The sequence below is a fragment of the Pleurodeles waltl genome, chromosome 3_1 (assembly GCF_031143425.1).
Source record: "Pleurodeles waltl isolate 20211129_DDA chromosome 3_1, aPleWal1.hap1.20221129, whole genome shotgun sequence".
In the NCBI taxonomy this organism is placed as follows: Eukaryota; Metazoa; Chordata; class Amphibia; order Caudata; family Salamandridae; genus Pleurodeles; species Pleurodeles waltl.
The window spans coordinates 265,632,406-265,772,575 of record NC_090440.1 but is presented as its reverse complement, the minus strand read 5'-3'; positions in this window follow the sequence as shown (position 1 = coordinate 265,772,575).

The following is a 140,170-nucleotide window of genomic DNA, read 5'->3' as shown; positions in this document are numbered from 1 at the left end:
GGGGGGCAGAAACCTCTAGGCGCCAGGGCAAATTTTTTTTGTGTGTTTTTTTTTTTGTGTGTGTTTGTTTTTTTAGAGATGGTGAGCGACCCATCAGGCAAGGGTCGCTCCCCTGGGGGGCAAACTGTGTTTAGACCATTTCTGCCCCCCTTGGGGGCAAATTGGTCGATTTTAGGTCAATCTGCCCCCAAGGGGGCAGAAACCACTAGGCACCGGGAATTTGTTTTTTGGTGCCAATGTCACGCAGGGGGTAGCGACCCCGTAGGCAAGGGTCGCATCTGGGCAGGGGGGGTTTGGGGGGGTTGGGGGTCAAATTTATTTTAGGGCATTTCCCCCCCCCCCGGGGCCGGCTGAGCTAGAGGCCAAAATCCACAGGTAGGCACTTTGCAAAAAACACCTCTGTTTTCTGTGAAAAAATATGTTGTGTCCACGTTGTGTTTTGGGCCATTTCATTTTGTGGGCGCTAGGCCTACCCACACAAGTGAGGTACCATTTTTATGAAGAGACTTAGGGGAACGCTGGGTGGAAGAAAATTTGTGGCTCCTCTCAGATTCCAGAACTTTCTGTCACCGAAATGAGAGGAAAAAGTGTTTTTTAGCCAGATTTTGATGTTTGCAAAGGATTCTGGGTAACAGAACCTGGTCAGAGCCCCGCAAATCACCCCATCTTGGATTCCCCTAGGTCTCTAGTTTTCAAAAATGCGCTGGTTTGCTAGGTTTCCCCAGGTGCCGGCTGAGCTAGAGGCCAAAATCCACACGTAGGCACTGTTTTCTATGAAAAAATGTGATGTGTCCACGTTGTGTTTTGGGCCATTTCCTGTCGCAAGCGCTAGGCCTACTCACACAAGTGAGGTATCATTTTTATCGGGAGACGTGGGGGAACGCTGGGTGGAAGGAAATTTGTGGCTCCTCTCAGATTCCAGAACTTTCTGCCACAGAAATGTGAGGAACATGTGTTTTTTTAGCCACATTTTGAGGTTTGCAAAGGATTCTGGGTAACAGAACCTGGTCCCAGCCACACAAGTCACCCATCTTGGATTCCCCCAGGTCTCTAGTTTTCAGAAATGCACAGGTTTGGTAGGTTTCCCTAGGTGGCGGCTGAGCTAGAGGCCAAAATCTACAGGTAGGCACTTTGCTAAAAACAGGTCTATTTTCTGTGGTGTGTCCACGTTGCGCTAATGGGGAGTTTCCTGTCGCGGGCGCTAGGCCTACCCACACAAGTGAGGTATCATTTTTATCGGGAGACATGGGGGAACACTGGGTGGAAGGAAATTTGTGGCTCCTCTCAGATTGTAGAACTTTAAGCCACAGAAATGTGAGGAACATGTGTTTTTTTAGCCAAATTTTGAGGTTTGCAAAGGATTCTGGGTAACAGAACCTGGTCCGAGCCCCGCAAGTCACCCCTCCTTGGATTCCCCTAGGTCTCTAGTTTTCAGAAATGCACAGGTTTGGTAGGTTTCCCTAGGTGCCGGCTGAGCTAGAGGCCAAAATCTACAGGTAGGCACTTCGCAAAAAACACCTCTGTTTTTTTCCAAAATTTAGGATGTGTCCACGTTGCGCTTTGGGGTGTTTCCTGTCGCCAGCGCTAGGCCTACCCACGCAAGTGAGGTAGCATTTTTATCGGGAGACTTGGGGGAACGCTGGGTGGAAGGAAATTTGTAGCTCCTCTCAGATTCCAGAACTTTCTGCCACAGAAATGTGAGAGACATGTGTTTTTTTAGCCAAATTTTGAGGTTTGCAAAGGATTCTGGGTAACAGAACCTTGTCCGAGCCCCGCAAGTCACCCCTCCTTGGATTCCCCTAGGTCTCTAGTTTTCAGAAATGCACAGGTTTGGTAGGTTTCCCTAGGTGCCGGCTGAGCTAGAGGCCAAAATCTACAGGTAGGCACTTCGCAAAAAACACCTCTGTTTTTTTCCAAAATTTAGGATGTGTCCACGTTGCGCTTTGGGGTGTTTCCTGTCGCCGGCGCTAGGCCTACCCACGCAAGTGAGGTATCATTTTTATCGGGAGACTTGGGGGAACGCTGGGTGGAAGGAAATTTGTAGCTCCTCTCAGATTCCAGAACTTTCTGCCACAGAAATGTGAGGGACGTGTTTTTTTAGCCAAATTTTGAGGTTTGCAAAGGATTCTGGGTAACAGAACCTGGTCCGAGCCCCGCAAGTCACCCCTCCTTGGATTCCCCTAGGTCTCTAGTTTTCAGAAATGCACAGGTTTGGTAGGTTTCCCTAGGTGCCGGCTGAGCTAGAGGCCAAAATCTACAGGTAGGCACTTCGCAAAAAACACCTCTGTTTTTTTCCAAAATTTAGGATGTATCCACGTTGCGCTTTGGGGTGTTTCCTGTCGCTGGCGCTAGGCCTACCCACGCAAGTGAGGTATCATTTTTATCGGGAGACTTGGGGGAACGCTGGGTGGAAGGAAATTTGTAGCTCCTCTCAGATTCCAGAACTTTCTGCCACAGAAATGTGAGGGACATGTGTTTTTTTAGCCAAATTTTGAGGTTTGCAAAGGATTCTGGGTAACAGAACCTGGTCCGAGCTCCGCAAGTCACCCCTCCTTGGATTCCCCTAGGTCTCTAGCTTTCAGAAATGCACAGGTTTGGTAGGTTTCCCTAGGTGCCGGCTGAGCTAGAGGCCAAAATCTACAGGTAGGCACTTCGCAAAAAACACCTCTGTTTTTTTCCAAAATTTAGGATGTGTCCACGTTGCGCTTTGGGGTGTTTCCTGTCGCCGGCGCTAGGCCTACCCACGCAAGTGAGGTATAATTTTTATCGGGAGACTTGGGGGAAAGCTGGGTGGAAGGAAATTTGTAGCTCCTCTCAGATTCCAGAACTTTCTGCCACAGAAATGTGAGGGACATGTGTTTTTTTAGCCAAATTTTGAGGTTTGCAAAGGATTCTGGGTAACAGAACCTGGTCCGAGCCCCGCAAGTCACCCCTCCTTGGATTCCCCTAGGTCTCTAGTTTTCAGAAATGCACAGGTTTGGTAGGTTTCCCTAGGTGGCGGCTGAGCTACAGGCCAAAATCTACAGGTAGGCACATTGCTAAAAACAGGTTTGTTTTCTGTGATGTGTCCACGTTGCGCTTTGGGGTGTTTCCTGTTGCGGGCGCTAGGCCTACCCACACAAGTGAGGTATCATTTTTATCGGGAGACGTGGGGGAACGCTGGGTGGAAGGAAATTTGTGGCTCCTCTCAGATTTCAGAACTTTCTGCCACAGAAATGTGAGGAACATGTGTTTTTTTAGCCAAATTTTGAGGTTTGCAAAGGATTCTGGGTAACAGAACCTGGTCCCAGCCAGACAAGTCACCTCATCTTGGATTCCCCAAGGTCTCTGGTTTTCAGAAATGCACAGGTTTGGTAGGTTTCCCTAGGTGCCGGCTGAGCTAGAGGCCAAAATCTAAAGGTAGGAACATCGCAAAAAACACCTCTGTTTTTTTCCAAAATTTAGGATGTGTCCACGTTGCGCTTTGGGGTGTTTCCTGTCGCCGGCGCTAGGCCTACTCACGCAAGTGAGGTATCATTTTTATCGGGAGACTTGGGGGAACGCTGGGTGGAAGGAAATTTGTAGCTCCTCTCACATTCCAGAACTTTCTGCCACAGAAATGTGAGGGACATGTGTTTTTGTAGCCAAATTTTGAGGTTTGCAAAGGATTCTGGGTAACAGAACCTGGTCCGAGCCCCGCAAGTCACCCCTCCTTGGATTCCCCTAGGTCTCTAGTTTTCAGAAATGCACAGGTTTGGTTGGTTTCCCTAGGTGCCGGCTGAGCTAGAGGCCAAAATCTACAGGTAGGCACTTCGCAAAAAACACCTCTGTTTTTTTCCAAAATTTAGGATGTGTCCACGTTGCGCTTTGGGGTGTTTCCTGTCGCCGGCGCTAGGCCTACCCACGCAAGTGAGGTATCATTTTTATCGGGAGACTTGGGGGAACGCTGGGTGGTAGGAAATGTGTAGCTCCTCTCAGATTCCAGAACTTTCTGCCACAAAAATGTGAGGAACATGTGTCTTTTTAGCCAAATTTTGAGGTTTGCAAAGGATTCTGGGTAACAGAACCTGGTCCGAGCCCCGCAAGTCACCCCTCCTTGGATTCCCCTAGGTCTCTAGTTTTCAGAAATGCACAGGTTTGGTAGGTTTCCTTAGGTGCCGGCTGAGCTAGAGGCCAAAATCTACAGGTAGGCACTTCGCAAAAAACACCTCTGTTTTTTTCCAAAATTTAGGATGTGTCCACGTTGCGCTTTGGGGTGTTTCCTGTCGCCGGCGCTAGGCCCACCCACGCAAGTGAGGTATCATTTTTATCGGGAGACTTGGGGGAACGCTGGGTGGAAGGAAATTTGTAGCTCCTCTCAGATTCCAGAACTTTCTGCCACAAAAATGTGAGGAACATGTGTTTTTTTAGCCAAATTTTGAGGTTTGCAAAGGATTCTGGGTAACAGAACCTGGTCCGAGCCCCGCAAATCACCCCTCCTTGGATTCCCCTAGGTCTCTAGTTTTCAGAAATGCACAGGTTTGGTAGGTTTCCTTAGGTGCCGGCTGAGCTAGAGGCCAAAATCTACAGGTAGGCACTTCGCAAAAAACACCTCTGTTTTTTTCCAAAATTTAGGATGTGTCCATGTTGCGCTTTGGGGTGTTTCCTGTCGCCGGCGCTAGGCCTACCCACGCAAGTGAGGTATCATTTTTATCGGGAGACTTGGGGGAACGCTGGGTGGAAGAAAATTTGTAGCTCCTCTCAGATTCCAGAACTTTCTGCCACAGAAATGTGAGGGACATGTGTTTTTTTAGCCAAATTTTGAGGTTTGCAAAGGATTCTGGGTAACAGAACCTGGTCCGAGCCCCGCAAGTCACCCCTCCTTGGATTCCCCTAGGTCTCTAGTTTTCAGAAATGCACAGGTTTGGTAGGTTTACTTAGGTGCCGGCTGAGCTAGAGGCCAAAATCTACAGGTAGGCACTTCGCAAAAAACACCTCTGTTTTTTTCCAAAATTTAGGATGTGTCCACGTTGCGCTTTGGGGTGTTTCCTGTCGCCGGCGCTAGGCCTACCCACGCAAGTGAGGTATCATTTTTATCGGGAGACTTGGGGGAACGCTGGGTGGAAGGAAATTTGTAGCTCCTCTCAGATTCCAGAACTTTCTGCCACAAAAATGTGAGGGACATGTGTTTTTTTAGCCAAATTTTGAGGTTTGCAAAGGATTCTGGGTAACAGAACCTGGTCCGAGCCCCGCAAGTCACCCCTCCTTGGATTCCCCTAGGTCTCTAGTTTTCAGAAATGCACAGGTTTGGTAGGTTTCCCTAGGTGCCGGCTGAGCTAGAGGCCAAAATCTACAGGTAGGCACCTCGCAAAAAACACCTCTGTTTTTTTCCAAAATTTAGGATGTGTCCACGTTGCGCTTTGGGGTATTTCCTGTCGCCGGCGCTAGGCCTACCCACGCAAGTGAGGTATCATTTTTATCGGGAGACTTGGGGGAACGCTGGGTGGAAGGAAATTTGTAGCTCCTCTCAGATTCCAGAACTTTCTGCCACAGAAATGTGAGGGACATGTGTTTTTTTAGCCAAATTTTGAGGTTTGCAAAGGATTCTGGGTAACAGAACCTGGTCCGAGCCCCGCAAGTCACCCCTCCTTGGATTCCCCTAGGTCTCTAGTTTTCAGAAATGCACAGGTTTGGTAGGTTTCCCTAGGTGCCGGCTGAGCTAGAGGCCAAAATCTACAGGTAGGCACTTCGCAAAAAACACCTCTGTTTTTTTCCAAAATTTAGGATGTGTCCACGTTGCGCTTTGGGGTGTTTCCTGTCGCCGGCGCTAGGCCTACCCACGCAAGTGAGGTATCATTTGTATCGGGAGACTTGGGGGAACGCTGGGTGGAAGGAAATTTGTAGCTCCTCTCACATTCCAGAACTTTCTGCCACAGAAATGTGAGGGACATGTGTTTTTTTAGCCAAATTTTGAGGTTTGCAAAGGATTCTGGGTAACAGCACCTGGTCCGAGCCCCGCAAGTCACCCCTCCTTGGATTCCCCTAGGTCTCTAGTTTTCAGAAATGCACAGGTTTGGTAGGTTTCCATAGGTGCCGGCTGAGCTAGAGGCCAAAATCTACAGGTAGGCACTTCGCAAAAAACACCTCTGTTTTTTTCCAAAATTTAGGATGTGTCCACGTTGCGCTTTGGGGTGTTTCCTGTCGCCGGCGCTAGGCCTACCCACGCAAGTGAGGTATCATTTTTATCGGGAGACTTGGGGGAACGCTGGGTGGAAGGAAATTTGTAGCTCCTCTCACATTCCAGAACTTTCTGCCACAGAAATGTGAGGGACATGTGTTTTTGTAGCCAAATTTTGAGGTTTGCAAAGGATTCTGGGTAACAGAACCTGGTCCGAGCCCCGCAAGTCACCCCTCCTTGGATTCCCCTAGGTCTCTAGTTTTCAGAAATGCACAGGTTTGGTTGGCTTCCCTAGGTGCCGGCTGAGCTAGAGGCCAAAATCTACAGGTAGGCACTTCGCAAAAAACACCTCTGTTTTTTTCAAAAATTTAGGATGTGTCCACGTTGCGCTTTGGGGTGTTTCCTGTCGCCGGCGCTAGGCCTACCCACGCAAGTGAGATATCATTTTTATCGGGAGACTTGGGGGAACGCTGGGTGGTAGGAAATTTGTAGCTCCTCTCAGATTCCAGAACTTTCTGCCACAAAAATGTGAGGAACATGTGTTTTTTTAGCCAAATTTTGAGGTTTGCAAAGGATTCTGGGTAACAGAACCTGGTCCGAGCCCCGCAAGTCACCCCTCCTTGGATTCCCCTAGGTCTCTAGTTTTCAGAAATGCACAGGTTTGGTAGGTTTCCTTAGGTGCCGGCTGAGCTAGAGGCCAAAATCTACAGGTAGGCACTTCGCAAAAAACACCTCTGTTTTTTTCCAAAATTTAGGATGTGTCCACGTTGCGCTTTGGGGTGTTTCCTGTCGCCGGCGCTAGGCCCACCCACGCAAGTGAGGTATCATTTTTATCGGGAGACTTGGGGGAACGCTGGGTGGTAGGAAATTTGTAGCTCCTCTCAGTTTCCAGAACTTTCTGCCACAAAAATGTGAGGGACATGTGTTTTTTTAGCCAAATTTTGAGGTATGCAAAGGATTCTGGGTAACAGAACCTGGTCCGAGCCCCGCAAGTCACCCCTCCTTGGATTCCCCTAGGTCTCTAGTTTTCAGAAATGCACAGGTTTGGTAGGTTTCCCTAGGTGCCGGCTGAGCTAGAGGCCAAAATCTACAGGTAGGAACTTCGCAAAAAACACCTCTGTTTTTTTCCAAAATTTAGGATGTGTCCACGTTGCGCTTTGGGGTGTTTCCTGTCGCCGGCGCTAGGCCTACCCACGCAAGTGAGGTATCATTTTTATCGGGAGACTTGGGGGAACGCTGGGTGGAAGGAAATTTGTAGCTCCTCTCAGATTCCAGAACTTTCTGCCACAGAAACGTGAGGGACATGTGTTTTTTTAGCCAAATTTTGAGGTTTGCAAAGGATTCTGGGTAACAGAACCTGGTCCGAGCCCCGCAAGTCACCCCTCCTTGGATTCCCCTAGGTCTCTAGTTTTCAGAAATGCACAGGTTTGGTAGGTTTCCTTAGGTGCCGGCTGAGCTAGATGCCAAAATCTACAGGTAGGCACTTCGCAAAAAACACCTCTGTTTTTTTCCAAAATTTAGGATGTGTCCACGTTGCGCTTTGGGGTGTTTCCTGTCGCCGGCGCTAGGCCCACCCACGCAAGTGAGGTATCATTTTTATCAGGAGACTTGGGGGAACGCTGGGTGGTAGGAAATTTGTAGCTCCTCTCAGTTTCCAGAACTTTCTGCCACAAAAATGTGAGGGACATGTGCTTTTTTAGCAAAATTTTGAGGTTTGCAAAGGATTCTGGGTAACAGAACCTGGTCCGAGCCCCGCAAGTCACCCCTCCTTGGATTCCCCTAGGTCTCTAGTTTTCAGAAATGCACAGGTTTGGTAGGTTTCCCTAGGTGCCGGCTGAGCTAGAGGCCAAAATCTACAGGTAGGCACTTCGCAAAAAACACCTCTGTTTTTTTCCAAAATTTAGGATGTGTCCACGTTGCGCTTTGGGGTGTTTCCTGTCGCCGGTGCTAGGCCTACCCACGCAAGTGAGGTATCATTTTTATCGGGAGACTTGGGGGAACGCTGGGTGGAAGGAAATTTGTAGCTCCTCTCAGATTCCAGAACTTTCTGCCACAGAAATGTGAGGGACATGTGTTTTTTTAGCCAAATTTTGAGGTTTGCAAAGGATTCTGGGTAACAGAACCTGGTCCGAGCCCCGCAAGTCACCCCTCCTTGGATTCCCCTAGGTCTCTAGTTTTCAGAAATGCACAGGTTTGGTAGGTTTCCCTAGGTGCCGGCTGAGCTAGAGGCCAAAATCTACAGGTAGGCACTTCGCAAAAAACACCTCTGTTTTTTTCCAAAATTTAGGATGTGTCCACATTGCGCTTTGGGGTGTTTCCTGTCGCCGGCGCTAGGCCTACCCACGCAAGTGAGGTATCATTTTTATCGGGAGACTTGGGGGAACGCTGGGTGGAAGGAAATTTGTAGCTCCTCTCACATTCCAGAACTTTCTGCCACAGAAATGTGAGGGACATGTGTTTTTTTAGCCAAATTTTGAGGTTTGCAAAGGATTCTGGGTAACAGAACCTGGTCCGAGCCCCGCAAGTCACCCCTCCTTGGATTCCCCTAGGTCTCTAGTTTTCAGAAATGCACAGGTTTGGTAGGTTTCCCTAGGTGCCGGCTGAGCTAGAGGCCAAAATCTACAGGTAGGCACTTCGCAAAAAACACCTCTGTTTTTTTCCAAAATTTAGGATGTGTCCACGTTGCGCTTTGGGGTGTTTCCTGTCGCCGGCGCTAGGCCTACCCACGCAAGTGAGGTATCATTTTTATCTGGAGACTTGGGGGAACGCTGGGTTGGAAGGAAATTTGTAGCTCCTCTCAGATTCCAGAACTTTCTGCCACAAAAATGTGAGGGACATGTGTTTTTTTAGCCAAATTTTGAGGTTTGCAAAGGATTTTGGGTAACAGAACCTGGTCCGAGCCCCGCAAGTCACCCCTCCTTGGATTCCCCTAGGTCTCTAGTTTTCAGAAATGCACAGGTTTGGTAGGTTTCCCTAGGTGCCGGCTGAGCTAGAGGCCAAAATCTACAGGTAGGCACTTCGCAAAAAACACCTCTGTTTTTTTCCAAAATTTAGGATGTGTCCACGTTGCGCTTTGGGGTGTTTCCTGTCGCCGGCGCTAGGCCTACCCACGCAAGAGAGGTATCATTTTTATCGGGAGACTTGGGGGAACGCTGGGTGGAAGGAAATTTGTAGCTCCTCTCAGATTCCAGAACTTTCTGCCACAGAAATGTGAGGGACATGTGTTTTTTTAGCCAAATTTTGAGGTTTGCAAAGGATTCTGGGTAACAGAACCTGGTCCGAGCCCCGCAAGTCACCCCTCCTTGGATTCCCCTAGGTCTCTAGTTTTCAGAAATGCACAGGTTTGGTAGGTTTCCCTAGGTGCCGGCTGAGCTAGAGGCCAAAATCTACAGGTAGGCACTTCGCAAAAAACACCTCTGTTTTTTTCCAAAATTTAGGATGTGTCCACGTTGCGCTTTGGGGTGTTTCCTGTCGCCGGCGCTAGGCCTACCCACGCAAGTGAGGTATCATTTTTATCGGGAGACTTGGGGGAACGCTGGGTGGAAGGAAATTGTAGCTCCTCTCAGATTCCAGAACTTTCTGCCACAGAAATGTGATGGACATGTGGTTTTTTAGCCAAATTTTGAGGTTTGCAAAGGATTCTGGGTAACAGAACCTGGTCCGAGCCCCGCAAGTCACCCCTCCTTGGATTCCCCTAGGTCTCTAGTTTTCAGAAATGCACAGGTTTGGTAGGTTTCCCTAGGTGCCGGCTGAGCTAGAGGCCAAAATCTACAGGTAGGCACTTTGCAAAAAACACCTCTGTTTTTTTCCAAAATTTAGGATGTGTCCACGTTGCACTTTGGGGTGTTTCCTGTCGCCGGCGCTAGGCCTACCCACGCAAGTGAGGTATCATTTTTATCGGGAGACTTGGGGGAACGCTGGGTGGAAGGAAATTTGTAGCTCCTCTCAGATTCCAGAACTTTCTGCCACAGAAATGTGAGGGACATGTGTTTTTTTAGCCAAATTTTGAGGTTTGCAAAGGATTCTGGGTAACAGAACCTGGTCCGAGCCCCGCAAGTCACCCCTCCTTGGATTCCCCTAGGTCTCTAGCTTTCAGAAATGCACAGGTTTGGTAGGTTTCCCTAGGTGCCGGCTGAGCTAGAGGCCAAAATCTACAGGTAGGCACTTCGCAAAAAACACCTCTGTTTTTTTCCAAAATTTAGGATGTGTCCACGTTGCGCTTTGGGGTGTTTCCTGTCGCCGGCGCTAGGCCTACCCACGCAAGTGAGGTATCATTTTTATCGGGAGACTTGGGGGAACGCTGGGTGGAAGGAAATTTGTAGCTCCTCTCACATTCCAGAACTTTCTGCCACAGAAATGTTAGGGACATGTGTTTTTTTAGCCAAATTTTGAGGTTTGCAAAGGATTCTGGGTAACAGCACCTGGTCCGAGCCCCGCAAGTCACCCCTCCTTGGATTCCCCTAGGTCTCTAGTTTTCAGAAATGCACAGGTTTGGTAGGTTTCCATAGGTGCCGGCTGAGCTAGAGGCCAAAATCTACAGGTAGGCACTTCGCAAAAAACACCTCTGTTTTTTTCCAAAATTTAGGATGTGTCCACGTTGCGCTTTGGGGTGTTTCCTGTCGCCGGCGCTAGGCCTACCCACGCAAGTGAGGTATCATTTTTATCGGGAGACTTGGGGGAACGCTGGGTGGAAGGAAATTTGTAGCTCCTCTCACATTCCAGAACTTTCTGCCACAGAAATGTGAGGGACATGTGTTTTTGTAGCCAAATTTTGAGGTTTGCAAAGGATTCTGGGTAACAGAACCTGGTCCGAGCCCCGCAAGTCACCCCTCCTTGGATTCCCCTAGGTCTCTAGTTTTCAGAAATGCACAGGTTTGGTTGGTTTCCCTAGGTGCCGGCTGAGCTAGAGGCCAAAATCTACAGGTAGGCACTTCGCAAAAAACACCTCTGTTTTTTTCCAAAATTTAGGATGTGTCCACGTTGCGCTTTGGGGTGTTTCCTGTCGCCGGCGCTAGGCCTACCCACGCAAGTGAGATATCATTTTTATCGGGAGACTTGGGGGAACGCTGGGTGGTAGGAAATTTGTAGCTCCTCTCAGATTCCAGAACTTTCTGCCACAAAAATTTGAGGAACATGTATTTTTTTAGCCAAATTTTGAGGTTTGCAAAGGATTCTGGGTAACAGAACCTGGTCCGAGCCCCGCAAGTCACCCCTCCTTGGATTCCCCTAGGTCTCTAGTTTTCAGAAATGCACAGGTTTGGTAGGTTTCCTTAGGTGCCGGCTGAGCTAGAGGCCAAAATCTACAGGTAGGCACTTCGCAAAAAACACCTCTGTTTTTTTCCAAAATTTAGGATGTGTCCACGTTGCGCTTTGGGGTGTTTCCTGTCGCCGGCGCTAGGCCCACCCACGCAAGTGAGGTATCATTTTTATCGGGAGACTTGGGGGAACGCTGGGTGGAAGGAAATTTGTAGCTCCTCTCAGTTTCCAGAACTTTCTGCCACAAAAATGTGAGGGACATGTGTTTTTTTAGCCAAATTTTGAGGTTTGCAAAGGATTCTGGGTAACAGAACCTGGTCCGAGCCCCGCAAGTCACCCCTCCTTGGATTCCCCTAGGTCTCTAGTTTTCAGAAATGCACAGGTTTGGTAGGTTTCCCTAGGTGCCGGCTGAGCTAGAGGCCAAAATCTACAGGTAGGCACGTCGCAAAAAACACCTCTGTTTTTTTCCAAAATTTAGGATGTGTCCACTTTGCGCTTTAGGGTGTTTCCTGTCGCCGGCGCTAGGCCTACCCACGCAAGTGAGGTATCATTTTTATCGGGAGACTTGGGGGAACGCTGGGTGGAAGGAAATTTGTAGCTCCTCTCAGATTCCAGAACTTTCTGCCACAGAAATGTGAGAGACATGTGTTTTTTTTAGCCAAATTTTGAGGTTTGCAAAGGATTCTGGGTAACAGAACCTTGTCCGAGCCCCGCAAGTCACCCCTCCTTGGATTCCCCTAGGTCTCTAGTTTTCAGAAATGCACAGGTTTGGTAGGTTTCCCTAGGTGCCGGCTGAGCTAGAGGCCAAAATCTACAGGTAGGCACTTCGCAAAAAACACCTCTGTTTTTTTCCAAAATTTAGGATGTGTCCACGTTGCGCTTTGGGGTGTTTCCTGTCGCCGGCGCTAGGCCTACCCACGCAAGTGAGGTATCATTTTTATCGGGAGACTTGGGGGAACGCTGGGTGGAAGGAAATTTGTAGCTCCTCTCAGATTCCAGAACTTTCTGCCACAGAAATGTGAGGGACGTGTTTTTTTAGCCAAATTTTGAGGTTTGCAAAGGATTCTGGGTAACAGAACCTGGTCCGAGCCCCGCAAGTCACCCCTCCTTGGATTCCCCTAGGTCTCTAGTTTTCAGAAATGCACAGGTTTGGTAGGTTTCCCTAGGTGCCGGCTGAGCTAGAGGCCAAAATCTACAGGTAGGCACTTCGCAAAAAACACCTCTGTTTTTTTCCAAAATTTAGGATGTATCCACGTTGCGCTTTGGGGTGTTTCCTGTCGCCGGCGCTAGGCCTACCCACGCAAGTGAGGTATCATTTTTATCGGGAGACTTGGGGGAACGCTGGGTGGAAGGAAATTTGTAGCTCCTCTCAGATTCCAGAACTTTCTGCCACAGAAATGTGAGGGACATGTGTTTTTTTAGCCAAATTTTGAGGTTTGCAAAGGATTCTGGGTAACAGAACCTGGTCCGAGCCCCGCAAGTCACCCCTCCTTGGATTCCCCTAGGTCTCTAGCTTTCAGAAATGCACAGGTTTGGTAGGTTTCCCTAGGTGCCGGCTGAGCTAGAGGCCAAAATCTACAGGTAGGCACTTCGCAAAAAACACCTCTGTTTTTTTCCAAAATTTAGGATGTGTCCACGTTGCGCTTTGGGGTGTTTCCTGTCGCCGGCGCTAGGCCTACCCACGCAAGTGAGGTATCATTTTTATCGGGAGACTTGGGGGAACGCTGGGTGGAAGGAAATTTGTAGCTCCTCTCACATTCCAGAACTTTCTGCCACAGAAATGTTAGGGACATGTGTTTTTTTAGCCAAATTTTGAGGTTTGCAAAGGATTCTGGGTAACAGCACCTGGTCCGAGCCCCGCAAGTCACCCCTCCTTGGATTCCCCTAGGTCTCTAGTTTTCAGAAATGCACAGGTTTGGTAGGTTTCCATAGGTGCCGGCTGAGCTAGAGGCCAAAATCTACAGGTAGGCACTTCGCAAAAAACACCTCTGTTTTTTTCCAAAATTTAGGATGTGTCCACGTTGCGCTTTGGGGTGTTTCCTGTCGCCGGCGCTAGGCCTACCCACGCAAGTGAGGTATCATTTTTATCGGGAGACTTGGGGGAACGCTGGGTGGAAGGAAATTTGTAGCTCCTCTCACATTCCAGAACTTTCTGCCACAGAAATGTGAGGGACATGTGTTTTTGTAGCCAAATTTTGAGGTTTGCAAAGGATTCTGGGTAACAGAACCTGGTCCGAGCCCCGCAAGTCACCCCTCCTTGGATTCCCCTAGGTCTCTAGTTTTCAGAAATGCACAGGTTTGGTTGGTTTCCCTAGGTGCCGGCTGAGCTAGAGGCCAAAATCTACAGGTAGGCACTTCGCAAAAAAACCTCTGTTTTTTTCCAAAATTTAGGATGTGTCCACGTTGCGCTTTGGGGTGTTTCCTGTCGCCGGCGCTAGGCCTACCCACGCAAGTGAGATATCATTTTTATCGGGAGACTTGGGGGAACGCTGGGTGGTAGGAAATTTGTAGCTCCTCTCAGATTCCAGAACTTTCTGCCACAAAAATTTGAGGAACATGTATTTTTTTAGCCAAATTTTGAGGTTTGCAAAGGATTCTGGGTAACAGAACCTGGTCCGAGCCCCGCAAGTCACCCCTCCTTGGATTCCCCTAGGTCTCTAGTTTTCAGAAATGCACAGGTTTGGTAGGTTTCCTTAGGTGCCGGCTGAGCTAGAGGCCAAAATCTACAGGTAGGCACTTCGCAAAAAACACCTCTGTTTTTTTCCAAAATTTAGGATGTGTCCACGTTGCGCTTTGGGGTGTTTCCTGTCGCCGGCGCTAGGCCCACCCACGCAAGTGAGGTATCATTTTTATCGGGAGACTTGGGGGAACGCTGGGTGGAAGGAAATTTGTAGCTCCTCTCACATTCCAGAACTTTCTGCCACAAAAATGTGAGGGACATGTGTTTTTTTAGCCAAATTTTGAGGTTTGCAAAGGATTCTGGGTAACAGAACCTGGTCCGAGCCCCGCAAGTCACCCCTCCTTGGATTCCCCTAGGTCTCTAGTTTTCAGAAATGCACAGGTTTGGTAGGTTTCCATAGGTGCCGGCTGAGCTAGAGGCCAAAATCTACAGGTAGGCACTTCGCAAAAAACACCTCTGTTTTTTTCCAAAATTTAGGATGTGTCCACGTTGCGCTTTGGGGTGTTTCCTGTCGCCGGCGCTAGGCCTACCCACGCAAGTGAGGTATCATTTTTATCGGGAGACTTGGGGGAACGCTGGGTGGAAGGAAATTTGTAGCTCCTCTCACATTCCAGAACTTTCTGCCACAGAAATGTGAGGGACATGTGTTTTTGTAGCCAAATTTTGAGGTTTGCAAAGGATTCTGGGTAACAGAACCTGGTCCGAGCCCCGCAAGTCACCCCTCCTTGGATTCCCCTAGGTCTCTAGTTTTCAGAAATGCACAGGTTTGGTTGGTTTCCCTAGGTGCCAGCTGAGCTAGAGGCCAAAATCTACAGGTAGGCACTTCGCAAAAAACACCTCTGTTTTTTTCCAAAATTTAGGATGTGTCCACGTTGCGCTTTGGGGTGTTTCCTGTCGCCGGCGCTAGGCCTACCCACGCAAGTGAGATATCATTTTTATCGGGAGACTTGGGGGAACGCTGGGTGGTAGGAAATTTGTAGCTCCTCTCAGATTCCAGAACTTTCTGCCACAAAAATTTGAGGAACATGTATTTTTTTAGCCAAATTTTGAGGTTTGCAAAGGATTCTGGGTAACAGAACCTGGTCCGAGCCCCGCAAGTCACCCCTCCTTGGATTCCCCTAGGTCTCTAGTTTTCAGAAATGCACAGGTTTGGTAGGTTTCCTTAGGTGCCGGCTGAGCTAGAGGCCAAAATCTACAGGTAGGCACTTCGCAAAAAACACCTCTGTTTTTTTCCAAAATTTAGGATGTGTCCACGTTGCGCTTTGGGGTGTTTCCTGTCGCCGGCGCTAGGCCCACCCACGCAAGTGAGGTATCATTTTTATCGGGAGACTTGGGGGAACGCTGGGTGGAAGGAAATTTGTAGCTCCTCTCAGTTTCCAGAACTTTCTGCCACAAAAATGTGAGGGACATGTGTTTTTTTAGCCAAATTTTGAGGTTTGCAAAGGATTCTGGGTAACAGAACCTGGTCCGAGCCCCGCAAGTCACCCCTCCTTGGATTCCCCTAGGTCTCTAGTTTTCAGAAATGCACAGGTTTGGTAGGTTTCCCTAGGTGCCGGCTGAGCTAGAGGCCAAAATCTACAGGTAGGCACGTCGCAAAAAACACCTCTGTTTTTTTCCAAAATTTAGGATGTGTCCACTTTGCGCTTTAGGGTGTTTCCTGTCGCCGGCGCTAGGCCTACCCACGCAAGTGAGGTATCATTTTTATCGGGAGACTTGGGGGAACGCTGGGTGGAAGAAAATTTGTAGCTCCTCTCAGATTCCAGAACTTTCTGCCACAGAAATGTGAGAGACATGTGTTTTTTTAGCCAAATTTTGAGGTTTGCAAAGGATTCTGGGTAACAGAACCTTGTCCGAGCCCCGCAAGTCACCCCTCCTTGGATTCCCCTAGGTCTCTAGTTTTCAGAAATGCACAGGTTTGGTAGGTTTCCCTAGGTGCCGGCTGAGCTAGAGGCCAAAATCTACAGGTAGGCACTTCGCAAAAAACACCTCTGTTTTTTTCCAAAATTTAGGATGTGTCCACGTTGCGCTTTGGGGTGTTTCCTGTCGCCGGCGCTAGGCCTACCCACGCAAGTGAGGTATCATTTTTATCGGGAGACTTGGGGGAACGCTGGGTGGAAGGAAATTTGTAGCTCCTCTCAGATTCCAGAACTTTCTGCCACAGAAATGTGAGGGACGTGTTTTTTTAGCCAAATTTTGAGGTTTGCAAAGGATTCTGGGTAACAGAACCTGGTCCGAGCCCCGCAAGTCACCCCTCCTTGGATTCCCCTAGGTCTCTAGTTTTCAGAAATGCACAGGTTTGGTAGGTTTCCCTAGGTGCCGGCTGAGCTAGAGGCCAAAATCTACAGGTAGGCACTTCGCAAAAAACACCTCTGTTTTTTTCCAAAATTTAGGATGTATCCACGTTGCGCTTTGGGGTGTTTCCTGTCGCCGGCGCTAGGCCTACCCACGCAAGTGAGGTATCATTTTTATCGGGAGACTTGGGGGAACGCTGGGTGGAAGGAAATTTGTAGCTCCTCTCAGATTCCAGAACTTTCTGCCACAGAAATGTGAGGGACATGTGTTTTTTTAGCCAAATTTTGAGGTTTGCAAAGGATTCTGGGTAACAGAACCTGGTCCGAGCCCCGCAAGACACCCCTCCTTGGATTCCCCTAGGTCTCTAGCTTTCAGAAATGCACAGGTTTGGTAGGTTTCCCTAGGTGCCGGCTGAGCTAGAGGCCAAAATCTACAGGTAGGCACTTCGCAAAAAACACCTCTGTTTTTTTCCAAAATTTAGGATGTGTCCACGTTGCGCTTTGGGGTGTTTCCTGTCGCCGGCGCTAGGCCTACCCACGCAAGTGAGGTATCATTTTTATCGGGAGACTTGGGGGAACGCTGGGTGGAAGGAAATTTGTAGCTCCTCTCACATTCCAGAACTTTCTGCCACAGAAATGTTAGGGACATGTGTTTTTTTAGCCAAATTTTGAGGTTTGCAAAGGATTCTGGGTAACAGCACCTGGTCCGAGCCCCGCAAGTCACCCCTCCTTGGATTCCCCTAGGTCTCTAGTTTTCAGAAATGCACAGGTTTGGTAGGTTTCCATAGGTGCCGGCTGAGCTAGAGGCCAAAATCTACAGGTAGGCACTTCGCAAAAAACACCTCTGTTTTTTTCCAAAATTTAGGATGTGTCCACGTTGCGCTTTGGGGTGTTTCCTGTCGCCAGCGCTAGGCCTACCCACGCAAGTGAGGTATCATTTTTATCGGGAGACTTGGGGGAACGCTGGGTGGAAGGAAATTTGTAGCTCCTCTCACATTCCAGAACTTTCTGCCACAGAAATGTGAGGGACATGTGTTTTTGTAGCCAAATTTTGAGGTTTGCAAAGGATTCTGGGTAACAGAACCTGGTCCGAGCCCCGCAAGTCACCCCTCCTTGGATTCCCCTAGGTCTCTAGTTTTCAGAAATGCACAGGTTTGGTTGGTTTCCCTAGGTGCCGGCTGAGCTAGAGGCCAAAATCTACAGGTAGGCACTTCGCAAAAAACACCTCTGTTTTTTTCCAAAATTTAGGATGTGTCCACGTTGCGCTTTGGGGTGTTTCCTGTCGCCGGCGCTAGGCCTACCCACGCAAGTGAGATATAATTTTTATCGGGAGACTTGGGGGAACGCTGGGTGGTAGGAAATTTGTAGCTCCTCTCAGATTCCAGAACTTTCTGCCACAAAAATGTGAGGAACATGTATTTTTTTAGCCAAATTTTGAGGTTTGCAAAGGATTCTGGGTAACAGAACCTGGTCCGAGCCCCGCAAGTCACCCCTCCTTGGATTCCCCTAGGTCTCTAGTTTTCAGAAATGCACAGGTTTGGTAGGTTTCCTTAGGTGCCGGCTGAGCTAGAGGCCAAAATCTACAGGTAGGCACTTCGCAAAAAACACCTCTGTTTTTTTCCAAAATTTAGGATGTGTCCACGTTGCGCTTTGGGGTGTTTCCTGTCGCGGGCGCTAGGCCCACCCACGCAAGTGAGGTATCATTTTTATCGGGAGACTTGGGGGAACGCTGGGTGGTAGGAAATTTGTAGCTCCTCTCAGTTTCCAGAACTTTCTGCCACAAAAATGTGAGGGACATGTGTTTTTTTAGCCAAATTTTGAGGTTTGCAAAGGATTCTGGGTAACAGAACCTGGTCCGAGCCCCGCAAGTCACCCCTCCTTGGATTCCCCTAGGTCTCTAGTTTTCAGAAATGCACAGGTTTGGTAGGTTTCCCTAGGTGCCGGCTGAGCTAGAGGCCAAAATCTACAGGTAGGCACTTCGCAAAAAACACCTCTGTTTTTTTCCAAAATTTAGGATGTGTCCACGTTGCGCTTTGGGTTTTTCCTGTCGCCGGCGCTAGGCCTACCCACGCAAGTGAGGTATCATTTTTATCGGGAGACTTGGGGGAACGCTGGGTGGAAGGAAATTTGTAGCTCCTCTCAGATTCCAGAACTTTCTGCCACAGAAATGTGAGGGACATGTGTTTTTTTAGCCAAATTTTGAGGTTTGCAAAGGATTCTGGGTAACAGAACCTGGTCCGAGCCCCGCAAGTCACCCCTCCTTGGATTCCCCTAGGTCTCTAGTTTTCAGAAATGCACAGGTTTGGTAGGTTTCCCTAGGTGCCGGCTGAGCTAGAGGCCAAAATCTACAGGTAGGCACTTCGCAAAAAACACCTCTGTTTTTTTCCAAAATTTAGGATGTGTCCACGTTGCGCTTTGGGGTGTTTCCTGTCGCCGGCGCTAGGCCTACCCACGCAAGTGAGGTATCATTTTTATCGGGAGACTTGGGGGAACGCTGGGTGGAAGGAAATTTGTAGCTCCTCTCACATTCCAGAACTTTCTGCCACAGAAATGTTAGGGACATGTGTTTTTTTAGCCAAATTTTGAGGTTTGCAAAGGATTCTGGGTAACAGCACCTGGTCCGAGCCCCGCAAGTCACCCCTCCTTGGATTCCCCTAGGTCTCTAGTTTTCAGAAATGCACAGGTTTGGTAGGTTTCCATAGGTGCCGGCTGAGCTAGAGGCCAAAATCTACAGGTAGGCACTTCGCAAAAAACACCTCTGTTTTTTTCCAAAATTTAGGATGTGTCCACGTTGCGCTTTGGGGTGTTTCCTGTCGCCGGCGCTAGGCCTACCCACGCAAGTGAGGTATCATTTTTATCGGGAGACTTGGGGGAACGCTGGGTGGAAGGAAATTTGTAGCTCCTCTCACATTCCAGAACTTTCTGCCACAGAAATGTGAGGGACATGTGTTTTTGTAGCCAAATTTTGAGGTTTGCAAAGGATTCTGGGTAACAGAACCTGGTCCGAGCCCCGCAAGTCACCCCTCCTTGGATTCCCCTAGGTCTCTAGTTTTCAGAAATGCACAGGTTTGGTTGGTTTCCCTAGGTGCCGGCTGAGCTAGAGGCCAAAATCTACAGGTAGGCACTTCGCAAAAAACACCTCTGTTTTTTTCCAAAATTTAGGATGTGTCCACGTTGCGCTTTGGGGTGTTTCCTGTCGCCGGCGCTAGGCCTACCCACGCAAGTGAGATATCATTTTTATCCGGAGACTTGGGGGAACGCTGGGTGGTAGGAAATTTGTAGCTCCTCTCAGATTCCAGAACTTTCTGCCACAAAAATTTGAGGAACATGTATTTTTTTAGCCAAATTTTGAGGTTTGCAAAGGATTCTGGGTAACAGAACCTGGTCCGAGCCCCGCAAGTCACCCCTCCTTGGATTCCCCTAGGTCTCTAGTTTTCAGAAATGCACAGGTTTGGTAGGTTTCCTTAGGTGCCGGCTGAGCTAGAGGCCAAAATCTACAGGTAGGCACTTCGCAAAAAACACCTCTGTTTTTTTCCAAAATTTAGGATGTGTCCACGTTGCGCTTTGGGGTGTTTCCTGTCGCCGGCGCTAGGCCCACCCACGCAAGTGAGGTATCATTTTTATCGGGAGACTTGGGGGAACGCTGGGTGGAAGGAAATTTGTAGCTCCTCTCAGTTTCCAGAACTTTCTGCCACAAAAATGTGAGGGACATGTGTTTTTTTAGCCAAATTTTGAGGTTTGCAAAGGATTCTGGGTAACAGAACCTGGTCCGAGCCCCGCAAGTCACCCCTCCTTGGATTCCCCTAGGTCTCTAGTTTTCAGAAATGCACAGGTTTGGTAGGTTTCCCTAGGTGCCGGCTGAGCTAGAGGCCAAAATCTACAGGTAGGCACGTCGCAAAAAACACCTCTGTTTTTTTCCAAAATTTAGGATGTGTCCACTTTGCGCTTTAGGGTGTTTCCTGTCGCCGGCGCTAGGCCTACCCACGCAAGTGAGGTATCATTTTTATCGGGAGACTTGGGGGAACGCTGGGTGGAAGGAAATTTGTAGCTCCTCTCAGATTCCAGAACTTTCTGCCACAGAAATGTGAGAGACATGTGTTTTTTTAGCCAAATTTTGAGGTTTGCAAAGGATTCTGGGTAACAGAACCTTGTCCGAGCCCCGCAAGTCATCCCTCCTTGGATTCCCCTAGGTCTCTAGTTTTCAGAAATGCACAGGTTTGGTAGGTTTCCCTAGGTGCCGGCTGAGCTAGAGGCCAAAATCTACAGGTAGGCACTTCGCAAAAAACACCTCTGTTTTTTTCCAAAATTTAGGATGTGTCCACGTTGCGCTTTGGGGTGTTTCCTGTCGCCGGCGCTAGGCCTACCCACGCAAGTGAGGTATCATTTTTATCGGGAGACTTGGGGGAACGCTGGGTGGAAGGAAATTTGTAGCTCCTCTCAGATTCCAGAACTTTCTGCCACAGAAATGTGAGGGACTTGTTTTTTTAGCCAAATTTTGAGGTTTGCAAAGGATTCTGGGTAACAGAACCTGGTCCGAGCCCCGCAAGTCACCCCTCCTTGGATTCCCCTAGGTCTCTAGTTTTCAGAAATGCACAGGTTTGGTAGGTTTCCCTAGGTGCCGGCTGAGCTAGAGGCCAAAATCTACAGGTAGGCACTTCGCAAAAAACACCTCTGTTTTTTTCCAAAATTTAGGATGTATCCACGTTGCGCTTTGGGGTGTTTCCTGTCGCCGGCGCTAGGCCTACCCACGCAAGTGAGGTATCATTTTTATCGGGAGACTTGGGGGAACGCTGGGTGGAAGGAAATTTGTAGCTCCTCTCAGATTCCAGAACTTTCTGCCACAGAAATGTGAGGGACATGTGTTTTTTTAGCCAAATTTTGAGGTTTGCAAAGGATTCTGGGTAACAGAACCTGGTCCGAGCCCCGCAAGTCACCCCTCCTTGGATTCCCCTAGGTCTCTAGCTTTCAGAAATGCACAGGTTTGGTAGGTTTCCCTAGGTGCCGGCTGAGCTAGAGGCCAAAATCTACAGGTAGGCACTTCGCAAAAAACACCTCTGTTTTTTTCCAAAATTTAGGATGTGTCCACGTTGCGCTTTGGGGTGTTTCCTGTCGCCGGCGCTAGGCCTACCCACGCAAGTGAGGTATCATTTTTATCGGGAGACTTGGGGGAACGCTGGGTGGAAGGAAATTTGTAGCTCCTCTCACATTCCAGAACTTTCTGCCACAGAAATGTTAGGGACATGTGTTTTTTTAGCCAAATTTTGAGGTTTGCAAAGGATTCTGGGTAACAGCACCTGGTCCGAGCCCCGCAAGTCACCCCTCCTTGGATTCCCCTAGGTCTCTAGTTTTCAGAAATGCACAGGTTTGGTAGGTTTCCATAGGTGCCGGCTGAGCTAGAGGCCAAAATCTACAGGTAGGCACTTCGCAAAAAACACCTCTGTTTTTTTCCAAAATTTAGGATGTGTCCACGTTGCGCTTTGGGGTGTTTCCTGTCGCCGGCGCTAGGCCTACCCACGCAAGTGAGGTATCATTTTTATCGGGAGACTTGGGGGAACGCTGGGTGGAAGGAAATTTGTAGCTCCTCTCACATTCCAGAACTTTCTGCCACAGAAATGTGAGGGACATGTGTTTTTGTAGCCAAATTTTGAGGTTTGCAAAGGATTCTGGGTAACAGAACCTGGTCCGAGCCCCGCAAGTCACCCCTCCTTGGATTCCCCTAGGTCTCTAGTTTTCAGAAATGCACAGGTTTGGTTGGTTTCCCTAGGTGCCGGCTGAGCTAGAGGCCAAAATCTACAGGTAGGCACTTCGCAAAAAACACCTCTGTTTTTTTCCAAAATTTAGGATGTGTCCACGTTGCGCTTTGGGGTGTTTCCTGTCGCCGGCGCTAGGCCTACCCACGCAAGTGAGATATCATTTTTATCCGGAGACTTGGGGGAACGCTGGGTGGTAGGAAATTTGTAGCTCCTCTCAGATTCCAGAACTTTCTGCCACAAAAATTTGAGGAACATGTATTTTTTTAGCCAAATTTTGAGGTTTGCAAAGGATTCTGGGTAACAGAACCTGGTCCGAGCCCCGCAAGTCACCCCTCCTTGGATTCCCCTAGGTCTCTAGTTTTCAGAAATGCACAGGTTTGGTAGGTTTCCTTAGGTGCCGGCTGAGCTAGAGGCCAAAATCTACAGGTAGGCACTTCGCAAAAAACACCTCTGTTTTTTTCCAAAATTTAGGATGTGTCCACGTTGCGCTTTGGGGTGTTTCCTGTCGCCGGCGCTAGGCCCACCCACGCAAGTGAGGTATCATTTTTATCGGGAGACTTGGGGGAACGCTGGGTGGAAGGAAATTTGTAGCTCCTCTCAGTTTCCAGAACTTTCTGCCACAAAAATGTGAGGGACATGTGTTTTTTAAGCCAAATTTTGAGGTTTGCAAAGGATTCTGGGTAACAGAACCTGGTCCGAGCCCCGCAAGTCACCCCTCCTTGGATTCCCCTAGGTCTCTAGTTTTCAGAAATGCACAGGTTTGGTAGGTTTCCCTAGGTGCCGGCTGAGCTAGAGGCCAAAATCTACAGGTAGGCACGTCGCAAAAAACACCTCTGTTTTTTTCCAAAATTTAGGATGTGTCCACTTTGCGCTTTAGGGTGTTTCCTGTCGCCGGCGCTAGGCCTACCCACGCAAGTGAGGTATCATTTTTATCGGGAGACTTGGGGGAACGCTGGGTGGAAGGAAATTTGTAGCTCCTCTCAGATTCCAGAACTTTCTGCCACAGAAATGTGAGAGACATGTGTTTTTTTAGCCAAATTTTGAGGTTTGCAAAGGATTCTGGGTAACAGAACCTTGTCCGAGCCCCGCAAGTCACCCCTCCTTGGATTCCCCTAGGTCTCTAGTTTTCAGAAATGCACAGGTTTGGTAGGTTTCCCTAGGTGCCGGCTGAGCTAGAGGCCAAAATCTACAGGTAGGCACTTCGCAAAAAACACTTCTGTTTTTTTCCAAAATTTAGGATGTGTCCACGTTGCGCTTTGGGGTGTTTCCTGTCGCCGGCGCTAGGCCTACCCACGCAAGTGAGGTATCATTTTTATCGGGAGACTTGGGGGAACGCTGGGTGGAAGGAAATTTGTAGCTCCTCTCAGATTCCAGAACTTTCTGCCACAAAAATGTGAGGGACATGTGTTTTTTTAGCCAAATTTTGAGGTTTGCAAAGGATTCTGGGTAACAGAACCTGGTCCGAGCCCCGCAAGTCACCCCTCCTTGGATTCCCCTAGGTCTCTAGTTTTCAGAAATGCACAGGTTTGGTAGGTTTCCCTAGGTGCCGGCTGAGCTAGAGGCCAAAATCTACAGGTAGGCACTTCGCAAAAAACACCTCTGTTTTTTTCCAAAATTTAGGATGTGTCCACGTTGCGCTTTGGGGTGTTTCCTGTCGCCGGCGCTAGGCCTACCCACGCAAGTGAGGTATCATTTTTATCGGGAGACTTGGGGGAACGCTGGGTGGAAGGAAATTTGTAGCTCCTCTCAGATTCCAGAACTTTCTGCCACAGAAATGTGAGGGACATGTGTTTTTTTAGCCAAATTTTGAGGTTTGCAAAGGATTCTGGGTAACAGAACCTGGTCCGAGCCCCGCAAGTCACCCCTCCTTGGATTCCCCTAGGTCTCTAGTTTTCAGAAATGCACAGGTTTGGTAGGTTTCCCTAGGTGCCGGCTGAGCTAGAGGCCAAAATCTACAGGTAGGCACTTCGCAAAAAACACCTCTGTTTTTTTCCAAAATTTAGGATGTGTCCACGTTGCGCTTTGGGGTGTTTCCTGTCGCCGGCGCTAGGCCTACCCACGCAAGTGAGGTATCATTTTTATCGGGAGACTTGGGGGAACGCTGGGTGGAAGGAAATTTGTAGCTCCTCTCAGATTCCAGAACTTTCTGCCACAGAAATGTGAGGGACATGTGTTTTTTTAGCCAAATTTTGAGGTTTGCAAAGGATTCTGGGTAACAGAACCTGGTCCGAGCCCCGCAAGTCACCCCTCCTTGGATTCCCCTAGGTCTCTAGTTTTCAGAAATGCACAGGTTTGGTAGGTTTCCCTAGGTGCCGGCTGAGCTAGAGGCCAAAATCTACAGGTAGGCACTTCGCAAAAAACACCTCTGTTTTTTTCCAAAATTTAGGATGTGTCCACGTTGCGCTTTGGGGTGTTTCCTGTCGCCGGCGCTAGGCCTACCCACGCAAGTGAGGAATCATTTTTATCGGGAGACTTGGGGGAACGCTGGGTGGAAGGAAATTTGTAGCTCCTCTCAGATTCCAGAACTTTCTGCCACAGAAATGTGAGGGACATGTGTTTTTTTAGCCAAATTTTGAGGTTTGCAAAGGATTCTGGGTAACAGAACCTGGTCCGAGCCCCGCAAGTCACCCCTCCTTGGATTCCCCTAGGTCTCTAGCTTTCAGAAATGCACAGGTTTGGTAGGTTTCCCTAGGTGCCGGCTGAGCTAGAGGCCAAAATCTACAGGTAGGCACTTCGCAAAAAACACCTCTGTTTTTTTCCAAAATTTAGGATGTGTCCACGTTGCGCTTTGGGGTGTTTCCTGTCGCCGGCGCTAGGCCTACCCACGCAAGTGAGGTATCATTTTTATCGGGAGACTTGGGGGAACGCTGGGTGGAAGGAAATTTGTAGCTCCTCTCACATTCCAGAACTTTCTGCCACAGAAATGTTAGGGACATGTGTTTTTTTAGCCAAATTTTGAGGTTTGCAAAGGATTCTGGGTAACAGCACCTGGTCCGAGCCCCGCAAGTCACCCCTCCTTGGATTCCCCTAGGTCTCTAGTTTTCAGAAATGCACAGGTTTGGTAGGTTTCCATAGGTGCCGGCTGAGCTAGAGGCCAAAATCTACAGGTAGGCACTTCGCAAAAAACACCTCTGTTTTTTTCCAAAATTTAGGATGTGTCCACGTTGCGCTTTGGGGTGTTTCCTGTCGCCGGCGCTAGGCCTACCCACGCAAGTGAGGTATCATTTTTATCGGGAGACTTGGGGGAACGCTGGGTGGAAGGAAATTTGTAGCTCCTCTCACATTCCAGAACTTTCTGCCACAGAAATGTGAGGGACATGTGTTTTTGTAGCCAAATTTTGAGGTTTGCAAAGGATTCTGGGTAACAGAACCTGGTCCGAGCCCCGCAAGTCACCCCTCCTTGGATTCCCCTAGGTCTCTAGTTTTCAGAAATGCACAGGTTTGGTTGGTTTCCCTAGGTGCCGGCTGAGCTAGAGGCCAAAATCTACAGGTAGGCACTTCGCAAAAAACACCTCTGTTTTTTTCCAAAATTTAGGATGTGTCCACGTTGCGCTTTGGGGTGTTTCCTGTCGCCGGCGCTAGGCCTACCCACGCAAGTGAGATATCATTTTTATCGGGAGACTTGGGGGAACGCTGGGTGGTAGGAAATTTGTAGCTCCTCTCAGATTCCAGAACTTTCTGCCACAAAAATTTGAGGAACATGTATTTTTTTAGCCAAATTTTGAGGTTTGCAAAGGATTCTGGGTAACAGAACCTGGTCCGAGCCCCGCAAGTCACCCCTCCTTGGATTCCCCTAGGTCTCTAGTTTTCAGAAATGCACAGGTTTGGTAGGTTTCCTTAGGTGCCGGCTGAGCTAGAGGCCAAAATCTACAGGTAGGCACTTCGCAAAAAACACCTCTGTTTTTTTCCAAAATTTAGGATGTGTCCACGTTGCGCTTTGGGGTGTTTCCTGTCGCCGGCGCTAGGCCCACCCACGCAAGTGAGGTATCATTTTTATCGGGAGACTTGGGGGAACGCTGGGTGGAAGGAAATTTGTAGCTCCTCTCAGTTTCCAGAACTTTCTGCCACAAAAATGTGAGGGACATGTGTTTTTTAAGCCAAATTTTGAGGTTTGCAAAGGATTCTGGGTAACAGAACCTGGTCCGAGCCCCGCAAGTCACCCCTCCTTGGATTCCCCTAGGTCTCTAGTTTTCAGAAATGCACAGGTTTGGTAGGTTTCCCTAGGTGCCGGCTGAGCTAGAGGCCAAAATCTACAGGTAGGCACGTCGCAAAAAACACCTCTGTTTTTTTCCAAAATTTAGGATGTGTCCACTTTGCGCTTTAGGGTGTTTCCTGTCGCCGGCGCTAGGCCTACCCACGCAAGTGAGGTATCATTTTTATCGGGAGACTTGGGGGAACGCTGGGTGGAAGGAAATTTGTAGCTCCTCTCAGATTCCAGAACTTTCTGCCACAGAAATGTGAGAGACATGTGTTTTTTTAGCCAAATTTTGAGGTTTGCAAAGGATTCTGGGTAACAGAACCTTGTCCGAGCCCCGCAAGTCACCCCTCCTTGGATTCCCCTAGGTCTCTAGTTTTCAGAAATGCACAGGTTTGGTAGGTTTCCCTAGGTGCCGGCTGAGCTAGAGGCCAAAATCTACAGGTAGGCACTTCGCAAAAAACACCTCTGTTTTTTTCCAAAATTTAGGATGTGTCCACGTTGCGCTTTGGGGTGTTTCCTGTCGCCGGCGCTAGGCCTACCCACGCAAGTGAGGTATCATTTTTATCGGGAGACTTGGGGGAACGCTGGGTGGAAGGAAATTTGTAGCTCCTCTCAGATTCCAGAACTTTCTGCCACAAAAATGTGAGGGACATGTGTTTTTTTAGCCAAATTTTGAGGTTTGCAAAGGATTCTGGGTAACAGAACCTGGTCCGAGCCCCGCAAGTCACCCCTCCTTGGATTCCCCTAGGTCTCTAGTTTTCAGAAATGCACAGGTTTGGTAGGTTTCCCTAGGTGCCGGCTGAGCTAGAGGCCAAAATCTACAGGTAGGCACTTCGCAAAAAACACCTCTGTTTTTTTCCAAAATTTAGGATGTGTCCACGTTGCGCTTTGGGGTGTTTCCTGTCGCCGGCGCTAGGCCTACCCACGCAAGTGAGGTATCATTTTTATCGGGAGACTTGGGGGAACGCTGGGTGGAAGGAAATTTGTAGCTCCTCTCAGATTCCAGAACTTTCTGCCACAGAAATGTGAGGGACATGTGTTTTTTTAGCCAAATTTTGAGGTTTGCAAAGGATTCTGGGTAACAGAACCTGGTCCGAGCCCCGCAAGTCACCCCTCCTTGGATTCCCCTAGGTCTCTAGTTTTCAGAAATGCACAGGTTTGGTAGGTTTCCCTAGGTGCCGGCTGAGCTAGAGGCCAAAATCTACAGGTAGGCACTTCGCAAAAAACACCTCTGTTTTTTTCCAAAATTTAGGATGTGTCCACGTTGCGCTTTGGGGTGTTTCCTGTCGCCGGCGCTAGGCCTACCCACGCAAGTGAGGTATCATTTTTATCGGGAGACTTGGGGGAACGCTGGGTGGAAGGAAATTTGTAGCTCCTCTCAGATTCCAGAACTTTCTGCCACAGAAATGTGAGGGACATGTGTTTTTTTAGCCAAATTTTGAGGTTTGCAAAGGATTCTGGGTAACAGAACCTGGTCCGAGCCCCGCAAGTCACCCCTCCTTGGATTCCCCTAGGTCTCTAGTTTTCAGAAATGCACAGGTTTGGTAGGTTTCCCTAGGTGCCGGCTGAGCTAGAGGCCAAAATCTACAGGTAGGCACTTCGCAAAAAACACCTCTGTTTTTTTCCAAAATTTAGGATGTGTCCACGTTGCGCTTTGGGGTGTTTCCTGTCGCCGGCGCTAGGCCTACCCACGCAAGTGAGGAATCATTTTTATCGGGAGACTTGGGGGAACGCTGGGTGGAAGGAAATTTGTAGCTCCTCTCAGATTCCAGAACTTTCTGCCACAGAAATGTGAGGGACATGTGTTTTTTTAGCCAAATTTTGAGGTTTGCAAAGGATTCTGGGTAACAGAACCTGGTCCGAGCCCTGCAAGTCACCCCTCCTTGGATTCCCCTAGGTCTCTAGTTTTCAGAAATGCACAGGTTTGGTAGGTTTCCCTAGGTGCCGGCTGAGCTAGAGGCCAAAATCTACAGGTAGGCACTTCGCAAAAAACACCTCTGTTTTTTTCCAAAATTTAGGATGTGTCCACGTTGCGCTTTGGGGTGTTTCCTGTCGCCGGCGCTAGGCCTACCCACGCAAGTGAGGTATCATTTTTATCGGGAGACTTGGGGGAACGCTGGGTGGAAGGAAATTTGTAGCTCCTCTCAGATTCCAGAACTTTCTGCCACAGAAATGTGAGGGACATGTGTTTTTTTAGCCAAATTTTGAGGTTTGCAAAGGATTCTGGGTAACAGAACCTGGTCCGAGCCCCGCAAGTCACCCCTCCTTGGATTCCCCTAGGTCTCTAGTTTTCAGAAATGCACAGGTTTGGTAGGTTTCCCTAGGTGCCGGCTGAGCTAGAGGCCAAAATCTACAGGTAGGCACTTCGCAAAAAACACCTCTGTTTTTTTCCAAAATTTAGGATGTGTCCACGTTGCGCTTTGGGGTGTTTCCTGTCGCCGGCGCTAGGCCTACCCACGCAAGTGAGGTATCATTTTTATCGGGAGACTTGGGGGAACGCTGGGTGGAAGGAAATTTGTAGCTCCTCTCAGATTCCAGAACTTTCTGCCACAGAAATGTGAGGGACATGTGTTTTTTTAGCCAAATTTTGAGGTTTGCAAAGGATTCTGGGTAACAGAACCTGGTCCGAGCCCCGCAAGTCACCCCTCCTTGGATTCCCCTAGGTCTCTAGTTTTCAGAAATGCACAGGTTTGGTAGGTTTCCCTAGGTGCCGGCTGAGCTAGAGGCCAAAATCTACAGGTAGGCACTTCGCAAAAAACACCTCTGTTTTTTTCCAAAATTTAGGATGTGTCCACGTTGCGCTTTGGGGTGTTTCCTGTCGCCGGCGCTAGGCCTACCCACGCAAGTGAGGAATCATTTTTATCGGGAGACTTGGGGGAACGCTGGGTGGAAGGAAATTTGTAGCTCCTCTCAGATTCCAGAACTTTCTGCCACAGAAATGTGAGGGACATGTGTTTTTTTAGCCAAATTTTGAGGTTTGCAAAGGATTCTGGGTAACAGAACCTGGTCCGAGCCCTGCAAGTCACCCCTCCTTGGATTCCCCTAGGTCTCTAGTTTTCAGAAATGCACAGGTTTGGTAGGTTTCCCTAGGTGCCGGCTGAGCTAGAGGCCAAAATCTACAGGTAGGCACTTCGCAAAAAACACCTCTGTTTTTTTCCAAAATTTAGGATGTGTCCACGTTGCGCTTTGGGGTGTTTCCTGTCGCCGGCGCTAGGCCTACCCACGCAAGTGAGGTATCATTTTTATCGGGAGACTTGGGGGAACGCTGGGTGGAAGGAAATTTGTAGCTCCTCTCAGATTCCAGAACTTTCTGCCACAGAAATGTGAGGGACGTGTTTTTTTAGCCAAATTTTGAGGTTTGCAAAGGATTCTGGGTAACAGAACCTGGTCCGAGCCCCGCAAGTCACCCCTCCTTGGATTCCCCTAGGTCTCTAGTTTTCAGAAATGCACAGGTTTGGTAGGGTTCCGTAGGTGCCGGCTGAGCTAGAAGCCAAAATCTACAGGTAGGCACTTCGCAAAAAACACCTCTGTTTTTTTCCAAAATTTAGGATGTGTCCACGTTGCGCTTTGGGGTGTTTCCTGTCGCCGGCGCTAGGCCTACCCACGCAAGTGAGGTATCATTTTTATCGGGAGACTTGGGGGAACGCTGGGTGGAAGGAAATTTGTAGCTCCTCTCAGATTCCAGAACTTTCTGCCACAGAAATGTGAGGGACATGTGTTTTTTTAGCCAAATTTTGAGGTTTGCAAAGGATTCTGGGTAACAGAACCTGGTCCGAGCCCCGCAAGTCACCCCTCCTTGGATTCCCCTAGGTCTCTAGCTTTCAGAAATGCACAGGTTTGGTAGGTTTTCCTAGGTGCCGGCTGAGCTAGAGGCCAAAATCTACAGGTAGGCACTTCGCAAAAAACACCTCTGTTTTTTTCCAAAATTTAGGATGTGTCCACGTTGCGCTTTGGGGTGTTTCCTGTCGCCGGCGCTAGGCCTACCCACGCAAGTGAGGTATCATTTTTATCGGGAGACTTGGGGGAACGCTGGGTGGAAGGAAATTTGTAGCTCCTCTCAGATTCCAGAACTTTCTGCCACAGAAATGTGAGGGACATGTGTTTTTTTAGCCAAATTTTGAGGTTTGCAAAGGATTCTGGGTAACAGAACCTGGTCCGAGCCCCGCAAGTCACCCCTCCTTGGATTCCCCTAGGTCTCTAGTTTTCAGAAATGCACAGGTTTGGTAGGTTTCCCTAGGTGCCGGCTGAGCTAGAGGCCAAAATCTACAGGTAGGCACTTCGCAAAAAACACCTCTGTTTTTTTCCAAAATTTAGGATGTGTCCACGTTGCGCTTTGGGGTGTTTCCTGTCGCCGGCGCTAGGCCTACCCACGCAAGTGAGGTATCATTTTTATCGGGAGACTTGGGGGAACGCTGGGTGGAAGGAAATTTGTAGCTCCTCTCAGATTCCAGAACTTTCTGCCACAGAAATGTGAGGGACATGTGTTTTTTTAGCCAAATTTTGAGGTTTGCAAAGGATTCTGGGTAACAGAACCTGGTCCGAGCCCCGCAAGTCACCCCTCCTTGGATTCCCCTAGGTCTCTAGTTTTCAGAAATGCACAGGTTTGGTAGGTTTCCCTAGGTGCCGGCTGAGCTAGAGGCCAAAATCTACAGGTAGGCACTTCGCAAAAAACACCTCTGTTTTTTTCCAAAATTTAGGATGTGTCCACGTTGCGCTTTGGGGTGTTTCCTGTCGCCGGCGCTAGGCCTACCCATGCAAGTGAGGTATCATTTTTATCGGGAGACTTGGGGGAACGCTGGGTGGAAGGAAATTTGTAGCTCCTCTCAGATTCCAGAACTTTCTGCCACAGAAATGTGAGGGACGTGTTTTTTTAGACAAATTTTGAGGTTTGCAAAGGATTCTGGGTAACAGAACCTGGTCCGAGCCCCGCAAGTCACCCCTCCTTGGATTCCCCTAGGTCTCTAGTTTTCAGAAATGCACAGGTTTGGTAGGTTTCCGTAGGTGCCGGCTGAGCTAGAGGCCAAAATCTACAGGTAGGCACTTCGCAAAAAACACCTCTGTTTTTTTCCAAAATTTAGGATGTGTCCACGTTGCGCTTTGGGGTGTTTCCTGTCGCCGGCGCTAGGCCTACCCACGCAAGTGAGGTATCATTTTTATCGGGAGACTTGGGGGAACGCTGGGTGGAAGGAAATTTGTAGCTCCTCTCAGATTCCAGAACTTTCTGCCACAGAAATGTGAGGGACATGTGTTTTTTTAGCCAAATTTTGAGGTTTGCAAAGGATTCTGGGTAACAGAACCTGGTCCGAGCCCCGCAGGTCACCCCTCCTTGGATTCCCCTAGGTCTCTAGCTTTCAGAAATGCACAGGTTTGGTAGGTTTTCCTAGGTGCCGGCTGAGCTAGAGGCCAAAATCTACAGGTAGGCACTTCGCAAAAAACACCTCTGTTTTTTCCCAAAATTTAGGATGTGTCCACGTTGCGCTTTGGGGTGTTTCCTGTCGCCGGCGCTAGGCCTACCCACGCAAGTGAGGTATCATTTTTATCGGGAGACTTGGGGGAACGCTGGGTGGAAGGAAATTTGTAGCTCCTCTCAGATTCCAGAACTTTCTGCCACAGAAATGTGAGGGACATGTGTTTTTTTAGCCAAATTTTGAGGTTTGCAAAGGATTCTGGGTAACAGAACCTGGTCCGAGCCCCGCAAGTCACCCCTCCTTGGATTCCCCTAGGTCTCTAGTTTTCAGAAATGCACAGGTTTGGTAGGTTTCCCTAGGTGCCGGCTGAGCTAGAGGCCAAAATCTACAGGTAGGCACTTCGCAAAAAACACCTCTGTTTTTTTCCAAAATTTAGGATGTGTCCACGTTGCGCTTTGGGGTGTTTCCTGTCGCCGGCGCTAGGCCTACCCACGCAAGTGAGGTAGCATTTTTATCGGGAGACTTGGGGGAACGCTGGGTGGAAGGAAATTTGTAGCTCCTCTCAGATTCCAGAACTTTCTGCCACAGAAATGTGAGAGACATGTGTTTTTTTAGCCAAATTTTGAGGTTTGCAAAGGATTCTGGGTAACAGAACCTTGTCCGAGCCCCGCAAGTCACCCCTCCTTGGATTCCCCTAGGTCTCTAGTTTTCAGAAATGCACAGGTTTGGTAGGTTTCCCTAGGTGCCGGCTGAGCTAGAGGCCAAAATCTACAGGTAGGCACTTCGCAAAAAACACCTCTGTTTTTTTCCAAAATTTAGGATGTGTCCACGTTGCGCTTTGGGGTGTTTCCTGTCGCCGGCGCTAGGCCTACCCACGCAAGTGAGGTAGCATTTTTATCGGGAGACTTGGGGGAACGCTGGGTGGAAGGAAATTTGTAGCTCCTCTCAGATTCCAGAACTTTCTGCCACAGAAATGTGAGGGACATGTGTTTTTTTAGCCAAATTTTGAGGTTTGCAAAGGATTCTGGGTAACAGAACCTGGTCCGAGCCCCGCAAGTCACCCCTCCTTGGATTCCCCTAGGTCTCTAGTTTTCAGAAATGCACAGGTTTGGTAGGTTTCCCTAGGTGCCGGCTGAGCTAGAGGCCAAAATCTACAGGTAGGCACTTCGCAAAAAACACCTCTGTTTTTTTCCAAAATTTAGGATGTGTCCACGTTGCGCTTTGGGGTGTTTCCTGTCGCCGGCGCTAGGCCTACCCACGCAAGTGAGGTATCATTTTTATCGGGAGACTTGGGGGAACGCTGGGTGGAAGGAAATTTGTAGCTCCTCTCAGATTCCAGAACTTTCTGCCACAGAAATGTGAGGGACATGTGTTTTTTTAGCCAAATTTTGAGGTTTGCAAAGGATTCTGGGTAACAGAACCTGGTCCGAGCCCCGCAAGTCACCCCTCCTTGGATTCCCCTAGGTCTCTAGCTTTCAGAAATGCACAGGTTTGGTAGGTTTCCCTAGGTGCCGGCTGAGCTAGAGGCCAAAATCTACAGGTAGGCACTTCGCAAAAAACACCTCTGTTTTTTTCCAAAATTTAGGATGTGTCCACGTTGCGCTTTGGGGTGTTTCCTGTCGCCGGCGCTAGGCCTACCCACGCAAGTGAGGTATCATTTTTATCGGGAGACTTGGGGGAACGCTGGGTGGAAGGAAATTTGTAGCTCCTCTCAGATTCCAGAACTTTCTGCCACAGAAATGTGAGGGACATGTGTTTTTTTAGCCAAATTTTGAGGTTTGCAAAGGATTCTGGGTAACAGAACCTGGTCCGAGCCCCGCAAGTCACCCCTCCTTGGATTCCCCTAGGTCTCTAGTTTTCAGAAATGCACAGGTTTGGTAGGTTTCCATAGGTGCCGGCTGAGCTAGAGGCCAAAATCTACAGGTAGGCACTTCGCAAAAAACACCTCTGTTTTTTTCCAAAATTTAGGATGTGTCCACGTTGCGCTTTGGGGTGTTTCCTGTCGCCGGCGCTAGGCCTACCCACGCAAGTGAGGTATCACTTTTATCGGGAGACTTGGGGGAACGCTGGGTGGAAGGAAATTTGTAGCTCCTCTCACATTCCAGAACTTTCTGCCACAGAAATGTGAGGGACATGTGTTTTTGTAGCCAAATTTTGAGGTTTGCAAAGGATTCTGGGTAACAGAACCTGGTCCGACCCCGCAAGTCACCCCTCCTTGGATTCCCCTAGGTCTCTAGTTTTCAGAAATGCACAGGTTTGGTTGGTTTCCCTAGGTGCCGGCTGAGCTAGAGGCCAAAATCTACAGGTAGGCACTTCGCAAAAAACACCTCTGTTTTTTTCCCAAATTTAGGATGTGTCCACGTTGCGCTTTGGGGTGTTTCCTGTCGCCGGCGCTTGGCCTACCCACGCAAGTGAGATATCATTTTTATCGGGAGACTTGGGGGAACGCTGGGTGGAAGGAAATTTGTAGCTCCTCTCAGATTCCAGAACTTTCTGCCACAGAAATGTGAGGAACATGTGTTTTTTTAGCCAAATTTTGAGGTTTGCAAAGGATTCTGGGTAACAGAACCTGGTCCGAGCCCCGCAAGTCACCCCTCCTTGGATTCCCCTAGGTCTTTAGTTTTCAGAAATGCACAGGTTTGGTAGGTTTCCTTAGGTGCCGGCTGAGCTAGAGGCCAAAATCTACAGGTAGGCACTTCGCAAAAAACACTTCTGTTTTTTTCCAAAATTTAGGATGTGTCCACGTTGCGCTTTGGGGTGTTTCCTGTCGCCGGCGCTAGGCCTACCCACGCAAGTGAGGTATCATTTTTATCGGGAGACTTGGGGGAACGCTGGGTGGAAGGAAATTTGTAGCTCCTCTCAGATTCCAGAACTTTCTGCCACAGAAATGTGAGGGATGTGTTTTTTTAGCCAAATTTTGAGGTTTGCAAAGGATTCTGGGTAACAGAACCTGGTCCGAGCCCCGCAAGTCACCCCTCCTTGGATTCCCCTAGGTCTCTAGTTTTCAGAAATGCACAGGTTTGGTAGGTTTCCCTAGGTGCCGGCTGAGCTAGAGGCCAAAATCTACAGGTAGGCACTTCGCAAAAAACACCTCTGTTTTTTTCCAAAATTTAGGATGTGTCCACGTTGCGCTTTGGGGTGTTTCCTGTCGCCGGCGCTAGGCCTACCCACGCAAGTGAGGTATAATTTTTATCGGGAGACTTGGGGGAACGCTGGGTGGAAGGAAATTTGTAGCTCCTCTCAGATTCCAGAACTTTCTGCCACAGAAATGTGAGGGACATGTGTTTTTTTAGCCAAATTTTGAGGTTTGCAAAGGATTCTGGGTAACAGAACCTGGTCCGAGCTCCGCAAGTCACCCCTCCTTGGATTCCCCTAGGTCTCTAGCTTTCAGAAATGCACAGGTTTGGTAGGTTTCCCTAGGTGCCGGCTGAGCTAGAGGCCAAAATCTACAGGTAGGCACTTCGCAAAAAACACCTCTGTTTTTTTCCAAAATTTAGGATGTGTCCACGTTGCGCTTTGGGGTGTTTCCTGTCGCCGGCGCTAGGCCTACCCACGCAAGTGAGGTATAATTTTTATCGGGAGACTTGGGGGAAAGCTGGGTGGAAGGAAATTTGTAGCTCCTCTCAGATTCCAGAACTTTCTGCCACAGAAATGTGAGGGACATGTGTTTTTTTAGCCAAATTTTGAGGTTTGCAAAGGATTCTGGGTAACAGAACCTGGTCCGAGCCCCGCAAGTCACCCCTCCTTGGATTCCCCTAGGTCTCTAGTTTTCAGAAATGCACAGGTTTTGTAGGTTTCCCTAGGTGCCGGCTGAGCTAGAGGCCAAAATCTACAGGTAGGCACTTCGCAAAAAACACCTCTGTTTTTTTCCAAAATTTAGGATGTGTCCACGTTGCGCTTTGGGGTGTTTCCTGTCGCCGGCGCTAGGCCTACCCACGCAAGTGAGGTAGCATTTTTATCGGGAGACTTGGGGGAACGCTGGGTGGAAGGAAATTTGTAGCTCCTCTCAGATTCTAGAACTTTCTGCCACAGAAATGTGAGGGACATGTGTTTTTTTAGCCAAATTTTGAGGTTTGCAAAGGATTCTGGGTAACAGAACCTGGTCCGAGCCCCGCAAGTCACCCCTCCTTGGATTCCCCTAGGTCTCTAGTTTTCAGAAATGCACAGGTTTGGTAGGTTTCCCTAGGTGCCGGCTGAGCTAGAGGCCAAAATCTACAGGTAGGCACTTTGCAAAAAACACCTCTGTTTTTTTTCAAAATTTAGGATGTGTCCACGTTGCGCTTTGGGGTGTTTCCTGTCGCCGGCGCTAGGCCTACCCACGCAAGTGAGGTAGCATTTTTATCGGGAGACTTGGGGGAACGCTGGGTGGAAGGAAATTTGTAGCTCCTCTCAGATTCCAGAACTTTCTGCCACAGAAATGTGAGGGACATGTGTTTTTTTAGCCAAATTTTGAGGTTTGCAAAGGATTCTGGGTAACAGAACCTGGTCCGAGCCCCGCAAGTCACCCCTCCTTGGATTCCCCTAGGTCTCTAGTTTTCAGAAATGCACAGGTTTGGTAGGTTTCCCTAGGTGCCGGCTGAGCTAGAGGCCAAAATCTACAGGTAGGCACTTCGCAAAAAACACCTCTGTTTTTTTCCAAAATTTAGGATGTGTCCACGTTGCGCTTTGGGGTGTTTCCTGTCGCCGGCGCTAGGCCTACCCACGCAAGTGAGGTATCATTTTTATCGGGAGACTTGGGGGAACGCTGGGTGGAAGGAAATTTGTAGCTCCTCTCAGATTCCAGAACTTTCTGCCACAGAAATGTGAGGGACATGTGTTTTTTTAGCCAAATTTTGAGGTTTGCAAAGGATTCTGGGTAACAGAACCTGGTCCGAGCCCCGCAAGTCACCCCTCCTTGGATTCCCCTAGGTCTCTAGCTTTCAGAAATGCACAGGTTTGGTAGGTTTCCCTAGGTGCCGGCTGAGCTAGAGGCCAAAATCTACAGGTAGGCACTTCGCAAAAAACACCTCTGTTTTTTTCCAAAATTTAGGATGTGTCCACGTTGCGCTTTGGGGTGTTTCCTGTCGCCGGCGCTAGGCCTACCCACGCAAGTGAGGTATCATTTTTATCGGGAGACTTGGGGGAACGCTGGGTGGAAGGAAATTTGTAGCTCCTCTCAGATTCCAGAACTTTCTGCCACAGAAATGTGAGGGACATGTGTTTTTTTAGCCAAATTTTGAGGTTTGCAAAGGATTCTGGGTAACAGAACCTGGTCCGAGCCCCGCAAGTCACCCCTCCTTGGATTCCCCTAGGTCTCTAGTTTTCAGAAATGCACAGGTTTGGTAGGTTTCCATAGGTGCCGGCTGAGCTAGAGGCCAAAATCTACAGGTAGGCACTTCGCAAAAAACACCTCTGTTTTTTTCCAAAATTTAGGATGTGTCCACGTTGCGCTTTGGGGTGTTTCCTGTCGCCGGCGCTAGGCCTACCCACGCAAGTGAGGTATCACTTTTATCGGGAGACTTGGGGGAACGCTGGGTGGAAGGAAATTTGTAGCTCCTCTCACATTCCAAAACTTTCTGCCACAGAAATGTGAGGGACATGTGTTTTTGTAGCCAAATTTTGAGGTTTGCAAAGGATTCTGGGTAACAGAACCTGGTCCGACCCCGCAAGTCACCCCTCCTTGGATTCCCCTAGGTCTCTAGTTTTCAGAAATGCACAGGTTTGGTTGGTTTCCCTAGGTGCCGGCTGAGCTAGAGGCCAAAATCTACAGGTAGGCACTTCGCAAAAAACACCTCTGTTTTTTTCCCAAATTTAGGATGTGTCCACGTTGCGCTTTGGGGTGTTTCCTGTCGCCGGCGCTTGGCCTACCCACGCAAGTGAGATATCATTTTTATCGGGAGACTTGGGGGAACGCTGGGTGGAAGGAAATTTGTAGCTCCTCTCAGATTCCAGAACTTTCTGCCACAGAAATGTGAGGAACATGTGTTTTTTTAGCCAAATTTTGAGGTTTGCAAAGGATTCTGGGTAACAGAACCTGGTCCGAGCCCCGCAAGTCACCCCTCCTTGGATTCCCCTAGGTCTTTAGTTTTCAGAAATGCACAGGTTTGGTAGGTTTCCTTAGGTGCCGGCTGAGCTAGAGGCCAAAATCTACAGGTAGGCACTTCGCAAAAAACACTTCTGTTTTTTTCCAAAATTTAGGATGTGTCCACGTTGCGCTTTGGGGTGTTTCCTGTCGCCGGCGCTAGGCCTACCCACGCAAGTGAGGTATCATTTTTATCGGGAGACTTGGGGGAACGCTGGGTGGAAGGAAATTTGTAGCTCCTCTCAGATTCCAGAACTTTCTGCCACAGAAATGTGAGGGACGTGTTTTTTTAGCCAAATTTTGAGGTTTGCAAAGGATTCTGGGTAACAGAACCTGGTCCGAGCCCCGCAAGTCACCCCTCCTTGGATTCCCCTAGGTCTCTAGTTTTCAGAAATGCACAGGTTTGGTAGGTTTCCCTAGGTGCCGGCTGAGCTAGAGGCCAAAATCTACAGGTAGGCACTTCGCAAAAAACACCTCTGTTTTTTTCCAAAATTTAGGATGTGTCCACGTTGCGCTTTGGGGTGTTTCCTGTCGCCGGCGCTAGGCCTACCCACGCAAGTGAGGTATAATTTTTATCGGGAGACTTGGGGGAACGCTGGGTGGAAGGAAATTTGTAGCTCCTCTCAGATTCCAGAACTTTCTGCCACAGAAATGTGAGGGACATGTGTTTTTTTAGCCAAATTTTGAGGTTTGCAAAGGATTCTGGGTAACAGAACCTGGTCCGAGCCCCGCAAGTCACCCCTCCTTGGATTCCCCTAGGTCTCTAGCTTTCAGAAATGCACAGGTTTGGTAGGTTTTCCTAGGTGCCGGCTGAGCTAGAGGCCAAAATCTACAGGTAGGCACTTCGCAAAAAACACCTCTGTTTTTTTCCAAAATTTAGGATGTGTCCACGTTGCGCTTTGGGGTGTTTCCTGTCGCCGGCGCTAGGCCTACCCACGCAAGTGAGGTATCATTTTTATCGGGAGACTTGGGGGAACGCTGGGTGGAAGGAAATTTGTAGCTCCTCTCAGATTCCAGAACTTTCTGCCACAGAAATGTGAGGGACATGTGTTTTTTTAGCCAAATTTTGAGGTTTGCAAAGGATTCTGGGTAACAGAACCTGGTCCGAGCCCCGCAAGTCACCCCTCCTTGGATTCCCCTAGGTCTCTAGTTTTCAGAAATGCACAGGTTTGGTAGGTTTCCCTAGGTGCCGGCTGAGCTAGAGGCCAAAATCTACAGGTAGGCACTTCGCAAAAAACACCTCTGTTTTTTTCCAAAATTTAGGATGTGTCCACGTTGCGCTTTGGGGTGTTTCCTGTCGCCGGCGCTAGGCCTACCCACGCAAGTGAGGTATCATTTTTATCGGGAGACTTGGGGGAACGCTGGGTGGAAGGAAATTTGTAGCTCCTCTCAGATTCTAGAACTTTCTGCCACAGAAATGTGAGGGACGTGTTTTTTTAGCCCAATTTTGAGGTTTGCAAAGGATTCTGGGTAACAGAACCTGGTCCGAGCCCCGCAAGTCACCCCTCCTTGGATTCCCCTAGGTCTCTAGTTTTCAGAAATGCACAGGTTTGGTAGGTTTCCCTAGGTGCCGGCTGAGCTAGAGGCCAAAATCTACAGGTAGGCACTTCGCAAAAAACACCTCTGTTTTTTTCCAAAATTTAGGATGTGTCCACGTTGCGCTTTGGGGTGTTTCCTGTCGCCGGCGCTAGGCCTACCCACGCAAGTGAGGTAGCATTTTTATCGGGAGACTTGGGGGAACGCTGGGTGGAAGGAAATTTGTAGCTCCTCTCAGATTCCAGAACTTTCTGCCACAGAAATGTGAGGGACATGTGTTTTTTTAGCCAAATTTTGAGGTTTGCAAAGGATTCTGGGTAACAGAACCTGGTCCGAGCCCCGCAAGTCACCCCTCCTTGGATTCCCCTAGGTCTCTAGTTTTCAGAAATGCACAGGTTTGGTAGGTTTCCCTAGGTGCTGGCTGAGCTAGAGGCCAAAATCTACAGGTAGGCACTTCGCAAAAAACACCTCTGTTTTTTTCCAAAATTTAGGATGTGTCCACGTTGCGCTTTGGGGTGTTTCCTGTCGCCGGCGCTAGGCCTACCCACGCAAGTGAGGTATCATTTTTATCGGGAGACTTGGGGGAACGCTGGGTGGAAGGAAATTTGTAGCTCCTCTCAGATTCCAGAACTTTCTGCCACAGAAATGTGAGGGACGTGTTTTTTTAGCCAAATTTTGAGGTTTGCAAAGGATTCTGGGTAACAGAACCTGGTCCGAGCCCCGCAAGTCACCCCTCCTTGGATTCCCCTAGGTCTCTAGTTTTCAGAAATGCACAGGTTTGGTAGGTTTCCCTAGGTGCCGGCTGAGCTAGAGGCCAAAATCTACAGGTAGGCACTTCCCAAAAAACACCTCTGTTTTTTTCCAAAATTTAGGATGTGTCCACGTTGCGCTTTGGGGTGTTTCCTGTCGCCGGCGCTAGGCCTACCCACGCAAGTGAGGTATCATTTTTATCGGGAGACTTGGGGGAACGCTGGGTGGAAGGAAATTTGTAGCTCCTCTCAGATTCCAGAACTTTCTGCCACAGAAATGTGAGGGACATGTGTTTTTTTAGCCAAATTTTGAGGTTTGCAAAGGATTCTGGGTAACAGAACCTGGTCCGAGCCCCGCAAGTCACCCCTCCTTGGATTCCCCTAGGTCTCTAGTTTTCAGAAATGCACAGGTTTGGTAGGTTTCCCTAGGTGCCGGCTGAGCTAGAGGCCAAAATCTACAGGTAGGCACTTCGCAAAAAACACCTCTGTTTTTTTCAAAAATTTAGGATGTGTCCACGTTGCGCTTTGGGGTGTTTCCTGTCGCCGGCGCTAGGCCTACCCACGCAAGTGAGGTAGCATTTTTATCGGGAGACTTGGGGGAACGCTGGGTGGAAGGAAATTTGTAGCTCCTCTCAGATTCCAGAACTTTCTGCCACAGAAATGTGAGGGACATGTGTTTTTTTAGCCAAATTTTGAGGTTTGCAAAGGATTCTGGGTAACAGAACCTGGTCCGAGCCCCGCAAGTCACCCCTCCTTGGATTCCCCTAGGTCTCTAGTTTTCAGAAATGCACAGGTTTGGTAGGTTTCCCTAGGTGCTGGCTGAGCTAGAGGCCAAAATCTACAGGTAGGCACTTCGCAAAAAACACCTCTGTTTTTTTCCAAAATTTAGGATGTGTCCACGTTGCGCTTTGGGGTGTTTCCTGTCGCCGGCGCTAGGCCTACCCACGCAAGTGAGGTATCATTTTTATCGGGAGACTTGGGGGAACGCTGGGTGGAAGGAAATTTGTAGCTCCTCTCAGATTCCAGAACTTTCTGCCACAGAAATGTGAGGGACATGTGTTTTTTTAGCCAAATTTTGAGGTTTGCAAAGGATTCTGGGTAACAGAACCTGGTCCGAGCCCCGCAAGTCACCCCTCCTTGGATTCCCCTAGGTCTCTAGCTTTCAGAAATGCACAGGTTTGGTAGGTTTTCCTAGGTGCCGGCTGAGCTAGAGGCCAAAATCTACAGGTAGGCACTTCGCAAAAAACACCTCTGTTTTTTTCCAAAATTTAGGATGTGTCCACGTTGCGCTTTGGGGTGTTTCCTGTCGCCGGCGCTAGGCCTACCCACGCAAGTGAGGTATCATTTTTATCGGGAGACTTGGGGGAACGCTGGGTGGAAGGAAATTTGTAGCTCCTCTCAGATTCCAGAACTTTCTGCCACAGAAATGTGAGGGACATGTGTTTTTTTAGCCAAATTTTGAGGTTTGCAAAGGATTCTGGGTAACAGAACCTGGTCCGAGCCCCGCAAGTCACCCCTCCTTGGATTCCCCTAGGTCTCTAGTTTTCAGAAATGCACAGGTTTGGTAGGTTTCCCTAGGTGCCGGCTGAGCTAGAGGCCAAAATCTACAGGTAGGCACTTCGCAAAAAACACCTCTGTTTTTTTCCAAAATTTAGGATGTGTCCACGTTGCGCTTTGGGGTGTTTCCTGTCGCCGGCGCTAGGCCTACCCACGCAAGTGGGGTAGCATTTTTATCGGGAGACTTGGGGGAACGCTGGGTGGAAGGAAATTTGTAGCTCCTCTCAGATTCCAGAACTTTCTGCCACAGAAATGTGAGGGACATGTGTTTTTTTAGCCAAATTTTGAGGTTTGCAAAGGATTCTGGGTAACAGAACCTGGTCCGAGCCCCGCAAGTCACCCCTCCTTGGATTCCCCTAGGTCTCTAGTTTTCAGAAATGCACAGGTTTGGTAGGTTTCCCTAGGTGCTGGCTGAGCTAGAGGCCAAAATCTACAGGTAGGCACTTCGCAAAAAACACCTCTGTTTTTTTCCAAAATTTAGGATGTGTCCACGTTGCGCTTTGGGGTGTTTCCTGTCGCCGGCGCTAGGCCTACCCACGCAAGTGAGGTATCATTTTTATCGGGAGACTTGGGGGAACGCTGGGTGGAAGGAAATTTGTAGCTCCTCTCAGATTCCAGAACTTTCTGCCACAGAAATGTGAGGGACGTGTTTTTTTAGCCAAATTTTGAGGTTTGCAAAGGATTCTGGGTAACAGAACCTGGTCCGAGCCCCGCAAGTCACCCCTCCTTGGATTCCCCTAGGTCTCTAGTTTTCAGAAATGCACAGGTTTGGTAGGTTTCCCTAGGTGCCGGCTGAGCTAGAGGCCAAAATCTACAGGTAGGCACTTCGCAAAAAACACCTCTGTTTTTTTCCAAAATTTAGGATGTATCCACGTTGCGCTTTGGGGTGTTTCCTGTCGCCGGCGCTAGGCCTACCCACGCAAGTGAGGTATCATTTTTATCGGGAGACTTGGGGGAACGCTGGGTGGAAGGAAATTTGTAGCTCCTCTCAGATTCCAGAACTTTCAGCCACAGAAATGTGAGGGACATGTGTTTTTTTAGCCAAATTTTGAGGTTTGCAAAGGATTCTGGGTAACAGAACCTGGTCCGAGCTCCGCAAGTCACCCCTCCTTGGATTCCCCTAGGTCTCTAGCTTTCAGAAATGCACAGGTTTGGTAGGTTTCCCTAGGTGCCGGCTGAGCTAGAGGCCAAAATCTACAGGTAGGCACTTCGCAAAAAACACCTCTGTATTTTTCCAAAATTTAGGATGTGTCCACGTTGCGCTTTGGGGTGTTTCCTGTCGCCGGCGCTAGGCCTACCCACGCAAGTGAGGTATCATTTTTATCGGGAGACTTGGGGGAAAGCTGGGTGGAAGGAAATTTGTAGCTCCTCTCAGATTCCAGAACTTTCTGCCACAGAAATGAGAGGGACATGTGTTTTTTTAGCCAAATTTTGAGGTTTGCAAAGGGTTCTGGGTAACAGAACCTGGTCCGAGCCCCGCAAGTCACCCCTCCTTGGATTCCCCTAGGTCTCTAGTTTTCAGAAATGCACAGGTTTGGTAGGTTTCCCTAGGTGCCGGCTGAGCTAGAGGCCAAAATCTACAGGTAGGCACTTCGCAAAAAACACCTCTGTTTTTTTCCAAAATTTAGGATGTGTCCACGTTACGCTTTGGGGTGTTTCCTGTCGCCGGCGCTAGGCCTACCCACGCAAGTGAGGTAGCATTTTTATCGGGAGACTTGGGGGAACGCTGGGTGGAAGGACATTTCTAGCTCCTCTCAGATTCCAGAACTTTCTGCCACAGAAATGTGAGGGACATGTGTTTTTTTAGGCAAATTTTGAGGTTTGCAAAGGATTCTGTGTAACAGAACCTGGTCCGAGCCCCGCAAGTCACCCCTCCTTCGATTCCCCTAGGTCTCTAGTTTTCAGAAATGCACAGGTTTGGTAGGTTTCCCTAGGTGCCGGCTGAGCTAGAGGCCAAAATCTACAGGTAGGCACTTCGCAAAAAACACCTCTGTTTTTTTCCAAAATTTAGGATGTGTCCACGTTGCGCTTTGGGGTGTTTCCTGTCGCCGGCGCTAGGCCTACCCACGCAAGTGAGGTAGCATTTTTATCGGGAGACTTGGGGGAACGCTGGGTGGAAGGAAATTTGTAGCTCCTCTCAGATTCCAGAACTTTCTGCCTCAGAAATGTGAGGGACATGTGTTTTTTTAGCCAAATTTTGAGGTTTGCAAAGGATTCTGGGTAACAGAACCTGGTCCGAGCCCCGCAAGTCACCCCTCCTTGGATTCCCCTAGGTCTCTAGCTTTCAGAAATGCACAGGTTTGGTAGGTTTCCCTAGGTGCCGGCTGAGCTAGAGGCCAAAATCTACAGGTAGGCACTTCGCAAAAAACACCTCTGTTTTTTTCCAAAATTTAGGATGTGTCCACGTTGCGCTTTGGGGTGTTTCCTGTCGCCGGCGCTAGGCCTACCCACGCAAGTGAGGTATCATTTTTATCGGGAGACTTGGGGGAACGCTGGGTGGAAGGAAATTTGTAGCTCTTCTCAGATTCCAGAACTTTCTGCCACAGAAATGTGAGGGACATGTGTTTTTTTAGCCAAATTTTGAGGTTTGCAAAGGATTCTGGGTAACAGAACCTGGTCCGAGCCCCGCAAGTCACCCCTCCTTGGATTCCCCTAGGTCTCTAGTTTTCAGAAATGCACAGGTTTGGTAGGTTTCCATAGGTGCCGGCTGAGCTAGAGGCCAAAATCTACAGGTAGGCACTTCGCAAAAAACACCTCTGTTTTTTTCCAAAATTTAGGATGTGTCCACGTTGCGCTTTGGGGTGTTTCCTGTCGCCGGCGCTAGGCCTACCCACGCAAGTGAGGTATCATTTTTATCGGGAGACTTGGGGGAACGCTGGGTGGAAGGAAATTTGTAGCTCCTCTCACATTCCAGAACTTTCTGCCACAGAAATGTGAGGGACATGTGTTTTTGTAGCCAAATTTTGAGGTTTGCAAAGGATTCTGGGTAACAGAACCTGGTCCGACCCCGCAAGTCACCCCTCCTTGGATTCCCCTAGGTCTCTAGTTTTCAGAAATGCACAGGTTTGGTTGGTTTCCCTAGGTGCCGGCTGAGCTAGAGGCCAAAATCTACAGGTAGGCACTTCGCAAAAAACACCTCTGTTTTTTTCCCAAATTTAGGATGTGTCCACGTTGCGCTTTGGGGTGTTTCCTGTCGCCGGCGCTAGGCCTACCCACGCAAGTGAGATATCATTTTTATCGGGAGACTTGGGGGAACGCTGGGTGGAAGGAAATTTGTAGCTCCTCTCAGATTCCAGAACTTTCTGCCACAGAAATGTGAGGAACATGTGTTTTTTTAGCCAAATTTTGAGGTTTGCAAAGGATTCTGGGTAACAGAACCTGGTCCGAGCCCCGCAAGTCACCCCTCCTTGGATTCCCCTAGGTCTCTAGTTTTCAGAAATGCACAGGTTTGGTAGGTTTCCCTAGGTGCCGGCTGAGCTAGAGGCCAAAATCTACAGGTAGGCACTTCGCAAAAAACACCTCTGTTTTTTTCCAAAATTTAGGATGTGTCCACGTTGCGCTTTGGGGTGTTTCCTGTCGCCGGCGCTAGGCCCACCCACGCAAGTGAGGTATCATTTTTATCGGGAGACTTGGGGGAACGCTGGGTGGTAGGAAATTTGTAGCTCCTCTCAGTTTCCAGAACTTTCTGCCACAAAAATGTGAGGGACATGTGTTTTTTTAGCCAAATTTTGAGGTTTGCAAAGGATTCTGGGTAACAGAACCTGGTCCGAGCCCCGCAAGTCACCCCTCCTTGGATTCCCCTAGGTCTCTAGTTTTCAGAAATGCACAGGTTTGGTAGGTTTCCCTAGGTGCCGGCTGAGCTAGAGGCCAAAATCTACAGGTAGGCACTTCGCAAAAAACACCTCTGTTTTTTTCCAAAATTTAGGATGTGTCCACGTTGCGCTTTGGGGTGTTTCCTGTCGCCGGCGCTAGGCCTACCCACGCAAGTGAGGTTTCATTTTTATCGGGAGACTTGGGGGAACGCTGGGTGGAAGGAAATTTGTAGCTCCTCTCAGATTCCAGAACTTTCTGCCACAGAAATGTGAGGGACATGTGTTTTTTTTAGCCAAATTTTGAGGTTTGCAAAGGATTCTGGGTAACAGAACTTGGTCCGAGCCCCGCAAGTCACCCCTCCTTGGATTCCCCTAGGTCTCTAGCTTTCAGAAATGCACAGGTTTGGTAGGTTTCCCTAGGTGCCGGCTGAGCTAGAGGCCAAAATCTACAGGTAGGCACTTCGCAAAAAACACCTCTGTTTTTTTCCAAAATTTAGGATGTGTCCACGTTGCGCTTTGGGGTGTTTCCTGTCGCCGGCGCTAGGCCTACCCACGCAAGTGAGGTATCATTTTTATCGGGAGACTTGGGGGAACGCTGGGTGGAAGGAAATTTGTAGCTCCTCTCAGATTCCAGAACTTTCTACCACAGAAATGTGAGGGACATGTGTTTTTTTAGCCAAATTTTGAGGTTTGCAAAGGATTCTGGGTAACAGAACCTGGTCCGAGCCCCGCAAGTCACCCCTCCTTGGATTCCCCTAGGTCTCTAGTTTTCAGAAATGCACAGGTTTGGTAGGTTTCCATAGGTGCCGGCTGAGCTAGAGGCCAAAATCTACAGGTAGGCACTTCGCAAAAAACACCTCTGTTTTTTTCCAAAATTTAGGATGTATCCACGTTGCGCTTTGGGGTGTTTCCTGTCGCCGGCGCTAGGCCTACCCACGCAAGTGAGGTATCATTTTTATCGGGAGACTTGGGGGAACGCTGGGTGGAAGGAAATTTGTAGCTCCTCTCAGATTCCAGAACTTTCTGCCACAGAAATGTGAGGGACATGTGTTTTTTTAGCCAAATTTTGAGGTTTGCAAAGGATTCTGGGTAACAGAACCTGGTCCGAGCTCCGCAAGTCACCCCTCCTTGGATTCCCCTAGGTCTCTAGCTTTCAGAAATGCACAGGTTTGGTAGGTTTCCCTAGGTGCCGGCTGAGCTAGAGGCCAAAATCTACAGGTAGGCACTTCCCAAAAAACACCTATGTTTTTTTCCAAAATTTAGGATGTGTCCACGTTGCGCTTTGGGGTGTTTCCTGTCGCCGGCGCTAGGCCTACCCACGCAAGTGAGGTATCATTTTTATCGGGAGACTTGGGGGAAAGCTGGGTGGAAGGAAATTTGTAGCTCCTCTCAGATTCCAGAACTTTCTGCCACAGAAATGTGAGGGACATGTGTTTTTTTAGCCAAATTTTGAGGTTTGCAAAGGATTCTGGGTAACAGAACCTGGTCCGAGCCCCGCAAGTCACCCCTCCTTGGATTCCCCTAGGTCTCTAGTTTTCAGAAATGCACAGGTTTGGTAGGTTTCCCTAGGTGCCGGCTGAGCAAGAGGCCAAAATCTACAGGTAGGCACTTCGCAAAAAAAACACCTCTGTTTTTTTCCAAAATTTAGGATGTGTCCATGTTGCGCTTTGGGGTGTTTCCTGTCGCCGGCGCTAGGCCTACCCACGCAAGTGAGCTAGCATTTTTATCGGGAGACTTGGGGGAACGCTGGGTGGAAGGAAATTTGTAGCTCCTCTCAGATTCCAGAACTTTCTGCCACAGAAATGTGAGGGACATGTGTTTTTTTAGCCAAATTTTGAGGTTTGCAAAGGATTCTGGGTAACAGAACCTGGTCCGAGCCCCGCAAGTCACCCCTCCTTGGATTCCCCTAGGTCTCTAGTTTTCAGAAATGCACAGGTTTGGTAGGTTTCCCTAGGTGCCGGCTGAGCTAGAGGCCAAAATCTACAGGTAGGCACTTCGCAAAAAACACCTCTGTTTTTTTCCAAAATTTAGGATGTGTCCACGTTGCGCTTTGGAGTGTTTCCTGTCGCCGGCGCTAGGCCTACCCACGCAAGTGAGGTAGCATTTTTATCGGGAGACTTGGGGGAACGCTGGGTGGAAGGAAATTTGTAGCTCCTCTCAGATTCCAGAACTTTCTGCCACAGAAATGTGAGGGACATGTGTTTTTTTAGCCAAATTTTGAGGTTTGCAAAGGATTCTGGGTAACTGAACCTGGTCCGAGCTCCGCAAGTCACCCCTCCTTGGATTCCCCTAGGTCTCTAGTTTTCAGAAATGCACAGGTTTGGTAGGTTTCCCTAGGTGCCGGCTGAGCTAGAGGCCAAAATCTACAGGTAGGCACTTCGTAAAAAACACCTCTGTTTTTTTCCAAAATTTAGGATGTGTCCACGTTGCGCTTTGGGGTGTTTCCTGTCGCCGGCGCTAGGCCTACCCACGCAAGTGAGGTATCATTTCTATCGGGAGACTTGGGGGAACGCTGGGTGGAAGGAAATTTGTAGCTCCTCTCAGATTCCAGAACTTTCTGCCACAGAAATGTGAGGGACATGTGTTTTTTTAGCCAAATTTTGAGGTTTGCAAAGGATTCTGGGTAACAGAACCTGGTCCGAGCCCCGCAAGTCACCCCTCCTTGGAATCCCCTAGGTCTCTAGCTTTCAGAAATGCACAGGTTTGGTAGGTTTCCCTAGGTGCCGGCTGAGCTAGAGGCCAAAATCTACAGGTAGGCACTTCGCAAAAAACACCTCTGTTTTTTTCCAAAATTTAGGATGTGTCCACGTTGCGCTTTGGGGTGTTTGCTGTCGCCGGCGCTAGGCCTACCCACGCAAGTGAGGTATCATTTTTATCGGGAGACTTGGGGGAACGCTGGGTGGAAGGAAATTTGTAGCTCCTCTCAGATTCCAGAACTTTCTGCCACAGAAATGTGAGGGACATGTGTTTTTTTAGCCAAATTTTGAGGTTTGCAAAGGATTCTGGGTAACAGAACCTGGTCCGAGCCCCGCAAGTCACCCCTCCTTGGATTCCCCTAGGTCTCTAGTTTTCAGAAATGCACAGGTTTGGTAGGTTTCCATAGGTGCCGGCTGAGCTAGAGGCCAAAATCTACAGGTAGGCACTTCGCAAAAAACACCTCTGTTTTTTTCCAAAATTTAGGATGTGTCCACGTTGCGCTTTGGGGTGTTTCCTGTCGCCGGCGCTAGGCCTACCCACGCAAGTGAGGTATCATTTTTATCGGGAGACTTGGGGGAACGCTGGGTGGAAGGAAATTTGTAGCTCCTCTCAGATTCCAGAACTTTCTGCCACAGAAATGTGAGGGACATGTGTTTTTTTAGCCAAATTTTGAGGTTTGCAAAGGATTCTGGGTAACAGAACCTGGTCCGAGCTCCGCAAGTCACCCCTCCTTGGATTCCCCTAGGTCTCTAGTTTTCAGAAATGCACAGGTTTGGTAGGTTTCCCTAGGTGCCGGCTGAGCTAGAGGCCAAAATCTACAGGTAGGCACTTCGCAAAAAACACCTCTGTTTTTTTCCAAAATTTAGGATGTGTCCACGTTGCGCTTTGGGGTGTTTCCTGTCGCCGGCGCTAGGCCTACCCACGCAAGTGAGGTAGCATTTTTATCGGGAGACTTGGGGGAACGCTGGGTGGAAGGAAATTTGTAGCTCCTCTCAGATTCCAGAACTTTCTGCCACAGAAATGTGAGGGACATGTGTTTTTTTAGCCAAATTTTGAGGTTTGCAAAGGATTCTGGGTAACAGAACCTGGTCCGAGCCCCGCAAGTCACCCCTCCTTGGATTCCCCTAGGTCTCTAGTTTTCAGAAATGCACAGGTTTGGTAGGTTTCCCTAGGTGCTGGCTGAGCTAGAGGCCAAAATCTACAGGTAGGCACTTCGCAAAAAACACCTCTGTTTTTTTCCAAAATTTAGGATGTGTCCACGTTGCGCTTTGGGGTGTTTCCTGTCGCCGGCGCTAGGCCTACCCACGCAAGTGAGGTATCATTTTTATCGGGAGACTTGGGGGAACGCTGGGTGGAAGGAAATTTGTAGCTCCTCTCAGATTCCAGAACTTTCTGCCACAGAAATGTGAGGGACATGTGTTTTTTTAGCCAAATTTTGAGGTTTGCAAAGGATTCTGGGTAACAGAACCTGGTCCGAGCCCCGCAAGTCACCCCTCCTTGGATTCCCCTAGGTCTCTAGCTTTCAGAAATGCACAGGTTTGGTAGGTTTTCCTAGGTGCCGGCTGAGCTAGAGGCCAAAATCTACAGGTAGGCACTTCGCAAAAAACACCTCTGTTTTTTTCCAAAATTTAGGATGTGTCCACGTTGCGCTTTGGGGTGTTTCCTGTCGCCGGCGCTAGGCCTACCCACGCAAGTGAGGTATCATTTTTATCGGGAGACTTGGGGGAACGCTGGGTGGAAGGAAATTTGTAGCTCCTCTCAGATTCCAGAACTTTCTGCCACAGAAATGTGAGGGACATGTGTTTTTTTAGCCAAATTTTGAGGTTTGCAAAGGATTCTGGGTAACAGAACCTGGTCCGAGCCCCGCAAGTCACCCCTCCTTGGATTCCCCTAGGTCTCTAGTTTTCAGAAATGCACAGGTTTGGTAGGTTTCCCTAGGTGCCGGCTGAGCTAGAGGCCAAAATCTACAGGTAGGCACTTCGCAAAAAACACCTCTGTTTTTTTCCAAAATTTAGGATGTGTCCACGTTGCGCTTTGGGGTGTTTCCTGTCGCCGGCGCTAGGCCTACCCACGCAAGTGGGGTAGCATTTTTATCGGGAGACTTGGGGGAACGCTGGGTGGAAGGAAATTTGTAGCTCCTCTCAGATTCCAGAACTTTCTGCCACAGAAATGTGAGGGACATGTGTTTTTTTAGCCAAATTTTGAGGTTTGCAAAGGATTCTGGGTAACAGAACCTGGTCCGAGCCCCGCAAGTCACCCCTCCTTGGATTCCCCTAGGTCTCTAGTTTTCAGAAATGCACAGGTTTGGTAGGTTTCCCTAGGTGCTGGCTGAGCTAGAGGCCAAAATCTACAGGTAGGCACTTCGCAAAAAACACCTCTGTTTTTTTCCAAAATTTAGGATGTGTCCACGTTGCGCTTTGGGGTGTTTCCTGTCGCCGGCGCTAGGCCTACCCACGCAAGTGAGGTATCATTTTTATCGGGAGACTTGGGGGAACGCTGGGTGGAAGGAAATTTGTAGCTCCTCTCAGATTCCAGAACTTTCTGCCACAGAAATGTGAGGGACGTGTTTTTTTAGCCAAATTTTGAGGTTTGCAAAGGATTCTGGGTAACAGAACCTGGTCCGAGCCCCGCAAGTCACCCCTCCTTGGATTCCCCTAGGTCTCTAGTTTTCAGAAATGCACAGGTTTGGTAGGTTTCCCTAGGTGCCGGCTGAGCTAGAGGCCAAAATCTACAGGTAGGCACTTCGCAAAAAACACCTCTGTTTTTTTCCAAAATTTAGGATGTATCCACGTTGCGCTTTGGGGTGTTTCCTGTCGCCGGCGCTAGGCCTACCCACGCAAGTGAGGTATCATTTTTATCGGGAGACTTGGGGGAACGCTGGGTGGAAGGAAATTTGTAGCTCCTCTCAGATTCCAGAACTTTCAGCCACAGAAATGTGAGGGACATGTGTTTTTTTAGCCAAATTTTGAGGTTTGCAAAGGATTCTGGGTAACAGAACCTGGTCCGAGCTCCGCAAGTCACCCCTCCTTGGATTCCCCTAGGTCTCTAGCTTTCAGAAATGCACAGGTTTGGTAGGTTTCCCTAGGTGCCGGCTGAGCTAGAGGCCAAAATCTACAGGTAGGCACTTCGCAAAAAACACCTCTGTATTTTTCCAAAATTTAGGATGTGTCCACGTTGCGCTTTGGGGTGTTTCCTGTCGCCGGCGCTAGGCCTACCCACGCAAGTGAGGTATCATTTTTATCGGGAGACTTGGGGGAAAGCTGGGTGGAAGGAAATTTGTAGCTCCTCTCAGATTCCAGAACTTTCTGCCACAGAAATGAGAGGGACATGTGTTTTTTTAGCCAAATTTTGAGGTTTGCAAAGGGTTCTGGGTAACAGAACCTGGTCCGAGCCCCGCAAGTCACCCCTCCTTGGATTCCCCTAGGTCTCTAGTTTTCAGAAATGCACAGGTTTGGTAGGTTTCCCTAGGTGCCGGCTGAGCTAGAGGCCAAAATCTACAGGTAGGCACTTCGCAAAAAACACCTCTGTTTTTTTCCAAAATTTAGGATGTGTCCACGTTACGCTTTGGGGTGTTTCCTGTCGCCGGCGCTAGGCCTACCCACGCAAGTGAGGTAGCATTTTTATCGGGAGACTTGGGGGAACGCTGGGTGGAAGGACATTTCTAGCTCCTCTCAGATTCCAGAACTTTCTGCCACAGAAATGTGAGGGACATGTGTTTTTTTAGGCAAATTTTGAGGTTTGCAAAGGATTCTGTGTAACAGAACCTGGTCCGAGCCCCGCAAGTCACCCCTCCTTCGATTCCCCTAGGTCTCTAGTTTTCAGAAATGCACAGGTTTGGTAGGTTTCCCTAGGTGCCGGCTGAGCTAGAGGCCAAAATCTACAGGTAGGCACTTCGCAAAAAACACCTCTGTTTTTTTCCAAAATTTAGGATGTGTCCACGTTGCGCTTTGGGGTGTTTCCTGTCGCCGGCGCTAGGCCTACCCACGCAAGTGAGGTAGCATTTTTATCGGGAGACTTGGGGGAACGCTGGGTGGAAGGAAATTTGTAGCTCCTCTCAGATTCCAGAACTTTCTGCCTCAGAAATGTGAGGGACATGTGTTTTTTTAGCCAAATTTTGAGGTTTGCAAAGGATTCTGGGTAACAGAACCTGGTCCGAGCCCCGCAAGTCACCCCTCCTTGGATTCCCCTAGGTCTCTAGCTTTCAGAAATGCACAGGTTTGGTAGGTTTCCCTAGGTGCCGGCTGAGCTAGAGGCCAAAATCTACAGGTAGGCACTTCGCAAAAAACACCTCTGTTTTTTTCCAAAATTTAGGATGTGTCCACGTTGCGCTTTGGGGTGTTTCCTGTCGCCGGCGCTAGGCCTACCCACGCAAGTGAGGTATCATTTTTATCGGGAGACTTGGGGGAACGCTGGGTGGAAGGAAATTTGTAGCTCTTCTCAGATTCCAGAACTTTCTGCCACAGAAATGTGAGGGACATGTGTTTTTTTAGCCAAATTTTGAGGTTTGCAAAGGATTCTGGGTAACAGAACCTGGTCCGAGCCCCGCAAGTCACCCCTCCTTGGATTCCCCTAGGTCTCTAGTTTTCAGAAATGCACAGGTTTGGTAGGTTTCCATAGGTGCCGGCTGAGCTAGAGGCCAAAATCTACAGGTAGGCACTTCGCAAAAAACAACTCTGTTTTTTTCCAAAATTTAGGATGTGTCCACGTTGCGCTTTGGGGTGTTTCCTGTCGCCGGCGCTAGGCCTACCCACGCAAGTGAGGTATCATTTTTATCGGGAGACTTGGGGGAACGCTGGGTGGAAGGAAATTTGTAGCTCCTCTCACATTCCAGAACTTTCTGCCACAGAAATGTGAGGGACATGTGTTTTTGTAGCCAAATTTTGAGGTTTGCAAAGGATTCTGGGTAACAGAACCTGGTCCGACCCCGCAAGTCACCCCTCCTTGGATTCCCCTAGGTCTCTAGTTTTCAGAAATGCACAGGTTTGGTTGGTTTCCCTAGGTGCCGGCTGAGCTAGAGGCCAAAATCTACAGGTAGGCACTTCGCAAAAAACACCTCTGTTTTTTTCCCAAATTTAGGATGTGTCCACGTTGCGCTTTGGGGTGTTTCCTGTCGCCGGCGCTAGGCCTACCCACGCAAGTGAGATATCATTTTTATCGGGAGACTTGGGGGAACGCTGGGTGGAAGGAAATTTGTAGCTCCTCTCAGATTCCAGAACTTTCTGCCACAGAAATGTGAGGAACATGTGTTTTTTTAGCCAAATTTTGAGGTTTGCAAAGGATTCTGGGTAACAGAACCTGGTCCGAGCCCCGCAAGTCACCCCTCCTTGGATTCCCCTAGGTCTCTAGTTTTCAGAAATGCACAGGTTTGGTAGGTTTCCCTAGGTGCCGGCTGAGCTAGAGGCCAAAATCTACAGGTAGGCACTTCGCAAAAAACACCTCTGTTTTTTTCCAAAATTTAGGATGTGTCCACGTTGCGCTTTGGGGTGTTTCCTGTCGCCGGCGCTAGGCCCACCCACGCAAGTGAGGTATCATTTTTATCGGGAGACTTGGGGGAACGCTGGGTGGTAGGAAATTTGTAGCTCCTCTCAGTTTCCAGAACTTTCTGCCACAAAAATGTGAGGGACATGTGTTTTTTTAGCCAAATTTTGAGGTTTGCAAAGGATTCTGGGTAACAGAACCTGGTCCGAGCCCCGCAAGTCACCCCTCCTTGGATTCCCCTAGGTCTCTAGTTTTCAGAAATGCACAGGTTTGGTAGGTTTCCCTAGGTGCCGGCTGAGCTAGAGGCCAAAATCTACAGGTAGGCACTTCGCAAAAAACACCTCTGTTTTTTTCCAAAATTTAGGATGTGTCCACGTTGCGCTTTGGGGTGTTTCCTGTCGCCGGCGCTAGGCCTACCCACGCAAGTGAGGTATCATTTTTATCGGGAGACTTGGGGGAACGCTGGGTGGAAGGAAATTTGTAGCTCCTCTCAGATTCCAGAACTTTCTGCCACAGAAATGTGAGGGACATGTGTTTTTTTAGCCAAATTTTGAGGTTTGCAAAGGATTCTGGGTAACAGAACTTGGTCCGAGCCCCGCAAGTCACCCCTCCTTGGATTCCCCTAGGTCTCTAGCTTTCAGAAATGCACAGGTTTGGTAGGTTTCCCTAGGTGCCGGCTGAGCTAGAGGCCAAAATCTACAGGTAGGCACTTCGCAAAAAACACCTCTGTTTTTTTCCAAAATTTAGGATGTGTCCACGTTGCGCTTTGGGGTGTTTCCTGTCGCCGGCGCTAGGCCTACCCACGCAAGTGAGGTATCATTTTTATCGGGAGACTTGGGGGAACGCTGGGTGGAAGGAAATTTGTAGCTCCTCTCAGATTCCAGAACTTTCTACCACAGAAATGTGAGGGACATGTGTTTTTTTAGCCAAATTTTGAGGTTTGCAAAGGATTCTGGGTAACAGAACCTGGTCCGAGCCCCGCAAGTCACCCCTCCTTGGATTCCCCTAGGTCTCTAGTTTTCAGAAATGCACAGGTTTGGTAGGTTTCCATAGGTGCCGGCTGAGCTAGAGGCCAAAATCTACAGGTAGGCACTTCGCAAAAAACACCTCTGTTTTTTTCCAAAATTTAGGATGTATCCACGTTGCGCTTTGGGGTGTTTCCTGTCGCCGGCGCTAGGCCTACCCACGCAAGTGAGGTATCATTTTTATCGGGAGACTTGGGGGAACGCTGGGTGGAAGGAAATTTGTAGCTCCTCTCAGATTCCAGAACTTTCTGCCACAGAAATGTGAGGGACATGTGTTTTTTTAGCCAAATTTTGAGGTTTGCAAAGGATTCTGGGTAACAGAACCTGGTCCGAGCTCCGCAAGTCACCCCTCCTTGGATTCCCCTAGGTCTCTAGCTTTCAGAAATGCACAGGTTTGGTAGGTTTCCCTAGGTGCCGGCTGAGCTAGAGGCCAAAATCTACAGGTAGGCACTTCCCAAAAAACACCTCTGTTTTTTTCCAAAATTTAGGATGTGTCCACGTTGCGCTTTGGGGTGTTTCCTGTCGCCGGCGCTAGGCCTACCCACGCAAGTGAGGTATCATTTTTATCGGGAGACTTGGGGGAAAGCTGGGTGGAAGGAAATTTGTAGCTCCTCTCAGATTCCAGAACTTTCTGCCACAGAAATGTGAGGGACATGTGTTTTTTTAGCCAAATTTTGAGGTTTGCAAAGGATTCTGGGTAACAGAACCTGGTCCGAGCCCCGCAAGTCACCCCTCCTTGGATTCCCCTAGGTCTCTAGTTTTCAGAAATGCACAGGTTTGGTAGGTTTCCCTAGGTGCCGGCTGAGCAAGAGGCCAAAATCTACAGGTAGGCACTTCGCAAAAAAAACACCTCTGTTTTTTTCCAAAATTTAGGATGTGTCCATGTTGCGCTTTGGGGTGTTTCCTGTCGCCGGCGCTAGGCCTACCCACGCAAGTGAGCTAGCATTTTTATCGGGAGACTTGGGGGAACGCTGGGTGGAAGGAAATTTGTAGCTCCTCTCAGATTCCAGAACTTTCTGCCACAGAAATGTGAGGGACATGTGTTTTTTTAGCCAAATTTTGAGGTTTGCAAAGGATTCTGGGTAACAGAACCTGGTCCGAGCCCCGCAAGTCACCCCTCCTTGGATTCCCCTAGGTCTCTAGTTTTCAGAAATGCACAGGTTTGGTAGGTTTCCCTAGGTGCCGGCTGAGCTAGAGGCCAAAATCTACAGGTAGGCACTTCGCAAAAAACACCTCTGTTTTTTTCCAAAATTTAGGATGTGTCCACGTTGCGCTTTGGAGTGTTTCCTGTCGCCGGCGCTAGGCCTACCCACGCAAGTGAGGTAGCATTTTTATCGGGAGACTTGGGGGAACGCTGGGTGGAAGGAAATTTGTAGCTCCTCTCAGATTCCAGAACTTTCTGCCACAGAAATGTGAGGGACATGTGTTTTTTTAGCCAAATTTTGAGGTTTGCAAAGGATTCTGGGTAACTGAACCTGGTCCGAGCTCCGCAAGTCACCCCTCCTTGGATTCCCCTAGGTCTCTAGTTTTCAGAAATGCACAGGTTTGGTAGGTTTCCCTAGGTGCCGGCTGAGCTAGAGGCCAAAATCTACAGGTAGGCACTTCGTAAAAAACACCTCTGTTTTTTTCCAAAATTTAGGATGTGTCCACGTTGCGCTTTGGGGTGTTTCCTGTCGCCGGCGCTAGGCCTACCCACGCAAGTGAGGTATCATTTCTATCGGGAGACTTGGGGGAACGCTGGGTGGAAGGAAATTTGTAGCTCCTCTCAGATTCCAGAACTTTCTGCCACAGAAATGTGAGGGACATGTGTTTTTTTAGCCAAATTTTGAGGTTTGCAAAGGATTCTGGGTAACAGAACCTGGTCCGAGCCCCGCAAGTCACCCCTCCTTGGAATCCCCTAGGTCTCTAGCTTTCAGAAATGCACAGGTTTGGTAGGTTTCCCTAGGTGCCGGCTGAGCTAGAGGCCAAAATCTACAGGTAGGCACTTCGCAAAAAACACCTCTGTTTTTTTCCAAAATTTAGGATGTGTCCACGTTGCGCTTTGGGGTGTTTCCTGTCGCCGGCGCTAGGCCTACCCACGCAAGTGAGGTATCATTTTTATCGGGAGACTTGGGGGAACGCTGGGTGGAAGGAAATTTGTAGCTCCTCTCAGATTCCAGAACTTTCTGCCACAGAAATGTGAGGGACATGTGTTTTTTTAGCCAAATTTTGAGGTTTGCAAAGGATTCTGGGTAACAGAACCTGGTCCGAGCCCCGCAAGTCACCCCTCCTTGGATTCCCCTAGGTCTCTAGTTTTCAGAAATGCACAGGTTTGGTAGGTTTCCATAGGTGCCGGCTGAGCTAGAGGCCAAAATCTACAGGTAGGCACTTCGCAAAAAACACCTCTGTTTTTTTCCAAAATTTAGGATGTGTCCACGTTGCGCTTTGGGGTGTTTCCTGTCGCCGGCGCTAGGCCTACCCACGCAAGTGAGGTATCATTTTTATCGGGAGACTTGGGGGAACGCTGGGTGGAAGGAAATTTGTAGCTCCTCTCAGATTCCAGAACTTTCTGCCACAGAAATGTGAGGGACATGTGTTTTTTTAGCCAAATTTTGAGGTTTGCAAAGGATTCTGGGTAACAGAACCTGGTCCGAGCTCCGCAAGTCACCCCTCCTTGGATTCCCCTAGGTCTCTAGTTTTCAGAAATGCACAGGTTTGGTAGGTTTCCCTAGGTGCCGGCTGAGCAAGAGGCCAAAATCTACAGGTAGGCACTTCGCAAAAAACACCTCTGTTTTTTTCCCAAATTTAGGATGTGTCCACGTTGCGCTTTGGGGTGTTTCCTGTCGCCAGCGCTAGGCCTACCCACGCAAGTGAGATATCATTTTTATCGGGAGACTTGGGGGAACGCTGGGTGGAAGGAAATTTGTAGCTCCTCTCAGATTCCAGAACTTTCTGCCACAGAAATGTGAGGGACATGTGTTTTTTTAGCCAAATTTTGAGGTTTGCAAAGGATTCTGGGTAACAGAACCTGGTCCGAGCTCCGCAAGTCACCCCTCCTTGGATTCCCCTAGGTCTCTAGTTTTCAGAAATGCACAGGTTTGGTAGGTTTCCCTAGGTGCCGGCTGAGCAAGAGGCCAAAATCTACAGGTAGGCACTTCGCAAAAAACACCTCTGTTTTTTTCCCAAATTTAGGATGTGTCCACGTTGCGCTTTGGGGTGTTTCCTGTCGCCAGCGCTAGGCCTACCCACGCAAGTGAGATATCATTTTTATCGGGAGACTTGGGGGAACGCTGGGTGGAAGGAAATTTGTAGCTCCTCTCAGATTCCAGAACTTTCTGCCACAGAAATGTGAGGGACATGTGTTTTTTTAGCCAAATTTTGAGGTTTGCAAAGGATTCTGGGTAACAGAACCTGGTCCGAGCTCCGCAAGTCACCCCTCCTTGGATTCCCCTAGGTCTCTAGTTTTCAGAAATGCACAGGTTTGGTAGGTTTCCCTAGGTGCCGGCTGAGCTAGAGGCCAAAATCTACAGGTAGGCACTTCGTAAAAAACACCTCTGTTTTTTTCCAAAATTTAGGATGTGTCCACGTTGCGCTTTGGGGTGTTTCCTGTCGCCGGCGCTAGGCCTACCCACGCAAGTGAGGTATCATTTCTATCGGGAGACTTGGGGGAACGCTGGGTGGAAGGAAATTTGTAGCTCCTCTCAGATTCCAGAACTTTCTGCCACAGAAATGTGAGGGACATGTGTTTTTTTAGCCAAATTTTGAGGTTTGCAAAGGATTCTGGGTAACAGAACCTGGTCCGAGCCCCGCAAGTCACCCCTCCTTGGAATCCCCTAGGTCTCTAGCTTTCAGAAATGCACAGGTTTGGTAGGTTTCCCTAGGTGCCGGCTGAGCTAGAGGCCAAAATCTACAGGTAGGCACTTCGCAAAAAACACCTCTGTTTTTTTCCAAAATTTAGGATGTGTCCACGTTGCGCTTTGGGGTGTTTCCTGTCGCCGGCGCTAGGCCTACCCACGCAAGTGAGGTATCATTTTTATCGGGAGACTTGGGGGAACGCTGGGTGGAAGGAAATTTGTAGCTCCTCTCAGATTCCAGAACTTTCTGCCACAGAAATGTGAGGGACATGTGTTTTTTTAGCCAAATTTTGAGGTTTGCAAAGGATTCTGGGTAACAGAACCTGGTCCGAGCCCCGCAAGTCACCCCTCCTTGGATTCCCCTAGGTCTCTAGTTTTCAGAAATGCACAGGTTTGGTAGGTTTCCATAGGTGCCGGCTGAGCTAGAGGCCAAAATCTACAGGTAGGCACTTCGCAAAAAACACCTCTGTTTTTTTCCAAAATTTAGGATGTGTCCACGTTGCGCTTTGGGGTGTTTCCTGTCGCCGGCGCTAGGCCTACCCACGCAAGTGAGGTATCATTTTTATCGGGAGACTTGGGGGAACGCTGGGTGGAAGGAAATTTGTAGCTCCTCTCAGATTCCAGAACTTTCTGCCACAGAAATGTGAGGGACATGTGTTTTTTTAGCCAAATTTTGAGGTTTGCAAAGGATTCTGGGTAACAGAACCTGGTCCGAGCTCCGCAAGTCACCCCTCCTTGGATTCCCCTAGGTCTCTAGTTTTCAGAAATGCACAGGTTTGGTAGGTTTCCCTAGGTGCCGGCTGAGCAAGAGGCCAAAATCTACAGGTAGGCACTTCGCAAAAAACACCTCTGTTTTTTTCCCAAATTTAGGATGTGTCCACGTTGCGCTTTGGGGTGTTTCCTGTCGCCAGCGCTAGGCCTACCCACGCAAGTGAGATATCATTTTTATCGGGAGACTTGGGGGAACGCTGGGTGGAAGGAAATTTGTAGCTCCTCTCAGATTCCAGAACTTTCTGCCACAGAAATGTGAGGGACATGTGTTTTTTTAGCCAAATTTTGAGGTTTGCAAAGGATTCTGGGTAACAGAACCTGGTCCGAGCTCCGCAAGTCACCCCTCCTTGGATTCCCCTAGGTCTCTAGTTTTCAGAAATGCACAGGTTTGGTAGGTTTCCCTAGGTGCCGGCTGAGCAAGAGGCCAAAATCTACAGGTAGGCACTTCGCAAAAAACACCTCTGTTTTTTTCCAAAATTTAGGATGTGTCCACGTTGCGCTTTGGGGTGTTTCCTGTCGCCGGCGCTAGGCCTACCCACGCAAGTGAGCTAGCATTTTTATCGGGAGACTTGGGGGAACGCTGGGTGGAAGGAAATTTGTAGCTCCTCTCAGATTCCAGAACTTTCTTCCACAGAAATGTGAGGGACATGTGTTTTTTTAGCCAAATTTTGAGGTTTGCAAAGGATTCTGGGTAACAGAACCTGGTCCGAGCCCCGCAAGTCACCCCTCCTTGGATTCCCCTAGGTCTCTAGTTTTCAGAAATGCACAGGTTTGGTAGGTTTCCCTAGGTGCCGGCTGAGCTAGAGGCCAAAATCTACAGGTAGGCACTTCGCAAAAAACACCTCTGTTTTTTTCCAAAATTTAGGATGTGTCCACGTTGCGCTTTGGAGTGTTTCCTGTCGCCGGCGCAAGGCCTACCCACGCAAGTGAGGTAGCATTTTTATCGGGAGACTTGGGGGAACGCTGGGTGGAAGGAAATTTGTAGCTCCTCTCAGATTCCAGAACTTTCTGCCACAGAAATGTGAGGGACATGTGTTTTTTTAGCCAAATTTTGAGGTTTGCAAAGGATTCTGGGTAACTGAACCTGGTCCGAGCCCCGCAAGTCACCCCTCCTTGGATTCCCCTAGGTCTCTAGTTTTCAGAAATGCACAGGTTTGGTAGGTTTCCCTAGGTGCCGGCTGAGCTAGAGGCCAAAATCTACAGGTAGGCACTTCGTAAAAAACACCTCTGTTTTTTTCCAAAATTTAGGATGTGTCCACGTTGCGCTTTGGGGAGTTTCCTGTCGCCGGCGCTAGGCCTACCCACGCAAGTGAGGTATCATTTCTATCGGGAGACTTGGGGGAACGCTGGGTGGAAGGAAATTTGTAGCTCCTCTCAGATTCCAGAACTTTCTGCCACAGAAATGTGAGGGACATGTGTTTTTTTAGCCAAATTTTGAGGTTTGCAAAGGATTCTGGGTAACAGAACCTGGTCCGAGCCCCGCAAGTCACCCCTCCTTGGATTCCCCTAGGTCTCTAGCTTTCAGAAATGCACAGGTTTGGTAGGTTTCCCTAGGTGCCGGCTGAGCTAGAGGCCAAAATCTACAGGTAGGCACTTCGCAAAAAACACCTCTGTTTTTTTCCAAAATTTAGGATGTGTCCACGTTGCGCTTTGGGGTGTTTCCTGTCGCCGGCGCTAGGCCTACCCACGCAAGTGAGCTAGCATTTTTATTGGGAGACTTGGGGGAACGCTGGGTGGAAGGAAATTTGTAGCTCCTCTCAGATTCCAGAACTTTCTGCCACAGAAATGTGAGGGACATGTGTTTTTTTAGCCAAATTTTGAGGTTTGCAAAGGATTCTGGGTAACAGAACCTGGTCCGAGCCCCGCAAGTCACCCCTCCTTGGATTCCCCTAGGTGTCTAGTTTTCAGAAATGCACAGGTTTGGTAGGTTTCCCTAGGTGCCGGCTGAGCTAGAGGCCAAAATCTACAGGTAGGCACTTCGCAAAAAACACCTCTGTTTTTTTCCAAAATTTAGGATGTGTCCACGTTGCGCTTTGGAGTGTTTCCTGTCGCCGGCGCTAGGCCTACCCACGCAAGTGAGGTAGCATTTTTATCGGGAGACTTGGGGGAACACTGGGTGGAAGGAAATTTGTAGCTCCTCTCAGATTCCAGAACTTTCTGCCACAGAAATGTGAGGGACATGTGTTTTTTTAGCCAAATTTTGAGGTTTGCAAAGGATTCTGGGTAACTGAACCTGGTCCGAGCCCCGCAAGTCACCCCTCCTTGGATTCCCCTAGGTCTCTAGTTTTCAGAAATGCACAGGTTTGGTAGGTTTCCCTAGGTGCCGGCTGAGCTAGAGGCCAAAATCTACAGGTAGGCACTTCGTAAAAAACACCTCTGTTTTTTTCCAAAATTTAGGATGTGTCCACGTTGCGCTTTGGGGTGTTTCCTGTCGCCGGCGCTAGGCCTACCCACGCAAGTGAGGTATCATTTCTATCGGGAGACTTGGGGGAACGCTGGGTGGAAGAAATTTGTAGCTCCTCTCAGATTCCAGAACTTTCTGCCACAGAAATGTGAGGGACATGTGTTTTTTTAGCCAAATTTTGAGGTTTGCAAAGGATTCTGGGTAACAGAACCTGGTCCGAGCCCCGCAAGTCACCCCTCCTTGGATTCCCCTAGGTCTCTAGCTTTCAGAAATGCACAGGTTTGGTAGGTTTCCCTAGGTGCCGGCTGAGCTAGAGGCCAAAATCTACAGGTAGGCACTTCGCAAAAAACACCTCTGTTTTTTTCCAAAATTTAGAATGTGTCCACGTTGCGCTTTGGGGTGTTTCCTGTCGCCGGCGCTAGGCCTACCCACGCAAGTGAGGTATCATTTTTATCGGGAGACTTGGGGGAACGCTGGGTGGAAGGAAATTTGTAGCTCCTCTCAGATTCCAGAACTTTCTGCCACAGAAATGTGAGGGACATGTGTTTTTTTAGCCACATTTTGAGGTTTGCAAAGGATTCTGGGTAACAGAACCTGGTCCGAGCCCCGCAAGTCACCCCTCCTTGGATTCCCCTAGGTCTCTAGTTTTCAGAAATGCACAGGTTTGGTAGGTTTCCATAGGTGCCGGCTGAGCTAGAGGCCAAAATCTACAGGTAGGCACTTCGCAAAAAACACCTCTGTTTTTTTCCAAAATTTAGGATGTGTCCACGTTGCGCTTTGGGGTGTTTCCTGTCGCCGGCGCTAGGCCTACCCACGCAAGTGAGGTATCATTTTTATCGGGAGACTTGGGGGAACGCTGGGTGGAAGGAAATTTGTAGCTCCTCTCAAATTCCAGAACTTTCTGCCACAGAAATGTGAGGGACATGTGTTTTTGTAGCCAAATTTTGAGGTTTGCAAAGGATTCTGGGTAACAGAACCTGGTCCGACCCCGCAAGTCACCCCTCCTTGGATTCCCCTAGGTCTCTAGTTTTCAGAAATGCACAGGTTTGGTTGGTTTCCCTAGGTGCCGGCTGAGCTAGAGGCCAAAATCTACAGGTAGGCACTTCGCAAAAAACACCTCTGTTTTTTTCCCAAATTTAGGATGTGTCCACGTTGCGCTTTGGGGTGTTTCCTGTCGCCAGCGCTAGGCCTACCCACGCAAGTGAGATATCATTTTTATCGGGAGACTTGGGGGAACGCTGGGTGGAAGGAAATTTGTAGCTCCTCTCAGATTCCAGAACTTTCTGCCACAGAAATGTGAGGAACATGTGTTTTTTTAGCCAAATTTTGAGGTTTGCAAAGGATTCTGGGTAACAGAACCTGGTCCGAGCCCCGCAAGTCACCCCTCCTTGGATTCCCCTAGGTCTCTAGTTTTCAGAAATGCACAGGTTTGGTAGGTTTCCTTAGGTGCCGGCTGAGCTAGAGGCCAAAATCTACAGGTAGGCACTTCGCAAAAAACACCTCTGTTTTTTTCCAAAATTTAGGATGTGTCCACGTTGCACTTTGGGGTGTTTCCTGTCGCCGGCGCTAGGCCCACCCACACAAGTGAGGTATCATTTTTATCGGGAGACTTGGGGGAACGCTGGGTGGTAGGAAATTTGTAGCTCCTCTCAGTTTCCAGAACTTTCTGCCACAAAAATGTGAGGGACATGTGTTTTTTTAGCCAAATTTTGAGGTTTGCAAAGGATTCTGGGTAACAGAACCTGGTCCGAGCCCCGCAAGTCACCCCTCCTTGGATTCCCCTAGGTCTCTAGTTGTCAGAAATGCACAGGTTTGGTAGGTTTCCCTAGGTGCCGGCTGAGCTAGAGGCCAAAATCTACAGGTAGGCACTTCGCAAAAAACACCTCTGTTTTTTTCCAAAATTTAGGATGTGTCCACGTTGCGCTTTGGGGTGTTTCCTGTCGCCGGCGCTAGGCCTACCCACGCAAGTGAGGTATCATTTTTATCGGGAGACTTGGCGGAACGCTGGGTGGAAGGAAATTTGTAGCTCCTCTCAGATTCCAGAACTTTCTGCCACAGAAATGTGAGGGACATGTGTTTTTTTAGCCAAATTTTGAGGTTTGCAAAGGATTCTGGGTAACAGAACCTGGTCCGAGCCCCGCAAGTCACCCCTCCTTGGATTCCCCTAGGTCTCTAGTTTTCAGAAATGCACAGGTTTGGTAGGTTTCCCTAGGTGCCGGCTGAGCTAGAGGCCAAAATCTACAGGTAGGCACTTCGCAAAAAACACCTCTGTTTTTTTCCAAAATTTAGGATGTGTCCACGTTGCGCTTTGGGGTGTTTCCTGTCGCCGGCGCTAGGCCTACCCACGCAAGTGAGCTAGCATTTTTATCGGGAGACTTGGGGGAACGCTGGGTGGAAGGAAATTTGTAGCTCCTCTCAGATTCCAGAACTTTCTGCCACAGAAATGTGAGGGACATGTGTTTTTTTAGCCAAATTTTGAGGTTTGCAAAGGATTCTGGGTAACAGAACCTGGTCCGAGCCCCGCAAGTCACCCCTCCTTGGATTCCCCTAGGTCTCTAGTTTTCAGAAATGCACAGGTTTGGTAGGTTTCCCTAGGTGCCGGCTGAGCTAGAGGCCAAAATCTACAGGTAGGCACTTCGCAAAAAACACCTCTGTTTTTTTCCAAAATTTAGGATGTGTCCACGTTGCGCTTTGGAGTGTTTCCTGTCGCCGGCGCTAGGCCTACCCACGCAAGTGAGGTAGCATTTTTATCGGGAGACTTGGGGGAACGCTGGGTGGAAGGAAATTTGTAGCTCCTCTCAGATTCCAGAACTTTCTGCCACAGAAATGTGAGGGACATGTGTTTTTTTAGCCAAATTTTGAGGTTTGCAAAGGATTCTGGGTAACTGAACCTGGTCCGAGCCCCGCAAGTCACCCCTCCTTGGATTCCCCTAGGTCTCTAGTTTTCAGAAATGCACAGGTTTGGTAGGTTTCCCTAGGTGCCGGCTGAGCTAGAGGCCAAAATCTACAGGTAGGCACTTCGTAAAAAACACCTCTGTTTTTTTCCAAAATTTAGGATGTGTCCACGTTGCGCTTTGGGGTGTTTCCTGTCGCCGGCGCTAGGCCTACCCACGCAAGTGAGGTATCATTTCTATCGGGAGACTTGGGGGAACGCTGGGTGGAAGGAAATTTGTAGCTCCTCTCAGATTCCAGAACTTTCTGCCACAGAAATGTGAGGGACATGTGTTTTTTTAGCCAAATTTTGAGGTTTGCAAAGGATTCTGGGTAACAGAACCTGGTCCGAGCCCCGCAAGTCACCCCTCCTTGGATTCCCCTAGGTCTCTAGTTTTCAGAAATGCACAGGTTTGGTAGGTTTCCCTAGGTGCCGGCTGAGCTAGAGGCCAAAATCTACAGGTAGGCACTTCGCAAAAAACACCTCTGTTTTTTTCCAAAATTTAGGATGTGTCCACGTTGCGCTTTGGGGTGTTTCCTGTCGCCGGCGCTAGGCCTACCCACGCAAGTGAGCTAGCATTTTTATCGGGAGACTTGGGGGAACGCTGGGTGGAAGGAAATTTGTAGCTCCTCTCAGATTCCAGAACTTTCTGCCACAGAAATGTGAGGGACATGTGTTTTTTTAGCCAAATTTTGAGGTTTGCAAAGGATTCTGGGTAACAGAACCTGGTCCGAGCCCCGCAAGTCACCCCTCCTTGGATTCCCCTAGGTCTCTAGTTTTCAGAAATGCACAGGTTTGGTAGGTTTCCATAGGTGCCGGCTGAGCTAGAGGCCAAAATCTACAGGTAGGCACTTCGCAAAAAACACCTCTGTTTTTTTCCAAAATTTAGGATGTGTCCACGTTGCGCTTTGGGGTGTTTCCTGTCGCCGGCGCTAGGCCTACCCACGCAAGTGAGGTATCATTTTTATCGGGAGACTTGGGGGAACGCTGGGTGGAAGGAAATTTGTAGCTCCTCTCAAATTCCAGAACTTTCTGCCACAGAAATGTGAGGGACATGTGTTTTTGTAGCCAAATTTTGAGGTTTGCAAAGGATTCTGGGTAACAGAACCTGGTCCGACCCCGCAAGTCACCCCTCCTTGGATTCCCCTAGGTCTCTAGTTTTCAGAAATGCACAGGTTTGGTTGGTTTCCCTAGGTGCCGGCTGAGCTAGAGGCCAAAATCTACAGGTAGGCACTTCGCAAAAAACACCTCTGTTTTTTTCCCAAATTTAGGATGTGTCCACGTTGCGCTTTGGGGTGTTTCCTGTCGCCAGCGCTAGGCCTACCCACGCAAGTGAGATATCATTTTTATCGGGAGACTTGGGGGAACGCTGGGTGGAAGGAAATTTGTAGCTCCTCTCAGATTCCAGAACTTTCTGCCACAGAAATGTGAGGAACATGTGTTTTTTTAGCCAAATTTTGAGGTTTGCAAAGGATTCTGGGTAACAGAACCTGGTCCGAGCCCCGCAAGTCACCCCTCCTTGGATTCCCCTAGGTCTCTAGTTTTCAGAAATGCACAGGTTTGGTAGGTTTCCCTAGGTGCCGGCTGAGCTAGAGGCCAAAATCTACAGGTAGGCACTTCGCAAAAAACACCTCTGTTTTTTTCCAAAATTTAGGATGTGTCCACGTTGCGCTTTGGGGTGTTTCCTGTCGCCGGCGCTAGGCCTACCCACGCAAGTGAGGTATCATTTTTATCGGGAGACTTGGGGGAACGCTGGGTGGAAGGAAATTTGTAGCTCCTCTAACATTCCAGAACTTTCTGCCACAGAAATGTGAGGGACATGTGTTTTTGTAGCCAAATTTTGAGGTTTGCAAAGGATTCTGGGTAACAGAACCTGGTCCGACCCCGCAAGTCACCCCTCCTTGGATTCCCCTAGGTCTCTAGTTTTCAGAAATGCACAGGTTTGGTTGGTTTCCCTAGGTGCCGGCTGAGCTAGAGGCCAAAATCTACAGGTAGGCACTTCGCAAAAAACACCTCTGTTTTTTTCCCAAATTTAGGATGTGTCCACGTTGCGCTTTGGGGTGTTTCCTGTCGCCGGCGCTAGGCCTACCCACGCAAGTGAGATATCATTTTTATCGGGAGACTTGGGGGAACGCTGGGTGGAAGGAAATTTGTAGCTCCTCTCAGATTCCAGAACTTTCTGCCACAGAAATGTGAGGAACATGTGTTTTTTTAGCCAAATTTTGAGGTTTGCAAAGGATTCTGGGTAACAGAACCTGGTCCGAGCCCCGCAAGTCACCCCTCCTTGGATTCCCCTAGGTCTCTAGTTTTCAGAAATGCACAGGTTTGGTAGGTTTCCCTAGGTGCCGGCTGAGCTAGAGGCCAAAATCTACAGGTAGGCACTTCGCAAAAAACACCTCTGTTTTTTTCCAAAATTTAGGATGTGTCCACGTTGCGCTTTGGGGTGTTTCCTGTCGCCGGCGCTAGGCCTACCCACGCAAGTGAGGTATCATTTTTATCGGGAGACTTGGGGGAACGCTGGGTGGAAGGAAATTTGTAGCTCCTCTCAGATTCCAGAACTTTCTGCCACAGAAATGTGAGGGACATGTGTTTTTTTAGCCAAATTTTGAGGTTTGCAAAGGATTCTGGGTAACAGAACCTGGTCCGAGCCCCGCAAGTCACCCCTCCTTGGATTCCCCTAGGTCTCTAGCTTTCAGAAATGCACAGGTTTGGTAGGTTTCCCTAGGTGCCGGCTGAGCTAGAGGCCAAAATCTACAGGTAGGCACTTCGCAAAAAACACCTCTGTTTTTTTCCAAAATTTAGGATGTGTCCACGTTGCGCTTTGGGGTGTTTCCTGTCGCCGGCGCTAGGCCTACCCACGCAAGTGAGGTATCATTTTTATCGGGAGACTTGGGGGAACGCTGGGTGGAAGGAAATTTGTAGCTCCTCTCAGATTCCAGAACTTTCTACCACAGAAATGTGAGGGACATGTGTTTTTTTAGCCAAATTTTGAGGTTTGCAAAGGATTCTGGGTAACAGAACCTGGTCCGAGCCCCACAAGTCACCCCTCCTTGGATTCCCCTAGGTCTCTAGTTTTCAGAAATGCACAGGTTTGGTAGGTTTCCATAGGTGCCGGCTGAGCTAGAGGCCAAAATCTACAGGTAGGCACTTCGCAAAAAACACCTCTGTTTTTTTCCAAAATTTAGGATGTATCCACGTTGCGCTTTGGGGTGTTTCCTGTCGCCGGCGCTAGGCCTACCCACGCAAGTGAGGTATCATTTTTATCGGGAGACTTGGGGGAACGCTGGGTGGAAGGAAATTTGTAGCTCCTCTCAGATTCCAGAACTTTCTGCCACAGAAATGTGAGGGACATGTGTTTTTTTAGCCAAATTTTGAGGTTTGCAAAGGATTCTGGGTAACAGAACCTGGTCCGAGCTCCGCAAGTCACCCCTCCTTGGATTCCCCTAGGTTTCTAGCTTTCAGAAATGCACAGGTTTGGTAGGTTTCCCTAGGTGCCGGCTGAGCTAGAGGCCAAAATCTACAGGTAGGCACTTCCCAAAAAACACCTCTGTTTTTTTCCAAAATTTAGGATGTGTCCACGTTGCGCTTTGGGGTGTTTCCTGTCGCCGGCGCTAGGCCTACCCACGCAAGTGAGGTATCATTTTTATCGGGAGACTTGGGGGAAAGCTGGGTGGAAGGAAATTTGTAGCTCCTCTCAGATTCCAGAACTTTCTGCCACAGAAATGTGAGGGACATGTGTTTTTTTAGCCAAATTTTGAGGTTTGCAAAGGATTCTGGGTAACAGAACCTGGTCCGAGCCCCGCAAGTCACCCCTCCTTGGATTCCCCTAGGTCTCTAGTTTTCAGAAATGCACAGGTTTGGTAGGTTTCCCTAGGTGCCGGCTGAGCTAGAGGCCAAAATCTACAGGTAGGCACTTCGCAAAAAACACCTCTGTTTTTTTCCAAAATTTAGGATGTGTCCACGTTGCGCTTTGGGGTGTTTCCTGTCGCCGGCGCTAGGCCTACCCACGCAAGTGAGCTAGCATTTTTATCGGGAGACTTGGGGGAACGCTGGGTGGAAGGAAATTTGTAGCTCCTCTCAGATTCCAGAACTTTCTGCCACAGAAATGTGAGGGACATGTGTTTTTTTAGCCAAATTTTGAGGTTTGCAAAGGATTCTGGGTAACAGAACCTGGTCCGAGCCCCGCAAGTCACCCCTCCTTGGATTCCCCTAGGTCTCTAGTTTTCAGAAATGCACAGGTTTGGTAGGTTTCCCTAGGTGCCGGCTGAGCTAGAGGCCAAAATCTACAGGTAGGCACTTCGCAAAAAACACCTCTGTTTTTTTCCAAAATTTAGGATGTGTCCACGTTGCGCTTTGGAGTGTTTCCTGTCGCCGGCGCTAGGCCTACCCACGCAAGTGAGGTAGCATTTTTATCGGGAGACTTGGGGGAACGCTGGGTGGAAGGAAATTTGTAGCTCCTCTCAGATTCCAGAACTTTCTGCCACAGAAATGTGAGGGACATGTGTTTTTTTAGCCAAATTTTGAGGTTTGCAAAGGATTCTGGGTAACTGAACCTGGTCCGAGCCCCGCAAGTCACCCCTCCTTGGATTCCCCTAGGTCTCTAGTTTTCAGAAATGCACAGGTTTGGTAGGTTTCCCTAGGTGCCGGCTGAGCTAGAGGCCAAAATCTACAGGTAGGCACTTCGTAAAAAACACCTCTGTTTTTTTCCAAAATTTAGGATGTGTCCACGTTGCGCTTTGGGGTGTTTCCTGTCGCCGGCGCTAGGCCTACCCACGCAAGTGAGGTATCATTTCTATCGGGAGACTTGGGGGAACGCTGGGTGGAAGGAAATTTGTAGCTCCTCTCAGATTCCAGAACTTTCTGCCACAGAAATGTGAGGGACATGTGTTTTTTTAGCCAAATTTTGAGGTTTGCAAAGGATTCTGGGTAACAGAACCTGGTCCGAGCCCCGCAAGTCACCCCTCCTTGGATTCCCCTAGGTCTCTAGTTTTCAGAAATGCACAGGTTTGGTAGGTTTCCCTAGGTGCCGGCTGAGCTAGAGGCCAAAATCTACAGGTAGGCACTTCGCAAAAAACACCTCTGTTTTTTTCCAAAATTTAGGATGTGTCCACGTTGCGCTTTGGGGTGTTTCCTGTCGCCGGCGCTAGGCCTACCCACGCAAGTGAGCTAGCATTTTTATCGGGAGACTTGGGGGAACGCTGGGTGGAAGGAAATTTGTAGCTCCTCTCAGATTCCAGAACTTTCTGCCACAGAAATGTGAGGGACATGTGTTTTTTTAGCCAAATTTTGAGGTTTGCAAAGGATTCTGGGTAACAGAACCTGGTCCGAGCCCCGCAAGTCACCCCTCCTTGGATTCCCCTAGGTCTCTAGTTTTCAGAAATGCACAGGTTTGGTAGGTTTCCCTAGGTGCCGGCTGAGCTAGAGGCCAAAATCTACAGGTAGGCACTTCGCAAAAAACACCTCTGTTTTTTTCCAAAATTTAGGATGTGTCCACGTTGCGCTTTGGAGTGTTTCCTGTCGCCGGCGCTAGGCCTACCCACGCAAGTGAGGTAGCATTTTTATCGGGAGACTTGGGGGAACGCTGGGTGGAAGGAAATTTGTAGCTCCTCTCAGATTCCAGAACTTTCTGCCACAGAAATGTGAGGGACATGTGTTTTTTTAGCCAAATTTTGAGGTTTGCAAAGGATTCTGGGTAACTGAACCTGGTCCGAGCCCCGCAAGTCACCCCTCCTTGGATTCCCCTAGGTCTCTAGTTTTCAGAAATGCACAGGTTTGGTAGGTTTCCCTAGGTGCCGGCTGAGCTAGAGGCCAAAATCTACAGGTAGGCACTTCGTAAAAAACACCTCTGTTTTTTTCCAAAATTTAGGATGTGTCCACGTTGCGCTTTGGGGTGTTTCCTGTCGCCGGCGCTAGGCCTACCCACGCAAGTGAGGTATCATTTCTATCGGGAGACTTGGGGGAACGCTGGGTGGAAGGAAATTTGTAGCTCCTCTCAGATTCCAGAACTTTCTGCCACAGAAATGTGAGGGACATGTGTTTTTTTAGCCAAATTTTGAGGTTTGCAAAGGATTCTGGGTAACAGAACCTGGTCCGAGCCCCGCAAGTCACCCCTCCTTGGATTCCCCTAGGTCTCTAGCTTTCAGAAATGCACAGGTTTGGTAGGTTTCCCTAGGTGCCGGCTGAGCTAGAGGCCAAAATCTACAGGTAGGCACTTCGCAAAAAACACCTCTGTTTTTTTCCAAAATTTAGGATGTGTCCACGTTGCGCTTTGGGGTGTTTCCTGTCGCCGGCGCTAGGCCTACCCACGCAAGTGAGGTATCATTTTTATCGGGAGACTTGGGGGAACGCTGGGTGGAAGGAAATTTGTAGCTCCTCTCAGATTCCAGAACTTTCTGCCACAGAAATGTGAGGGACGTGTTTTTTTAGCCAAATTTTGAGGTTTGCAAAGGATTCTGGGTAACAGAACCTGGTCCGAGCCCCGCAAGTCACCCCTCCTTGGATTCCCCTAGGTCTCTAGTTTTCAGAAATGCACAGGTTTGGTAGGTTTCCATAGGTGCCGGCTGAGCTAGAGGCCAAAATCTACAGGTAGGCACTTCGCAAAAAACACCTCTGTTTTTTTCCAAAATTTAGGATGTGTCCACGTTGCGCTTTGGGGTGTTTCCTGTCGCCGGCGCTAGGCCTACCCACGCAAGTGAGGTATCATTTTTATCGGGAGACTTGGGGGAACGCTGGGTGGAAGGAAATTTGTAGCTCCTCTCAAATTCCAGAACTTTCTGCCACAGAAATGTGAGGGACATGTGTTTTTGTAGCCAAATTTTGAGGTTTGCAAAGGATTCTGGGTAACAGAACCTGGTCCGACCCCGCAAGTCACCCCTCCTTGGATTCCCCTAGGTCTCTAGTTTTCAGAAATGCACAGGTTTGGTTGGTTTCCCTAGGTGCCGGCTGAGCTAGAGGCCAAAATCTACAGGTAGGCACTTCGCAAAAAACACCTCTGTTTTTTTCCCAAATTTAGGATGTGTCCACGTTGCGCTTTGGGGTGTTTCCTGTCGCCAGCGCTAGGCCTACCCACGCAAGTGAGATATCATTTTTATCGGGAGACTTGGGGGAACGCTGGGTGGAAGGAAATTTGTAGCTCCTCTCAGATTCCAGAAGTTTCTGCCACAGAAATGTGAGGAACATGTGTTTTTTTAGCCAAATTTTGAGGTTTGCAAAGGATTCTGGGTAACAGAACCTGGTCCGAGCCCCGCAAGTCACCCCTCCTTGGATTCCCCTAGGTCTCTAGTTTTCAGAAATGCACAGGTTTGGTAGGTTTCCCTAGGTGCCGGCTGAGCTAGAGGCCAAAATCTACAGGTAGGCACTTCGCAAAAAACACCTCTGTTTTTTTCCAAAATTTAGGATGTGTCCACGTTGCGCTTTGGGGTGTTTCCTGTCGCCGGCGCTAGGCCTACCCACGCAAGTGAGCTAGCATTTTTATCGGGAGACTTGGGGGAACGCTGGGTGGAAGGAAATTTGTAGCTCCTCTCAGATTCCAGAACTTTCTTCCACAGAAATGTGAGGGACATGTGTTTTTTTAGCCAAATTTTGAGGTTTGCAAAGGATTCTGGGTAACAGAACCTGGTCCGAGCCCCGCAAGTCACCCCTCCTTGGATTCCCCTAGGTCTCTAGTTTTCAGAAATGCACAGGTTTGGTAGGTTTCCCTAGGTGCCGGCTGAGCTAGAGGCCAAAATCTACAGGTAGGCACTTCGCAAAAAACACCTCTGTTTTTTTCCAAAATTTAGGATGTGTCCACGTTGCGCTTTGGAGTGTTTCCTGTCGCCGGCGCAAGGCCTACCCACGCAAGTGAGCTAGCATTTTTATCGGGAGACTTGGGGGAACGCTGGGTGGAAGGAAATTTGTAGCTCCTCTCAGATTCCAGAACTTTCTGCCACAGAAATGTGAGGGACATGTGTTTTTTTAGCCAAATTTTGAGGTTTGCAAAGGATTCTGGGTAACTGAACCTGGTCCGAGCCCCGCAAGTCACCCCTCCTTGGATTCCCCTAGGTCTCTAGTTTTCAGAAATGCACAGGTTTGGTAGGTTTCCCTAGGTGCCGGCTGAGCTAGAGGCCAAAATCTACAGGTAGGCACTTCGTAAAAAACACCTCTGTTTTTTTCCAAAATTTAGGATGTGTCCACGTTGCGCTTTGGGGAGTTTCCTGTCGCCGGCGCTAGGCCTACCCACGCAAGTGAGGTATCATTTCTATCGGGAGACTTGGGGGAACGCTGGGTGGAAGGAAATTTGTAGCTCCTCTCAGATTCCAGAACTTTCTGCCACAGAAATGTGAGGGACATGTGTTTTTTTAGCCAAATTTTGAGGTTTGCAAAGGATTCTGGGTAACAGAACCTGGTCCGAGCCCCGCAAGTCACCCCTCCTTGGATTCCCCTAGGTCTCTAGCTTTCAGAAATGCACAGGTTTGGTAGGTTTCCCTAGGTGCCGGCTGAGCTAGAGGCCAAAATCTACAGGTAGGCACTTCGCAAAAAACACCTCTGTTTTTTTCCAAAATTTAGGATGTGTCCACGTTGCGCTTTGGGGTGTTTCCTGTCGCCGGCGCTAGGCCTACCCACGCAAGTGAGCTAGCATTTTTATTGGGAGACTTGGGGGAACGCTGGGTGGAAGGAAATTTGTAGCTCCTCTCAGATTCCAGAACTTTCTGCCACAGAAATGTGAGGGACATGTGTTTTTTTAGCCAAATTTTGAGGTTTGCAAAGGATTCTGGGTAACAGAACCTGGTCCGAGCCCCGCAAGTCACCCCTCCTTGGATTCCCCTAGGTCTCTAGTTTTCAGAAATGCACAGGTTTGGTAGGTTTCCCTAGGTGCCGGCTGAGCTAGAGGCCAAAATCTACAGGTAGGCACTTCGCAAAAAACACCTCTGTTTTTTTCCAAAATTTAGGATGTGTCCACGTTGCGCTTTGGAGTGTTTCCTGTCGCCGGCGCTAGGCCTACCCACGCAAGTGAGGTAGCATTTTTATCGGGAGACTTGGGGGAACACTGGGTGGAAGGAAATTTGTAGCTCCTCTCAGATTCCAGAACTTTCTGCCACAGAAATGTGAGGGACATGTGTTTTTTTAGCCAAATTTTGAGGTTTGCAAAGGATTCTGGGTAACTGAACCTGGTCCGAGCCCCGCAAGTCACCCCTCCTTGGATTCCCCTAGGTCTCTAGTTTTCAGAAATGCACAGGTTTGGTAGGTTTCCCTAGGTGCCGGCTGAGCTAGAGGCCAAAATCTACAGGTAGGCACTTCGTAAAAAACACCTCTGTTTTTTTCCAAAATTTAGGATGTGTCCACGTTGCGCTTTGGGGTGTTTCCTGTCGCCGGCGCTAGGCCTACCCACGCAAGTGAGGTATCATTTCTATCGGGAGACTTGGGGGAACGCTGGGTGGAAGAAATTTGTAGCTCCTCTCAGATTCCAGAACTTTCTGCCACAGAAATGTGAGGGACATGTGTTTTTTTAGCCAAATTTTGAGGTTTGCAAAGGATTCTGGGTAACAGAACCTGGTCCGAGCCCCGCAAGTCACCCCTCCTTGGATTCCCCTAGGTCTCTAGCTTTCAGAAATGCACAGGTTTGGTAGGTTTCCCTAGGTGCCGGCTGAGCTAGAGGCCAAAATCTACAGGTAGGCACTTCGCAAAAAACACCTCTGTTTTTTTCCAAAATTTAGAATGTGTCCACGTTGCGCTTTGGGGTGTTTCCTGTCGCCGGCGCTAGGCCTACCCACGCAAGTGAGGTATCATTTTTATCGGGAGACTTGGGGGAACGCTGGGTGGAAGGAAATTTGTAGCTCCTCTCAGATTCCAGAACTTTCTGCCACAGAAATGTGAGGGACATGTGTTTTTTTAGCCACATTTTGAGGTTTGCAAAGGATTCTGGGTAACAGAACCTGGTCCGAGCCCCGCAAGTCACCCCTCCTTGGATTCCCCTAGGTCTCTAGTTTTCAGAAATGCACAGGTTTGGTAGGTTTCCATAGGTGCCGGCTGAGCTAGAGGCCAAAATCTACAGGTAGGCACTTCGCAAAAAACACCTCTGTTTTTTTCCAAAATTTAGGATGTGTCCACGTTGCGCTTTGGGGTGTTTCCTGTCGCCGGCGCTAGGCCTACCCACGCAAGTGAGGTATCATTTTTATCGGGAGACTTGGGGGAACGCTGGGTGGAAGGAAATTTGTAGCTCCTCTCAAATTCCAGAACTTTCTGCCACAGAAATGTGAGGGACATGTGTTTTTGTAGCCAAATTTTGAGGTTTGCAAAGGATTCTGGGTAACAGAACCTGGTCCGACCCCGCAAGTCACCCCTCCTTGGATTCCCCTAGGTCTCTAGTTTTCAGAAATGCACAGGTTTGGTTGGTTTCCCTAGGTGCCGGCTGAGCTAGAGGCCAAAATCTACAGGTAGGCACTTCGCAAAAAACACCTCTGTTTTTTTCCCAAATTTAGGATGTGTCCACGTTGCGCTTTGGGGTGTTTCCTGTCGCCAGCGCTAGGCCTACCCACGCAAGTGAGATATCATTTTTATCGGGAGACTTGGGGGAACGCTGGGTGGAAGGAAATTTGTAGCTCCTCTCAGATTCCAGAACTTTCTGCCACAGAAATGTGAGGAACATGTGTTTTTTTAGCCAAATTTTGAGGTTTGCAAAGGATTCTGGGTAACAGAACCTGGTCCGAGCCCCGCAAGTCACCCCTCCTTGGATTCCCCTAGGTCTCTAGTTTTCAGAAATGCACAGGTTTGGTAGGTTTCCTTAGGTGCCGGCTGAGCTAGAGGCCAAAATCTACAGGTAGGCACTTCGCAAAAAACACCTCTGTTTTTTTCCAAAATTTAGGATGTGTCCACGTTGCACTTTGGGGTGTTTCCTGTCGCCGGCGCTAGGCCCACCCACGCAAGTGAGGTATCATTTTTATCGGGAGACTTGGGGGAACGCTGGGTGGTAGGAAATTTGTAGCTCCTCTCAGTTTCCAGAACTTTCTGCCACAAAAATGTGAGGGACATGTGTTTTTTTAGCCAAATTTTGAGGTTTGCAAAGGATTCTGGGTAACAGAACCTGGTCCGAGCCCCGCAAGTCACCCCTCCTTGGATTCCCCTAGGTCTCTAGTTGTCAGAAATGCACAGGTTTGGTAGGTTTCCCTAGGTGCCGGCTGAGCTAGAGGCCAAAATCTACAGGTAGGCACTTCGCAAAAAACACCTCTGTTTTTTTCCAAAATTTAGGATGTGTCCACGTTGCGCTTTGGGGTGTTTCCTGTCGCCGGCGCTAGGCCTACCCACGCAAGTGAGGTATCATTTTTATCGGGAGACTTGGCGGAACGCTGGGTGGAAGGAAATTTGTAGCTCCTCTCAGATTCCAGAACTTTCTGCCACAGAAATGTGAGGGACATGTGTTTTTTTAGCCAAATTTTGAGGTTTGCAAAGGATTCTGGGTAACAGAACCTGGTCCGAGCCCCGCAAGTCACCCCTCCTTGGATTCCCCTAGGTCTCTAGTTTTCAGAAATGCACAGGTTTGGTAGGTTTCCCTAGGTGCCGGCTGAGCTAGAGGCCAAAATCTACAGGTAGGCACTTCGCAAAAAACACCTCTGTTTTTTTCCAAAATTTAGGATGTGTCCACGTTGCGCTTTGGGGTGTTTCCTGTCGCCGGCGCTAGGCCTACCCACGCAAGTGAAGTATCATTTTTATCGGGAGACTTGGGGGAACGCTGGGTGGAAGGAAATTTGTAGCTCCTCTAACATTCCAGAACTTTCTGCCACAGAAATGTGAGGGACATGTGTTTTTGTAGCCAAATTTTGAGGTTTGCAAAGGATTCTGGGTAACAGAACCTGGTCCGACCCCGCAAGTCACCCCTCCTTGGATTCCCCTAGGTCTCTAGTTTTCAGAAATGCACAGGTTTGGTTGGTTTCCCTAGGTGCCGGCTGAGCTAGAGGCCAAAATCTACAGGTAGGCACTTCGCAAAAAACACCTCTGTTTTTTTCCCAAATTTAGGATGTGTCCACGTTGCGCTTTGGGGTGTTTCCTGTCGCCGGCGCTAGGCCTACCCACGCAAGTGAGATATCATTTTTATCGGGAGACTTGGGGGAACGCTGGGTGGAAGGAAATTTGTAGCTCCTCTCAGATTCCAGAACTTTCTGCCACAGAAATGTGAGGAACATGTGTTTTTTTAGCCAAATTTTGAGGTTTGCAAAGGATTCTGGGTAACAGAACCTGGTCCGAGCCCCGCAAGTCACCCCTCCTTGGATTCCCCTAGGTCTCTAGTTTTCAGAAATGCACAGGTTTGGTAGGTTTCCCTAGGTGCCGGCTGAGCTAGAGGCCAAAATCTACAGGTAGGCACTTCGCAAAAAACACCTCTGTTTTTTTCCAAAATTTAGGATGTGTCCACGTTGCGCTTTGGGGTGTTTCCTGTCGCCGGCGCTAGGCCTACCCACGCAAGTGAGGTATCATTTTTATCGGGAGACTTGGGGGAACGCTGGGTGGAAGGAAATTTGTAGCTCCTCTCAGATTCCAGAACTTTCTGCCACAGAAATGTGAGGGACATGTGTTTTTTTAGCCAAATTTTGAGGTTTGCAAAGGATTCTGGGTAACAGAACCTGGTCCGAGCCCCGCAAGTCACCCCTCCTTGGATTCCCCTAGGTCTCTAGCTTTCAGAAATGCACAGGTTTGGTAGGTTTCCCTAGGTGCCGGCTGAGCTAGAGGCCAAAATCTACAGGTAGGCACTTCGCAAAAAACACCTCTGTTTTTTTCCAAAATTTAGGATGTGTCCACGTTGCGCTTTGGGGTGTTTCCTGTCGCCGGCGCTAGGCCTACCCACGCAAGTGAGGTATCATTTTTATCGGGAGACTTGGGGGAACGCTGGGTGGAAGGAAATTTGTAGCTCCTCTCAGATTCCAGAACTTTCTACCACAGAAATGTGAGGGACATGTGTTTTTTTAGCCAAATTTTGAGGTTTGCAAAGGATTCTGGGTAACAGAACCTGGTCCGAGCCCCACAAGTCACCCCTCCTTGGATTCCCCTAGGTCTCTAGTTTTCAGAAATGCACAGGTTTGGTAGGTTTCCATAGGTGCCGGCTGAGCTAGAGGCCAAAATCTACAGGTAGGCACTTCGCAAAAAACACCTCTGTTTTTTTCCAAAATTTAGGATGTATCCACGTTGCGCTTTGGGGTGTTTCCTGTCGCCGGCGCTAGGCCTACCCACGCAAGTGAGGTATCATTTTTATCGGGAGACTTGGGGGAACGCTGGGTGGAAGGAAATTTGTAGCTCCTCTCAGATTCCAGAACTTTCTGCCACAGAAATGTGAGGGACATGTGTTTTTTTAGCCAAATTTTGAGGTTTGCAAAGGATTCTGGGTAACAGAACCTGGTCCGAGCTCCGCAAGTCACCCCTCCTTGGATTCCCCTAGGTTTCTAGCTTTCAGAAATGCACAGGTTTGGTAGGTTTCCCTAGGTGCCGGCTGAGCTAGAGGCCAAAATCTACAGGTAGGCACTTCCCAAAAAACACCTCTGTTTTTTTCCAAAATTTAGGATGTGTCCACGTTGCGCTTTGGGGTGTTTCCTGTCGCCGGCGCTAGGCCTACCCACGCAAGTGAGGTATCATTTTTATCGGGAGACTTGGGGGAAAGCTGGGTGGAAGGAAATTTGTAGCTCCTCTCAGATTCCAGAACTTTCTGCCACAGAAATGTGAGGGACATGTGTTTTTTTAGCCAAATTTTGAGGTTTGCAAAGGATTCTGGGTAACAGAACCTGGTCCGAGCCCCGCAAGTCACCCCTCCTTGGATTCCCCTAGGTCTCTAGTTTTCAGAAATGCACAGGTTTGGTAGGTTTCCCTAGGTGCCGGCTGAGCTAGAGGCCAAAATCTACAGGTAGGCACTTCGCAAAAAACACCTCTGTTTTTTTCCAAAATTTAGGATGTGTCCACGTTGCGCTTTGGGGTGTTTCCTGTCGCCGGCGCTAGGCCTACCCACGCAAGTGAGCTAGCATTTTTATCGGGAGACTTGGGGGAACGCTGGGTGGAAGGAAATTTGTAGCTCCTCTCAGATTCCAGAACTTTCTGCCACAGAAATGTGAGGGACATGTGTTTTTTTAGCCAAATTTTGAGGTTTGCAAAGGATTCTGGGTAACAGAACCTGGTCCGAGCCCCGCAAGTCACCCCTCCTTGGATTCCCCTAGGTCTCTAGTTTTCAGAAATGCACAGGTTTGGTAGGTTTCCCTAGGTGCCGGCTGAGCTAGAGGCCAAAATCTACAGGTAGGCACTTCGCAAAAAACACCTCTGTTTTTTTCCAAAATTTAGGATGTGTCCACGTTGCGCTTTGGAGTGTTTCCTGTCGCCGGCGCTAGGCCTACCCACGCAAGTGAGGTAGCATTTTTATCGGGAGACTTGGGGGAACGCTGGGTGGAAGGAAATTTGTAGCTCCTCTCAGATTCCAGAACTTTCTGCCACAGAAATGTGAGGGACATGTGTTTTTTTAGCCAAATTTTGAGGTTTGCAAAGGATTCTGGGTAACTGAACCTGGTCCGAGCCCCGCAAGTCACCCCTCCTTGGATTCCCCTAGGTCTCTAGTTTTCAGAAATGCACAGGTTTGGTAGGTTTCCCTAGGTGCCGGCTGAGCTAGAGGCCAAAATCTACAGGTAGGCACTTCGTAAAAAACACCTCTGTTTTTTTCCAAAATTTAGGATGTGTCCACGTTGCGCTTTGGGGTGTTTCCTGTCGCCGGCGCTAGGCCTACCCACGCAAGTGAGGTATCATTTCTATCGGGAGACTTGGGGGAACGCTGGGTGGAAGGAAATTTGTAGCTCCTCTCAGATTCCAGAACTTTCTGCCACAGAAATGTGAGGGACATGTGTTTTTTTAGCCAAATTTTGAGGTTTGCAAAGGATTCTGGGTAACAGAACCTGGTCCGAGCCCCGCAAGTCACCCCTCCTTGGATTCCCCTAGGTCTCTAGTTTTCAGAAATGCACAGGTTTGGTAGGTTTCCCTAGGTGCCGGCTGAGCTAGAGGCCAAAATCTACAGGTAGGCACTTCGCAAAAAACACCTCTGTTTTTTTCCAAAATTTAGGATGTGTCCACGTTGCGCTTTGGGGTGTTTCCTGTCGCCGGCGCTAGGCCTACCCACGCAAGTGAGCTAGCATTTTTATCGGGAGACTTGGGGGAACGCTGGGTGGAAGGAAATTTGTAGCTCCTCTCAGATTCCAGAACTTTCTGCCACAGAAATGTGAGGGACATGTGTTTTTTTAGCCAAATTTTGAGGTTTGCAAAGGATTCTGGGTAACAGAACCTGGTCCGAGCCCCGCAAGTCACCCCTCCTTGGATTCCCCTAGGTCTCTAGTTTTCAGAAATGCACAGGTTTGGTAGGTTTCCCTAGGTGCCGGCTGAGCTAGAGGCCAAAATCTACAGGTAGGCACTTCGCAAAAAACACCTCTGTTTTTTTCCAAAATTTAGGATGTGTCCACGTTGCGCTTTGGAGTGTTTCCTGTCGCCGGCGCTAGGCCTACCCACGCAAGTGAGGTAGCATTTTTATCGGGAGACTTGGGGGAACGCTGGGTGGAAGGAAATTTGTAGCTCCTCTCAGATTCCAGAACTTTCTGCCACAGAAATGTGAGGGACATGTGTTTTTTTAGCCAAATTTTGAGGTTTGCAAAGGATTCTGGGTAACTGAACCTGGTCCGAGCCCCGCAAGTCACCCCTCCTTGGATTCCCCTAGGTCTCTAGTTTTCAGAAATGCACAGGTTTGGTAGGTTTCCCTAGGTGCCGGCTGAGCTAGAGGCCAAAATCTACAGGTAGGCACTTCGTAAAAAACACCTCTGTTTTTTTCCAAAATTTAGGATGTGTCCACGTTGCGCTTTGGGGTGTTTCCTGTCGCCGGCGCTAGGCCTACCCACGCAAGTGAGGTATCATTTCTATCGGGAGACTTGGGGGAACGCTGGGTGGAAGGAAATTTGTAGCTCCTCTCAGATTCCAGAACTTTCTGCCACAGAAATGTGAGGGACATGTGTTTTTTTAGCCAAATTTTGAGGTTTGCAAAGGATTCTGGGTAACAGAACCTGGTCCGAGCCCCGCAAGTCACCCCTCCTTGGATTCCCCTAGGTCTCTAGCTTTCAGAAATGCACAGGTTTGGTAGGTTTCCCTAGGTGCCGGCTGAGCTAGAGGCCAAAATCTACAGGTAGGCACTTCGCAAAAAACACCTCTGTTTTTTTCCAAAATTTAGGATGTGTCCACGTTGCGCTTTGGGGTGTTTCCTGTCGCCGGCGCTAGGCCTACCCACGCAAGTGAGGTATCATTTTTATCGGGAGACTTGGGGGAACGCTGGGTGGAAGGAAATTTGTAGCTCCTCTCAGATTCCAGAACTTTCTGCCACAGAAATGTGAGGGACGTGTTTTTTTAGCCAAATTTTGAGGTTTGCAAAGGATTCTGGGTAACAGAACCTGGTCCGAGCCCCGCAAGTCACCCCTCCTTGGATTCCCCTAGGTCTCTAGTTTTCAGAAATGCACAGGTTTGGTAGGTTTCCATAGGTGCCGGCTGAGCTAGAGGCCAAAATCTACAGGTAGGCACTTCGCAAAAAACACCTCTGTTTTTTTCCAAAATTTAGGATGTGTCCACGTTGCGCTTTGGGGTGTTTCCTGTCGCCGGCGCTAGGCCTACCCACGCAAGTGAGGTATCATTTTTATCGGGAGACTTGGGGGAACGCTGGGTGGAAGGAAATTTGTAGCTCCTCTCAAATTCCAGAACTTTCTGCCACAGAAATGTGAGGGACATGTGTTTTTGTAGCCAAATTTTGAGGTTTGCAAAGGATTCTGGGTAACAGAACCTGGTCCGACCCCGCAAGTCACCCCTCCTTGGATTCCCCTAGGTCTCTAGTTTTCAGAAATGCACAGGTTTGGTTGGTTTCCCTAGGTGCCGGCTGAGCTAGAGGCCAAAATCTACAGGTAGGCACTTCGCAAAAAACACCTCTGTTTTTTTTCCCAAATTTAGGATGTGTCCACGTTGCGCTTTGGGGTGTTTCCTGTCGCCAGCGCTAGGCCTACCCACGCAAGTGAGATATCATTTTTATCGGGAGACTTGGGGGAACGCTGGGTGGAAGGAAATTTGTAGCTCCTCTCAGATTCCAGAAGTTTCTGCCACAGAAATGTGAGGAACATGTGTTTTTTTAGCCAAATTTTGAGGTTTGCAAAGGATTCTGGGTAACAGAACCTGGTCCGAGCCCCGCAAGTCACCCCTCCTTGGATTCCCCTAGGTCTCTAGTTTTCAGAAATGCACAGGTTTGGTAGGTTTCCTTAGGTGCCGGCTGAGCTAGAGGCCAAAATCTACAGGTAGGCACTTCGCAAAAAACACCTCTGTTTTTTTCCAAAATTTAGGATGTGTCCACGTTGCACTTTGGGGTGTTTCCTGTCGCCGGCGCTAGGCCCACCCACGCAAGTGAGGTATCATTTTTATCGGGAGACTTGGGGGAACGCTGGGTGGTAGGAAATTTGTAGCTCCTCTCAGTTTCCAGAACTTTCTGCCACAAAAATGTGAGGGACATGTGTTTTTTTAGCCAAATTTTGAGGTTTGCAAAGGATTCTGGGTAACAGAACCTGGTCCGAGCCCCGCAAGTCACCCCTCCTTGGATTCCCCTAGGTCTCTAGTTGTCAGAAATGCACAGGTTTGGTAGGTTTCCTTAGGTGCCGGCTGAGCTAGAGGCCAAAATCTACAGGTAGGCACTTCGCAAAAAACACCTCTGTTTTTTTCCAAAATTTAGGATGTGTCCACGTTGCGCTTTGGGGTGTTTCCTGTCGCCGGCGCTAGGCCTACCCACGCAAGTGAGGTATCATTTTTATCGGGAGACTTGGCGGAACGCTGAGTGGAAGGAAATTTGTAGCTCCTCTCAGATTCCAGAACTTTCTGCCACAGAAATGTGAGGGACATGTGTTTTTTTAGCCAAATTTTGAGGTTTGCAAAGGATTCTGGGTAACAGAACCTGGTCCGAGCCCCGCAAGTCACCCCTCCTTGGATTCCCCTAGGTCTCTAGTTTTCAGAAATGCACAGGTTTGGTAGGTTTCCCTAGGTGCCGGCTGAGCTAGAGGCCAAAATCTACAGGTAGGCACTTCGCAAAAAACACCTCTGTTTTTTTCCAAAATTTAGGATGTGTCCACGTTGCGCTTTGGGGTGTTTCCTGTCGCCGGCGCTAGGCCTACCCACGCAAGTGAGGTATCATTTTTATCGGGAGACTTGGGGGAACGCTGGGTGGAAGGAAATTTGTAGCTCCTCTCACATTCCAGAACTTTCTGCCACAGAAATGTGAGGGACATGTGTTTTTGTAGCCAAATTTTGAGGTTTGCAAAGGATTCTGGGTACCAGAACCTGGTCCGACCCCGCAAGTCACCCCTCCTTGGATTCCCCTAGGTCTCTAGTTTTCAGAAATGCACAGGTTTGGTTGGTTTCCCTAGGTGCCGGCTGAGCTAGAGGCCAAAATCTACAGGTAGGCACTTCGCAAAAAACACCTCTGTTTTTTTCCCAAATTTAGGATGTGTCCACGTTGCGCTTTGGGGTGTTTCCTGTCGCCGGCGCTAGGCCTACCCACGCAAGTGAGATATCATTTTTATCGGGAGACTTGGGGGAACGCTGGGTGGAAGGAAATTTGTAGCTCCTCTCAGATTCCAGAACTTTCTGCCACAGAAATGTGAGGAACATGTGTTTTTTTAGCCAAATTTTGAGGTTTGCAAAGGATTCTGGGTAACAGAACCTGGTCCGAGCCCCGCAAGTCACCCCTCCTTGGATTCCCCTAGGTCTCTAGTTTTCAGAAATGCACAGGTTTGGTAGGTTTCCTTAGGTGCCGGCTGAGCTAGAGGCCAAAATCTACAGGTAGGCACTTCGCAAAAAACACCTCTATTTTTTTCCAAAATTTAGGATGTGTCCACGTTGCGCTTTGGGGTGTTTCCTGTCGCCGGCGCTAGGCCCACCCACGCAAGTGAGGTATCATTTTTATCGGGAGACTTGGGGGAACGCTGGGTGGTAGGAAATTTGTAGCTCCTCTCAGTTTCCAGAACTTTCTGCCACAAAAATGTGAGGGACATGTGTTTTTTTAGCCAAATTTTGAGGTTTGCAAAGGATTCTGGGTAACAGAACCTGGTCCGAGCCCCGCAAGTCACCCCTCCTTGGATTCCCCTAGGTCTCTAGTTGTCAGAAATGCACAGGTTTGGTAGGTTTCCCTAGGTGCCGGCTGAGCTAGAGGCCAAAATCTACAGGTAGGCACTTCGCAAAAAACACCTCTGTTTTTTTCCAAAATTTAGGATGTGTCCACGTTGCGCTTTGGGGTGTTTCCTGTCGCCGGCGCTAGGCCTACCCACGCAAGTGAGGTATCATTTTTATCGGGAGACTTGGGGGAACGCTGGGTGGAAGGAAATTTGTAGCTCCTCTCAGATTCCAGAACTTTCTGCCACAGAAATGTGAGGGACATGTGTTTTTTTAGCCAAATTTTGAGGTTTGCAAAGGATTCTGGGTAACAGAACCTGGTCCGAGCCCCTCAAGTCACCCCTCCTTGGATTCCCCTAGGTCTCTAGCTTTCAGAAATGCACAGGTTTGGTAGGTTTCCCTAGGTGCCGGCTGAGCTAGAGGCCAAAATCTACAGGTAGGCACTTCGCAAAAAACACCTCTGTTTTTTTCCAAAATTTAGGATGTGTCCACGTTGCGCTTTGGGGTGTTTCCTGTCGCCGGCGCTAGGCCTACCCACGCAAGTGAGGTATCATTTTTATCGGGAGACTTGGGGGAACGCTGGGTGGAAGGAAATTTGTAGCTCCTCTCAGATTCCAGAACTTTCTGCCACAGAAATGTGAGGGACATGTGTTTTTTTAGCCAAATTTTGAGGTTTGCAAAGGATTCTGGGTAACAGAACCTGGTCCGAGCCCCGCAAGTCACCCCTCCTTGGATTCCCCTAGGTCTCTAGTTTTCAGAAATGCACAGGTTTGGTAGGTTTCCATAGGTGCCGGCTGAGCTAGAGGCCAAAATCTACAGGTAGGCACTTCGCAAAAAACACCTCTGTTTTTTTCCAAAATTTAGGATGTGTCCACGTTGCGCTTTGGGGTGTTTCCTGTCGCCGGCGCTAGGCCTACCCACGCAAGTGAGGTATCATTTTTATCGGGAGACTTGGGGGAACGCTGGGTGGAAGGAAATTTGTAGCTCCTCTCACATTCCAGAACTTTCTGCCACAGAAATGTGAGGGACATGTGTTTTTGTAGCCAAATTTTGAGGTTTGCAAAGGATTCTGGGTAACAGAACCTGGTCCGACCCCGCAAGTCACCCCTCCTTGGATTCCCCTAGGTCTCTAGTTTTCAGAAATGCACAGGTTTGGTTGGTTTCCCTAGGTGCCGGCTGAGCTAGAGGCCAAAATCTACAGGTAGGCACTTCGCAAAAAACACCTCTGTTTTTTTCCCAAATTTAGGATGTGTCCACGTTGCGCTTTGGGGTGTTTTCTGTCGCCGGCGCTAGGCCTACCCACGCAAGTGAGATATCATTTTTATCGGGAGACTTGGGGGAACGCTGGGTGGAAGGAAATTTGTAGCTCCTCTCAGATTCCAGAACTTTCTGCCACAGAAATGTGAGGAACATGTGTTTTTTTAGCCAAATTTTGAGGTTTGCAAAGGATTCTGGGTAACAGAACCTGGTCCGAGCCCCGCAAGTCACCCCTCCTTGGATTCCCCTAGGTCTCTAGTTTTCAGAAATGCACAGGTTTGGTAGGTTTCCCTAGGTGCCGGCTGAGCTAGAGGCCAAAATCTACAGGTAGGCACTTCGCAAAAAACACCTCTGTTTTTTTCCAAAATTTAGGATGTGTCCACGTTGCGCTTTGGGGTGTTTCCTGTCGCCGGCGCTAGGCCCACCCACGCAAGTGAGGTATCATTTTTATCGGGAGACTTGGGGGAACGCTGGGTGGTAGGAAATTTGTAGCTCCTCTCAGTTTCCAGAACTTTCTGCCACAAAAATGTGAGGGACATGTGTTTTTTTAGCCAAATTTTGAGGTTTGCAAAGGATTCTGGGTAACAGAACCTGGTCCGAGCCCCGCAAGTCACCCCTCCTTGGATTCCCCTAGGTCTCTAGTTTTCAGAAATGCACAGGTTTGGTAGGTTTCCATAGGTGCCGGCTGAGCTAGAGGCCAAAATCTACAGGTAGGCACTTCGCAAAAAACACCTCTGTTTTTTTCCAAAATTTAGGATGTGTCCACGTTGCGCTTTGGGGTGTTTACTGTCGCCGGCGCTAGGCCTACTCACGCAAGTGAGGTATCATTTTTATCGGGAGACTTGGGGGAACGCTGGGTGGAAGGAAATTTGTAGCTCCTCTCAAATTCCAGAACTTTCTGCCACAGAAATGTGAGGGACATGTGTTTTTGTAGCCAAATTTTGAGGTTTGCAAAGGATTCTGGGTAACAGAACCTGGTCCGACCCCGCAAGTCACCCCTCCTTGGATTCCCCTAGGTCTCTAGTTTTCAGAAATGCACAGGTTTGGTTGGTTTCCCTAGGTGCCGGCTGAGCTAGAGGCCAAAATCTACAGGTAGGCACTTCGCAAAAAACACCTCTGTTTTTTTCCCAAATTTAGGATGTGTCCACGTTGCGCTTTGGGGTGTTTCCTGTCGCCAGCGCTAGGCCTACCCACGCAAGTGAGATATCATTTTTATCGGGAGACTTGGGGGAACGCTGGGTGGAAGGAAATTTGTAGCTCCTCTCAGATTCCAGAACTTTCTGCCACAGAAATGTGAGGAACATGTGTTTTTTTAGCCAAATTTTGAGGTTTGCAAAGGATTCTGGGTAACAGAACCTGGTCCGAGCCCCGCAAGTCACCCCTCCTTGGATTCCCCTAGGTCTCTAGTTTTCAGAAATGCACAGGTTTGGTAGGTTTCCTTAGGTGCCGGCTGAGCTAGAGGCCAAAATCTACAGGTAGGCACTTCGCAAAAAACACCTCTGTTTTTTTCCAAAATTTAGGATGTGTCCACGTTGCACTTTGGGGTGTTTCCTGTCGCCGGCGCTAGGCCCACCCACGCAAGTGAGGTATCATTTTTATCGGGAGACTTGGGGGAACGCTGGGTGGTAGGAAATTTGTAGCTCCTCTCAGTTTCCAGAACTTTCTGCCACAAAAATGTGAGGGACATGTGTTTTTTTAGCCAAATTTTGAGGTTTGCAAAGGATTCTGGGTAACAGAACCTGGTCCGAGCCCCGCAAGTCACCCCTCCTTGGATTCCCCTAGGTCTCTAGTTGTCAGAAATGCACAGGTTTGGTAGGTTTCCCTAGGTGCCGGCTGAGCTAGAGGCCAAAATCTACAGGTAGGCACTTCGCAAAAAACACCTCTGTTTTTTTCCAAAATTTAGGATGTGTCCACGTTGCGCTTTGGGGTGTTTCCTGTCGCCGGCGCTAGGCCTACCCACGCAAGTGAGGTATCATTTTTATCGGGAGACTTGGCGGAACGCTGGGTGGAAGGAAATTTGTAGCTCCTCTCAGATTCCAGAACTTTCTGCCACAGAAATGTGAGGGACATGTGTTTTTTTAGCCAAATTTTGAGGTTTGCAAAGGATTCTGGGTAACAGAACCTGGTCCGAGCCCCGCAAGTCACCCCTCCTTGGATTCCCCTAGGTCTCTAGTTTTCAGAAATGCACAGGTTTGGTAGGTTTCCCTAGGTGCCGGCTGAGCTAGAGGCCAAAATCTACAGGTAGGCACTTCGCAAAAAACACCTCTGTTTTTTTCCAAAATTTAGGATGTGTCCACGTTGCGCTTTGGGGTGTTTCCTGTCGCCGGCGCTAGGCCTACCCACGCAAGTGAGGTATCATTTTTATCGGGAGACTTGGGGGAACGCTGGGTGGAAGGAAATTTGTAGCTCCTCTAACATTCCAGAACTTTCTGCCACAGAAATGTGAGGGACATGTGTTTTTGTAGCCAAATTTTGAGGTTTGCAAAGGATTCTGGGTAACAGAACCTGGTCCGACCCCGCAAGTCACCCCTCCTTGGATTCCCCTAGGTCTCTAGTTTTCAGAAATGCACAGGTTTGGTTGGTTTCCCTAGGTGCCGGCTGAGCTAGAGGCCAAAATCTACAGGTAGGCACTTCGCAAAAAACACCTCTGTTTTTTTCCCAAATTTAGGATGTGTCCACGTTGCGCTTTGGGGTGTTTCCTGTCGCCGGCGCTAGGCCTACCCACGCAAGTGAGATATCATTTTTATCGGGAGACTTGGGGGAACGCTGGGTGGAAGGAAATTTGTAGCTCCTCTCAGATTCCAGAACTTTCTGCCACAGAAATGTGAGGAACATGTGTTTTTTTAGCCAAATTTTGAGGTTTGCAAAGGATTCTGGGTAACAGAACCTGGTCCGAGCCCCGCAAGTCACCCCTCCTTGGATTCCCCTAGGTCTCTAGTTTTCAGAAATGCACAGGTTTGGTAGGTTTCCTTAGGTGCCGGCTGAGCTAGAGGCCAAAATCTACAGGTAGGCACTTCGCAAAAAACACCTCTGTTTTTTTCCAAAATTTAGGATGTGTCCACGTTGCGCTTTGGGGTGTTTCCTGTCGCCGGCGCTAGGCCCACCCACGCAAGTGAGGTATCATTTGTATCGGGAGACTTGGGGGAACGCTGGGTGGTAGGAAATTTGTAGCTCCTCTCAGTTTCCAGAACTTTCTGCCACAAAAATGTGAGGGACATGTGTTTTTTTAGCCAAATTTTGAGGTTTGCAAAGGATTCTGGGTAACAGAACCTGGTCCGAGCCCCGCAAGTCACCCCTCCTTGGATTCCCCTAGGTCTCTAGTTGTCAGAAATGCACAGGTTTGGTAGGTTTCCCTAGGTGCCGGCTGAGCTAGAGGCCAAAATCTACAGGTAGGCACTTCGCAAAAAACACCTCTGTTTTTTTCCAAAATTTAGGATGTGTCCACGTTGCGCTTTGGGGTGTTTCCTGTCGCCGGCGCTAGGCCCACCCACGCAAGTGAGGTATCATTTTTATCGGGAGACTTGGGGAAACGCTGGGTGGTAGGAAATTCGTAGCTCCTCTCAGTTTCCAGAACTTTCTGCCACAAAAATGTGAGGGACATGTGTTTTTTTAGCCAAATTTTGAGGTTTGCAAAGGATTCTGGGTAACAGAACCTGGTCCGAGCCCCGCAAGTCACCCCTCCTTGGATTCCCCTAGGTCTCTAGTTTTCAGAAATGCACAGGTTTGGTAGGTTTCCCTAGGTGCCGGCTGAGCTAGAGGCCAAAATCTACAGGTAGGCACTTCGCAAAAAACACCTCTGTTTTTTTCCAAAATTTAGGATGTGTCCACGTTGCGCTTTGGGGTGTTTCCTGTCGCCGGCGCTAGGCCTACCCACGCAAGTGAGGTATCATTTTTATCGGGAGACTTGGGGGAACGCTGGGTGGAAGGAAATTTGTAGCTCCTCTCAGATTCCAGAACTTTCTGCCACAGAAATGTGAGGGACATGTGTTTTTTTAGCCAAATTTTGAGGTTTGCAAAGGATTCTGGGTAACAGAACCTGGTCCGAGCCCCGCAAGTCACCCCTCCTTGGATTCCCCTAGGTCTCTAGCTTTCAGAAATGCACAGGTTTGGTAGGTTTCCCTAGGTGCCGGCTGAGCTAGAGGCCAAAATCTACAGGTAGGCACTTCGCAAAAAACACCTCTGTTTTTTTCCAAAATTTAGGATGTGTCCACGTTGCGCTTTGGGGTGTTTCCTGTCGCCGGCGCTAGGCCTACCCACGCAAGTGAGGTATCATTTTTATCGGGAGACTTGGGGGAACGCTGGGTGGAAGGAAATTTGTAGCTCCTCTCAGATTCCAGAACTTTCTACCACAGAAATGTGAGGGACATGTGTTTTTTTAGCCAAATTTTGAGGTTTGCAAAGGATTCTGGGTAACAGAACCTGGTCCGAGCCCCACAAGTCACCCCTCCTTGGATTCCCCTAGGTCTCTAGTTTTCAGAAATGCACAGGTTTGGTAGGTTTCCATAGGTGCCGGCTGAGCTAGAGGCCAAAATCTACAGGTAGGCACTTCGCAAAAAACACCTCTGTTTTTTTCCAAAATTTAGGATGTATCCACGTTGCGCTTTGGGGTGTTTCCTGTCACCGGCGCTAGGCCTACCCACGCAAGTGAGGTATCATTTTTATCGGGAGACTTGGGGGAACGCTGGGTGGAAGGAAATTTGTAGCTCCTCTCAGATTCCAGAACTTTCTGCCACAGAAATGTGAGGGACATGTGTTTTTTTAGCCAAATTTTGAGGTTTGCAAAGGATTCTGGGTAACAGAACCTGGTCCGAGCTCCGCAAGTCACCCCTCCTTGGATTCCCCTAGGTTTCTAGCTTTCAGAAATGCACAGGTTTGGTAGGTTTCCCTAGGTGCCGGCTGAGCTAGAGGCCAAAATCTACAGGTAGGCACTTCCCAAAAAACACCTCTGTTTTTTTCCAAAATTTAGGATGTGTCCACGTTGCGCTTTGGGGTGTTTCCTGTCGCCGGCGCTAGGCCTACCCACGCAAGTGAGGTATCATTTTTATCGGGAGACTTGGGGGAAAGCTGGGTGGAAGGAAATTTGTAGCTCCTCTCAGATTCCAGAACTTTCTGCCACAGAAATGTGAGGGACATGTGTTTTTTTAGCCAAATTTTGAGGTTTGCAAAGGATTCTGGGTAACAGAACCTGGTCCGAGCCCCGCAAGTCACCCCTCCTTGGATTCCCCTAGGTCTCTAGTTTTCAGAAATGCACAGGTTTGGTAGGTTTCCCTAGGTGCCGGCTGAGCTAGAGGCCAAAATCTACAGGTAGGCACTTCGCAAAAAACACCTCTGTTTTTTTCCAAAATTTAGGATGTGTCCACGTTGCGCTTTGGGGTGTTTCCTGTCGCCGGCGCTAGGCCTACCCACGCAAGTGAGCTAGCATTTTTATCGGGAGACTTGGGGGAACGCTGGGTGGAAGGAAATTTGTAGCTCCTCTCAGATTCCAGAACTTTCTGCCACAGAAATGTGAGGGACATGTGTTTTTTTAGCCAAATTTTGAGGTTTGCAAAGGATTCTGGGTAACAGAACCTGGTCCGAGCCCCGCAAGTCACCCCTCCTTGGATTCCCCTAGGTCTCTAGTTTTCAGAAATGCACAGGTTTGGTAGGTTTCCCTAGGTGCCGGCTGAGCTAGAGGCCAAAATCTACAGGTAGGCACTTCGCAAAAAACACCTCTGTTTTTTTCCAAAATTTAGGATGTGTCCACGTTGCGCTTTGGAGTGTTTCCTGTCGCCGGCGCTAGGCCTACCCACGCAAGTGAGGTAGCATTTTTATCGGGAGACTTGGGGGAACGCTGGGTGGAAGGAAATTTGTAGCTCCTCTCAGATTCCAGAACTTTCTGCCACAGAAATGTGAGGGACATGTGTTTTTTTAGCCAAATTTTGAGGTTTGCAAAGGATTCTGGGTAACTGAACCTGGTCCGAGCCCCGCAAGTCACCCCTCCTTGGATTCCCCTAGGTCTCTAGTTTTCAGAAATGCACAGGTTTGGTAGGTTTCCCTAGGTGCCGGCTGAGCTAGAGGCCAAAATCTACAGGTAGGCACTTCGTAAAAAACACCTCTGTTTTTTTCCAAAATTTAGGATGTGTCCACGTTGCGCTTTGGGGTGTTTCCTGTCGCCGGCGCTAGGCCTACCCACGCAAGTGAGGTATCATTTCTATCGGGAGACTTGGGGGAACGCTGGGTGGAAGGAAATTTGTAGCTCCTCTCAGATTCCAGAACTTTCTGCCACAGAAATGTGAGGGACATGTGTTTTTTTAGCCAAATTTTGAGGTTTGCAAAGGATTCTGGGTAACAGAACCTGGTCCGAGCCCCGCAAGTCACCCCTCCTTGGATTCCCCTAGGTCTCTAGTTTTCAGAAATGCACAGGTTTGGTAGGTTTCCCTAGGTGCCGGCTGAGCTAGAGGCCAAAATCTACAGGTAGGCACTTCGCAAAAAACACCTCTGTTTTTTTCCAAAATTTAGGATGTGTCCACGTTGCGCTTTGGGGTGTTTCCTGTCGCCGGCGCTAGGCCTACCCACGCAAGTGAGCTAGCATTTTTATCGGGAGACTTGGGGGAACGCTGGGTGGAAGGAAATTTGTAGCTCCTCTCAGATTCCAGAACTTTCTGCCACAGAAATGTGAGGGACATGTGTTTTTTTAGCCAAATTTTGAGGTTTGCAAAGGATTCTGGGTAACAGAACCTGGTCCGAGCCCCGCAAGTCACCCCTCCTTGGATTCCCCTAGGTCTCTAGTTTTCAGAAATGCACAGGTTTGGTAGGTTTCCCTAGGTGCCGGCTGAGCTAGAGGCCAAAATCTACAGGTAGGCACTTCGCAAAAAACACCTCTGTTTTTTTCCAAAATTTAGGATGTGTCCACGTTGCGCTTTGGAGTGTTTCCTGTCGCCGGCGCTAGGCCTACCCACGCAAGTGAGGTAGCATTTTTATCGGGAGACTTGGGGAACGCTGGGTGGAAGGAAATTTGTAGCTCCTCTCAGATTCCAGAACTTTCTGCCACAGAAATGTGAGGGACATGTGTTTTTTTAGCCAAATTTTGAGGTTTGCAAAGGATTCTGGGTAACTGAACGTGGTCCGAGCCCCGCAAGTCACCCCTCCTTGGATTCCCCTAGGTCTCTAGTTTTCAGAAATGCACAGGTTTGGTAGGTTTCCCTAGGTGCCGGCTGAGCTAGAGGCCAAAATCTACAGGTAGGCACTTCGTAAAAAACACCTCTGTTTTTTTCCAAAATTTAGGATGTGTCCACGTTGCGCTTTGGGGTGTTTCCTGTCGCCGGCGCTAGGCCTACCCACGCAAGTGAGGTATCATTTCTATCGGGAGACTTGGGGGAACGCTGGGTGGAAGGAAATTTGTAGCTCCTCTCAGATTCCAGAACTTTCTGCCACAGAAATGTGAGGGACATGTGTTTTTTTAGCCAAATTTTGAGGTTTGCAAAGGATTCTGGGTAACAGAACCTGGTCCGAGCCCCGCAAGTCACCCCTCCTTGGATTCCCCTAGGTCTCTAGCTTTCAGAAATGCACAGGTTTGGTAGGTTTCCCTAGGTGCCGGCTGAGCTAGAGGCCAAAATCTACAGGTAGGCACTTCGCAAAAAACACCTCTGTTTTTTTCCAAAATTTAGGATGTGTCCACGTTGCGCTTTGGGGTGTTTCCTGTCGCCGGCGCTAGGCCTACCCACGCAAGTGAGGTATCATTTTTATCGGGAGACTTGGGGGAACGCTGGGTGGAAGGAAATTTGTAGCTCCTCTCAGATTCCAGAACTTTCTGCCACAGAAATGTGAGGGACGTGTTTTTTTAGCCAAATTTTGAGGTTTGCAAAGGATTCTGGGTAACAGAACCTGGTCCGAGCCCCGCAAGTCACCCCTCCTTGGATTCCCCTAGGTCTCTAGTTTTCAGAAATGCACAGGTTTGGTAGGTTTCCATAGGTGCCGGCTGAGCTAGAGGCCAAAATCTACAGGTAGGCACTTCGCAAAAAACACCTCTGTTTTTTTCAAAAATTTAGGATGTGTCCACGTTGCGCTTTGGGGTGTTTCCTGTCGCCGGCGCTAGGCCTACCCACGCAAGTGAGGTATCATTTTTATCGGGAGACTTGGGGGAACGCTGGGTGGAAGGAAATTTGTAGCTCCTCTCAAATTCCAGAACTTTCTGCCACAGAAATGTGAGGGACATGTGTTTTTGTAGCCAAATTTTGAGGTTTGCAAAGGATTCTGGGTAACAGAACCTGGTCCGACCCCGCAAGTCACCCCTCCTTGGATTCCCCTAGGTCTCTAGTTTTCAGAAATGCACAGGTTTGGTTGGTTTCCCTAGGTGCCGGCTGAGCTAGAGGCCAAAATCTACAGGTAGGCACTTCGCAAAAAACACCTCTGTTTTTTTCCCAAATTTAGGATGTGTCCACGTTGCGCTTTGGGGTGTTTCCTGTCGCCAGCGCTAGGCCTACCCACGCAAGTGAGATATCATTTTTATCGGGAGACTTGGGGGAACGCTGGGTGGAAGGAAATTTGTAGCTCCTCTCAGATTCCAGAAGTTTCTGCCACAGAAATGTGAGGAACATGTGTTTTTTTAGCCAAATTTTGAGGTTTGCAAAGGATTCTGGGTAACAGAACCTGGTCCGAGCCCCGCAAGTCACCCCTCCTTGGATTCCCCTAGGTCTCTAGTTTTCAGAAATGCACAGGTTTGGTAGGTTTCCTTAGGTGCCGGCTGAGCTAGAGGCCAAAATCTACAGGTAGGCACTTCGCAAAAAACACCTCTGTTTTTTTCCAAAATTTAGGATGTGTCCACGTTGCACTTTGGGGTGTTTCCTGTCGCCGGCGCTAGGCCCACCCACGCAAGTGAGGTATCATTTTTATCGGGAGACTTGGGGGAACGCTGGGTGGTAGGAAATTTGTAGCTCCTCTCAGTTTCCAGAACTTTCTGCCACAAAAATGTGAGGGACATGTGTTTTTTTAGCCAAATTTTGAGGTTTGCAAAGGATTCTGGGTAACAGAACCTGGTCCGAGCCCCGCAAGTCACCCCTCCTTGGATTCCCCTAGGTCTCTAGTTGTCAGAAATGCACAGGTTTGGTAGGTTTCCTTAGGTGCCGGCTGAGCTAGAGGCCAAAATCTACAGGTAGGCACTTCGCAAAAAACACCTCTGTTTTTTTCCAAAATTTAGGATGTGTCCACGTTGCGCTTTGGGGTGTTTCCTGTCGCCGGCGCTAGGCCTACCCACGCAAGTGAGGTATCATTTTTATCGGGAGACTTGGCGGAACGCTGAGTGGAAGGAAATTTGTAGCTCCTCTCAGATTCCAGAACTTTCTGCCACAGAAATGTGAGGGACATGTGTTTTTTTAGCCAAATTTTGAGGTTTGCAAAGGATTCTGGGTAACAGAACCTGGTCCGAGCCCCGCAAGTCACCCCTCCTTGGATTCCCCTAGGTCTCTAGTTTTCAGAAATGCACAGGTTTGGTAGGTTTCCCTAGGTGCCGGCTGAGCTAGAGGCCAAAATCTACAGGTAGGCACTTCGCAAAAAACACCTCTGTTTTTTTCCAAAATTTAGGATGTGTCCACGTTGCGCTTTGGGGTGTTTCCTGTCGCCGGCGCTAGGCCTACCCACGCAAGTGAGCTAGCATTTTTATCGGGAGACTTGGGGGAACGCTGGGTGGAAGGAAATTTGTAGCTCCTCTCAGATTCCAGAACTTTCTGCCACAGAAATGTGAGGGACATGTGTTTTTTTAGCCAAATTTTGAGGTTTGCAAAGGATTCTGGGTAACAGAACCTGGTCCGAGCCCCGCAAGTCACCCCTCCTTGGATTCCCCTAGGTCTCTAGTTTTCAGAAATGCACAGGTTTGGTAGGTTTCCCTAGGTGCCGGCTGAGCTAGAGGCCAAAATCTACAGGTAGGCACTTCGCAAAAAACACCTCTGTTTTTTTCCAAAATTTAGGATGTGTCCACGTTGCGCTTTGGAGTGTTTCCTGTCGCCGGCGCTAGGCCTACCCACGCAAGTGAGGTAGCATTTTTATCGGGAGACTTGGGGGAACGCTGGGTGGAAGGAAATTTGTAGCTCCTCTCAGATTCCAGAACTTTCTGCCACAGAAATGTGAGGGACATGTGTTTTTTTAGCCAAATTTTGAGGTTTGCAAAGGATTCTGGGTAACTGAACCTGGTCCGAGCCCCGCAAGTCACCCCTCCTTGGATTCCCCTAGGTCTCTAGTTTTCAGAAATGCACAGGTTTGGTAGGTTTCCCTAGGTGCCGGCTGAGCTAGAGGCCAAAATCTACAGGTAGGCACTTCGTAAAAAACACCTCTGTTTTTTTCCAAAATTTAGGATGTGTCCACGTTGCGCTTTGGGGTGTTTCCTGTCGCCGGCGCTAGGCCTACCCACGCAAGTGAGGTATCATTTCTATCGGGAGACTTGGGGGAACGCTGGGTGGAAGGAAATTTGTAGCTCCTCTCAGATTCCAGAACTTTCTGCCACAGAAATGTGAGGGACATGTGTTTTTTTAGCCAAATTTTGAGGTTTGCAAAGGATTCTGGGTAACAGAACCTGGTCCGAGCCCCGCAAGTCACCCCTCCTTGGATTCCCCTAGGTCTCTAGTTTTCAGAAATGCACAGGTTTGGTAGGTTTCCCTAGGTGCCGGCTGAGCTAGAGGCCAAAATCTACAGGTAGGCACTTCGCAAAAAACACCTCTGTTTTTTTCCAAAATTTAGGATGTGTCCACGTTGCGCTTTGGGGTGTTTCCTGTCGCCGGCGCTAGGCCTACCCACGCAAGTGAGCTAGCATTTTTATCGGGAGACTTGGGGGAACGCTGGGTGGAAGGAAATTTGTAGCTCCTCTCAGATTCCAGAACTTTCTGCCACAGAAATGTGAGGGACATGTGTTTTTTTAGCCAAATTTTGAGGTTTGCAAAGGATTCTGGGTAACAGAACCTGGTCCGAGCCCCGCAAGTCACCCCTCCTTGGATTCCCCTAGGTCTCTAGTTTTCAGAAATGCACAGGTTTGGTAGGTTTCCCTAGGTGCCGGCTGAGCTAGAGGCCAAAATCTACAGGTAGGCACTTCGCAAAAAACACCTCTGTTTTTTTCCAAAATTTAGGATGTGTCCACGTTGCGCTTTGGAGTGTTTCCTGTCGCCGGCGCTAGGCCTACCCACGCAAGTGAGGTAGCATTTTTATCGGGAGACTTGGGGGAACGCTGGGTGGAAGGAAATTTGTAGCTCCTCTCAGATTCCAGAACTTTCTGCCACAGAAATGTGAGGGACATGTGTTTTTTTAGCCAAATTTTGAGGTTTGCAAAGGATTCTGGGTAACTGAACGTGGTCCGAGCCCCGCAAGTCACCCCTCCTTGGATTCCCCTAGGTCTCTAGTTTTCAGAAATGCACAGGTTTGGTAGGTTTCCCTAGGTGCCGGCTGAGCTAGAGGCCAAAATCTACAGGTAGGCACTTCGTAAAAAACACCTCTGTTTTTTTCCAAAATTTAGGATGTGTCCACGTTGCGCTTTGGGGTGTTTCCTGTCGCCGGCGCTAGGCCTACCCACGCAAGTGAGGTATCATTTCTATCGGGAGACTTGGGGGAACGCTGGGTGGAAGGAAATTTGTAGCTCCTCTCAGATTCCAGAACTTTCTGCCACAGAAATGTGAGGGACATGTGTTTTTTTAGCCAAATTTTGAGGTTTGCAAAGGATTCTGGGTAACAGAACCTGGTCCGAGCCCCGCAAGTCACCCCTCCTTGGATTCCCCTAGGTCTCTAGCTTTCAGAAATGCACAGGTTTGGTAGGTTTCCCTAGGTGCCGGCTGAGCTAGAGGCCAAAATCTACAGGTAGGCACTTCGCAAAAAACACCTCTGTTTTTTTCCAAAATTTAGGATGTGTCCACGTTGCGCTTTGGGGTGTTTCCTGTCGCCGGCGCTAGGCCTACCCACGCAAGTGAGGTATCATTTTTATCGGGAGACTTGGGGGAACGCTGGGTGGAAGGAAATTTGTAGCTCCTCTCAGATTCCAGAACTTTCTGCCACAGAAATGTGAGGGACGTGTTTTTTTAGCCAAATTTTGAGGTTTGCAAAGGATTCTGGGTAACAGAACCTGGTCCGAGCCCCGCAAGTCACCCCTCCTTGGATTCCCCTAGGTCTCTAGTTTTCAGAAATGCACAGGTTTGGTAGGTTTCCATAGGTGCCGGCTGAGCTAGAGGCCAAAATCTACAGGTAGGCACTTCGCAAAAAACACCTCTGTTTTTTTCAAAAATTTAGGATGTGTCCACGTTGCGCTTTGGGGTGTTTCCTGTCGCCGGCGCTAGGCCTACCCACGCAAGTGAGGTATCATTTTTATCGGGAGACTTGGGGGAACGCTGGGTGGAAGGAAATTTGTAGCTCCTCTCAAATTCCAGAACTTTCTGCCACAGAAATGTGAGGGACATGTGTTTTTGTAGCCAAATTTTGAGGTTTGCAAAGGATTCTGGGTAACAGAACCTGGTCCGACCCCGCAAGTCACCCCTCCTTGGATTCCCCTAGGTCTCTAGTTTTCAGAAATGCACAGGTTTGGTTGGTTTCCCTAGGTGCCGGCTGAGCTAGAGGCCAAAATCTACAGGTAGGCACTTCGCAAAAAACACCTCTGTTTTTTTCCCAAATTTAGGATGTGTCCACGTTGCGCTTTGGGGTGTTTCCTGTCGCCAGCGCTAGGCCTACCCACGCAAGTGAGATATCATTTTTATCGGGAGACTTGGGGGAACGCTGGGTGGAAGGAAATTTGTAGCTCCTCTCAGATTCCAGAAGTTTCTGCCACAGAAATGTGAGGAACATGTGTTTTTTTAGCCAAATTTTGAGGTTTGCAAAGGATTCTGGGTAACAGAACCTGGTCCGAGCCCCGCAAGTCACCCCTCCTTGGATTCCCCTAGGTCTCTAGTTTTCAGAAATGCACAGGTTTGGTAGGTTTCCTTAGGTGCCGGCTGAGCTAGAGGCCAAAATCTACAGGTAGGCACTTCGCAAAAAACACCTCTGTTTTTTTCCAAAATTTAGGATGTGTCCACGTTGCACTTTGGGGTGTTTCCTGTCGCCGGCGCTAGGCCCACCCACGCAAGTGAGGTATCATTTTTATCGGGAGACTTGGGGGAACGCTGGGTGGTAGGAAATTTGTAGCTCCTCTCAGTTTCCAGAACTTTCTGCCACAAAAATGTGAGGGACATGTGTTTTTTTAGCCAAATTTTGAGGTTTGCAAAGGATTCTGGGTAACAGAACCTGGTCCGAGCCCCGCAAGTCACCCCTCCTTGGATTCCCCTAGGTCTCTAGTTGTCAGAAATGCACAGGTTTGGTAGGTTTCCTTAGGTGCCGGCTGAGCTAGAGGCCAAAATCTACAGGTAGGCACTTCGCAAAAAACACCTCTGTTTTTTTCCAAAATTTAGGATGTGTCCACGTTGCGCTTTGGGGTGTTTCCTGTCGCCGGCGCTAGGCCTACCCACGCAAGTGAGGTATCATTTTTATCGGGAGACTTGGCGGAACGCTGAGTGGAAGGAAATTTGTAGCTCCTCTCAGATTCCAGAACTTTCTGCCACAGAAATGTGAGGGACATGTGTTTTTTTAGCCAAATTTTGAGGTTTGCAAAGGATTCTGGGTAACAGAACCTGGTCCGAGCCCCGCAAGTCACCCCTCCTTGGATTCCCCTAGGTCTCTAGTTTTCAGAAATGCACAGGTTTGGTAGGTTTCCCTAGGTGCCGGCTGAGCTAGAGGCCAAAATCTACAGGTAGGCACTTCGCAAAAAACACCTCTGTTTTTTTCCAAAATTTAGGATGTGTCCACGTTGCGCTTTGGGGTGTTTCCTGTCGCCGGCGCTAGGCCTACCCACGCAAGTGAGGTATCATTTTTATCGGGAGACTTGGGGGAACGCTGGGTGGAAGGAAATTTGTAGCTCCTCTCACATTCCAGAACTTTCTGCCACAGAAATGTGAGGGACATGTGTTTTTGTAGCCAAATTTTGAGGTTTGCAAAGGATTCTGGGTACCAGAACCTGGTCCGACCCCGCAAGTCACCCCTCCTTGGATTCCCCTAGGTCTCTAGTTTTCAGAAATGCACAGGTTTGGTTGGTTTCCCTAGGTGCCGGCTGAGCTAGAGGCCAAAATCTACAGGTAGGCACTTCGCAAAAAACACCTCTGTTTTTTTCCCAAATTTAGGATGTGTCCACGTTGCGCTTTGGGGTGTTTCCTGTCGCCGGCGCTAGGCCTACCCACGCAAGTGAGATATCATTTTTATCGGGAGACTTGGGGGAACGCTGGGTGGAAGGAAATTTGTAGCTCCTCTCAGATTCCAGAACTTTCTGCCACAGAAATGTGAGGAACATGTGTTTTTTTAGCCAAATTTTGAGGTTTGCAAAGGATTCTGGGTAACAGAACCTGGTCCGAGCCCCGCAAGTCACCCCTCCTTGGATTCCCCTAGGTCTCTAGTTTTCAGAAATGCACAGGTTTGGTAGGTTTCCTTAGGTGCCGGCTGAGCTAGAGGCCAAAATCTACAGGTAGGCACTTCGCAAAAAACACCTCTATTTTTTTCCAAAATTTAGGATGTGTCCACGTTGCGCTTTGGGGTGTTTCCTGTCGCCGGCGCTAGGCCCACCCACGCAAGTGAGGTATCATTTTTATCGGGAGACTTGGGGGAACGCTGGGTGGTAGGAAATTTGTAGCTCCTCTCAGTTTCCAGAACTTTCTGCCACAAAAATGTGAGGGACATGTGTTTTTTTAGCCAAATTTTGAGGTTTGCAAAGGATTCTGGGTAACAGAACCTGGTCCGAGCCCCGCAAGTCACCCCTCCTTGGATTCCCCTAGGTCTCTAGTTGTCAGAAATGCACAGGTTTGGTAGGTTTCCCTAGGTGCCGGCTGAGCTAGAGGCCAAAATCTACAGGTAGGCACTTCGCAAAAAACACCTCTGTTTTTTTCCAAAATTTAGGATGTGTCCACGTTGCGCTTTGGGGTGTTTCCTGTCGCCGGCGCTAGGCCTACCCACGCAAGTGAGGTATCATTTTTATCGGGAGACTTGGGGGAACGCTGGGTGGAAGGAAATTTGTAGCTCCTCTCAGATTCCAGAACTTTCTGCCACAGAAATGTGAGGGACATGTGTTTTTTTAGCCAAATTTTGAGGTTTGCAAAGGATTCTGGGTAACAGAACCTGGTCCGAGCCCCTCAAGTCACCCCTCCTTGGATTCCCCTAGGTCTCTAGCTTTCAGAAATGCACAGGTTTGGTAGGTTTCCCTAGGTGCCGGCTGAGCTAGAGGCCAAAATCTACAGGTAGGCACTTCGCAAAAAACACCTCTGTTTTTTTCCAAAATTTAGGATGTGTCCACGTTGCGCTTTGGGGTGTTTCCTGTCGCCGGCGCTAGGCCTACCCACGCAAGTGAGGTATGATTTTTATCGGGAGACTTGGGGGAACGCTGGGTGGAAGGAAATTTGTAGCTCCTCTCAGATTCCAGAACTTTCTGCCACAGAAATGTGAGGGACATGTGTTTTTTTAGCCAAATTTTGAGGTTTGCAAAGGATTCTGGGTAACAGAACCTGGTCCGAGCCCCGCAAGTCACCCCTCCTTGGATTCCCCTAGGTCTCTAGTTTTCAGAAATGCACAGGTTTGGTAGGTTTCCATAGGTGCCGGCTGAGCTAGAGGCCAAAATCTACAGGTAGGCACTTCGCAAAAAACACCTCTGTTTTTTTCCAAAATTTAGGATGTGTCCACGTTGCGCTTTGGGGTGTTTCCTGTCGCCGGCGCTAGGCCTACCCACGCAAGTGAGGTATCATTTTTATCGGGAGACTTGGGGGAACGCTGGGTGGAAGGAAATTTGTAGCTCCTCTCACATTCCAGAACTTTCTGCCACAGAAATATGAGGGACATGTGTTTTTGTAGCCAAATTTTGAGGTTTGCAAAGGATTCTGGGTAACAGAACCTGGTCCGACCCCGCAAGTCACCCCTCCTTGGATTCCCCTAGGTCTCTAGTTTTCAGAAATGCACAGGTTTGGTTGGTTTCCCTAGGTGCCGGCTGAGCTAGAGGCCAAAATCTACAGGTAGGCACTTCGCAAAAAACACCTCTGTTTTTTTCCCAAATTTAGGATGTGTCCACGTTGCGCTTTGGGGTGTTTCCTGTCGCCGGCGCTAGGCCTACCCACGCAAGTGAGATATCATTTTTATCGGGAGACTTGGGGGAACGCTGGGTGGAAGGAAATTTGTAGCTCCTCTCAGATTCCAGAACTTTCTGCCACAGAAATGTGAGGAACATGTGTTTTTTTAGCCAAATTTTGAGGTTTGCAAAGGATTCTGGGTAACAGAACCTGGTCCGAGCCCCGCAAGTCACCCCTCCTTGGATTCCCCTAGGTCTCTAGTTTTCAGAAATGCACAGGTTTGGTAGGTTTCCCTAGGTGCCGGCTGAGCTAGAGGCCAAAATCTACAGGTAGGCACTTCGCAAAAAACACCTCTGTTTTTTTCCAAAATTTAGGATGTGTCCACGTTGCGCTTTGGGGTGTTTCCTGTCGCCGGCGCTAGGCCCACCCACGCAAGTGAGGTATCATTTTTATCGGGAGACTTGGGGGAACGCTGGGTGGTAGGAAATTTGTAGCTCCTCTCAGTTTCCAGAACTTTCTGCCACAAAAATGTGAGGGACATGTGTTTTTTTAGCCAAATTTTGAGGTTTGCAAAGGATTCTGGGTAACAGAACCTGGTCCGAGCCCCGCAAGTCACCCCTCCTTGGATTCCCCTAGGTCTCTAGTTTTCAGAAATGCACAGGTTTGGTAGGTTTCCCTAGGTGCCGGCTGAGCTAGAGGCCAAAATCTACAGGTAGGCACTTCGCAAAAAACACCTCTGTTTTTTTCCAAAATTTAGGATGTGTCCACGTTGCGCTTTGGGGTGTTTCCTGTCGCCGGCGCTAGGCCTACCCACGCAAGTGAGGTATCATTTTTATCGGGAGACTTGGGGGAACGCTGGGTGGAAGGAAATTTGTAGCTCCTCTCAGATTCCAGAACTTTCTGCCACAGAAATGTGAGGGACATGTGTTTTTTTAGCCAAATTTTGAGGTTTGCAAAGGATTCTGGGTAACAGAACCTGGTCCGAGCCCCGCAAGTCACCCCTCCTTGGATTCCCCTAGGTCTCTAGCTTTCAGAAATGCACAGGTTTGGTAGGTTTCCCTAGGTGCCGGCTGAGCTAGAGGCCAAAATCTACAGGTAGGCACTTCGCAAAAAACACCTCTGTTTTTTTCCAAAATTTAGGATGTGTCCACGTTGCGCTTTGGGGTGTTTCCTGTCGCCGGCGCTAGGCCTACCCACGCAAGTGAGGTATCATTTTTATCGGGAGACTTGGGGGAACGCTGGGTGGAAGGAAATTTGTAGCTCCTCTCAGATTCCAGAACTTTCTACCACAGAAATGTGAGGGACATGTGTTTTTTTAGCCAAATTTTGAGGTTTGCAAAGGATTCTGGGTAACAGAACCTGGTCCGAGCCCCGCAAGTCACCCCTCCTTGGATTCCCCTAGGTCTCTAGTTTTCAGAAATGCACAGGTTTGGTAGGTTTCCATAGGTGCCGGCTGAGCTAGAGGCCAAAATCTACAGGTAGGCACTTCGCAAAAAACACCTCTGTTTTTTTCCAAAATTTAGGATGTATCCACGTTGCGCTTTGGGGTGTTTCCTGTCGCCGGCGCTAGGCCTACCCACGCAAGTGAGGTATCATTTTTATCGGGAGACTTGGGGGAACGCTGGGTGGAAGGAAATTTGTAGCTCCTCTCAGATTCCAGAACTTTCTGCCACAGAAATGTGAGGGACATGTGTTTTTTTAGCCAAATTTTGAGGTTTGCAAAGGATTCTGGGTAACAGAACCTGGTCCGAGCTCCGCAAGTCACCCCTCCTTGGATTCCCCTAGGTCTCTAGCTTTCAGAAATGCACAGGTTTGGTAGGTTTCCCTAGGTGCCGGCTGAGCTAGAGGCCAAAATCTACAGGTAGGCACTTCCCAAAAAACACCTCTGTTTTTTTCCAAAATTTAGGATGTGTCCACGTTGCGCTTTGGGGTGTTTCCTGTCGCCGGTGCTAGGCCTACCCACGCAAGTGAGGTATCATTTTTATCGGGAGACTTGGGGGAAAGCTGGGTGGAAGGAAATTTGTAGCTCCTCTCAGATTCCAGAACTTTCTGCCACAGAAATGTGAGGGACATGTGTTTTTTTAGCCAAATTTTGAGGTTTGCAAAGGATTCTGGGTAACAGAACCTGGTCCGAGCCCCGCAAGTCACCCCTCCTTGGATTCCCCTAGGTCTCTAGTTTTCAGAAATGCACAGGTTTGGTAGGTTTCCCTAGGTGCCGGCTGAGCAACAGGCCAAAATCTACAGGTAGGCACTTCGCAAAAAACACCTCTGTTTTTTTCCAAAATTTAGGATGTGTCCACGTTGCGCTTTGGGGTGTTTCCTGTCGCCGGCGCTAGGCCTACCCACGCAAGTGAGCTAGCATTTTTATCGGGAGACTTGGGGGAACGCTGGGTGGAAGGAAATTTGTAGCTCCTCTCAGATTCCAGAACTTTCTGCCACAGAAATGTGAGGGACATGTGTTTTTTTAGCCAAATTTTGAGGTTTGCAAAGGATTCTGGGTAACAGAACCTGGTCCGAGCCCCGCAAGTCACCCCTCCTTGGATTCCCCTAGGTCTCTAGTTTTCAGAAATGCACAGGTTTGGTAGGTTTCCCTAGGTGCCGGCTGAGCTAGAGGCCAAAATCTACAGGTAGGCACTTCGCAAAAAACACCTCTGTTTTTTTCCAAAATTTAGGATGTGTCCACGATGCGCTTTGGAGTGTTTCCTGTCGCCGGCGCTAGGCCTACCCACGCAATTGAGGTAGCATTTTTATCGGGAGACTTGGGGGAACGCTGGGTGGAAGGAAATTTGTAGCTCCTCTCAGATTCCAGAACTTTCTGCCACAGAAATGTGAGGGACATGTGTTTTTTTAGCCAAATTTTGAGGTTTGCAAAGGATTCTGGGTAACTGAACCTGGTCCGAGCCCCGCAAGTCACCCCTCCTTGGATTCCCCTAGGTCTCTAGTTTTCAGAAATGCACAGGTTTGGTAGGTTTCCCTAGGTGCCGGCTGAGCTAGAGGCCAAAATCTACAGGTAGGCACTTCGTAAAAAACACCTCTGTTTTTTTCCAAAATTTAGGATGTGTCCACGTTGCGCTTTGGGGTGTTTCCTGTCGCCGGCGCTAGGCCTACCCACGCAAGTGAGGTATCATTTCTATCGGGAGACTTGGGGGAACGCTGGGTGGAAGGAAATTTGTAGCTCCTTCCAGATTCCAGAACTTTCTGCCACAGAAATGTGAGGGACATGTGTTTTTTTAGCCAAATTTTGAGGTTTGCAAAGGATTCTGGGTAACAGAACCTGGTCCGAGCCCCGCAAGTCACCCCTCCTTGGATTCCCCTAGGTCTCTAGCTTTCAGAAATGCACAGGTTTGGTAGGTTTCCCTAGGTGCCGGCTGAGCTAGAGGCCAAAATCTACAGGTAGGCACTTCGCAAAAAACACCTCTGTTTTTTTCCAAAATTTAGGATGTGTCCACGTTGCGCTTTGGGGTGTTTCCTGTCGCCGGCGCTAGGCCTACCCACGCAAGTGAGGTATCATTTTTATCGGGAGACTTGGGGGAACGCTGGGTGGAAGGAAATTTGTAGCTCCTCTCAGATTCCAGAACTTTCTGCCACAGAAATGTGAGGGACATGTGTTTTTTTAGCCAAATTTTGAGGTTTGCAAAGGATTCTGGGTAACAGAACCTGGTCCGAGCCCCGCAAGTCACCCCTCCTTGGATTCCCCTAGGTCTCTAGTTTTCAGAAATGCACAGGTTTGGTAGGTTTCCATAGGTGCCGGCTGAGCTAGAGGCCAAAATCTACAGGTAGGCACTTCGCAAAAAACACCTCTGTTTTTTTCCAAAATTTAGGATGTGTCCACGTTGCGCTTTGGGGTGTTTCCTGTCGCCGGCGCTAGGCCTACCCACGCAAGTGAGGTATCATTTTTATCGGGAGACTTAGGGGAACGCTGGGTGGAAGGAAATTTGTAGCTCCTCTCAAATTCCAGAACTTTCTGCCACAGAAATGTGAGGGACATGTGTTTTTGTAGCCAAATTTTGAGGTTTGCAAAGGATTCTGGGTAACAGAACCTGGTCCGACCCCGCAAGTCACCCCTCCTTGGATTCCACTAGGTCTCTAGTTTTCAGAAATGCACAGGTTTGGTTGGTTTCCCTAGGTGCCGGCTGAGCTAGAGGCCAAAATCTACAGGTAGGCACTTCGCAAAAAACACCTCTGTTTTTTTCCAAAATTTAGGATGTGTCCACGTTGCGCTTTGGGGTGTTTCCTGTCGCCAGCGCTAGGCCTACCCACGCAAGTGAGATATCATTTTTATCGGGAGACTTGGGGGAACGCTGGGTGGAAGGAAATTTGTAGCTCCTCTCAGATTCCAGAACTTTCTGCCACAGAAATGTGAGGAACATGTGTTTTTTTAGCCAAATTTTGAGGTTTGCAAAGGATTCTGGGTAACAGAACCTGGTCCGAGCCCCGCAAGTCACCCCTCCTTGGATTCCCCTAGGTCTCTAGTTTTCAGAAATGCACAGGTTTGGTAGGTTTCCTTAGGTGCCGGCTGAGCTAGAGGCCAAAATCTACAGGTAGGCACTTCGCAAAAAACACCTCTGTTTTTTTCCAAAATTTAGGATGTGTCCACGTTGCACTTTGGGGTGTTTCCTGTCGCCGGCGCTAGGCCCACCCACGCAAGTGAGGTATCATTTTTATCGGGAGACTTGGGGGAACGCTGGGTGGTAGGAAATTTGTAGCTCCTCTCAGTTTCCAGAACTTTCTGCCACAAAAATGTGAGGGACATGTGTTTTTTTTAGCCAAATTTTGAGGTTTGCAAAGGATTCTGGGTAACAGAACCTGGTCCGAGCCCCGCAAGTCACCCCTCCTTGGATTCCCCTAGGTCTCTAGTTGTCAGAAATGCACAGGTTTGGTAGGTTTCCCTAGGTGCCGGCTGAGCTAGAGGCCAAAATCTACAGGTAGGCACTTCGCAAAAAACACCTCTGTTTTTTTCCAAAATTTAGGATGTGTCCACGTTGCGCTTTGGGGTGTTTCCTGTCGCCGGCGCTAGGCCTACCCACGCAAGTGAGGTATCATTTTTATCGGGAGACTTGGCGGAACGCTGGGTGGAAGGAAATTTGTAGCTCCTCTCAGATTCCAGAACTTTCTGCCACAGAAATGTGAGGGACATGTGTTTTTTTAGCCAAATTTTGAGGTTTGCAAAGGATTCTGGGTAACAGAACCTGGTCCGAGCCCCGCAAGTCACCCCTCCTTGGATTCCCCTAGGTCTCTAGTTTTCAGAAATGCACAGGTTTGGTAGGTTTCCCTAGGTGCCGGCTGAGCTAGAGGCCAAAATCTACAGGTAGGCACTTCCCAAAAAACACCTCTGTTTTTTTCCAAAATTTAGGATGTGTCCACGTTGCGCTTTGGGGTGTTTCCTGTCGCCGGCGCTAGGCCTACCCACGCAAGTGAGGTATCATTTTTATCGGGAGACTTGGGGGAACGCTGGGTGGAAGGAAATTTGTAGCTCCTCTCACATTCCAGAACTTTCTGCCACAGAAATGTGAGGGACATGTGTTTTTGTAGCCAAATTTTGAGGTTTGCAAAGGATTCTGGGTAACAGAACCTGGTCCGACCCCGCAAGTCACCCCTCCTTGGATTCCCCTAGGTCTCTAGTTTTCAGAAATGCACAGGTTTGGTTGGTTTCCCTAGGTGCCGGCTGAGCTAGAGGCCAAAATCTACAGGTAGGCACTTCGCAAAAAACACCTCTGTTTTTTTCCCAAATTTAGGATGTGTCCACGTTGCGCTTTGGGGTGTTTCCTGTCGCCGGCGCTAGGCCTACCCACGCAAGTGAGATATCATTTTTATCGGGAGACTTGGGGGAACGCTGGGTGGAAGGAAATTTGTAGCTCCTCTCAGATTCCAGAACTTTCTGCCACAGAAATGTGAGGAACATGTGTTTTTTTAGCCAAATTTTGAGGTTTGCAAAGGATTCTGGGTAACAGAACCTGGTCCGAGCCCCGCAAGTCACCCCTCCTTGGATTCCCCTAGGTCTCTAGTTTTCAGAAATGCACAGGTTTGGTAGGTTTCCCTAGGTGCCGGCTGAGCTAGAGGCCAAAATCTACAGGTAGGCACTTCGCAAAAAACACCTCTGTTTTTTTCCAAAATTTAGGATGTGTCCACGTTGCGCTTTGGGGTGTTTCCTGTCGCCGGCGCTAGGCCCACCCACGCAAGTGAGGTATCATTTTTATCGGGAGACTTGGGGGAACGCTGGGTGGTAGGAAATTTGTAGCTCCTCTCAGTTTCCAGAACTTTCTGCCACAAAAATGTGAGGGACATGTGTTTTTTTAGCCAAATTTTGAGGTTTGCAAAGGATTCTGGGTAACAGAACCTGGTCCGAGCCCCGCAAGTCACCCCTCCTTGGATTCCCCTAGGTCTCTAGTTTTCAGAAATGCACAGGTTTGGTAGGTTTCCCTAGGTGCCGGCTGAGCTAGAGGCCAAAATCTACAGGTAGGCACTTCGCAAAAAACACCTCTGTTTTTTTCCAAAATTTAGGATGTGTCCACGTTGCGCTTTGGGGTGTTTCCTGTCGCCGGCGCTAGGCCTACCCACGCAAGTGAGGTATCATTTTTATCGGGAGACTTGGGGGAACGCTGGGTGGAAGGAAATTTGTAGCTCCTCTCAGATTCCAGAACTTTCTGCCACAGAAATGTGAGGGACATGTGTTTTTTTAGCCAAATTTTGAGGTTTGCAAAGGATTCTGGGTAACAGAACCTGGTCCGAGCCCCGCAAGTCACCCCTCCTTGGATTCCCCTAGGTCTCTAGCTTTCAGAAATGCACAGGTTTGGTAGGTTTCCCTAGGTGCCGGCTGAGCTAGAGGCCAAAATCTACAGGTAGGCACTTCGCAAAAAACACCTCTGTTTTTTTCCAAAATTTAGGATGTGTCCACGTTGCGCTTTGGGGTGTTTCCTGTCGCCGGCGCTAGGCCTACCCACGCAAGTGAGGTATCATTTTTATCGGGAGACTTGGGGGAACGCTGGGTGGAAGGAAATTTGTAGCTCCTCTCAGATTCCAGAACTTTCTACCACAGAAATGTGAGGGACATGTGTTTTTTTAGCCAAATTTTGAGGTTTGCAAAGGATTCTGGGTAACAGAACCTGGTCCGAGCCCCGCAAGTCACCCCTCCTTGGATTCCCCTAGGTCTCTAGTTTTCAGAAATGCACAGGTTTGGTAGGTTTCCATAGGTGCCGGCTGAGCTAGAGGCCAAAATCTACAGGTAGGCACTTCGCAAAAAACACCTCTGTTTTTTTCCAAAATTTAGGATGTATCCACGTTGCGCTTTGGGGTGTTTCCTGTCGCCGGCGCTAGGCCTACCCACGCAAGTGAGGTATCATTTTTATCGGGAGACTTGGGGGAAAGCTGGGTGGAAGGAAATTTGAAGCTCCTCTCAGATTCCAGAACTTTCTGCCACAGAAATGTGAGGGACATGTGTTTTTTTAAGCCAAATTTTGAGGTTTGCAAAGGATTCTGGGTAACAGAACCTGGTCCGAGCCCCGCAAGTCACCCCTCCTTGGATTCCCCTAGGTCTCTAGTTTTCAGAAATGCACAGGTTTGGTAGGTTTCCCTAGGTGCCGGCTGAGCAAGAGACCAAAATCTACAGGTAGGCACTTCGCAAAAAAAACACCTCTGTTTTTTTCCAAAATTTAGGATGTGTCCACGTTGCGCTTTGGGGTGTTTCCTGTCGCCGGCGCTAGGCCTACCCACGCAAGTGAGCTAGCATTTTTATCGGGAGACTTGGGGGAACGCTGGGTGGAAGGAAATTTGTAGCTCCTCTCAGATTCCAGAACTTTCTGCCACAGAAATGTGAGGGACATGTGTTTTTTTAGCCAAATTTTGAGGTTTGCAAAGGATTCTGGGTAACAGAACCTGGTCCGAGCCCCGCAAGTCACCCCTCCTTGGATTCCCCTAGGTCTCTAGTTTTCAGAAATGCACAGGTTTGGTAGGTTTCCCTAGGTGCCGGCTGAGCAAGAGGCCAAAATCTACAGGTAGGCACTTCGCAAAAAAAACACCTCTGTTTTTTTCCAAAATTTAGGATGTGTCCACGTTGCGCTTTGGGGTGTTTCCTGTCGCCGGCGCTAGGCCTACCCACGCAAGTGAGCTAGCATTTTTATCGGGAGACTTGGGGGAACGCTGGGTGGAAGGAAATTTGTAGCTCCTCTCAGATTCCAGAACTTTCTGCCACAGAAATGTGAGGGACATGTGTTTTTTTAGCCAAATTTTGAGGTTTGCAAAGGATTCTGGGTAACAGAACCTGGTCCGAGCTCCGCAAGTCACCCCTCCTTTGATTCCCCTAGGTCTCTAGCTTTCAGAAATGCACAGGTTTGGTAGGTTTCCCTAGGTGCCGGCTGAGCTAGAGGCCAAAATCTACAGGTAGGCACTTCCCAAAAAACACCTCTGTTTTTTTCCAAAATTTAGGATGTGTCCACGTTGCGCTTTGGGGTGTTTCCTGTCGCCGGCGCTAGGCCTACCCACGCAAGTGAGGTATCATTTTTATCGGGAGACTTGGGGGAAAGCTGGGTGGAAGGAAATTTGTAGCTCCTCTCAGATTCCAGAACTTTCTGCCACAGAAATGTGAGGGACATGTGTTTTTTTAGCCAAATTTTGAGGTTTGCAAAGGATTCTGGGTAACAGAACCTGGTCCGAGCCCCGCAAGTCACCCCTCCTTGGATTCCCCTAGGTCTCTAGTTTTCAGAAATGCACAGGTTTGGTAGGTTTCCCTAGGTGCCGGCTGAGCAAGAGGCCAAAATCTACAGGTAGGCACTTCGCAAAAAAAACACCTCTGTTTTTTTCCAAAATTTAGGATGTGTCCACGTTGCGCTTTGGGGTGTTTCCTGTCGCCGGCGCTAGGCCTACCCACGCAAGTGAGCTAGCATTTTTATCGGGAGACTTGGGGGAACGCTGGGTGGAAGGAAATTTGTAGCTCCTCTCAGATTCCAGAACTTTCTGCCACAGAAATGTGAGGGACATGTGTTTTTTTAGCCAAATTTTGAGGTTTGCAAAGGATTCTGGGTAACAGAACCTGGTCCGAGCCCCGCAAGTCACCCCTCCTTGGATTCCCCTAGGTCTCTAGTTTTCAGAAATGCACAGGTTTGGTAGGTTTCCCTAGGTGCCGGCTGAGCAAGAGGCCAAAATCTACAGGTAGGCACTTCGCAAAAAAAACACCTCTGTTTTTTTCCAAAATTTAGGATGTGTCCACGTTGCGCTTTGGGGTGTTTCCTGTCGCCGGCGCTAGGCCTACCCACGCAAGTGAGCTAGCATTTTTATCGGGAGACTTGGGGGAACGCTGGGTGGAAGGAAATTTGTAGCTCCTCTCAGATTCCAGAACTTTCTGCCACAGAAATGTGAGGGACATGTGTTTTTTTAGCCAAATTTTGAGGTTTGCAAAGGATTCTGGGTAACAGAACCTGGTCCGAGCCCCGCAAGTCACCCCTCCTTGGATTCCCCTAGGTCTCTAGTTTTCAGAAATGCACAGGTTTGGTAGGTTTCCCTAGGTGCCGGCTGAGCTAGAGGCCAAAATCTACAGGTAGGCACTTCGCAAAAAACACCTCTGTTTTTTTCCAAAATTTAGGATGTGTCCACGTTGCGCTTTGGGGTGTTTCCTGTCGCCGGCGCTAGGCCCACCCACGCAAGTGAGGTATCATTTTTATCGGGAGACTTGGGGGAACGCTGGGTGGTAGGAAATTTGTAGCTCCTCTCAGTTTCCAGAACTTTCTGCCACAAAAATGTGAGGGACATGTGTTTTTTTAGCCAAATTTTGAGGTTTGCAAAGGATTCTGGGTAACAGAACCTGGTCCGAGCCCCGCAAGTCACCCCTCCTTGGATTCCCCTAGGTCTCTAGTTTTCAGAAATGCACAGGTTTGGTAGGTTTCCCTAGGTGCCGGCTGAGCTAGAGGCCAAAATCTACAGGTAGGCACTTCGCAAAAAACACCTCTGTTTTTTTCCAAAATTTAGGATGTGTCCACGTTGCGCTTTGGGGTGTTTCCTGTCGCCGGCGCTAGGCCTACCCACGCAAGTGAGGTATCATTTTTATCGGGAGACTTGGGGGAACGCTGGGTGGAAGGAAATTTGTAGCTCCTCTCAGATTCCAGAACTTTCTGCCACAGAAATGTGAGGGACATGTGTTTTTTTAGCCAAATTTTGAGGTTTGCAAAGGATTCTGGGTAACAGAACCTGGTCCGAGCCCCGCAAGTCACCCCTCCTTGGATTCCCCTAGGTCTCTAGCTTTCAGAAATGCACAGGTTTGGTAGGTTTCCCTAGGTGCCGGCTGAGCTAGAGGCCAAAATCTACAGGTAGGCACTTCGCAAAAAACACCTCTGTTTTTTTCCAAAATTTAGGATGTGTCCACGTTGCGCTTTGGGGTGTTTCCTGTCGCCGGCGCTAGGCCTACCCACGCAAGTGAGGTATCATTTTTATCGGGAGACTTGGGGGAACGCTGGGTGGAAGGAAATTTGTAGCTCCTCTCAGATTCCAGAACTTTCTACCACAGAAATGTGAGGGACATGTGTTTTTTTAGCCAAATTTTGAGGTTTGCAAAGGATTCTGGGTAACAGAACCTGGTCCGAGCCCCGCAAGTCACCCCTCCTTGGATTCCCCTAGGTCTCTAGTTTTCAGAAATGCACAGGTTTGGTAGGTTTCCCTAGGTGCCGGCTGAGCTAGAGGCCAAAATCTACAGGTAGGCACTTCGCAAAAAACACCTCTGTTTTTTTCCAAAATTTAGGATGTGTCCACGTTGCGCTTTGGGGTGTTTCCTGTCGCCGGCGCTAGGCCTACCCACGCAAGTGAGGTATCATTTTTATCGGGAGACTTGGGGGAACGCTGGGTGGAAGGAAATTTGTAGCTCCTCTCAGATTCCAGAACTTTCTGCCACAGAAATGTGAGGGACATGTGTTTTTTTAGCCAAATTTTGAGGTTTGCAAAGGATTCTGGGTAACAGAACCTGGTCCGAGCCCCGCAAGTCACCCCTCCTTGGATTCCCCTAGGTCTCTAGCTTTCAGAAATGCACAGGTTTGGTAGGTTTCCCTAGGTGCCGGCTGAGCTAGAGGCCAAAATCTACAGGTAGGCACTTCGCAAAAAACACCTCTGTTTTTTTCCAAAATTTAGGATGTGTCCACGTTGCGCTTTGGGGTGTTTCCTGTCGCCGGCGCTAGGCCTACCCACGCAAGTGAGGTATCATTTTTATCGGGAGACTTGGGGGAACGCTGGGTGGAAGGAAATTTGTAGCTCCTCTCAGATTCCAGAACTTTCTACCACAGAAATGTGAGGGACATGTGTTTTTTTAGCCAAATTTTGAGGTTTGCAAAGGATTCTGGGTAACAGAACCTGGTCCGAGCCCCGCAAGTCACCCCTCCTTGGATTCCCCTAGGTCTCTAGTTTTCAGAAATGCACAGGTTTGGTAGGTTTCCATAGGTGCCGGCTGAGCTAGAGGCCAAAATCTACAGGTAGGCACTTCGCAAAAAACACCTCTGTTTTTTTCCAAAATTTAGGATGTATCCACGTTGCGCTTTGGGGTGTTTCCTGTCGCCGGCGCTAGGCCTACCCACGCAAGTGAGGTATCATTTTTATCGGGAGACTTGGGGGAAAGCTGGGTGGAAGGAAATTTGTAGCTCCTCTCAGATTCCAGAACTTTCTGCCACAGAAATGTGAGGGACATGTGTTTTTTTAAGCCAAATTTTGAGGTTTGCAAAGGATTCTGGGTAACAGAACCTGGTCCGAGCCCCGCAAGTCACCCCTCCTTGGATTCCCCTAGGTCTCTAGTTTTCAGAAATGCACAGGTTTGGTAGGTTTCCCTAGGTGCCGGCTGAGCAAGAGACCAAAATCTACAGGTAGGCACTTCGCAAAAAAAACACCTCTGTTTTTTTCCAAAATTTAGGATGTGTCCACGTTGCGCTTTGGGGTGTTTCCTGTCGCCGGCGCTAGGCCTACCCACGCAAGTGAGCTAGCATTTTTATCGGGAGACTTGGGGGAACGCTGGGTGGAAGGAAATTTGTAGCTCCTCTCAGATTCCAGAACTTTCTGCCACAGAAATGTGAGGGACATGTGTTTTTTTAGCCAAATTTTGAGGTTTGCAAAGGATTCTGGGTAACAGAACCTGGTCCGAGCCCCGCAAGTCACCCCTCCTTGGATTCCCCTAGGTCTCTAGTTTTCAGAAATGCACAGGTTTGGTAGGTTTCCCTAGGTGCCGGCTGAGCAAGAGGCCAAAATCTACAGGTAGGCACTTCGCAAAAAAAACACCTCTGTTTTTTTCCAAAATTTAGGATGTGTCCACGTTGCGCTTTGGGGTGTTTCCTGTCGCCGGCGCTAGGCCTACCCACGCAAGTGAGCTAGCATTTTTATCGGGAGACTTGGGGGAACGCTGGGTGGAAGGAAATTTGTAGCTCCTCTCAGATTCCAGAACTTTCTGCCACAGAAATGTGAGGGACATGTGTTTTTTTAGCCAAATTTTGAGGTTTGCAAAGGATTCTGGGTAACAGAACCTGGTCCGAGCTCCGCAAGTCACCCCTCCTTGGATTCCCCTAGGTCTCTAGCTTTCAGAAATGCACAGGTTTGGTAGGTTTCCCTAGGTGCCGGCTGAGCTAGAGGCCAAAATCTACAGGTAGGCACTTCCCAAAAAACACCTCTGTTTTTTTCCAAAATTTAGGATGTGTCCACGTTGCGCTTTGGGGTGTTTCCTGTCGCCGGCGCTAGGCCTACCCACGCAAGTGAGGTATCATTTTTATCGGGAGACTTGGGGGAAAGCTGGGTGGAAGGAAATTTGTAGCTCCTCTCAGATTCCAGAACTTTCTGCCACAGAAATGTGAGGGACATGTGTTTTTTTAGCCAAATTTTGAGGTTTGCAAAGGATTCTGGGTAACAGAACCTGGTCCGAGCCCCGCAAGTCACCCCTCCTTGGATTCCCCTAGGTCTCTAGTTTTCAGAAATGCACAGGTTTGGTAGGTTTCCCTAGGTGCCGGCTGAGCAAGAGGCCAAAATCTACAGGTAGGCACTTCGCAAAAAAAACACCTCTGTTTTTTTCCAAAATTTAGGATGTGTCCACGTTGCGCTTTGGGGTGTTTCCTGTCGCCGGCGCTAGGCCTACCCACGCAAGTGAGCTAGCATTTTTATCGGGAGACTTGGGGGAACGCTGGGTGGAAGGAAATTTGTAGCTCCTCTCAGATTCCAGAACTTTCTGCCACAGAAATGTGAGGGACATGTGTTTTTTTAGCCAAATTTTGAGGTTTGCAAAGGATTCTGGGTAACAGAACCTGGTCCGAGCCCCGCAAGTCACCCCTCCTTGGATTCCCCTAGGTCTCTAGTTTTCAGAAATGCACAGGTTTGGTAGGTTTCCCTAGGTGCCGGCTGAGCAAGAGGCCAAAATCTACAGGTAGGCACTTCGCAAAAAAAACACCTCTGTTTTTTTCCAAAATTTAGGATGTGTCCACGTTGCGCTTTGGGGTGTTTCCTGTCGCCGGCGCTAGGCCTACCCACGCAAGTGAGCTAGCATTTTTATCGGGAGACTTGGGGGAACGCTGGGTGGAAGGAAATTTGTAGCTCCTCTCAGATTCCAGAACTTTCTGCCACAGAAATGTGAGGGACATGTGTTTTTTTAGCCAAATTTTGAGGTTTGCAAAGGATTCTGGGTAACAGAACCTGGTCCGAGCCCCGCAAGTCACCCCTCCTTGGATTCCCCTAGGTCTCTAGTTTTCAGAAATGCACAGGTTTGGTAGGTTTCCCTAGGTGCCGGCTGAGCTAGAGGCCAAAATCTACAGGTAGGCACTTCGCAAAAAACACCTCTGTTTTTTTCCAAAATTTAGGATGTGTCCACGTTGCGCTTTGGGGTGTTTCCTGTCGCCGGCGCTAGGCCCACCCACGCAAGTGAGGTATCATTTTTATCGGGAGACTTGGGGGAACGCTGGGTGGTAGGAAATTTGTAGCTCCTCTCAGTTTCCAGAACTTTCTGCCACAAAAATGTGAGGGACATGTGTTTTTTTAGCCAAATTTTGAGGTTTGCAAAGGATTCTGGGTAACAGAACCTGGTCCGAGCCCCGCAAGTCACCCCTCCTTGGATTCCCCTAGGTCTCTAGTTTTCAGAAATGCACAGGTTTGGTAGGTTTCCCTAGGTGCCGGCTGAGCTAGAGGCCAAAATCTACAGGTAGGCACTTCGCAAAAAACACCTCTGTTTTTTTCCAAAATTTAGGATGTGTCCACGTTGCGCTTTGGGGTGTTTCCTGTCGCCGGCGCTAGGCCTACCCACGCAAGTGAGGTATCATTTTTATCGGGAGACTTGGGGGAACGCTGGGTGGAAGGAAATTTGTAGCTCCTCTCAGATTCCAGAACTTTCTGCCACAGAAATGTGAGGGACATGTGTTTTTTTAGCCAAATTTTGAGGTTTGCAAAGGATTCTGGGTAACAGAACCTGGTCCGAGCCCCGCAAGTCACCCCTCCTTGGATTCCCCTAGGTCTCTAGCTTTCAGAAATGCACAGGTTTGGTAGGTTTCCCTAGGTGCCGGCTGAGCTAGAGGCCAAAATCTACAGGTAGGCACTTCGCAAAAAACACCTCTGTTTTTTTCCAAAATTTAGGATGTGTCCACGTTGCGCTTTGGGGTGTTTCCTGTCGCCGGCGCTAGGCCTACCCACGCAAGTGAGGTATCATTTTTATCGGGAGACTTGGGGGAACGCTGGGTGGAAGGAAATTTGTAGCTCCTCTCAGATTCCAGAACTTTCTACCACAGAAATGTGAGGGACATGTGTTTTTTTAGCCAAATTTTGAGGTTTGCAAAGGATTCTGGGTAACAGAACCTGGTCCGAGCCCCGCAAGTCACCCCTCCTTGGATTCCCCTAGGTCTCTAGTTTTCAGAAATGCACAGGTTTGGTAGGTTTCCATAGGTGCCGGCTGAGCTAGAGGCCAAAATCTACAGGTAGGCACTTCGCAAAAAACACCTCTGTTTTTTTCCAAAATTTAGGATGTATCCACGTTGCGCTTTGGGGTGTTTCCTGTCGCCGGCGCTAGGCCTACCCACGCAAGTGAGGTATCATTTTTATCGGGAGACTTGGGGGAACGCTGGGTGGAAGGAAATTTGTAGCTCCTCTCAGATTCCAGAACTTTCTGCCACAGAAATGTGAGGGACATGTGTTTTTTTAGCCAAATTTTGAGGTTTGCAAAGGATTCTGGGTAACAGAACCTGGTCCGAGCTCCGCAAGTCACCCCTCCTTGGATTCCCCTAGGTCTCTAGCTTTCAGAAATGCACAGGTTTGGTAGGTTTCCCTAGGTGCCGGCTGAGCTAGAGGCCAAAATCTACAGGTAGGCACTTCCCAAAAAACACCTCTGTTTTTTTCCAAAATTTAGGATGTGTCCACGTTGCGCTTTGGGGTGTTTCCTGTCGCCGGCGCTAGGCCTACCCACGCAAGTGAGGTATCATTTTTATCGGGAGACTTGGGGGAAAGCTGGGTGGAAGGAAATTTGTAGCTCCTCTCAGATTCCAGAACTTTCTGCCACAGAAATGTGAGGGACATGTGTTTTTTTAGCCAAATTTTGAGGTTTGCAAAGGATTCTGGGTAACAGAACCTGGTCCGAGCCCCGCAAGTCACCCCTCCTTGGATTCCCCTAGGTCTCTAGTTTTCAGAAATGCACAGGTTTGGTAGGTTTCCCTAGGTGCCGGCTGAGCAAGAGGCCAAAATCTACAGGTAGGCACTTCGCAAAAAAAACACCTCTGTTTTTTTCCAAAATTTAGGATGTGTCCACGTTGCGCTTTGGGGTGTTTCCTGTCGCCGGCGCTAGGCCTACCCACGCAAGTGAGCTAGCATTTTTATCGGGAGACTTGGGGGAACGCTGGGTGGAAGGAAATTTGTAGCTCCTCTCAGATTCCAGAACTTTCTGCCACAGAAATGTGAGGGACATGTGTTTTTTTAGCCAAATTTTGAGGTTTGCAAAGGATTCTGGGTAACAGAACCTGGTCCGAGCCCCGCAAGTCACCCCTCCTTGGATTCCCCTAGGTCTCTAGTTTTCAGAAATGCACAGGTTTGGTAGGTTTCCCTAGGTGCCGGCTGAGCTAGAGGCCAAAATCTACAGGTAGGCACTTCGCAAAAAACACCTCTGTTTTTTTCCAAAATTTAGGATGTGTCCACGTTGCGCTTTGGAGTGTTTCCTGTCGCCGGCGCTAGGCCTACCCACGCAAGTGAGGTAGCATTTTTATCGGGAGACTTGGGGGAACGCTGGGTGGAAGGAAATTTGTAGCTCCTCTCAGATTCCAGAACTTTCTGCCACAGAAATGTGAGGGACATGTGTTTTTTTAGCCAAATTTTGAGGTTTGCAAAGGATTCTGGGTAACTGAACCTGGTCCGAGCCCCGCAAGTCACCCCTCCTTGGATTCCCCTAGGTCTCTAGTTTTCAGAAATGCACAGGTTTGGTAGGTTTCCCTAGGTGCCGGCTGAGCTAGAGGCCAAAATCTACAGGTAGGCACTTCGTAAAAAACACCTCTGTTTTTTTCCAAAATTTAGGATGTGTCCACGTTGCGCTTTGGGGTGTTTCCTGTCGCCGGCGCTAGGCCTACCCACGCAAGTGAGGTATCATTTCTATCGGGAGACTTGGGGGAACGCTGGGTGGAAGGAAATTTGTACCTCCTCTCAGATTCCAGAACTTTCTGCCACAGAAATGTGAGGGACATGTGTTTTTTTAGCCAAATTTTGAGGTTTGCAAAGGATTCTGGGTAACAGAACCTGGTCCGAGCCCCGCAAGTCACCCCTCCTTGGAATCCCCTAGGTCTCTAGCTTTCAGAAATGCACAGGTTTGGTAGGTTTCCCTAGGTGCCGGCTGAGCTAGAGGCCAAAATCTACAGGTAGGCACTTCGCAAAAAACACCTCTGTTTTTTTCCAAAATTTAGGATGTGTCCACGTTGCGCTTTGGGGTGTTTCCTGTCGCCGGCGCTAGGCCTACCCACGCAAGTGAGGTATCATTTTTATCGGGAGACTTGGGGGAACGCTGGGTGGAAGGAAATTTGTAGCTCCTCTCAGATTCCAGAACTTTCTGCCACAGAAATGTGAGGGACATGTGTTTTTTTAGCCAAATTTTGAGGTTTGCAAAGGATTCTGGGTAACAGAACCTGGTCCGAGCCCCGCAAGTCACCCCTCCTTGGATTCCCCTAGGTCTCTAGTTTTCAGAAATGCACAGGTTTGGTAGGTTTCCATAGGTGCCGGCTGAGCTAGAGGCCAAAATCTACAGGTAGGCACTTCGCAAAAAACACCTCTGTTTTTTTCCAAAATTTAGGATGTGTCCACGTTGCGCTTTGGGGTGTTTCCTGTCGCCGGCGCTAGGCCTACCCACGCAAGTGAGGTATCATTTTTATCGGGAGACTTGGGGGAACGCTGGGTGGAAGGAAATTTGTAGCTCCTCTCAAATTCCAGAACTTTCTGCCACAGAAATGTGAGGGACATGTGTTTTTGTAGCCAAATTTTGAGGTTTGCAAAGGATTCTGGGTAACAGAACCTGGTCCGACCCCGCAAGTCACCCCTCCTTGGATTCCCCTAGGTCTCTAGTTTTCAGAAATGCACAGGTTTGGTTGGTTTCCCTAGGTGCCGGCTGAGCTAGAGGCCAAAATCTACAGGTAGGCACTTCGCAAAAAACACCTCTGTTTTTTTCCCAAATTTAGGATGTGTCCACGTTGCGCTTTGGGGTGTTTCCTGTCGCCAGCGCTAGGCCTACCCACGCAAGTGAGATATCATTTTTATCGGGAGACTTGGGGGAACGCTGGGTGGAAGGAAATTTGTAGCTCCTCTCAGATTCCAGAACTTTCTGCCACAGAAATGTGAGGAACATGTGTTTTTTTAGCCAAATTTTGAGGTTTGCAAAGGATTCTGGGTAACAGAACCTGGTCCGAGCCCCGCAAGTCACCCCTCCTTGGATTCCCCTAGGTCTCTAGTTTTCAGAAATGCACAGGTTTGGTAGGTTTCCTTAGGTGCCGGCTGAGCTAGAGGCCAAAATCTACAGGTAGGCACTTCGCAAAAAACACCTCTGTTTTTTTCAAAAATTTAGGATGTGTCCACGTTGCACTTTGGGGTGTTTCCTGTCGCCGGCGCTAGGCCCACCCACGCAAGTGAGGTATCATTTTTATCGGGAGACTTGGGGGAACGCTGGGTGGTAGGAAATTTGTAGCTCCTCTCAGTTTCCAGAACTTTCTGCCACAAAAATGTGAGGGACATGTGTTTTTTTAGCCAAATTTTGAGGTTTGCAAAGGATTCTGGGTAACAGAACCTGGTCCGAGCCCCGCAAGTCACCCCTCCTTGGATTCCCCTAGGTCTCTAGTTGTCAGAAATGCACAGGTTTGGTAGGTTTCCCTAGGTGCCGGCTGAGCTAGAGGCCAAAATCTACAGGTAGGCACTTCGCAAAAAACACCTCTGTTTTTTTCCAAAATTTAGGATGTGTCCACGTTGCGCTTTGGGGTGTTTCCTGTCGCCGGCGCTAGGCCTACCCACGCAAGTGAGGTATCATTTTTATCGGGAGACTTGGCGGAACGCTGGGTGGAAGGAAATTTGTAGCTCCTCTCAGATTCCAGAACTTTCTGCCACAGAAATGTGAGGGACATGTGTTTTTTTAGCCAAATTTTGAGGTTTGCAAAGGATTCTGGGTAACAGAACCTGGTCCGAGCCCCGCAAGTCACCCCTCCTTGGATTCCCCTAGGTCTCTAGTTTTCAGAAATGCACAGGTTTGGTAGGTTTCCCTAGGTGCCGGCTGAGCTAGAGGCCAAAATCTACAGGTAGGCACTTCGCAAAAAACACCTCTGTTTTTTTCCAAAATTTAGGATGTGTCCACGTTGCGCTTTGGGGTGTTTCCTGTCGCCGGCGCTAGGCCTACCCACGCAAGTGAGGTATCATTTTTATCGGGAGACTTGGGGGAACGCTGGGTGGAAGGAAATTTGTAGCTCCTCTCACATTCCAGAACTTTCTGCCACAGAAATGTGAGGGACATGTGTTTTTGTAGCCAAATTTTGAGGTTTGCAAAGGATTCTGGGTAACAGAACCTGGTCCGACCCCGCAAGTCACCCCTCCTTGGATTCCCCTAGGTCTCTAGTTTTCAGAAATGCACAGGTTTGGTTGGTTTCCCTAGGTGCCGGCTGAGCTAGAGGCCAAAATCTACAGGTAGGCACTTCGCAAAAAACACCTCTGTTTTTTTCCCAAATTTAGGATGTGTCCACGTTGCGCTTTGGGGTGTTTCCTGTCGCCGGCGCTAGGCCTACCCACGCAAGTGAGATATCATTTTTATCGGGAGACTTGGGGGAACGCTGGGTGGAAGGAAATTTGTAGCTCCTCTCAGATTCCAGAACTTTCTGCCACAGAAATGTGAGGAACATGTGTTTTTTTAGCCAAATTTTGAGGTTTGCAAAGGATTCTGGGTAACAGAACCTGGTCCGAGCCCCGCAAGTCACCCCTCCTTGGATTCCCCTAGGTCTCTAGTTTTCAGAAATGCACAGGTTTGGTAGGTTTCCTTAGGTGCCGGCTGAGCTAGAGGCCAAAATCTACAGGTAGGCACTTCGCAAAAAACACCTCTGTTTTTTTCCAAAATTTAGGATGTGTCCACGTTGCGCTTTGGGGTGTTTCCTGTCGCCGGCGCTAGGCCCACCCACGCAAGTGAGGTATCATTTGTATCGGGAGACTTGGGGGAACGCTGGGTGGTAGGAAATTTGTAGCTCCTCTCAGTTTCCAGAACTTTCTGCCACAAAAATGTGAGGGACATGTGTTTTTTTAGCCAAATTTTGAGGTTTGCAAAGGATTCTGGGTAACAGAACCTGGTCCGAGCCCCGCAAGTCACCCCTCCTTGGATTCCCCTAGGTCTCTAGTTGTCAGAAATGCACAGGTTTGGTAGGTTTCCCTAGGTGCCGGCTGAGCTAGAGGCCAAAATCTACAGGTAGGCACTTCGCAAAAAACACCTCTGTTTTTTTCCAAAATTTAGGATGTGTCCACGTTGCGCTTTGGGGTGTTTCCTGTCGCCGGCGCTAGGCCCACCCACGCAAGTGAGGTATCATTTTTATCGGGAGACTTGGGGGAACGCTGGGTGGTAGGAAATTCGTAGCTCCTCTCAGTTTCCAGAACTTTCTGCCACAAAAATGTGAGGGACATGTGTTTTTTTAGCCAAATTTTGAGGTTTGCAAAGGATTCTGGGTAACAGAACCTGGTCCGAGCCCCGCAAGTCACCCCTCCTTGGATTCCCCTAGGTCTCTAGTTTTCAGAAATGCACAGGTTTGGTAGGTTTCCCTAGGTGCCGGCTGAGCTAGAGGCCAAAATCTACAGGTAGGCACTTCGCAAAAAACACCTCTGTTTTTTTCCAAAATTTAGGATGTGTCCACGTTGCGCTTTGGGGTGTTTCCTGTCGCCGGCGCTAGGCCTACCCACGCAAGTGAGGTATCATTTTTATCGGGAGACTTGGGGGAACGCTGGGTGGAAGGAAATTTGTAGCTCCTCTCAGATTCCAGAACTTTCTGCCACAGAAATGTGAGGGACATGTGTTTTTTTAGCCAAATTTTGAGGTTTGCAAAGGATTCTGGGTAACAGAACCTGGTCCGAGCCCCGCAAGTCACCCCTCCTTGGATTCCCCTAGGTCTCTAGCTTTCAGAAATGCACAGGTTTGGTAGGTTTCCCTAGGTGCCGGCTGAGCTAGAGGCCAAAATCTACAGGTAGGCACTTCGCAAAAAACACCTCTGTTTTTTTCCAAAATTTAGGATGTGTCCACGTTGCGCTTTGGGGTGTTTCCTGTCGCCGGCGCTAGGCCTACCCACGCAAGTGAGGTATCATTTTTATCGGGAGACTTGGGGGAACGCTGGGTGGAAGGAAATTTGTAGCTCCTCTCAGATTCCAGAACTTTCTACCACAGAAATGTGAGGGACATGTGTTTTTTTTAGCCAAATTTTGAGGTTTGCAAAGGATTCTGGGTAACAGAACCTGGTCCGAGCCCCGCAAGTCACCCCTCCTTGGATTCCCCTAGGTCTCTAGTTTTCAGAAATGCACAGGTTTGGTAGGTTTCCATAGGTGCCGGCTGAGCTAGAGGCCAAAATCTACAGGTAGGCACTTCGCAAAAAACACCTCTGTTTTTTTCCAAAATTTAGGATGTATCCACGTTGCGCTTTGGGGTGTTTCCTGTCGCCGGCGCTAGGCCTACCCACGCAAGTGAGGTATCATTTTTATCGGGAGACTTGGGGGAACGCTGGGTGGAAGGAAATTTGTAGCTCCTCTCAGATTCCAGAACTTTCTGCCACAGAAATGTGAGGGACATGTGTTTTTTTAGCCAAATTTTGAGGTTTGCAAAGGATTCTGGGTAACAGAACCTGGTCCGAGCTCCGCAAGTCACCCCTCCTTGGATTCCCCTAGGTCTCTAGCTTTCAGAAATGCACAGGTTTGGTAGGTTTCCCTAGGTGCCGGCTGAGCTAGAGGCCAAAATCTACAGGTAGGCACTTCCCAAAAAACACCTCTGTTTTTTTCCAAAATTTAGGATGTGTCCACGTTGCGCTTTGGGGTGTTTCCTGTCGCCGGCGCTAGGCCTACCCACGCAAGTGAGGTATCATTTTTATCGGGAGACTTGGGGGAAAGCTGGGTGGAAGGAAATTTGTAGCTCCTCTCAGATTCCAGAACTTTCTGCCACAGAAATGTGAGGGACATGTGTTTTTTTAGCCAAATTTTGAGGTTTGCAAAGGATTCTGGGTAACAGAACCTGGTCCGAGCCCCGCAAGTCACCCCTCCTTGGATTCCCCTAGGTCTCTAGTTTTCAGAAATGCACAGGTTTGGTAGGTTTCCCTAGGTGCCGGCTGAGCTAGAGGCCAAAATCTACAGGTAGGCACTTCGCAAAAAACACCTCTGTTTTTTTCCAAAATTTAGGATGTGTCCACGTTGCGCTTTGGGGTGTTTCCTGTCGCCGGCGCTAGGCCTACCCACGCAAGTGAGCTAGCATTTTTATCGGGAGACTTGGGGGAACGCTGGGTGGAAGGAAATTTGTAGCTCCTCTCAGATTCCAGAACTTTCTGCCACAGAAATGTGAGGGACATGTGTTTTTTTTAGCCAAATTTTGAGGTTTGCAAAGGATTCTGGGTAACAGAACCTGGTCCGAGCCCCGCAAGTCACCCCTCCTTGGATTCCCCTAGGTCTCTAGTTTTCAGAAATGCACAGGTTTGGTAGGTTTCCCTAGGTGCCGGCTGAGCTAGAGGCCAAAATCTACAGGTAGGCACTTCGCAAAAAACACCTCTGTTTTTTTCCAAAATTTAGGATGTGTCCACGTTGCGCTTTGGAGTGTTTCCTGTCGCCGGCGCTAGGCCTACCCACGCAAGTGAGGTAGCATTTTTATCGGGAGACTTGGGGGAACGCTGGGTGGAAGGAAATTTGTAGCTCCTCTCAGATTCCAGAACTTTCTGCCACAGAAATGTGAGGGACATGTGTTTTTTTAGCCAAATTTTGAGGTTTGCAAAGGATTCTGGGTAACTGAACCTGGTCCGAGCCCCGCAAGTCACCCCTCCTTGGATTCCCCTAGGTCTCTAGTTTTCAGAAATGCACAGGTTTGGTAGGTTTCCCTAGGTGCCGGCTGAGCTAGAGGCCAAAATCTACAGGTAGGCACTTCGTAAAAAACACCTCTGTTTTTTTCCAAAATTTAGGATGTGTCCACGTTGCGCTTTGGGGTGTTTCCTGTCGCCGGCGCTAGGCCTACCCACGCAAGTGAGGTATCATTTCTATCGGGAGACTTGGGGGAACGCTGGGTGGAAGGAAATTTGTAGCTCCTCTCAGATTCCAGAACTTTCTGCCACAGAAATGTGAGGGACATGTGTTTTTTTAGCCAAATTTTGAGGTTTGCAAAGGATTCTGGGTAACAGAACCTGGTCCGAGCCCCGCAAGTCACCCCTCCTTGGATTCCCCTAGGTCTCTAGTTTTCAGAAATGCACAGGTTTGGTAGGTTTCCCTAGGTGCCGGCTGAGCTAGAGGCCAAAATCTACAGGTAGGCACTTCGCAAAAAACACCTCTGTTTTTTTCCAAAATTTAGGATGTGTCCACGTTGCGCTTTGGGGTGTTTCCTGTCGCCGGCGCTAGGCCTACCCACGCAAGTGAGCTAGCATTTTTATCGGGAGACTTGGGGGAACGCTGGGTGGAAGGAAATTTGTAGCTCCTCTCAGATTCCAGAACTTTCTGCCACAGAAATGTGAGGGACATGTGTTTTTTTAGCCAAATTTTGAGGTTTGCAAAGGATTCTGGGTAACAGAACCTGGTCCGAGCCCCACAAGTCACCCCTCCTTGGATTCCCCTAGGTCTCTAGTTTTCAGAAATGCACAGGTTTGGTAGGTTTCCCTAGGTGCCGGCTGAGCTAGAGGCCAAAATCTACAGGTAGGCACTTCGCAAAAAACACCTCTGTTTTTTTCCAAAATTTAGGATGTGTCCACGTTGCGCTTTGGAGTGTTTCCGGTCGCGGGCGCTAGGCCTACCCACGCAAGTGAGGTAGCATTTTTATCGGGAGACTTGGGGGAACGCTGGGTGGAAGGAAATTTGTAGCTCCTCTCAGATTCCAGAACTTTCTGCCACAGAAATGTGAGGGACATGTGTTTTTTTAGCCAAATTTTGAGGTTTGCAAAGGATTCTGGGTAACTGAACCTGGTCCGAGCCCCGCAAGTCACCCCTCCTTGGATTCCCCTAGGTCTCTAGTTTTCAGAAATGCACAGGTTTGGTAGGTTTCCCTAGGTGCCGGCTGAGCTAGAGGCCAAAATCTACAGGTAGGCACTTCGCAAAAAACACCTCTGTTTTTTTCCAAAATTTAGGATGTGTCCACGTTGCGCTTTGGGGTGTTTCCTGTCGCCGGCGCTAGGCCTACCCACGCAAGTGAGGTATCATTTTTATCGGGAGACTTGGGGGAACGCTGGGTGGAAGGAAATTTGTAGCTCCTCTCAGATTCCAGAACTTTCTGCCACAGAAATGTGAGGGACATGTGTTTTTTTAGCCAAATTTTGAGGTTTGCAAAGGATTCTGGGTAACAGAACCTGGTCCGAGCCCCGCAAGTCACCCCTCCTTGGATTCCCCTAGGTCTCTAGCTTTCAGAAATGCACAGGTTTGGTAGGTTTCCCTAGGTGCCGGCTGAGCTAGAGGCCAAAATCTACAGGTAGGCACTTCGCAAAAAAACACCTCTGTTTTTTTCCAAAATTTAGGATGTGTCCACGTTGCGCTTTGGGGTGTTTCCTGTCGCCGGCGCTAGGCCTACCCACGCAAGTGAGGTATCATTTTTATCGGGAGACTTGGGGGAACGCTGGGTGGAAGGAAATTTGTAGCTCCTCTCAGATTCCAGAACTTTCTACCACAGAAATGTGAGGGACATGTGTTTTTTTAGCCAAATTTTGAGGTTTGCAAAGGATTCTGGGTAACAGAACCTGGTCCGAGCCCCGCAAGTCACCCCTCCTTGGATTCCCCTAGGTCTCTAGTTTTCAGAAATGCACAGGTTTGGTAGGTTTCCATAGGTGCCGGCTGAGCTAGAGGCCAAAATCTACAGGTAGGCACTTCGCAAAAAACACCTCTGTTTTTTTCCAAAATTTAGGATGTATCCACGTTGCGCTTTGGGGTGTTTCCTGTCGCCGGCGCTAGGCCTACCCACGCAAGTGAGGTATCATTTTTATCGGGAGACTTGGGGGAACGCTGGGTGGAAGGAAATTTGTAGCTCCTCTCAGATTCCAGAACTTTCTGCCACAGAAATGTGAGGGACATGTGTTTTTTTAGCCAAATTTTGAGGTTTGCAAAGGATTCTGGGTAACAGAACCTGGTCCGAGCTCCGCAAGTCACCCCTCCTTGGATTCCCCTAGGTCTCTAGCTTTCAGAAATGCACAGGTTTGGTAGGTTTCCCTAGGTGCCGGCTGAGCTAGAGGCCAAAATCTACAGGTAGGCACTTCCCAAAAAACACCTCTGTTTTTTTCCAAAATTTAGGATGTGTCCACGTTGCGCTTTGGGGTGTTTCCTGTCGCCGGCGCTAGGCCTACCCACGCAAGTGAGGTATCATTTTTATCGGGAGACTTGGGGGAAAGCTGGGTGGAAGGAAATTTGTAGCTCCTCTCAGATTCCAGAACTTTCTGCCACAGAAATGTGAGGGACATGTGTTTTTTTAGCCAAATTTTGAGGTTTGCAAAGGATTCTGGGTAACAGAACCTGGTCCGAGCCCCGCAAGTCACCCCTCCTTGGATTCCCCTAGGTCTCTAGTTTTCAGAAATGCACAGGTTTGGTAGGTTTCCCTAGGTGCCGGCTGAGCAAGAGGCCAAAATCTACAGGTAGGCACTTCGCAAAAAAAACACCTCTGTTTTTTTCCAAAATTTAGGATGTGTCCACGTTGCGCTTTGGGGTGTTTCCTGTCGCCGGCGCTAGGCCTACCCACGCAAGTGAGCTAGCATTTTTATCGGGAGACTTGGGGGAACGCTGGGTGGAAGGAAATTTGTAGCTCCTCTCAGATTCCAGAACTTTCTACCACAGAAATGTGAGGGACATGTGTTTTTTTAGCCAAATTTTGAGGTTTGCAAAGGATTCTGGGTAACAGAACCTGGTCCGAGCCCCGCAAGTCACCCCTCCTTGGATTCCCCTAGGTCTCTAGTTTTCAGAAATGCACAGGTTTGGTAGGTTTCCATAGGTGCCGGCTGAGCTAGAGGCCAAAATCTACAGGTAGGCACTTCGCAAAAAACACCTCTGTTTTTTTCCAAAATTTAGGATGTATCCACGTTGCGCTTTGGGGTGTTTCCTGTCGCCGGCGCTAGGCCTACCCACGCAAGTGAGGTATCATTTTTATCGGGAGACTTGGGGGAACGCTGGGTGGAAGGAAATTTGTAGCTCCTCTCAGATTCCAGAACTTTCTGCCACAGAAATGTGAGGGACATGTGTTTTTTTAGCCAAATTTTGAGGTTTGCAAAGGATTCTGGGTAACAGAACCTGGTCCGAGCTCCGCAAGTCACCCCTCCTTGGATTCCCCTAGGTCTCTAGCTTTCAGAAATGCACAGGTTTGGTAGGTTTCCCTAGGTGCCGGCTGAGCTAGAGGCCAAAATCTACAGGTAGGCACTTCCCAAAAAACACCTCTGTTTTTTTCCAAAATTTAGGATGTGTCCACGTTGCGCTTTGGGGTGTTTCCTGTCGCCGGCGCTAGGCCTACCCACGCAAGTGAGGTATCATTTTTATCGGGAGACTTGGGGGAAAGCTGGGTGGAAGGAAATTTGTAGCTCCTCTCAGATTCCAGAACTTTCTGCCACAGAAATGTGAGGGACATGTGTTTTTTTAGCCAAATTTTGAGGTTTGCAAAGGATTCTGGGTAACAGAACCTGGTCCGAGCCCCGCAAGTCACCCCTCCTTGGATTCCCCTAGGTCTCTAGTTTTCAGAAATGCACAGGTTTGGTAGGTTTCCCTAGGTGCCGGCTGAGCAAGAGGCCAAAATCTACAGGTAGGCACTTCGCAAAAAAAACACCTCTGTTTTTTTCCAAAATTTAGGATGTGTCCACGTTGCGCTTTGGGGTGTTTCCTGTCGCCGGCGCTAGGCCTACCCACGCAAGTGAGCTAGCATTTTTATCGGGAGACTTGGGGGAACGCTGGGTGGAAGGAAATTTGTAGCTCCTCTCAGATTCCAGAACTTTCTGCCACAGAAATGTGAGGGACATGTGTTTTTTTAGCCAAATTTTGAGGTTTGCAAAGGATTCTGGGTAACAGAACCTGGTCCGAGCCCCGCAAGTCACCCCTCCTTGGATTCCCCTAGGTCTCTAGTTTTCAGAAATGCACAGGTTTGGTAGGTTTCCCTAGGTGCCGGCTGAGCTAGAGGCCAAAATCTACAGGTAGGCACTTCGCAAAAAACACCTCTGTTTTTTTCCAAAATTTAGGATGTGTCCACGTTGCGCTTTGGAGTGTTTCCTGTCGCCGGCGCTAGGCCTACCCACGCAAGTGAGGTAGCATTTTTATCGGGAGACTTGGGGGAACGCTGGGTGGAAGGAAATTTGTAGCTCCTCTCAGATTCCAGAACTTTCTGCCACAGAAATGTGAGGGACATGTGTTTTTTTAGCCAAATTTTGAGGTTTGCAAAGGATTCTGGGTAACTGAACCTGGTCCGAGCCCCGCAAGTCACCCCTCCTTGGATTCCCCTAGGTCTCTAGTTGTCAGAAATGCACAGGTTTGGTAGGTTTCCCTAGGTGCCGGCTGAGCTAGAGGCCAAAATCTACAGGTAGGCACTTCGTAAAAAACACCTCTGTTTTTTTCCAAAATTTAGGATGTGTCCACGTTGCGCTTTGGGGTGTTTCCTGTCGCCGGCGCTAGGCCTACCCACGCAAGTGAGGTATCATTTCTATCGGGAGACTTGGGGGAACGCTGGGTGGAAGGAAATTTGTAGCTCCTCTCAGATTCCAGAACTTTCTGCCACAGAAATGTGAGGGACATGTGTTTTTTTAGCCAAATTTTGAGGTTTGCAAAGGATTCTGGGTAACAGAACCTGGTCCGAGCCCCGCAAGTCACCCCTCCTTGGAATCCCCTAGGTCTCTAGCTTTCAGAAATGCACAGGTTTGGTAGGTTTCCCTAGGTGCCGGCTGAGCTAGAGGCCAAAATCTACAGGTAGGCACTTCGCAAAAAACACCTCTGTTTTTTTCCAAAATTTAGGATGTGTCCACGTTGCGCTTTGGGGTGTTTCCTGTCGCCGGCGCTAGGCCTACCCACGCAAGTGAGGTATCATTTTTATCGGGAGACTTGGGGGAACGCTGGGTGGAAAGAAATTTGTAGCTCCTCTCAGATTCCAGAACTTTCTGCCACAGAAATGTGAGGGACATGTGTTTTTTTAGCCAAATTTTGAGGTTTGCAAAGGATTCTGGGTAACAGAACCTGGTCCGAGCCCCGCAAGTCACCCCTCCTTGGATTCCCCTAGGTCTCTAGTTTTCAGAAATGCACAGGTTTGGTAGGTTTCCATAGGTGCCGGCTGAGCTAGAGGCCAAAATCTACAGGTAGGCACTTCGCAAAAAACACCTCTGTTTTTTTCCAAAATTTAGGATGTGTCCACGTTGCGCTTTGGGGTGTTTCCTGTCGCCGGCGCTAGGCCTACCCACGCAAGTGAGGTATCATTTTTATCGGGAGACTTGGGGGAACGCTGGGTGGAAGGAAATTTGTAGCTCCTCTCAAATTCCAGAACTTTCTGCCACAGAAATGTGAGGGACATGTGTTTTTGTAGCCAAATTTTGAGGTTTGCAAAGGATTCTGGGTAACAGAACCTGGTCCGACCCCGCAAGTCACCCCTCCTTGGATTCCCCTAGGTCTCTAGTTTTCAGAAATGCACAGGTTTGGTTGGTTTCCCTAGGTGCCGGCTGAGCTAGAGGCCAAAATCTACAGGTAGGCACTTCGCAAAAAACACCTCTGTTTTTTTCCCAAATTTAGGATGTGTCCACGTTGCGCTTTGGGGTGTTTCCTGTCGCCAGCGCTAGGCCTACCCACGCAAGTGAGATATCATTTTTATCGGGAGACTTGGGGGAACGCTGGGTGGAAGGAAATTTGTAGCTCCTCTCAGATTCCAGAACTTTCTGCCACAGAAATGTGAGGAACATGTGTTTTTTTAGCCAAATTTTGAGGTTTGCAAAGGATTCTGGGTAACAGAACCTGGTCCGAGCCCCGCAAGTCACCCCTCCTTGGATTCCCCTAGGTCTCTAGTTTTCAGAAATGCACAGGTTTGGTAGGTTTCCTTAGGTGCCGGCTGAGCTAGAGGCCAAAATCTACAGGTAGGCACTTCGCAAAAAACACCTCTGTTTTTTTCCAAAATTTAGGATGTGTCCACGTTGCACTTTGGGGTGTTTCCTGTCGCCGGCGCTAGGCCCACCCACGCAAGTGAGGTATCATTTTTATCGGGAGACTTGGGGGAACGCTGGGTGGTAGGAAATTTGTAGCTCCTCTCAGTTTCCAGAACTTTCTGCCACAAAAATGTGAGGGACATGTGTTTTTTTAGCCAAATTTTGAGGTTTGCAAAGGATTCTGGGTAACAGAACCTGGTCCGAGCCCCGCAAGTCACCCCTCCTTGGATTCCCCTAGGTCTCTAGTTGTCAGAAATGCACAGGTTTGGTAGGTTTCCCTAGGTGCCGGCTGAGCTAGAGGCCAAAATCTACAGGTAGGCACTTCGCAAAAAACACCTCTGTTTTTTTCCAAAATTTAGGATGTGTCCACGTTGCGCTTTGGGGTGTTTCCTGTCGCCGGCGCTAGGCCTACCCACGCAAGTGAGGTATCATTTTTATCGGGAGACTTGGCGGAACGCTGGGTGGAAGGAAATTTGTAGCTCCTCTCAGATTCCAGAACTTTCTGCCACAGAAATGTGAGGGACATGTGTTTTTTTAGCCAAATTTTGAGGTTTGCAAAGGATTCTGGGTAACAGAACCTGGTCCGAGCCCCGCAAGTCACCCCTCCTTGGATTCCCCTAGGTCTCTAGTTTTCAGAAATGCACAGGTTTGGTAGGTTTCCCTAGGTGCCGGCTGAGCTAGAGGCCAAAATCTACAGGTAGGCACTTCGCAAAAAACACCTCTGTTTTTTTCCAAAATTTAGGATGTGTCCACGTTGCGCTTTGGGGTGTTTCCTGTCGCCGGCGCTAGGCCTACCCACGCAAGTGAGGTATCATTTTTATCGGGAGACTTGGGGGAACGCTGGGTGGAAGGAAATTTGTAGCTCCTCTCACATTCCAGAACTTTCTGCCACAGAAATGTGAGGGACATGTGTTTTTGTAGCCAAATTTTGAGGTTTGCAAAGGATTCTGGGTAACAGAACCTGGTCCGACCCCGCAAGTCACCCCTCCTTGGATTCCCCTAGGTCTCTAGTTTTCAGAAATGCACAGGTTTGGTTGGTTTCCCTAGGTGCCGGCTGAGCTAGAGGCCAAAATCTACAGGTAGGCACTTCGCAAAAAACACCTCTGTTTTTTTCCCAAATTTAGGATGTGTCCACGTTGCGCTTTGGGGTGTTTCCTGTCGCCGGCGCTAGGCCTACCCACGCAAGTGAGATATCATTTTTATCGGGAGACTTGGGGGAACGCTGGGTGGAAGGAAATTTGTAGCTCCTCTCAGATTCCAGAACTTTCTGCCACAGAAATGTGAGGAACATGTGTTTTTTTAGCCAAATTTTGAGGTTTGCAAAGGATTCTGGGTAACAGAACCTGGTCCGAGCCCCGCAAGTCACCCCTCCTTGGATTCCCCTAGGTCTCTAGTTTTCAGAAATGCACAGGTTTGGTAGGTTTCCTTAGGTGCCGGCTGAGCTAGAGGCCAAAATCTACAGGTAGGCACTTCGCAAAAAACACCTCTGTTTTTTCCAAAATTTAGGATGTGTCCACGTTGCGCTTTGGGGTGTTTCCTGTCGCCGGCGCTAGGCCCACCCACGCAAGTGAGGTATCATTTGTATCGGGAGACTTGGGGGAACGCTGGGTGGTAGGAAATTTGTAGCTCCTCTCAGTTTCCAGAACTTTCTGCCACAAAAATGTGAGGGACATGTGTTTTTTTAGCCAAATTTTGAGGTTTGCAAAGGATTCTGGGTAACAGAACCTGGTCCGAGCCCCGCAAGTCACCCCTCCTTGGATTCCCCTAGGTCTCTAGTTGTCAGAAATGCACAGGTTTGGTAGGTTTCCCTAGGTGCCGGCTGAGCTAGAGGCCAAAATCTACAGGTAGGCACTTCGCAAAAAACACCTCTGTTTTTTTCCAAAATTTAGGATGTGTCCACGTTGCGCTTTGGGGTGTTTCCTGTCGCCGGCGCTAGGCCCACCCACGCAAGTGAGGTATCATTTTTATCGGGAGACTTGGGGGAACGCTGGGTGGTAGGAAATTCGTAGCTCCTCTCAGTTTCCAGAACTTTCTGCCACAAAAATGTGAGGGACATGTGTTTTTTTAGCCAAATTTTGAGGTTTGCAAAGGATTCTGGGTAACAGAACCTGGTCCGAGCCCCGCAAGTCACCCCTCCTTGGATTCCCCTAGGTCTCTAGTTTTCAGAAATGCACAGGTTTGGTAGGTTTCCCTAGGTGCCGGCTGAGCTAGAGGCCAAAATCTACAGGTAGGCACTTCGCAAAAAACACCTCTGTTTTTTTCCAAAATTTAGGATGTGTCCACGTTGCGCTTTGGGGTGTTTCCTGTCGCCGGCGCTAGGCCTACCCACGCAAGTGAGGTAGCATTTTTATCGGGAGACTTGGGGGAACGCTGGGTGGAAGGAAATTTGTAGCTCCTCTCAGATTCCAGAACTTTCTGCCACAGAAATGTGAGGGACATGTGTTTTTTTAGCCAAATTTTGAGGTTTGCAAAGGATTCTGGGTAACAGAACCTGGTCCGAGCCCCGCAAGTCACCCCTCCTTGGATTCCCCTAGGTCTCTAGCTTTCAGAAATGCACAGGTTTGGTAGGTTTCCCTAGGTGCCGGCTGAGCTAGAGGCCAAAATCTACAGGTAGGCACTTCGCAAAAAACACCTCTGTTTTTTTCCAAAATTTAGGATGTGTCCACGTTGCGCTTTGGGGTGTTTCCTGTCGCCGGCGCTAGGCCTACCCACGCAAGTGAGGTATCATTTTTATCGGGAGACTTGGGGGAACGCTGGGTGGAAGGAAATTTGTAGCTCCTCTCAGATTCCAGAACTTTCTACCACAGAAATGTGAGGGACATGTGTTTTTTTAGCCAAATTTTGAGGTTTGCAAAGGATTCTGGGTAACAGAACCTGGTCCGAGCCCCGCAAGTCACCCCTCCTTGGATTCCCCTAGGTCTCTAGTTTTCAGAAATGCACAGGTTTGGTAGGTTTCCATAGGTGCCGGCTGAGCTAGAGGCCAAAATCTACAGGTAGGCACTTCGCAAAAAACACCTCTGTTTTTTTCCAAAATTTAGGATGTATCCACGTTGCGCTTTGGGGTGTTTCCTGTCGCCGGCGCTAGGCCTACCCACGCAAGTGAGGTATCATTTTTATCGGGAGACTTGGGGGAACGCTGGGTGGAAGGAAATTTGTAGCTCCTCTCAGATTCCAGAACTTTCTGCCACAGAAATGTGAGGGACATGTGTTTTTTTAGCCAAATTTTGAGGTTTGCAAAGGATTCTGGGTAACAGAACCTGGTCCGAGCTCCGCAAGTCACCCCTCCTTGGATTCCCCTAGGTCTCTAGCTTTCAGAAATGCACAGGTTTGGTAGGTTTCCCTAGGTGCCGGCTGAGCTAGAGGCCAAAATCTACAGGTAGGCACTTCCCAAAAAACACCTCTGTTTTTTTCCAAAATTTAGGATGTGTCCACGTTGCGCTTTGGGGTGTTTCCTGTCGCCGGCGCTAGGCCTACCCACGCAAGTGAGGTATCATTTTTATCGGGAGACTTGGGGGAAAGCTGGGTGGAAGGAAATTTGTAGCTCCTCTCAGATTCCAGAACTTTCTGCCACAGAAATGTGAGGGACATGTGTTTTTTTAGCCAAATTTTGAGGTTTGCAAAGGATTCTGGGTAACTGAACCTGGTCCGAGCCCCGCAAGTCACCCCTCCTTGGATTCCCCTAGGTCTCTAGTTTTCAGAAATGCACAGGTTTGGTAGGTTTCCCTAGGTGCCGGCTGAGCTAGAGGCCAAAATCTACAGGTAGGCACTTCGTAAAAAACACCTCTGTTTTTTTCCAAAATTTAGGATGTGTCCACGTTGCGCTTTGGGGTGTTTCCTGTCGCCGGCGCTAGGCCTACCCACGCAAGTGAGGTATCATTTCTATCGGGAGACTTGGGGGAACGCTGGGTGGAAGGAAATTTGTAGCTCCTCTCAGATTCCAGAACTTTCTGCCACAGAAATGTGAGGGACATGTGTTTTTTTAGCCAAATTGTGAGGTTTGCAAAGGATTCTGGGTAACAGAACCTGGTCCGAGCCCCGCAAGTCACCCCTCCTTGGATTCCCCTAGGTCTCTAGTTTTCAGAAATGCACAGGTTTGGTAGGTTTCCCTAGGTGCCGGCTGAGCTAGAGGCCAAAATCTACAGGTAGGCACTTCGCAAAAAACACCTCTGTTTTTTTCCAAAATTTAGGATGTGTCCACGTTGCGCTTTGGGGTGTTTCCTGTCGCCGGCGCTAGGCCTACCCACGCAAGTGAGCTAGCATTTTTATCGGGAGACTTGGGGGAACGCTGGGTGGAAGGAAATTTGTAGCTCCTCTCAGATTCCAGAACTTTCTGCCACAGAAATGTGAGGGACATGTGTTTTTTTAGCCAAATTTTGAGGTTTGCAAAGGATTCTGGGTAACAGAACCTGGTCCGAGCCCCACAAGTCACCCCTCCTTGGATTCCCCTAGGTCTCTAGTTTTCAGAAATGCACAGGTTTGGTAGGTTTCCCTAGGTGCCGGCTGAGCTAGAGGCCAAAATCTACAGGTAGGCACTTCGCAAAAAACACCTCTGTTTTTTTCCAAAATTTAGGATGTGTCCACGTTGCGCTTTGGAGTGTTTCCGGTCGCGGGCGCTAGGCCTACCCACGCAAGTGAGGTAGCATTTTTATCGGGAGACTTGGGGGAACGCTGGGTGGAAGGAAATTTGTAGCTCCTCTCAGATTCCAGAACTTTCTGCCACAGAAATGTGAGGGACATGTGTTTTTTTAGCCAAATTTTGAGGTTTGCAAAGGATTCTGGGTAACTGAACCTGGTCCGAGCCCCGCAAGTCACCCCTCCTTGGATTCCCCTAGGTCTCTAGTTTTCAGAAATGCACAGGTTTGGTAGGTTTCCCTAGGTGCCGGCTGAGCTAGAGGCCAAAATCTACAGGTAGGCACTTCGTAAAAAACACCTCTGTTTTTTTCCAAAATTTAGGATGTGTCCACGTTGCGCTTTGGGGTGTTTCCTGTAGCCGGCGCTAGGCCTACCCACGCAAGTGAGGTATCATTTCTATCGGGAGACTTGGGGGAACGCTGGGTGGAAGGAAATTTGTAGCTCCTCTCAGATTCCAGAACTTTCTGCCACAGAAATGTGAGGGACATGTGTTTTTTTAGCCAAATTTTGAGGTTTGCAAAGGATTCTGAGTAACAGAACCTGGTCCGAGCCCCGCAAGTCACCCCTCCTTGGATTCCCCTTGGTCTCTAGCTTTCAGAAATGCACAGGTTTGGTAGGTTTCCCTAGGTGCCGGCTGAGCTAGAGGCCAAAATCTACAGGTAGGCACTTCGCAAAAAACACCTCTGTTTTTTTCCAAAATTTAGGATGTGTCCACGTTGCGCTTTGGGGTGTTTCCTGTCGCCGGCGCTAGGCCTACCCACGCAAGTGAGGTATCATTTTTATCGGGAGACTTGGGGGAACGCTGGGTGGAAGGAAATTTGTAGCTCCTCTCAGATTCCAGAACTTTCTGCCACAGAAATGTGAGGGACGTGTTTTTTTAGCCAAATTTTGAGGTTTGCAAAGGATTCTGGGTAACAGAACCTGGTCCGAGCCCCGCAAGTCACCCCTCCTTGGATTCCCCTAGGTCTCTAGTTTTCAGAAATGCACAGGTTTGGTAGGTTTCCATAGGTGCCGGCTGAGCTAGAGGCCAAAATCTACAGGTAGGCACTTCGCAAAAAACACCTCTGTTTTTTTCCAAAATTTAGGATGTGTCCACGTTGCGCTTTGGGGTGTTTCCTGTCGCCGGCGCTAGGCCTACCCACGCAAGTGAGGTATCATTTTTATCGGGAGACTTGGGGGAACGCTGGGTGGAAGGAAATTTGTAGCTCCTCTCAAATTCCAGAACTTTCTGCCACAGAAATGTGAGGGACATGTGTTTTTGTAGCCAAATTTTGAGGTTTGCAAAGGATTCTGGGTAACAGAACCTGGTCCGACCCCGCAAGTCACCCCTCCTTGGATTCCCCTAGGTCTCTAGTTTTCAGAAATGCACAGGTTTGGTTGGTTTCCCTAGGTGCCGGCTGAGCTAGAGGCCAAAATCTACAGGTAGGCACTTCGCAAAAAACACCTCTGTTTTTTTCCCAAATTTAGGATGTGTCCACGTTGCGCTTTGGGGTGTTTCCTGTCGCCAGCGCTAGGCCTACCCACGCAAGTGAGATATCATTTTTATCGGGAGACTTGGGGGAACGCTGGGTGGAAGGAAATTTGTAGCTCCTCTCAGATTCCAGAAGTTTCTGCCACAGAAATGTGAGGAACATGTGTTTTTTTAGCCAAATTTTGAGGTTTGCAAAGGATTCTGGGTAACAGAACCTGGTCCGAGCCCCGCAAGTCACCCCTCCTTGGATTCCCCTAGGTCTCTAGTTTTCAGAAATGCACAGGTTTGGTAGGTTTCCTTAGGTGCCGGCTGAGCTAGAGGCCAAAATCTACAGGTAGGCACTTCGCAAAAAACACCTCTGTTTTTTTCCAAAATTTAGGATGTGTCCACGTTGCACTTTGGGGTGTTTCCTGTCGCCGGCGCTAGGCCCACCCACGCAAGTGAGGTATCATTTTTATCGGGAGACTTGGGGGAACGCTGGGTGGAAGGAAATTTGTAGCTCCTCTCAGATTCCAGAACTTTCTGCCACAGAAATGTGAGGGACATGTGTTTTTTTAGCCAAATTTTGAGGTTTGCAAAGGATTCTGGGTAACTGAACCTGGTCCGAGCCCCGCAAGTCACCCCTCCTTGGATTCCCCTAGGTCTCTAGTTTTCAGAAATGCACAGGTTTGGTAGGTTTCCCTAGGTGCCGGCTGAGCTAGAGGCCAAAATCTACAGGTAGGCACTTCGTAAAAAACACCTCTGTTTTTTTCCAAAATTTAGGATGTGTCCACGTTGCGCTTTGGGGTGTTTCCTGTCGCCGGCGCTAGGCCTACCCACGCAAGTGAGGTATCATTTCTATCGGGAGACTTGGGGGAACGCTGGGTGGAAGGAAATTTGTAGCTCCTCTCAGATTCCAGAACTTTCTGCCACAGAAATGTGAGGGACATGTGTTTTTTTAGCCAAATTTTGAGGTTTGCAAAGGATTCTGGGTAACAGAACCTGGTCCGAGCCCCGCAAGTCACCCCTCCTTGGATTCCCCTAGGTCTCTAGTTTTCAGAAATGCACAGGTTTGGTAGGTTTCCCTAGGTGCCGGCTGAGCTAGAGGCCAAAATCTACAGGTAGGCACTTCGCAAAAAACACCTCTGTTTTTTTCCAAAATTTAGGATGTGTCCACGTTGCGCTTTGGGGTGTTTCCTGTCGCCGGCGCTAGGCCTACCCACGCAAGTGAGCTAGCATTTTTATCGGGAGACTTGGGGGAACGCTGGGTGGAAGGAAATTTGTAGCTCCTCTCAGATTCCAGAACTTTCTGCCACAGAAATGTGAGGGACATGTGTTTTTTTAGCCAAATTTTGAGGTTTGCAAAGGATTCTGGGTAACAGAACCTGGTCCGAGCCCCACAAGTCACCCCTCCTTGGATTCCCCTAGGTCTCTAGTTTTCAGAAATGCACAGGTTTGGTAGGTTTCCCTAGGTGCCGGCTGAGCTAGAGGCCAAAATCTACAGGTAGGCACTTCGCAAAAAACACCTCTGTTTTTTTCCAAAATTTAGGATGTGTCCACGTTGCGCTTTGGAGTGTTTCCGGTCGCGGGCGCTAGGCCTACCCACGCAAGTGAGGTAGCATTTTTATCGGGAGACTTGGGGGAACGCTGGGTGGAAGGAAATTTGTAGCTCCTCTCAGATTCCAGAACTTTCTGCCACAGAAATGTGAGGGACATGTGTTTTTTTAGCCAAATTTTGAGGTTTGCAAAGGATTCTGGGTAACTGAACCTGGTCCGAGCCCCGCAAGTCACCCCTCCTTGGATTCCCCTAGGTCTCTAGTTTTCAGAAATGCACAGGTTTGGTAGGTTTCCCTAGGTGCCGGCTGAGCTAGAGGCCAAAATCTACAGGTAGGCACTTCGTAAAAAACACCTCTGTTTTTTTCCAAAATTTAGGATGTGTCCACGTTGCGCTTTGGGGTGTTTCCTGTAGCCGGCGCTAGGCCTACCCACGCAAGTGAGGTATCATTTCTATCGGGAGACTTGGGGGAACGCTGGGTGGAAGGAAATTTGTAGCTCCTCTCAGATTCCAGAACTTTCTGCCACAGAAATGTGAGGGACATGTGTTTTTTTAGCCAAATTTTGAGGTTTGCAAAGGATTCTGAGTAACAGAACCTGGTCCGAGCCCCGCAAGTCACCCCTCCTTGGATTCCCCTTGGTCTCTAGCTTTCAGAAATGCACAGGTTTGGTAGGTTTCCCTAGGTGCCGGCTGAGCTAGAGGCCAAAATCTACAGGTAGGCACTTCGCAAAAAACACCTCTGTTTTTTTCCAAAATTTAGGATGTGTCCACGTTGCGCTTTGGGGTGTTTCCTGTCGCCGGCGCTAGGCCTACCCACGCAAGTGAGGTATCATTTTTATCGGGAGACTTGGGGGAACGCTGGGTGGAAGGAAATTTGTAGCTCCTCTCAGATTCCAGAACTTTCTGCCACAGAAATGTGAGGGACGTGTTTTTTTAGCCAAATTTTGAGGTTTGCAAAGGATTCTGGGTAACAGAACCTGGTCCGAGCCCCGCAAGTCACCCCTCCTTGGATTCCCCTAGGTCTCTAGTTTTCAGAAATGCACAGGTTTGGTAGGTTTCCATAGGTGCCGGCTGAGCTAGAGGCCAAAATCTACAGGTAGGCACTTCGCAAAAAACACCTCTGTTTTTTTCCAAAATTTAGGATGTGTCCACGTTGCGCTTTGGGGTGTTTCCTGTCGCCGGCGCTAGGCCTACCCACGCAAGTGAGGTATCATTTTTATCGGGAGACTTGGGGGAACGCTGGGTGGAAGGAAATTTGTAGCTCCTCTCAAATTCCAGAACTTTCTGCCACAGAAATGTGAGGGACATGTGTTTTTGTAGCCAAATTTTGAGGTTTGCAAAGGATTCTGGGTAACAGAACCTGGTCCGACCCCGCAAGTCACCCCTCCTTGGATTCCCCTAGGTCTCTAGTTTTCAGAAATGCACAGGTTTGGTTGGTTTCCCTAGGTGCCGGCTGAGCTAGAGGCCAAAATCTACAGGTAGGCACTTCGCAAAAAACACCTCTGTTTTTTTCCCAAATTTAGGATGTGTCCACGTTGCGCTTTGGGGTGTTTCCTGTCGCCAGCGCTAGGCCTACCCACGCAAGTGAGATATCATTTTTATCGGGAGACTTGGGGGAACGCTGGGTGGAAGGAAATTTGTAGCTCCTCTCAGATTCCAGAAGTTTCTGCCACAGAAATGTGAGGAACATGTGTTTTTTTAGCCAAATTTTGAGGTTTGCAAAGGATTCTGGGTAACAGAACCTGGTCCGAGCCCCGCAAGTCACCCCTCCTTGGATTCCCCTAGGTCTCTAGTTTTCAGAAATGCACAGGTTTGGTAGGTTTCCTTAGGTGCCGGCTGAGCTAGAGGCCAAAATCTACAGGTAGGCACTTCGCAAAAAACACCTCTGTTTTTTTCCAAAATTTAGGATGTGTCCACGTTGCACTTTGGGGTGTTTCCTGTCGCCGGCGCTAGGCCCACCCACGCAAGTGAGGTATCATTTTTATCGGGAGACTTGGGGGAACGCTGGGTGGTAGGAAATTTGTAGCTCCTCTCAGTTTCCAGAACTTTCTGCCACAAAAATGTGAGGGACATGTGTTTTTTTAGCCAAATTTTGAGGTTTGCAAATGATTCTGGGTAACAGAACCTGGTCCGAGCCCCGCAAGTCACCCCTCCTTGGATTCCCCTAGGTCTCTAGTTGTCAGAAATGCACAGGTTTGGTAGGTTTCCTTAGGTGCCGGCTGAGCTAGAGGCCAAAATCTACAGGTAGGCACTTCGCAAAAAACACCTCTGTTTTTTTCCAAAATTTAGGATGTGTCCACGTTGCGCTTTGGGGTGTTTCCTGTCGCCGGCGCTAGGCCTACCCACGCAAGTGAGGTATCATTTTTATCGGGAGACTTGGCGGAACGCTGGGTGGAAGGAAATTTGTAGCTCCTCTCAGATTCCAGAACTTTCTGCCACAGAAATGTGAGGGACATGTGTTTTTTTAGCCAAATTTTGAGGTTTGCAAAGGATTCTGGGTAACAGAACCTGGTCCGAGCCCCGCAAGTCACCCCTCCTTGGATTCCCCTAGGTCTCTAGTTTTCAGAAATGCACAGGTTTGGTAGGTTTCCCTAGGTGCCGGCTGAGCTAGAGGCCAAAATCTACAGGTAGGCACTTCGCAAAAAACACCTCTGTTTTTTTCCAAAATTTAGGATGTGTCCACGTTGCGCTTTGGGGTG